The sequence below is a fragment of the Nannobrachium achirus genome, assembly GCF_963921795.1.
Source record: "Nannobrachium achirus genome assembly, chromosome: 5".
In the NCBI taxonomy this organism is placed as follows: Eukaryota; Metazoa; Chordata; class Actinopteri; order Myctophiformes; family Myctophidae; genus Nannobrachium; species Nannobrachium achirus.
In genome coordinates, this window is record NC_137814.1 from 20,099,701 (window position 1) to 20,217,200 (window position 117,500).

General features: G+C 40.9%; 6 protein-coding genes across 8 annotated transcripts; 2 read left to right on the forward strand and 4 right to left on the reverse strand.

Annotated features, from left to right (window-relative positions):
- Positions 1 to 32,366: 32,366 nt before the first annotated feature.
- LOC308284880 (caspase-3-like) lies at positions 32,367 to 34,879 on the forward strand (the record flags this gene model as incomplete). The annotated part of the gene is made up of 5 exons (XM_080725604.1): positions 32,367 to 32,706; positions 33,406 to 33,443; positions 33,656 to 33,770; positions 33,924 to 34,500; positions 34,669 to 34,879. 5 exons carry the CDS (start codon positions 32,367 to 32,369, stop codon positions 34,820 to 34,822), a joined length of 1,224 nt encoding a protein of 407 aa, XP_080581730.1. The 3' UTR covers positions 34,823 to 34,879.
- Positions 34,880 to 49,458: 14,579 nt separating this feature from the next.
- casp8 (caspase 8, apoptosis-related cysteine peptidase) lies at positions 49,459 to 59,965 on the reverse strand. Of its 2 annotated transcripts, none has more exons than XM_080726386.1 (12): positions 59,922 to 59,965; positions 59,374 to 59,541; positions 58,342 to 58,532; positions 54,793 to 54,898; positions 54,220 to 54,343; positions 54,056 to 54,138; positions 53,863 to 53,920; positions 53,247 to 53,332; positions 52,450 to 52,561; positions 52,185 to 52,312; positions 51,716 to 52,095; positions 49,459 to 51,024 (listed from the first exon to the last, which is right to left on the reverse strand). In XM_080726386.1, exons 2-12 carry the CDS (start codon positions 59,479 to 59,481, stop codon positions 50,895 to 50,897), a joined length of 1,506 nt encoding a protein of 501 aa, XP_080582512.1. In that variant the 5' UTR covers positions 59,482 to 59,541; positions 59,922 to 59,965; the 3' UTR covers positions 49,459 to 50,894. The 2 variants fall into 2 exon arrangements, with proteins under 2 accessions (XP_080582512.1, XP_080582511.1); XM_080726385.1 differs by having other exon boundaries at positions 59,843 to 59,959.
- A 1,857-nt stretch (positions 59,966 to 61,822) lies between these two features.
- catip (ciliogenesis associated TTC17 interacting protein) lies at positions 61,823 to 67,813 on the reverse strand (the record flags this gene model as incomplete). Its single annotated transcript, XM_080725605.1, has 9 exons — positions 61,823 to 62,011; positions 62,118 to 62,206; positions 62,526 to 62,602; positions 63,149 to 63,276; positions 64,635 to 64,802; positions 65,892 to 65,978; positions 66,145 to 66,200; positions 66,484 to 66,669; positions 67,705 to 67,813. 9 exons carry the CDS (start codon positions 67,811 to 67,813, stop codon positions 61,823 to 61,825), a joined length of 1,089 nt encoding a protein of 362 aa, XP_080581731.1.
- Positions 67,814 to 77,214: 9,401 nt separating this feature from the next.
- Positions 77,215 to 92,292, forward strand: tmbim1a (transmembrane BAX inhibitor motif containing 1a). The gene is made up of 12 exons (XM_080726390.1): positions 77,215 to 77,406; positions 80,118 to 80,454; positions 81,320 to 81,387; positions 81,529 to 81,593; positions 84,359 to 84,412; positions 85,039 to 85,089; positions 86,100 to 86,139; positions 86,982 to 87,019; positions 87,584 to 87,671; positions 87,763 to 87,858; positions 87,946 to 87,999; positions 90,255 to 92,292. Exons 2-12 carry the CDS (start codon positions 80,124 to 80,126, stop codon positions 90,402 to 90,404), a joined length of 1,035 nt encoding a protein of 344 aa, XP_080582516.1. The 5' UTR covers positions 77,215 to 77,406; positions 80,118 to 80,123; the 3' UTR covers positions 90,405 to 92,292.
- Positions 92,293 to 92,601: 309 nt separating this feature from the next.
- LOC308285604 (uncharacterized protein) lies at positions 92,602 to 95,744 on the reverse strand. 2 transcript variants are annotated; one of them, XM_080726400.1, is made up of 4 exons: positions 95,696 to 95,744; positions 94,331 to 94,616; positions 93,830 to 94,015; positions 92,602 to 92,909 (listed from the first exon to the last, which is right to left on the reverse strand). In XM_080726400.1, the coding sequence occupies exons 1-3, from the start codon at positions 95,733 to 95,735 to the stop codon at positions 93,835 to 93,837; spliced, it is 507 nt and encodes a 168-aa protein (XP_080582526.1). In that variant the 5' UTR covers positions 95,736 to 95,744; the 3' UTR covers positions 92,602 to 92,909; positions 93,830 to 93,834. The 2 variants fall into 2 exon arrangements, with proteins under 2 accessions (XP_080582526.1, XP_080582525.1); XM_080726399.1 differs by having other exon boundaries at positions 92,602 to 94,015.
- Positions 95,745 to 97,456: 1,712 nt separating this feature from the next.
- Positions 97,457 to 110,195, reverse strand: mcm6 (minichromosome maintenance complex component 6; the record flags this gene model as incomplete). The annotated part of the gene is made up of 18 exons (XM_080726380.1): positions 97,457 to 97,579; positions 97,842 to 97,981; positions 98,246 to 98,470; positions 98,787 to 98,901; positions 99,662 to 99,826; positions 100,240 to 100,368; positions 100,658 to 100,813; positions 102,056 to 102,163; positions 102,857 to 102,998; positions 103,945 to 104,086; positions 104,362 to 104,512; positions 105,181 to 105,329; positions 106,082 to 106,247; positions 107,599 to 107,760; positions 108,358 to 108,445; positions 108,783 to 108,893; positions 109,342 to 109,488; positions 110,098 to 110,195. The coding sequence occupies 18 exons, from the start codon at positions 110,193 to 110,195 to the stop codon at positions 97,478 to 97,480; spliced, it is 2,496 nt and encodes an 831-aa protein (XP_080582506.1). The 3' UTR covers positions 97,457 to 97,477.
- Positions 110,196 to 117,500: the final 7,305 nt, after the last annotated feature.

Here is a 117,500-nt window from a genome sequence, read left to right on the forward strand (position 1 = left end):
ATTGCCGTAATGATACTTTTACTTAAGTAAAACATTTGAGTACTTTCTGCCTGTGTGTCTGTCAGTGTCGGCACAACGACCCTGATCTATAGTCATTATTTCTTTCATAGTTAAATCATAATGATGCGGCTCGAATTGCTGGCGAGCATTATCCATTGATCATTGTGAAGAAGGCTGGAGTACTTTTACTTGTTGAATTGGCGACTTTTTCTTTGATCATTGTGAAGAAGGCTGGAGTACTTTTACTTGTTACTTTTGTTGGTCTGTGTTCGGGGACGTTTATAAGGGACGTACCTGAACGCATGTGTTCCTCATGTTTTGACACCAACAATGAAGATATTGTTGCGGGACTGCTCATAGAGAGGTCTGCTGTGTTAACGCTGTTCCCCTCATTTCTCTCTCTCTTCTCTCTGTCGCGTCCCTGCACTCCTCCCCCCTCCCCTCATCTCTCTCTCTCTCTCTCGGTCGCTGTAACCTGATACTTTGGTGACGAAAATTGCGTAGGAGAGAGAACTGGGGAAAGGTTTGCATAGTAAACCCACACATTACTTTTCTACAATGTACATCGTGCAAATACAATAGCTTCAGCAGAAGCAGCTATTAACATTGGGGTAAAAATGCACGATTTTTGTGCAAAAGGTGGAGTCTTTAGATGCAGTGTAAATGTGATTCTATCGCGGTTTTGCCTAAAAATAATCGCTGTGGGTTATGGTGCTGGGATTATTAACATGTCATGGCTCTCTATCTCCAGAAAGAAACAACAGCTTTTGGATACTTCAGGATAGGACTGTAATAGTATTCTGGTATGATGGTTAAACTAAACTCAGCTGTAGTGCACACAATAGTTCAAAAAATAAAATTCTGTCTCATATAAATAATGCCGATTCTGGTTCTGATTGTGGTGGAGCATATTGTCTTGAGCAGTGGTTCTGTCTTGAACATTTTCATGTTAATGACTGTGGAATATTTTGTACCAGAGACTCCCATAAGAGTTGTATTTTTAAAATCTAAATCTAAATTATTATAGTAAACTACTGGCCCAACACCATTTCCAATGTCAACCTGTGGGACATCACAAAACAGGAAACAACAGACAAAATCAGAAGGAGGAAATGGAACTGGATAGGCCACACACTTAGAAGACAAAATAGTTCAATTACAAAACATGCTCTAACATGGAACAAGCAAGACAAGAGGAAGAGAGGAAGGCCTAGAGCCACCTGGAGAAGGACCACAGAACAGTAGATGAAGACGCAGAGACTGTCATGGCAACAACTGGATCGGAGGGCACTAAGACCAGAGGATGGAGGAGTTTCACCAATGGCCTTTATGTTCCTATGGGAATTTAAAGGCCTAAGTAAATAAGTCCATTATGACCTGTATCTGAAGACAAACAAACAAAGGGAATGTGTTATGAAATATATTGTATATAAATTGTATGTGAATTATGTTCAGTTGCCTTGTGTCTTACTTGTTTTTTCAAGCTCAAGCATAACATAATTTGCTTTGTTTGGCCTTTCTGTCTTTTGTCCACTAGATGTCACCGTTGTGTGTATTTGCCCTGAGAAAATATGTAGGCCTACAGTATGTATCTTTGTCTTAACCACATCATGAACCCTGGCATCCCTATTCTGTGGTGAACATAGGCAAAAATAGATTCGCCTAATTCTTGCTATTTTTGGTGTAGGAGGATAAAAGGAAGGAACCGAGTATAGACCCTTGGGGGACCCCACTACAGTAAGTATATAGGGGTGGTTAAGCATAACTCATTATTCATAAGTGATTAGAAATTAGTTTTAAATGTTTTATTACAATTTTCGAAAACAAAGAAGGATGATGACTGCTACATGTAAATGTCAGTAATTTATGTGTGATAAAACAAGTAGGCCTACTGACCTACTAAGTAGTTGTGTCAACAATATCTCTCATACCTTTGTGGTGTATGAGGTATGCAGTGTTTTGTAAACAGAAGGTTCTTTAGTTAAAGAAAAGGGTGAAGTTTGTACCAGCCTCTAACCTTTCACCGAAGAGCAAGCAAAAACAATAAAGTTGATTCTGAATGCACAATAAACCTACAAACACAGTGCAGTGGTGGAAGATAGAAGTAGGCTATACTCCATTTGAAAAATAAATGTAAAAGCAATACAACATTGCAGAAATGTCTTGTATTTGAAAATGTACTTTTACTAGTAAAAGTAGCAAAGTATCACAATACTACGTACAGTATACGTAAAAAGCAGAATGTCCCATTTCACAACATTTGTCAAATTTGAGTTAGTGTAAAAGAACTGATAATCAAGAGCTGATCATTTAAATCTGCAAATTAACATATTCTAATAACTGTAGTGGTGTAAACAGTACAATATTTGAGTGGAGTGGGAAAATGAAATACTTAAGTAAATGAAATAGTAGACCGGTTATCAAAGTGGGGTCTGAAGACCCCAGTCATCCTTGAGGTGGTTCCAGGGAGATGGTACCCAGCAATAGCATCAAAATTAAAATAAAAATATAGCTGCAAGCAGCGATAAAGTGGCCAAGGCATAAATAGCAGGAAAGCAAAAAGGCATCAAGGGAAAGCAAAGAAGACATCAAAGTAAAACTAGAAGCAGTGTTCTTCCGAACAGGACTTCGGCAGGTCAGGTAGGTTTTTTTGGCCTAGTGGTGACTCTATAATAGGCCAAAGTGAAAAGGGTGCCATGCGTTCTTGGGCCTTTCACGGCAATCGTACGTTGCATGCAGGAGGCATTTTGTTCCAAAAATGTGTTTTGCTAAAGTTGACCCGCTGGTGGCGCTATAACAGGCCAATGTGAGAAGGGTGGCATCTGTTCCTTGGCCTAGTGGGAATGTGTGTGCAAAATCTCACACGCATAGCAGGCTACGTTCATGATTTGAGACATTTTGTTCAAAAAGGAGCAATCCTGCAAACCTTGGAATTCAATGTTAGCCAATTAGATGATATCGGACAAATCCGTCATGATTACATCACTGTAGAGATACTGTGTGTACTGATTTGTGGGATTTTCTGATAAAATCTGAAGGAGTAATATCGAAGAATGTGTTTTCGGCCTTCTGGTGGCAGATGTGAAAAATGCAGGGCACAGGTTTTTCCTTGGCCTCTGGGAAGTGTGCATACAAAGTTTTACACTAATCGGGGGAGTTATAGGTAAAAGCACAAATTGACCTTTACACAACATGTATGCAAAATACTATATGCAACAGACATAAAATACTGTGATACTATTCACCCAGTTTGCTAATGTACATAGTAAGCCTTGCCAAGCCATGAAGACCATAACTGTAAAGTCTACCAAATGTCATGATTTTAAGCTTATATCAACCCCAAGCGGGATTCTATCCAACGTCCTTCTGCATGAAAGGCACATGCCCTGACCACTACACTAGACAGCCACAGCATCTGTTAACCATGTTTGTTTTAAAAAAAAGAAAAAAAAAGTTCTATGTAGGCTGAGTGCCTTGATTTTATTGATTTTCTTTTTCTTCATATTTTGGAGGCTTGGGGTGAAATCAATCTGAGTAAATGTAATCTGAGTATTTCTGAAATTTTCGAGTGATCATATTTTCTTGTGCACGTGACCCCATATTGGAGGCCATATTGGAGGCTCGGTCTAGCCGCCTGTGCCCTATAGACATATGCACTCTGCTTAAAGATATTGCACGCACACGCATGCACGCACGCCACACAGCGAGAGAGCTGCAAGGCCCTATCCATGGGCTGTGTTTATTATTTTTCCTTTATCTTGAGTTTTGCCTTTTGTTCCTGAGTTCTATTTTTGTCAAAGTTTATTTTTGCTATTTTTGAATTTTGGGTTTCATTGTAGGCTACAAAATTGCATGGAGGCGGCTGGATAAATGAAAATCTTAAAACACCTCTCTTAAGCCGTTCTTTAGAGCCTAGGCCATCAGCCAACTTCACACACTGGTTTAAAAATATTAGAATGCCCAATAAGCAACTATAGTATTTTTATAGACACAAATTGCTTAGAAGCATACATGGCAACCCAGGTACATTCAGAGCCTAGAACGCCAACTACTGACACTTTAATGCAAGGACAACAGGAAACCAAATTGTTTTTCAGTACGTCTTTTTCAGCCTCCGCCTTTTTCAGGATATGAACAGGATAACAGGGGCGGTGCCAGGAATAACATGAATATATAGAGATAATACTGAATGAAAGTACAAAGGTATTGGCATCAACTTGACATTTTTTTAAAATAGCAGATCTACAAGCTCACAATGCAATGCAACGCATGAGCATTTACTGGAGTAGCCTAGAAGTAAGAGTATACAAGTGAAGTATAAAATACCTCAAAATTATACTAAGGATAGTATTTGAGTAAATGTACTCAGTTACTTTTACACCACTGGCATTGTAGACCCAGATGCTTGTGAAACATGATAAAGAAATAGTCATGCAATAGTATGAATTTCAGTTTATTTACACAAAGGATTTGCAATTGCAAAATATTGTAGCAGCATTATTTTCTGTAAGTGGCTAGCAGAGTCAGACTTAACTAAACTTAAATTGTTTTCATTGAAAAACGTTGAGGGGAAGGCGGCTGGGGGTCAAAACTTGGAACTTTAGGGGCTCACATGGGGCTGCTGTCCTGTGGGCAGAGCAGACTATGGATTCCAATTGGGGGGTGTTGGAACCCAGCCAGCCTAGGTGGGGGAGGGAGAGAGAAATGAGGTGAGCTTCAGAATAATTACAGTTGAGCCACAAGGTAGAGAAGAGGTGTTCAATCTGCCCGTTCCACACAGTTCAGAATAATGAACCCACTTACACTGCCTTTCTTTGGCTTCAATGAAGCAATCTGGGAGCTGGTACTGATTGTCAGCTGATTGTCAGATGGGCTTCAGGTGTGAGGCTGAGCTTCCCCTGCATGGTTTGAAACAATAAATGAATAAATGAATGCACTCAAACATCATTACTTTATAAAGAAACTCAAAGTCATTACTTCAAAATCAAATCAAACTAGGAATGAGTGTCACTGCGGCTGCTTTTTCCTACCCATAACCATAGGTCAGACAGGATTGTGTCAGTCTTTCTGCAGGCTCGCCATCTTTCAGATTCAGTTCTAGGCAATAAACCTGGCCTGGATCAAAGAAAAAGGCCAAATGAATAGAAAAACAACAAATTCAAATAATCTGCTGCACTACAGGCTTGAAACAAAATAATTCCATTAATCTGCCCAACTAGGCATTGGCATTAAACTCAAAATACATCAATTCAATAATCAACGTTGCAGCTAACATACAAGCATTACATTCCAAAAGAAATCGTTTAACATTTAGATCCCAAAACCAAAAACAACATAACATTTCAGAGCACATGGTTAGCTTACCAAGTCACATTGTTCCTCCATCACACACAGCCAGTGTATCGAGTGGATCAGGTAGGTATGGTCAGGTGAGGTAAATCTAAAAGCCAAATTATAGTATGGGTAAGTATAATGAATGAAACTGTTAGAAATTGGAATAGTTGTTGGAATAATGAACAGTGTACAGACCTGCAGCTGCTGCATAATGTAGCAGTGAGTAGCAGCAACCACCAGCACCATGCGGCTTCCAAACAATCTGAGAGGGGGGGAGTGGCCTCAACTCAACCACTATTTATACCCTTGCTTAAGAAGGTTGCCATGTTTGGTCGGGTTGCCATGTTCAGTTGCAGTACCAGGGTTTTCACGGCAAAATGTTGTAAAATGTATTTTAAATGCATGAGGTAAGGCTTGAACAGGGGACTTCTGGAATGATAGACAAAGGCCTTACCAGGTGAGCTATGCACAGCTCTGCACAGTGAGAAAATATTACTTTAAATGTTTGTTTTAGAGGCAGAAGAATAATTTGCATACAACTTGCAATATTGATTAAATTATTAAAAATGCATGTTTCAATTTTAAAAAAATCCGATCTGACAGATCTTTAGATGTTGGTCCAAAGTTCATGTAAAAAAGGTTCTGTGCACGTGACGCGAAAGTTCCGGAATAAAAGCGGGTTTAAGTGTTTTACAAACTGCTCAAAATGGTGGAAAATCTATGGACGAAGCTTACTTAACAAAGACACGGATGGCTTCCGCTTGAGTCAGGGCACGTGTGTAACCAAGTTGCATGTCTTTAAACGAAACGAGGCATGACTTATGCCCCTTTAAAGTTTGAGTTTTCAAACGCTTCGTATAGCGCCCCCCTTTGGCCAATTGGAGTAAGATTGCTTTCAGTGATATTTGGACTAACTCTCTACATATTTGCCAAATGCCATGAACGTGTCACTTTGCATGTATGATTTAGAGGCAGAAGAATAATTTGCATAAAACTGCAACATTGAGTGAATTATTAAAAAATAATGTTTCGCTTTAAAGAAAATCCGGCCGCTGTGCGATGACCGTGTTGGTCCAAAGTTCATGTAAAAAAGGTTTCGCGCACGTTACGCGAAAATCGCAGGAGGAGATAGATTTTGACTGTTTTTCATATGATTCAAAATTGTGGGAGAGGTAAAGGTCAGAGGTCAAAAGTCAGAGCATAAAAGTTGTTCGGCATGAGGAGACGCATACGTGTATACAGGTTTCATTGCTGTACCTGAAACAGGGCATGAGCTACACCAGTTCAAAGTTTGCACTTTCGAAGGCTTCCTACAGCGCCACCCTTTGGCCGATTGTTGCGAGCTTCGCGTTTTAGCCGTTTGGCATAGTCCTCTGCCATACTGCCATGAACGTGTCACTTTGCATGTATGATTTAGAGGCAGAAGAATAATTTGCATGAAACTGCATTATACGGTTAATTATTAAAAAATAATGTTTCGCTTTAAAGAAAATCCGGCCGCTGTGCGATGACCGTGTTGGTCCAAAGTTCATGTAAAAAAAGTTTTGCGCACGTTACGCGAAAATCCCAGGAGGAGATAGATTTTGACTGTTTTTCATATAATTCAAAATTGTGGGAGAGGTAAAGGTCAGAGGTCAAAAGTCAGAGCGTAAAAGTTGTTCGGCATGAGGAGACGCATAAGTGTATACAGGTTTCATTGCTGTACCTGAAACAGGGCATGAGCTACACCAGTTCAAAGTTTGCACTTTCGAAGGCTTCCTACAGCGCCACCCTTTGGCCGATTGTTGCGAGCTTCGCGTTTTAGCCGTTTGGCATAGTCCTCTGCCATACTGCCGAGTTTCGTAAAAAGCGACTGCACGGTCTAGTTCAAAGTTTGCACTTTCGAAGGCTTCCTACAGCGCCACCCTTTGGCCGATTGTTGCGAGCTTCGCGTTTTAGCCGTTTGGCATAGTCCTCTGCCATACTGCCGAGTTTCGTAAAAAGCGACTGCACGGTCTAGCCGCTAGAGCAAAAGTGGCGGAAGAATAATAATAATAAATATAGCTGCAAGCAGCGATAAAGTGGCCAAGGCAGAAAAAGCAGGAAAGCAAAAAGGCATCAAGGGAAAGCAAAGAAGACATCAAAGAAAAACTAGAAGCAGTGTTCTTCCGAACAGGACTCCGGCAGGTCAGGTAGGTTTTTTTTGGCCTAGTGGTGACTCTATAATAGGCCAAAGTGAATGTTAACATCAACTCAACCCGATGTGGGGTTTGAACCGACAACCATCCGTATACCAGGCACAGGCACTGACCACTACACTACGGCAGTCACACATAATGGACCTGTCATTTAAAAAAGAAAAAGAAAAGAAAAAAGAAAATTTTTCAAGTAATGTACTTGACGCCTTCTTTCAAAATGATATAGCGCCCCCCTTTGGCCAATTGGGGTAAGATTGGTTTCAGTGATATTTGGACTTACCCTCTACAGTAGTTCATCATGAAAATGTTACTTTGCATGTATGTTTTAGAGGCAGAAGAATAATTTGCATAAAACTTGCAATATTCATTGAATTATTAAAAAAGCATGTTTAAATTTAAAAAAAATCCGATCTGACAGATCTTTAGATATTGGTCCAAAGTTCATGTAAAAAAAGTTCCGTGCACGTGACGCAAAAGTTCCGGAATAAAAGCGAGTTTAAGTGTTTTACAAACTGCTCAAAATGGCAGAAAATCTAAGGACGGAGCGTACTTAACAAAGACACGGATGGCTTCCGCTTGAGTCAAGGCACGCGTGTAACCAAGTTGCATGTCTTTAAACAAAATGAGGCATGACTTATGCCCCTTTAAAGTTTGAGTTTTCAAACGCTTCGTATAGCGCCCCCCTTTGGCCAATTCGAGTAAGATTGCTTTCAGTGATATTTGGACTAACCCTCGACATATTTGCCAAATGCCATGAACGTGTCACTTTGCATGTATGATTTAGAGGCAGAAGAATAATTTGCATAAAACTGCAACATTGAGTGAATTATTAAAAAATAATGTTTCGCTTTAAAAGAAATCCGGCCGCTGTGCGATGACCGCATTGGTCCAAAGTTCATGTAAAAAAAGGTTTTGCGCACGTTACGCAAAAATCCCAGGAGGAGATAGATTTTGACTGTTTTTCATATAATTCAAAATTGTGGGAGAAGTAAAGGTCAGAGGTCAAAAGTCAGAGCGTAAAAGTTGTTTGGCATGAGGAGACGCATAAGTGTATACAGGTTTCATTGCTGTACCTGAAACAGGGCATGAGCTACACCAGTTCAAAGTTGGCATTGTTCAAAGGCTTCCTACAGCGCCACCCTTTGGCCGATTGTTGCGAGCTTCGCGTTTTAGCCATTTGGCATAGTCCTCTGCCATACTGCCGAGTTTCGTAAAAAGCGACTGCACGATCTAGCCGCTAGAGAAAAAGTGGCGGAAGAAGGAGATGAAGTCCAATAACAATGAGTGGCCAAGGCATTGCCACTTCGTGGCCTTGGCCACTAACAAGATTCGGATCGGTATTTTGACAAAATGTAATATTGGCACTGACGCGGACAGCCTCGCGTTGTGTCGCCATGTCCAACATCTGCCGTTTCTAGGACGACGACCGACGCTGTCTCATCTTAAAATGGTCTCTTCTAAAACTAGATCACCGGCACCTGAATTTATTTAACACACTGTTCTATAAACCAGGTCTATGAAAACAAGCTCAAAAGAAGTAACCAGTTTCACCATGTGAGCCTTATTACATTAGCCATTTTCAAAAATAATTCTTGAATGCAGGCCAAATAAGCAACTACACTCCAGAATCCAGCCCAAACAATAGCAACCTGCAACTATGAATATTTACAAACAACTTTACAAGAACACAAGTTCAAAGTTGCTTATAATAAGCAGACCTGGCAACACTGTCCAACTAATGCCAAGTATTTTTTATTTTTTTTTGGTGGAGAGCGACCTTTACAAAAAAAATGTATAAAAGAATGGTAGGCTACTGTTAAAAAAATAGAGGGGATTTCTCAAGGATAGAGAAAACAGCAGGGCCAATCAATCCACTAGCCAGCTTAAGCATCTGCCTGTCTAGTAAAGCTGTCCTTCCAGGCAGACCCCAATGTTTGGGGGTTTAAAGCAGGGGTTCCCAAACTTTTTTGTCTCAGGGCACCCCATAAATATATTTTTAATCCGAGGCATAATTTTCATTCCCAGCACCTTATATTTATAGCATATCTTTGTTGTTGGGTGGAAACTTTGTATGTCCAAAACCATTCGTTTTGTATTTATCATCTATAAAATTTACTAAACTAGTGAAAACAGCAGATCTACAAGCACACAATGCCTCGCATCGCTCATGATTACAACAACATACAGTAAATGCTTCATCCTTGAACAAACTCACCTTAAATTTTTAATGCTCTCCCAATGGTGTACATTTTGAAAATGGCTATATTTGTTTGGTCAAAGCATGTGTGAAGGGAGGGTGATTTTTGCAGGTCTTTCGGTCAGAGTGTATCAATAAAGCAACTGGGTTATGAACTGTTGGTCCGACCAGTTTAACATTCACCAGGTTAGCTTTCACCAGCATCGGCAGGTTAGCATTCACCAGCATTAGTTTTACTGAGGTTAGGGTTAAGGTTAGGTTTAGGTGTCTGTCCCCCCTGACTTTCATCACCTCCGTGCAGCCAATCACAAGCGTCTGCTGCCTTAACCCAGTTGCTTTTTTGATACACTCGGACTTAAAGACCTGCAAAAAACACTGTCCCCATGTGTGAAGGACCCAGATGACCCACAATGCAAAGCAATTTAGCTGCCATTAGCAAAGCCTGAACAAATAAACAACCCATGCTTTATGATATAACCTATATAACTTCTAATTGTATATAAAAGAAATACAGTAAATAGGTTATTTGGATTTATAATAAAACAATCATTTAATCCAGAAGTTGGGGCACAACCAGGGTTGCCATGTTCTTTTATTATAAGCGACTTGGTCTTGTTTTTCTGTAAATTAGCTTGTAAATATTGGTATAGTAGTAGCAGGTTGTGGTTAGGGTCTGTTGGGGGGGGGGGGGGGGGGTAAAAGTTCAGTACAGTAAGGTACAGTCAGGTACAGTAGAGTACACTAGCGTACAGTAAAATACAAAACAGTAAGGTATAGTAAGGTACAGTAAAGTACAGTAAAGTACAGTAAGGTACAGAAGAGTACAGTAAAGTACAATACAGTACGGTACAGCAGAGTACAGTACAGTAAGGTACAGCAGAGTACAGTAAAGTACAGTAGTGTACAGTCAAGTACGGTAAAGTACAGTACAGTAAGGTACAGAACAGTAAGGTACAGTAGTACAGTACAGTACAGTAAGGTACAGTACAGTAAGGTACAGTAAGGTATACAGTACAGCACAGTAAGGTACAGTACAGTACTTTATTGTGACCGTCCTTTCGTAACATTTTGGCTTCACCTGTTGTGACATCAGCTGTCCATATATGGGCATTCCCAGATGAAGTACTGTTAGGGGAAACACACTAACAGAATCCCTTTCAAGCCCATATATGGAGATCCCTGATGTCATCAATATTAAGCCCATATCTGGCCAATATACAGTATACATATTGTGTCAATCAAACCAGTGTCGCTCCCACAACACAAGTCACACTTGCAAATGAATTCTGTCCTTGTCACTTGCATATTAATATTTGGGGAAATATTTTGTCCACATTTTGTACAACTTTGTCCAGAGTCATGTTTATTAAAATGGAAAATGTTCGATGCAGAACACTCCTGTCAAATGTTTAGATGGACAAGTAGGAAATGGCTGTATACAATAGACTTGTTTTTTCCAGTCCAGACAAGGTTTGAACTCCAAACCTGTTGCGTGAAAGGCATATGCTCTAACCACTACACTGGGACAGTCACAGCTGTTTATCAGTCATGTTTAATGTATAAAACACACACACACACACACACACACACACACACACACACACACACACACACACACACACACACACACACACACACACACTGACTGGCTTTTTACTTGGGTGTGGTTGGTAGTGAATGATTGCCAATAGCTTGGCTGGTGTGACTGATTGGTCACTGATTGGTGTGACTTAGAACCGTACATTGCATGTGAAAATAAAAAATACATTCCATTTACTTTACATCCTCCCCACGTACAATCCATGCACGTCCAAGTAAGTAAGTAAGTCTCTTGGGAGATTGTTGAATGGCTGTATTCACAACAAATGATGTCATACATAGAAAATAACTTCTCTCAAAAAGTATTGCATGTTATCTTTAATAGTAATTGCATTCACAGCAATGTTTTCTAAAATGCATTTTAAAAGTATGCAAGGCTTGAACCGGAGACCTCTGGAATGACAGACAAAGGCCTTACCAAGTGAGCTATGAATTTCTCAGGCCTGCACAATGTGGAAAGATCAGACAAAGATGAGGTTTCTTCCTTTATGTAACGATGCCAGCTTTTTAGAATATTAATTTGCCTCGGACGCTTCATAGGCATATTAGATAAAGGTCCTTAGATTAAGTATAGAATGTTTCATGCAAATTGCTCAAAAATCCCAGATAAATACGGGTTTAAGCGTTCTACAAACTGCTTAAAATCATATAGCGCCCCCCTTTGGCTAATTGGGGTAAGATTGGTTTCAGTGATATTTGGACTAACCCTCTACAGTAGTTCATCATGAAAATGATACTTTGCATGTATGTTTTAGAGGCAGAAGAATAATTTGCATAAAACTTGCAATATTGATTGAATTATTAAAAAAAGCATGTTTCAATTTTGAAAATATCCGATCTGACAGATCTTTAGATATTGGTCCAAAGTTAATGTAAAAAAAGTTCCATGCTCGTTATGCGAAAATTCCGGAATAAAAGCGGGTTTAAACGTTTTACAAACTGCTCAAAATGGCGGAAAATCAAAGGGCGGAGCTTACTTAACAAAGACACAGATGTCTTCTGCTTGAGTCAAGGCACGCGTGTAAGCAAGTTGCATGTCTTCAAACGAAACGAGGCATGACTTATGCCCCTTTAAAGTTTGAGTTTTCAAACGCTTTGTATAGCGCCCCCCTTTGGCCAATTGGAGTAAGATTGCTTTCAGTGATATTTGGACTAACCATCTACATATTTTCCAAATGCCATGAATGTGTCACTTTGCATGTATGATTTAGAGGCAGAAGAATAATTTGCATGAAACTGCATTATACAGTGAATTATTAAAAAATAATGTTTCGCTTTAAAGAAAATCCGGCCGCTGTGCGATGACCGTGTTGGTCCAAAGTTCATGTAAAAAAAGTTTCACGCACGTTATGCGAAAATCCCAGGAGGACATAGATTTTGACTGTTTTTCATATAATTCAAAATTGTGGGAGAGGTAAAGGTCAGAGGTCAAAAGTCAGAGCGTAAAAGTTGTTCGGCATGAGGAGACGCATAAGTGTATACAGGTTTCATTGCTGTACCTGAAACAGGGCATGAGCTACACCAGTTCAAAGTTTGCACTTTTGAAGGCTTCCTACAGCGCCACCCTTTGGCCGATTGTTGCGAGCTTCGCGTTTTAGCCGTTTGGCATAGTCCTCTGCCATACTGCCATGAACGTGTCACTTTGCATGTATGATTTAGAGGCAGAAGAATAATTTGCATGAAACTGCATTATACGGTTAATTATTAAAAAATAATGTTTCGCTTTAAAGAAAATCCGGCCGCTGTGCGATGACCGTGTTGGTCCAAAGTTCATGTAAAAAAAGTTTCGCGCACATTACGCGAAAATCCCAGGAGGAGATAGATTTTGACTGTTTTGCATATAATTCAAAATTGTGAGAGAGGTAAAGGTCAGAGGTCAAAAGTCAGAGCGTAAAAGTTGTTCGGCATGAGGAGACGCATAAGTGTATACAGGTTTCATTGCTGTACCTGAAACAGGGCATGAGCTACACCAGTTCAAAGTTTGCACTTTCGAAGGCTTCCTACAGCGCCACCCTTTGGCCGATTGTTGCGAGCTTCGCGTTTTAGCCGTTTGGCATAGGCCTCTGCCATACTGCCGAGTTTCGTAAAAAGCGACTGCACGGTCTAGCCGCTAGAGCAAAAGTGGCGGAATAATAATAATAATAATAAATATAGCTGCAAGCAGCGATAAAGTGGCCAAGGCATAAAAAGCAGGAAAGCAAAAAGGCATCAAGGGAAAGCAAAGAAGACATCAAAGAAAAACTAGAAGCAGTGTTCTTCCAAACAGGACTCCGGCAGGTCAGGTAGGTTTTTTTTGGCCTAGTGGTGACTCTATAATAGGCCAAAGTGAAAAGGGTGCCACGCGTTCTTGGGCCTTTCACGGCAATCGTACGCTGCATGCGGGATTTGAGGCATTTTGTTCCAAAAATGGGTTTTGCTAAAGTTGACCCGCTGGTGGCGCTATAACAGGCCAATGTGAGAAGGGTGGCATCTGTTCCTTGGCCTAGTGGGAATGTGTGTGCAAAATCTCACACACATAGCAGGCTACGTTCATGATTTGAGACATTTTGTTCAAAAAGGAGCAATCCTGCAAACCTTGGAATTCAATGTTAGCCAATTAGATAGAATATGATATCTGACAAATCTGTCATGATTACATCACTGTAGAGATACTGTGTACTGATTTGTGTGATTTTCGGATCAAATCTGAAGGAGTAATATCGAAGAATGTGTTTTACATACTGTAAGTCAGCCTTCTGGTGGCGCTATAAATGGCAGATGTGAAAAATGCAGGGCACAGGTTTTTCCTTGGCCTCTGGGAAGTGTGCATACAAAGTTTTACACTAATCGGTGGTTATAGGTAAAAGCACAAATTGGCCTCTACACAACATGTATGCAAAAGACTGTAGGCATATATGCAACAGACATAAAAAACTGTGATACTATGCACCTGGACAGATTGATGATGTACATAGTAAGCCTTGCTGAGCTATGAAGACCATATGAATCAGCCAGGCTATGAATCTCATAGGACAGGAGCCTATCTCGTGTTTATGTAGCGTAAGGCAGCTTGATTTACAAGTACACCCCCTGGACATGACGCTAGTATGTCGCAGGGACTTACCCCCAATCCAACCCTTGATGCTGAGTTTCAAGCAGGGAGGCACTGGGTCCCATTTTTTAGAATCTTTGGTATGACGCGACCCGGGTTTGAACCCGGATCTCCTAGTCTCAGGGCAGACACTCAAACCACTAGGCCACTGGAGCTGTTACATGATATCATTGCAATCCTTGAAAATCACAACATAGGTGTAGACATGACAGTTTGTATTATAATGCTTGTTTCAGGATTTATGATGCAAAATACATTATTTAGTAATGGCGGATATTAAAATACGCATCAAGGGGGGTTGGGGGACATTTATAGGAAGGCTCCATATCAGACATTGTTCAAGGAACCAAACTGTAAAGTCTACCAAATGTCATGATATTATGCTTATATAAACCCCAAGCGGGATTCGATCCAACAACCTTCTGCATGAAAGGCATATGCCCTGACCACTACACTAGGCAACCACAGGATCTGTTAACCATGTTTGTTTAAAAAAAAAGGTTCTATGTAGGCTGAGTGCCTTGATTTTATTGATTTATTTTTTATATTTTGGAGGCTTGGGGTGAAATCAATCTGAGTAAATGTAATCTGAGTATTTCTGACATTTTCGAGTGATCATATTTTCTTTTACTCAAAACAGAAAAAAACAGCCGGTAGAGAAGGGCTCATTTTAAACATGAACGTGATCTGGAGTTAGATCAGACGTGTCAACATTAAAGAGTTTGACATATGCACATGCCATGGGCATCCAGGATGTTAACATCAACTCAACCCGACGTGGGGTTTGAACTGCCAACCATCCGTATACCAGGCACAGGCACTGACCACTACACTACAGCAGTCACACATAACGGACCTGTCATTTAAAAAAAAAAAGAAAAGAAAAAAGAAAAAGTTTCATGTAAATCTACAGTAGTTGTGGGGCTCATTTTAAACATGAACGTGATCTGGAGTTAGATCAGACGTGTCAACAATAAAGAGTTTGACATATGCACATGCCATGGGCATCCAGGATGTTAACATCAACTCAACCCGGGGTGGGATTTGAACTGACAACCATCCGTATACCAGGCACAGGCACTGACCACTACACTACAGCAGTCACACGTAATGGACCTGTCATTTTTTTTTTTTAAGAAAAGAAAAAAGAAAAAGTTTCATGTAAATCTACAGTAGTTGTGGGGCTCATTTTAAACATGAACGTGATCTGGAGTTAGATCAGACGTGTCAACATTAAAGAGTTTGACATATGCACATACCATGGCATCCAGGATATTAACATCAACTCAACCCGATGTGGGGTTTGAACTGACAACCATCCGTATACCAGGCACAGGCACTGACCACTACACTACAGCAGCCACACATGATGGACTTGTCATTTTTTTAAAAAAGAAAAGAAAAAAGAAAAAGTTTCATGTAATGTACTTGACGCCTTCTTTCAAAATGATATAGTGCCCCCTTTGGCCAATTGGGGTAAGATTGGTTTCAGCGATGTTTGGACTAACCCTCTACAGTAGTTCATCATGAAAATTTTACTTTGCATGTATGTTTTAGAGGCAGAAGAATAATTTGCATACAACTTGCAATATTTATTGAATTATTAAAAATGCATGTTTCAATTTTTTAAAAATCCGATCTGACAGATCTTTAGATATTGGTCCAAAGTTCATGTAAAAAAAGTTCCGTGCACGTGACGCGAAAGTTCCGGAATAAAAGCGGATTTAAGTGTTTTACAAACTGCTCAAAATTGCGGAAAATCTAAGGACGGAGCTTACTTAACAAAGACACGGATGGCTTCCGCTTGAGTCAAGGCACGCGTGTAACCAAGTTGCATGTCTTTAAACGAAACGAGGCATGACTTATGCCCCTTTAAAGTTTGAGTTTTCAAACGCTTCGTATAGCGCCCCCCTTTGGCCAATTGGAGTAAGATTGCTTTCAGTGATATTTGGACTAACCCTCTACATATTTGCCAAATGCCATGAACGTGTCACTTTGCATGTATGATTTAGAGGCAGAAGAATAATTTGCATATAACTGCAACATTGAGTGAATTATTAAAACATAATGTTTCGCTTTAAAAGAAATCCGGCCGCTGTGCGATGACCGTGTTGGTCCAAAGTTCATGTAAAAAAAGTTTTGTGCACGTTACGCGAAAATCCCAGGAGGAGATAGATTTTGACTGTTTTTCATATAATTCAAAATTGTGGGAGAGGTAAAGGTCAGAGGTCAAAAGTCAGAGCGTAAAAGTTGTTCGGCATGAGGAGACGCATACTTGTATACAGGTTGCATTGCTGTACCTGAAACAGGGCATGAGCTACACCAGTTCAAAGTTTGCACTTTCGAAGGCTTCCTACAGCGCCACCCTTTGGCCGATTGTTGCGAGCTTCGCGTTTTAGCCGTTTGGCATAGTCCTCTGCCATACTGCCATGAACGTGTCACTTTGCATGTATGATTTAGAGGCAGAAGAATAATTTGCATGAAACTGCATTATACGGTTAATTATTAAAAAATAATGTTTCGCTTTAAAGAAAATCCGGCCGCTGTGCGATGACCGTGTTGGTCCAAAGTTCATGTAAAAACAGTTTCGCGCACGTTACGCGAAAATCCCAGGAGGAGATAGATTTTGACTGTTTTTCATATAATTCAAAATTGTGGGAGAAGTAAAGGTCAGAGGTCAAAAGTCAGAGCGTAAAAGTTGTTCGGCATGAGGAGACGCATAAGTGTATACAGGTTTCATTGCTGTACCTGAAACAGGGCATGAGCTACACCAGTTCAAAGTTTGCACTTTCGAAGGCTTCCTACAGCGCCACCCTTTGGCCGATTGTTGCGAGCTTCGCGTTTTAGCCGTTTGGCATAGTCCTCTGCCATACTGCCGAGTTTCGTAAAAAGCGACTGCACGGTCTAGCCGCTAGAGCAAAAGTGGCGGAAGAATAATAATAATAAATATAGCTGCAAGCAGCGATAAAGTGTCCAAGGCATAAAAAGCAGGAAAGCAATAAGGCATCAAGGGAAAGCAAAGAAGAATATCAAATAAAAACAGGACCGAACAGGACTCTGGCAGGTTTTTTTTTTGGCCTAGTGGTGACTCTATAATAGGCCAAAGTGAAAAGGGTGCCACGTGTTCTTGGGCCTTTCACGGCAATCGGACGCTGCATGCAGGATTTGAAGCATTTTGTTCCAAAAATGTGTTTTGCAAAAATTGACCCGCTGGTGGCGCTATAACAGGCCAATGTGAGAAGGGTGGCCTCTGTTCAGTGTAAATACTGAATAAAAGTACAAAGGTATTGGCATCAACTTGACATTTTTTGAAAATAGCAGATCTACAAGCTCACAATGCAATGCATGAGCATTTACTGGAGTAGCCTAGAAGTAAGACTATACAAGTGAAGTATAAAATACCTCAAAATTATACTAAGGATAGTATTTGAGTAAATGTAATCAGTTACTTTTACACCACTGGCATTGTAGACCCAGATGCTTGTGAAACATGATAAAGAAATAGTCATGCAATAGTATGAATTTCAGTTTATTTACACAAAGGATTTGCAATTGCAAAATATTATAGCAGCATTATTTTCTGTAAGTGGCTAGCAGAGTCAGACTTAAAAGTTAAATTGTTTTTATTGAAAAACGTTGAGGGGAAGGCGGCTGGGGGTCAAAACTTGGAACTTTAGGGGCTCACATGGGGCTGCTGTCCTGTGGGCAGAGCAGACTATGGATTCCAATTGGGGGGTGTTGGAACCCAGCCAGCCTAGGTGGGGGAGGGAGAGAGAAATGAGGTGAACTTCAGAATAATTACAGTTGAGCCACAAGGTAGAGAAGAGGTGTTCAATCTGCCCGTTCCACACAGTTCAGAATAATGAACCCACTTACACTGCCTTTCTTTGGCTCCAATGAAGCAATCTGGGAGCTGGTACTGATTGTCAGCTGATTGTCAGATGGGCTTCAGGTGTGAGGCTGAGCTTCCCCTGCATGGTTTGAAACAATGAATAAATGAATGCACTCAAACATCATTACTTTATAAAGAAACTCAAAGTCATTACTTCAAAATCAAAATAGGAATGAGTGTCACTGCGGCTGCTTTTTCCTACCCATAGGTCAGATTCAGTTCTAGGGAATAAACCTGGCCTGGATCAAAGAAAAAGGCCAAATGAATAGAAAAACAACAAATTCAAATAATCTGCTGCACTACAGGCTTGAAACAAAATAATTCCATTAATCTGCCCAACTAGGCATTGGCATTAAACTCAAAATACATCAATTCAATAATCAACATTGCAGCTAACATACAAGCATTACATTCCAAAAGAAATTGTTTAACATTTAGATCCCAAAACCAAAAACAACATAACATTACAGAGCACATGGTCACTCACCAAGTCACAATGTTCCTCATTCACACAGCCAGTGTAGCGAGTGGATCAGGTAGGTATGGTATCTAAAAGTCAAATTATTGCATGGGTAAGTATAAATAATTAATGAATTAAACTGTCAGAAATTGGAATAGTTGTTGAAATAAATAAAGAGTACATACCTGCTGCCTGTAACACCTCCAGTGTTGTGGACCACACTGAGCAAGTTACTGCAGAAAGTCTGGCTTTATACTGGGTGTGGTTTGATTGCAAATTGCTGGGCAGCTGTGTTTGGGTCTATTCTGCATTAGAGGTGGGATTTATGGCTCTTTGAAGTGAGACAGTACCATCGATCTGGCTCACTAAAAAGAGCCGTTCAAAAGACTGGCTCATTTGGCTCCTTGTATATTTATATATTTTTAAGAAGAATTTGTTTAAACATGAATCCACAAGGTGGCACCACATTCCTCTGCTGACAGTTGAGATCACAATTTAGTATTTACCCTTTTCATAAAATGTGTGTGTAAATTAAGCTACCTTGACTTTTGTTATTCATAAAACACCTAAAAAAAACAAGCAGGCAACAATGAACTCGCTCCTCCACTTGTTCTCTCTCTCTCACTCACTCACTGTACTCAGTCAGTACTCAGTGGAGTAGCAAGGAGATGTTGAATTGGGGGGAGGGGGTCTCCCCCCAAATGAACGGCTCTCTACTGCGCAAACCGGATCCCATCGTTCACTTCAAAGAGCCGTTCAAAAGATTCGATTCGTTCGCGAACGTCCCAGCTCTATTCTGCATCTAGCCTAAGGCCCAGATCATGGGAAACCCCTACTCACGTCAGGGTGGGGGGTCCCCAGTTCAAATATGATTCTTTTTGGTTTCAGTGATATTTGGACTTACCCTCTACAGTATTTCATCATGAAAATGTGACTTTGCATCTATGTTTTAGAGGCAGAAGAATAATTTGCATAAAACTTGCAATGTTGATTGAATTATTAAAAAAGCATGTTTCAATTTAAAAAAAATCCGATCTGACAGATCTTTAGATATTGGTCCAAAGTTCATGTAAAAAAAGTTCCGTGCACGTGACGCGAAAGTTCCGGAATAAAAGCGGGTTTAAGTGTTTTACGAACTGCTCCAAAAGGCGGAAAATCTAAGGGCGGAGCTTACTTAACAAAGACACAGATGTCTTCAGCTTGAGTCAAGGCACGCGTGTAAGCAAGTTGCATGTCTTCAAACGAAACGAGGCATGACTTATGCCCCTTTAAAGTTTGAGTTTTCAAACGCTTCGTATAGCGCCCCCCTTTGGCCAATTCGAGTAAGATTGCTTTCAGTGATATTTGGACTAACCCTCGACATATTTGCCAAATGCCATGAACGTGTCACTTTGCATGTATGATTTAGAGGCAGAAGAATAATTTGCATAAAACTGCAACATTGAGTGAATTATTAAAAAATAATGTTTCGCTTTAAAGAAAATCCGGCTAACTTTTCAGACCGTATTGGTCCACAGTTCATGTAAAAAAAGTTTTGCGCACGTTACGCGAAAATCCCAGGAGGAGATACATTTTTACTGTTTTTCATATAATTCAAAATTGTGGGAGAGGTAAAGGTCAGAGGTCAAAAGTCAGAGCGTAAAAGTTGTTCGGCATGAGGAGACGCATAATTGTATACAGGTTTCATTGCTGTACCTGAAACAGGGCATGAGCTACACCAGTTCAAAGTTGGCATTTTTCAAAGGCTTCCTACAGCGCCACCCTTTGGCAGATTGTTGCGAGCTTCGCGTTTTAGCCGTTTGGCATAGTCCTCTGCCATACTGCCGAGTTTCGTAAAAAGCGACTGCACGGTCTAGCCGCTAGAGAAAAAGTGGCGGAATAATAATAATAATAATAATAATAGTGATGAAGTCCAATAACAATGAGTGGCCAAGGCTTTTGCCACTTCGTGGCCTTGGCCACTAATAATAATAATAGTGCTGAAGTCCAATAACAATGAGTGGCCAAGGCTTTTGCCACTTCGTGGCCTTGGCCACTAATAATAGTGATGAAGTCCAATAACAATGAGTGGCCAAGGCATTGCCACTTCGTGGCCTTGGCCACTAATAAAACATTTTATAGCTATTTGAAAATAGCAGATCTACAAGCTGCACAGCTTATAGATCTGCTATTTAAAATTAAAATAAATCTTGACACAATGTGAAACATTTGCAATTTATTTTGAAAAATACATTTTGAACAATACGCATTTTGTATGGAGGTCCCTCCTAACAAGTAACATTTTCTGATGGTGGACTGTGGACAAATAGGCCTACGTTGGGGGGTCCTTGACAAGAAAAGATTTGAAAACCACTGGCCTACAGATAGTAGTAGGCCCTACTTGTAGCCTACATAGAACACAGTTACTTTACACCACTGCTTTCATAACATAGCAGACACATTCAAACAAACCTCACTCAGACTATAACGTCTTTGTTTCTGTCAGAGAGCCATGTAATAATAAATAATAATAAACTTTTATTTATATAGCACCTTTTAAAACAAAGTTACAAAGTGCTTTACAGGAGACACAAAACAGCAAATGGACGCAGAACAAAGACAGACAAACGTTAAAAGGTTAAAAAACAATGCAAAAAACAATACAAAGAAGTAAATACCTGGTTACACAATGGTAAAAAGAACAAAATGGTATAGAACCTTGCAAATAACATTGAGATAGGAGTTAGGGATTAAAAGCTAGTCTATAGAAATAGGTTTTAAGAAGAGATTTAAAACGGGGGACAGGCGGATCTCTAGGGGCAGGGCATTCCACAGGGTAGGGGCTCTAAAGGCAAAGGCCATACGTCCTTTGGTGTTAACGTTACCAGACGGAAAGTCCAGGAGTGCTTTGTTTGCCGATCTCAGGGTACGAGGAGGCACATAATTGGTCACTAGGTCGGCTATATAAGCGGGGGCAAGGCCCATCCTGGCCTTGCATGTAATCTGCGGCATTCTGAACCATGTGGAGGCTATGGATGGATTTTTTTGGAGAGACAGGTATACTGGGAGTTGCAGTAGTCGAGGCGTGTACACCTGGAGGAAGGAGCTCACAGACCTCATAGTCTATTTCTCTGTGGTCGAAGGGGCTGTTGAGGTCTAACTGACTTTATAGTGGTTGTCATTGGTTAATGTTTGACCAGAATACTACTGTGGATGCATTGAAGGTCAGGTTCAGTTCAGGTCAAGTATTAATCCAGAAGACCAAGAAAAGAAAAAACGATACACTCTCCGGTTCAGTGGGTGGCGGTATGAATACACATTTCCCTTTGGTTTGTGATCACCCAGAAGAAGAAAAGTTACTCAGTTATTTATTTACTACTACCACCACAACTCAATGTAGAGCCACCACAGAGCACCTTCAAACCTAAATCAGGTAGGAATATGTATTTCTTGTCAGTATTTTACGATTGTAAGCATTGGAGTGAATGCTGGAGGGGAGGGAGGGAGAGGGACATCTTTTTAACTGACTAAGCACTGCATGGAGTGTGTGCCGATATGATGAAAGAACGACTAATATGTGGAGGAAGTGGAGCACACATTTTCCCCCACTAAGCTCACTGGGAAACTTGTGGATAGACCTTATCTGAACTGTACTGTCCTGTGGTCAGTTGTATGATACTTGTATCAGGTGTAAATATTTAATTATAACAATTTAAACGACTGTTTGTGTGGGGATACATCATGCAGGTATTGCAGGAAGTATGGGCACCTCAATGTTAAATTGGCTATTTTCCCCCCCAAAATGTATAAAATTAAGATTAAGAATTTGGAAAATGGTCTATAGTCTTGTTGTTTTGTTTATGCCCATAAAGGACTGGCTAGCCACAGGTTTAGTAGCAATTGTAGAAAGCCTTATATGTCAAATGTTCAAGCATGTTCAAATCATACATACATACTTTACATTACTTCAGGACATTTTCCAAATTCTTTGGTAGGCTACAACCCGTTTTAATATAGTGATGCTTAAATCTCAACTTGAACTCAAATTGAACTACCTCCCCAGGTTTGCACACAATATTACCATCCTGCATACCCTAACACGACTATTTATAATGTAGTATATTCAACATATTAGCTAGTTAGTAACATATTAGCTATGATCTAAATATTCTGTACTGTGTTCTATCCGCTATATGAGACACATGAAGTGGTTCCGGTGTAAATGCGCTGAAATAAGCTTGTACTGTCATGAAACTGTACTTTTTCCTATGCAACCTGCTAATAAATTCTTCAGTCAATCAATCAAGTAAGGTCAAGGCAGGTTATTGTCAAAAGAAGGGGTATTAATATATAGGCTACTGTATTTGCTCACTCTTAGTACATGGGGGAAATTGCTCAAAACAAATGAATGCCATCCCTTCTTCTCTTCCAGGGATCAACATGGCAGCTAAGGATATGATCACAAAGAACAAGACAAATCTTCAACACGTTCTAATGCCAAACATTGCCTTCGTCAGCCAGTGTGTTTTTGAGAAAAAGCTACTGGTTCCCTTTGAGTATTACAACCTGAAAAGCATCTCTCGACCATTCGAGGCAGCCACTGAACTTGTGGACAAAATGCTTTTCAAGGGGGAGACAACTTGCAGGGCATTCCTGCTGCTGCTGCAAGATGCAAATCTAACAGCTATGCTTCCTGATCTGAAGACAATGCCATGGTACAACCCTCGAACCATGTCTTCAACTGAGCCAACCACAAGTTATTTTGATGGAGTTGGTTCTCCTATACAAGCCACTAATGATTTTAACCTAGCTCCTAACCTGCACCTTGGTACAGGTATAACAACCTACTACATTTACAGCCATTCTAACCTTGTAAGCGCTTCAAGTAATTTTGTTGTAAATGTGTAATAAGCCCTCACAAATATATGTTGTTGGAAACTTTGGGTCTGTGTTAGTAGAAGTCTTGAGCCAACACACACACACTAACTCAGATGTTAAGGCAAGGAAGAAGGAGAAAGAGCTAAGAAGAAACCCACCAACCAGAAACAAGGCCTTCACCCGACAGGATGCCATAATCCTGCTTTATATTTAAGGTACACAGATCAAATTTATGCTCTCACAAAATACTTTGACTGTCAAGACAAACACTTACGTGGTAAAGATATGTTTATTCACTTTCTTTAGAAAGATTTAAACTAAAACATATCTTTGGCAACTAAAAAAAATGTATCCAAACATTTTGCAGAATAGTCTAGCAAGAAACTATTAATCCATTATTGAATCCATTATTGAAACACCCCCCCCCCCCCCCCCCCCTTCTATATGCAGTTGTCGTGTCCTTCTTTGTTTAAGCCCGTAGCCAAATCAGGAAACAGCTTTTCTGGCAACGTCATCATTAACAGCCAAAGAGGGACCAGCATTCCTGCTGATGCCAGTGGTGATGTCACTGGCATTGCCAGTGGCGATGCCAGTGGTGAGTGCACCTCATGGCGTGCTCTGCTGGCATGGCCTAGTTTTATATTGTATTGATTAGGTGCTCTGATCGTTCACAAAAATGTATAAAAAAGATCAAAGTGACCCCTCAGGCCTATATCCTCAAGAACACCATTCTGACCTATTTTGACCTCTGACCCAGCATTAGCCAACCATTTTAACCACATGAACCCTACAGTTCAGCAGAAATTGAGTAGTGCTATATGCATTCTGTGAAAATAGAATGAAGATTTATTTTTAGGGTTTAAGTAAGTGGTTATGGATCATTCCCTCTTTGCAGAACAGGTTGACTTATACAACATGCAACAAGGGGAATTATTCATGTGGCAATTTTGTCTGGTGCCACAACACATGGGAAAGCCACGATAGGGAAATGGTTTTCCTGTTAGAGGTTTGTAGCAGGTAAGCACGTAAAATGTTATTTACTCAAGTACCCAAGTACCCAAGTGATAAGATTTGTTCGTATAACTAAATACACACATTCTGAAACAAAGGATTTGTGAGCAGTGAGCACAGGAGCTCTTTCAGATGTAAGGATGTGAACTATATCCTGTGTTACCCGTCATTTCAATGAATGTTCTCATATCTCCTCTACGATTCCAGGGCATTGAACAAGAGGAGAAATAATTATAGGAACAACAATATCATATGCCAAAGGGAGATTTCTTTGATTTACACTTTATATACTTCAGTCCGGTTATGATTGTTACGATATGAGATTTATATGCTGTAATCCAAGATGATTATTTTCTCCATTTCTAGAGTAGAATCTGGATTGGTCTCCAATCTGTCCATTGTTATTTTATTGTATTATTATTTTCTTTTAGCTGCTTGTTTTCTTTGCGTGTCCCTGATTCATGATGACCACTTAAGGCTGATCCCTCTCAAAACCCTGTTTACTATGTGATGATCATATCATAAATCATATATTTATGATTGATTTAGTTTTTCTATATTCACTATTTTCCATCTCTTTAAATACTCCATTCGGTATTAAAAACTACAATTCCAAAGAGGTAGAGAATAGAGATTCTACCTCCAGGTTGTGCACAGGTATATTTCATATACCAGGTATCAATGGCAAGGACACTCATGGTCATTTTGTGGACGGCCATGGATGAATTTTAACACTAATGTGCAATTTAATATAGCATTATCAGGAATTACATGTATTGTTGAATAGAAGGTTGGATATACCTAGATATATTATACTTTTGGACATTTATCTCACTGGCCACAAGGGTGTAGGAGAGGATCTGTTTATGTGGTGATTATAGGCACAACAACAGGGCACAACAACAGGGTAATACAAATCAATAGAAGTTTAGAAAAAATACTGTTTTTGTAAATATTCAACTTGTTGCAATAAATGGGAATGTCAGCCAAAAGTCTTTGACTTTTTATTTATATATTTATAATTAAATATATTATTTATATATTAGGTGAATGTGCCTGAAGAACATTCCTCAACCTTTTTTATTGTCATTACAGGTATTCAGGTGAAAAAAAAAGAGTGTGAAATTACTTTTAGTGCCATTTCAGTTACCTTACGATATGAGTCATAGGGATATGACAGAATGGTAAAATAATGGAAGTGACAATAACATTGTACTGCATGATATGTAGAATGGAATGTCCATTCTAGCAGTTTCTTTTCTATGTTGATATATTGAAAGAAAGGCGATTGGCATTTTGGCTTTTACCCCCTCAAAAGCGGAAATAATCTAGTCTACTATACCTGCTGTACTCACAGCTTGCAGCGCGTCTTTACTCTTTTACGAGGTATAACTTGTGACCGTAACTAAGCAAATAATCAAACAAACAAAACCGGAGAGGGGTGTGGAGCTGCTCTGGAATTTCGCACACAAAAAGCTCATTCGCCTTTGGCGTACACAAATGCTAAAGACTGCAGAACAGGCAGCACAAATCAACTCACAACAAAGTGTGACTTGCGATCTTGTTTGTCACAGGAGGGAAACTGGTCCACTTCACTCCAGGACCAACAGATTACTTTTTATTGACCATGTCCAGTAAGTAAGTAAGCCTTGCAGAGCCATTGAGGCCCTCAGGAGCCAATGCTGTTTCTGTAACGTGAGGCAACTTGGTGTACAAGTACACCCCCTTGACATGAAGCCAGTATGTCACAAGGACTTACCACCAATCCAACGCAACCCTTGATGCTGACTTTTTGGTATGATCCGGCCGGGAACGGAACCCCAACCTCCCAGTCTCAGGGCAGACATTCTAACCACAAGGCCACTGAGCTGGTCTCCAACCACCGTACCGTATACCCGGTCATAATGACTCTCTCATTGTATATTCAGGTGACACATGGAACAGTTACAAGAGCTTGTGCAGATTCACTTAAACAACACTGACTGAAATAAAGTAGCCTACACATTATTATGAACTACACCCAGGGGCGGTTCTAGGATTCTGGTGGCCCTAAGCTAGATGTATTTTGGTGGACCCCCAAAACCAGGAATGAAAGTGGCTTGAAGTTCTTGCCGAAACTCCTGGAGATGAAAATCAGGGACACCTCTTGACCGCGAATGAATAAAAATCATGAAATATGAAAATGAATGATAGTGATCCACAGATAAGCCCTAATCATTTTGATAGTTTAATCTGTTAAAAAGACTGTTGAAAGAACCTACAGTAGCAAGTTCACACTTTTGAGTGTTACTCGCATAATATCCTATGTATAATGTAATTAAGCCACACTTCATACCCAAATATGTCTGAGAAACGTTAATATTTCCTTCTTCTGCTGCGTGTTTTTAAAAGTGTTGCGAGTAGCCTACTGAAAACTTAATTTGATATTTTCGAGCTCTCTGGTTTTAGTTATAGTATTTTATTTACCAAAGAAGTGTTTCAGTTTTGATTTTCTGAGCTGACGGCTGAGCCCCTGTGGTGTTGGTGTCCCCTGCCTTGGGGTGTATGGTGCCAGGTCAGGGTGCTCTTCAGGCAGACAGGGGTCCCAGACGCAACCCCATCTTTCCCATCGAATCGTAGTAACTTTGCGACGCCCCCTCCCGTGACAATATGAACAGAAGTTTGCATTAGTGTGTGGACTGGCCTTTAGATCCTCAGGCGATACCTGAGGATCTTTCCAACCCCCCCGCCATACAGTATTCTACTGCACAGGCTAAACAGGTTTCTACAGGTTTGCCATCACATATACCATTGTGGCAAGGGAAACTGCAAAGTCACAACAAAGAGCACAACAGTTTAGCCTGAAGTTCCCCAGAGTGGTTTCGTCCCATTCCCGTTAAAATTATTCAAACTGTGCAGGTAATTGAATGCAGAATGGCTGGATGGTGCCTGTTACAGTCAGTATAGCAGACTATTTATACATACATATTGAGTACACTGTAACTGTTTGTTATAGTCTGTATATACCCTGTTAAATACACAGTCTCTTTAGTCACATACACTGTTTTATACAGTCAAACACTGTTTATATACAGTCACATTACAGTGGTTTTGTGTATGTTCATACAGTCAGTATCACTGTTCATATACAATCCGTAGTAGTATGCTGTCATGATGGTTTTTGTCTCCACCAGCCGAAGGCTTGGGGGAGAGTATGTTTTCCCCTTCGTCCGTCCGTCCGTGTGTCCGTGTGTCCGTGTGTCCGTGCGTCCGTCCGTGTGTCCTCGCAGTTTGTGTGCAGCTAATCTCAGTCGCCGTTGGCCCGGTCGCTGCCAAAGTGAGCACACACATTCCCTGGATGCCAATCTAGAACCTCTGCCCTAAATCTTTCAAATGGGCCTTTTCTAGCGCCACCTAGTGGCCGATGTTCGCAAAACACATTTCTGTGCACTACTCTTACAGATTTTGTCCAAAAATCCTACAAATCGGTAGGCAGTATCTCGACAGTCATGTGATCGACACAGATCTGTCCGATTTTGCATATTCCATCCTGATTGGCTAAGATTGGCTTCCAAAGTTTGTAGGATTGAGCCGTTTTGAACAAAATGCCTCAAATCCCAAACGCAAAGTGCAATTATCATGAAATCGCGCACACACGTTCCCACTAGGCCGAGGAAGAAATGCCACTTTTTTTTTTTAAATCAGCCTCATGGTGGCGCTATAACAGGCCGATTTGTGGTTTTACCTATAACTCCACCGATCAGTTTCAAACTTTGTAAGCGCACTCCCTAGAGTCTAAGGATAAACCTTTGCCCTGCATTTTTCACATCAGCCTTTTATAGCGCCACCTTTGGGCCGACTTATGTAACACATTTTTGGATATTACTCCTTGAGATTTTATCCAAAAATCGGTACACAGTATCTCTATAGTCATGTGATCAAGTCCGATCCGTCTGATATTTCATATTCCATCCTGATTGGCTAATATTAGCTTCCAAAGTTTGCAGGATTGCTCAGTTTTTGAAAAAAATGCTTCAAATCATCAACGCAGCTTGCGATTACCGTGAAATTTGCCACACATATTCCCACTAGGTCAAGGAACAAATGCTACCTTTTTTCACATTGGCCTGTTATAGCGCCACCAGCAGGTAGACTTTAGCAAAACACATTTTTGGAACACAATGCTTCAAATCATGCATGCAGCGTCCGATTTCCATGAAAGATCTATGGTGAAGAACATATGCCACCCTTTTTACATTGGCCTATTATACAGTAACACCACCAGGACACACGGCCTGGTGGAGACCTGTGCTCGGAAGAGCACTGCTTCTAGTTTTTTCTGTTTTCTTTCTTTTATTTTTTTTCTTCAATAGCCTGAAAATTGAAATCATCCATAATTACTATGAAACCCGGCAGATCCTGTCCGTACGTCAGTGTACGTTGTGTTGAACACATGACAGCTAGAGATGCAATCATGCATAATAAAGATAAGAGATTTATTTATGCTGTATGATTTTTTTTTTTCTAGTGTAGAATCTGGTTTCTATTGTTCCTGGTCACTAATCTGTCCATAGCTATTTTATCTTATTTATTATTATTTATTATATGTTTTCTTTGGGTGTCTGATTTATGATGGCCCTTAAGGATGATCCCTCTTAAAGCCCCATTTACTCAATATACTGATCATAGCATAAATCATATATTTATTTTATAAATATGATTGATTTTGTTTATATTCACTGTGTTCCATGATCCCTTTTTTATACTCCATTCAGTACTAAAAACTACAATTCCATAGAGGTAGAGATTCCCCAGGTTGTGCACAGGTATATTGCATCTATACCAGGTATAAAGTACAATGGCAAGGACAGTCATGGTCATATTGTGGACGTCCATGGATGAACTTTAACCCCATGTGCTTATTTACTTTATGTGCAACAAGTGGAACATTGAATTTGATTGATTGATTGATTGATTGATTGATTGATTGATGACTTTATTAGAAATTTGCATAGGAAAAGGTACAGTTTCATGACGGTACAGTTCACTGGTACAAGGTCTACTAAAAGGAGATCCATGAAAAGACTAAGCTTATTTCCACAGGAAACATTAAAGTATCTCATATAACATTGAATGACAGACAAATAGAACACAGTACTATGCAGTAGATATGTAAATAAAATAAAATAAAAGAACAAAAAAAGAAAACAGTAAGTCTAAACAAACAGAAAGTATATACAAAGAAGGGGCAGGGGAGGGGAGGGCTGGGCTAGTTTTTTTTTTTTTTTTTACCAGTTGCGAACGGCTGCTGCTGTGGTTTTTCAGGGCAATTTTAAAGGATGTTAGTGATCCACACTCCTTTATGGCCTTCGGTAAGGCTTTCCACATTTTGGTGGTATAGCAGAAGAACGAGTTTGACCCTTTGTTGGTTTTGACTCTGGGTTGAAAGTGATCTGTGGCACTGCCTCTGTGTTGTAATGGACATCCTTAACGTTTATAAAGTATTTTGACAGGTACTTGGGTATCAAAGTGGTGTAGTGTATCTTGTACACCAGGCCCATTGCAAGTTGCTGTACTCTGTCATCTACTCTGTACTCTGTCATCTAGTAGTAATTGCATTACTACTGGTGAATTACGGGAATTGTTGAATAGAAGGTCTAAGAAAAAGCCTAAACTAGATAGACCTATTTATTACAATTTATTTAAGTATACTAGGTAACTTGCAAGTTGCTCTGTGTATAGGATAGGATCTGTTTACATGGTGATTATAGGTACAACCTGTGTTTTAAATGGTAATAATCAATGGGAGGTTGCGAGCAGCATGGTTATAACCATATTCACTCTGTCTCAAAAACATAATTAAAAAGAGTTCATAAATGCTAGCATTTTGTAAATATTCAACTTGTTGTAATAAATGGGAACATCATCCAAAGAAAAGTCTTTGACTTTTATTTGTATTTTAAGTGGATATGCCTGAAGAATAGACCTACCCCTCAACTATAAGTAACTACAATATGTTATTCTTTTGGGAAAATATGAATGCAGCATTTTCCATCTCCTCATAATGGTGCTGTCATAAGAGGTGAGCTTTTCCATGCTGGGGAGATGGAGAGGCAATAAACTTGTCCTCTGTGGAATTAGAATAGATAGAAAAAGAAAATATAATATAGTCTATAGCCTACTTTTTTTTCTCCAGGTTTTCGTAGCCTACAAGATCCTCCTGGACCTGGGCTGATCTGTGTAGAGTAGACAGATACCAGATAGATAGACACCATAATGTCCATGCTAGTTTCTTCACAAGTTGAAGGTGATTGGTGGAGGTGGATGACGAGTCTGACGCCTGAACTTGACGACACATTCAAAAGCGGAACCTTTCCCTTGTCCCTTCCAAAACGAAACTAACTACTGTAACTACTAGGCTACTGTAGTCTATTAGTACTCGCAGCAGCACGTCTTTTACGAGGGAAAACTTCTAACAGTGAGTATTTTAATTAATACAATACAATTTACCACCAGTTGCAGCATGTATATTCTAAATCTAAGGCAAAGCCAGCTTTGATTGATTGAAATAATACGTTATTAACCAGTTGCAGATTGTACAGGGGTAGGTTAAGTTTACAATGATACAGAATTTCACGGATGTAAATGCGAGCATATTTTTAGTATTTGTTTCCAATCCATCCAGGCTAAACAACAACAGCACACTTAACTGTTGAATGTAACCCTGAAAGTCGTATGCATGCTGCCTGCAGGTGCAGCTACTGCTTTTTAAAACAGCCTGTTTGTTGCCTATTCGAACGCAAAGAGGGAACCTTTTTTCTGCTTCGGCAGTTATGAAGAAACATGATATGACGTTGACTTTCTCCTTTGAGAAGTTTTTGAATTCCAAGTTGCGTTGTATATTAGAACTCCATATTCTTAATATTAGGTTAAGCTGCAGCCAGCACATCTTTACGTAGTGTATAGTAGACCTACTAGTGACTGAACAACAGCTGGGGTCACCCTCGCCCTATGTGTGGCTCTTTTCAAGGTTTGGGTCAAAGAATAAAGCTGTAAACTCTAGGACTCAGAGGGGCGTGGAGCAGAGGCGTCAATTGGGTATGGCAAGCTGGCAGCTGCCATACCTTGGCTACAGGGGAAAACAATGAAATGTACTTCTTAAAATAAATTCATCGTGCCTGTTGCGCGAGGGCGTGTTGCCATACCTTAGCCTTTTCTGAACTGACGCCACTGGCGTGCAGACCTGGAATTTCACCATTTTATACAAGCCTCTACAAGCCTCTTGGCCTTTATTGGTGTTATCAGCTTTTTGGGTGCTGCCTGTTATACAATCAGCACTACAGACTGTTTATAATAGATTGTGAGTATCTACACTGTTTAGTGTTAAACATGCAGTCAGTACACTCTTTCTTTAATCCGTATATACAACGTTTTATAGGCCTACTGTAATACACTATTTATACAGTCATACTAAAGTGGTTTTGTATAATGTTTAAATACTACAGGTCGTTATACTCTAGCTGTTCATATACAATCTGCCTAGTCATTTTAGTTGTTAGTTCTTCATTTGTTTACAGTAGTAGGCTACATGCTGTCATGGTAAGGTGGAATTTATTTCTGCAGTGGTAGAACTTTCAAGCCAGGATTCTGCTTTCTGCTATAGTAAAAGGAAGCGATAGACACAAACCTTCAATTTTATTCATTGCCTGCCTGAAAAATAATTGCTATAACTGATGAATAACACTGTTCCTCCTCTCTTTAGGTTCAACATGACAGCTAGAGATCAAATCATGCGTAATAAAACAACACTGCAGGACATTCTGTGCTCAGACCCCACACGCATCCGTGACAAGGTTTTGGAGAATAAGCTGATAAACCTTCGTGAGTTCAATAACCTGATCATCCTTCCGGACAAGGTGGAGGAAGGCATCATCAAACTCGTGGACAAGATTATGAATAAAGGAGAAGACACTTGCAAACGCTTCCTGGAGCTGCTCAGAACTGATGCTGACATCAAGGACACTTTCCCTGATCTGGAGAAGATACAGTGGGACAACAATTCTTGTTCTTTGGACAATGCGTTAAATTATCCCACGCAAGCAAGTCATGGTAGGGTTTCATTAGTATCATTACTGTAACATAGCACATTATAAACAAATACTTCCTTCAAGTCCCAAGACCCCAAAGTTCTGTGGTTAAAATAAGCTTAAAGAGCTGTCCATACTTCAACCGAAACCGAAGATTTCGGTCAAAAGGTCCTTTTCGACCATAAAATTGTGTCCCTGAAAAGCATTAGACCGAATATGAGTTCGGAAATGTGCACGTCGGAAAACACAACTCACCAAACATTTCGGTCGAAGTATGGAGAGGCCTTAAGCTTTTGAGTTTCATGTTTTGTTTTATAACATAACTGGCACCCTAACCGTGAATATCTTTTCACATAAAAAAAAAATATATATATATATAAAAAGTTTTTTATATTATAGTGTGTGGTTTGAAAATAGAAAAAAAGTGTCTTGATTTGTGAAGATTATCTTATTGAAGGAAACTTGATAATAATATCATAAGCCTTTGTTTGCCACAGAGCTTAGTTTCCATATTATGTATCCAAAACTCAATGCAAAAATTACATTGGAAATCTTAGGTAGAAATAGGAACCCATGGCATAAATGGAACATGTCATCCATGTTAACACTGTATTATTCTAGTTTTATTCTAAAATAGTTTACTAATAAACCTTTCATAAAATTGGTATGAAGCTGTTAAACGTTTTAACATGTAATTTTATTTATCTCCCTTTTCACCCAGATGGTCCAGATGGTCTTGTCGACAACAAAAGACAGAAGGTAAATGTAAGTAAAAGTATTGAATTGAAATGTTCACACATTGCACTATAAATGTAATAAAACAAAAAAAGTTTAAATTCAGATCGTAGTTATAACTTCAAATTTAACGGCTCATAATAATACATGCACTGTGGTCTTATTATTCATGGAACAGACATTTTAGTGTACCATTGTGTATTTGTGGAAAAACTCAAAATCTGTTTCTGTTTTAGGATGACCACCAGTACAAGTTGACCAGCAAACCTACTGGTCTCTGTGTGATCATGAACAATGAGAACTTTGAGGAACCTGGATCTAAACCTAGAGCTGGAACAAACAAGGATGCTGGTATGAATGTTGTCTCAATACTAGAGCACTTACTCATACTCCCTTACATCTAAAATGTAAACATGAGAAATAAACTCTATGCTGCAATGGTAGTGTTTCTTGGGTAGTTGAAGTTTAATGAGCCAAGGGTTTGTGTGTTTTTCTCCCCTGCAGTTGATTTGGCACGTACATTCAGCTGGCTGGGCTTCAGGGTGTTGATGTTTAAAGACAAAACCAAGAGCCAAATGGAGGAGATACTGAACCGCTTCTCTTCTTTGAAGGACCTCACTGAGCTACTACAGGATTCCAAAGTAAAGGAGTGGTCTGCAAAGGGCATAGAGTTCATTAAGCCCAATGTTGAGATTCCACAGCACGGAGATGCCTTTGTTTGCTGCATTATGAGTCATGGAGACAAGGGTGGTGTTTTCGGGACCAATGGAGAGCTCCTCCGCATTGATGCCATAACTAAGACTTTCAATGGAATGAACTGCCCCGTCCTGGTGGGCAAGCCCAAGGTGTTCTTCATCCAGGCCTGCCAGGACAAGAAGAGGCGCATGTCCGGGGTGGAGGTGGAAGCAGACAGCTATACAGAAGTTCAAGATGATGCTTCTGAGGTGACTCGCATTCCTGTGGCAGCAGATTTCCTGGTCGCCGTGTCCACCGTGGAGGATTATGTATCCTTTAGAGACCCAATAAATGGGAGCTGGTTCATTCAGTCGCTATGGAAACAGCTAGACACCGGCTGTCGCAGGTAACTATCAACATAATTAAGATGAAACTTTATTATTATTTTGTGTCATGAACATGAAACAGAAAACATATACAAACTGACATGGACATATTATTAAGGAATTCTTTGTAACGTATTACTAGCCACCTCGATTGCAACATCATCATGTGTTCTGTGTGTTTGTTACAGTGGTGATGACCTCATGACCATCCTGTATCGGGTCAACAGCGATGTGAGCCAGAGGGACGGATCATCTTGTAATCCTGGGAGCATAATGCAGATGTGTGAAGTCAAAAACGTCACCCTGAGGAAAAAGCTGGTGTTCACACCAATCTCCAATTGATTCCAAAATACTGAGTACATTCACACAACACACAAAGCATTTTGGTTAATGCTGAATGTCCTGGGTAAAGTTAAATGATGTTGTTGACAGGCATTTTTTATCTCAGGTCTAAAGATAGAGGGTACTTTAAGAGTACTTTAAATATTACTATTGAACAAGTGAATGAGAGGCTATACATGCTTCAATACTCACACTTAAACATGTACTATTGCAATTGACACTTCTAAGCCTAAAATATTAAAGACAATTTTTCCTTTAATTCATGCAAAGTTCATGTGTGAATTATTATAGTATATATTTTTTTAAACTAAAGGTATGCCATATTCTTATTTGAGATCAAATGTGAGGAAATGTCTTGAAACTCTCAGTCCCTCTCACCCATAAATTGTCATTTATGGGTGGATATTGTTTTCCAACTTGCTTGTTCTATGTAACATATCTGCTGTAAAAGCATGTGTCAGTTAACAAATGGGGTTGGCAAGATGACAAATGTTAAAATATATTTTTTTAAATGTTATTTTAAAGGCATGTAATGTATCAGGTTTGCTAACATGTACTTTTTGAAGTCATGTTGGTTTCATGTAAATTGAAAAGACATTTGCACTATTTTTACAATGAACATTTCAGAATGAACCTGCAATTTCCATGTGTAACCACCACATAAATACTTCATATTACAATTCAAGTGAATCAAAGTGTACATTTAAATATCAAATTAAAATAGATTTTATTAGCATTATCTCTAGATATATTGTCTGTCAGTTTGTGTTACATTGAGCTGGACATCATCATGCCAAGAAAACCTCAGGTTGTTTTTATAATCCAAACAAAATGTTGATAAAACAAAATAAAAAGAAATGTATTACTCTTCAATAGAGGATTGTTTTATTCCACATTTTTCCTATGTTATTAAAAATACTGGTTACATCAATTGATACAGCCTATAGGTTGTGTCACCATAATTGTTCACTCGACAATGTTGCTTCTACAGTCTAATGCTACTCCAACTAAATCAAGCATAAGGTCAAAAATATGTATCCTTTTTTTTAATGTTTTGACAAATATTACACAACAATGCAAGACACCACATAACAGTAAAATAAGCTTGACAATACATAAAGAAAGAAAAGCAACTTGACAAATAGGAGCAAAAGACCCAAAAAAGGGACACATGGGTGGGATCGAATCGATGACCATCAGAAAGCAGGGATAGTTAGTGAAAGTCTACTGTATAAATGAAAGTTGCACCATAGCAGCCAGACATCCGATACTCAACTACTGTCAAGCAATGCCAGGTCCATCATGAAGGATTTGTTCCAACTTAGCAATGGAGAGCATCTCCTTGAGCCATCTCTTGAAACTTTTAGTCTGATTTAGAAGTCAGATTTCCAGTTTACCAGAAAACATTTTTTGGCAGCAAACATACCTGCCTTGAGCATCTGTTTTTGGTGGGAGGGAAGGGCCCTTGTCTCATCATAGCAACCAAATATGGCTAAACAGCAATCTTGTTGAATATCACTTTCGAACTGTCTGGAAAACCAATTGAATATGTCTTCCCAGAAAGTGGTTATTATCGAACACTGACAGAATAAATGTGACAATGAATCCTCTGCCATACCACATCTATCACACATAGGGGAGACTGATGGGTACATTTTACTTAGTTTAGTTTTGGAGTAATGCAATCTGTGCAATACTTTAAATTTGATCAATCTATACCTAGAAATGATAGAACAGCTCTGAATACTAGACCTCAATGGAATGAACTGCCCCCTCCTGGTGGGCAAGCCTAAGGTGTTCTTCATCCAGGCCTGCCAGGACAAGAAGAGGCGCATGTTTGGGGTCGAGGTGGAAGCAGACAGCTATACAGAAGTTCAAGATGATGCTTCTGAGGTGACTCGCATAGCCCTCAATCCTCCAACAATCTGATATTGAAAAGCCCAGCTCCTCGGCCCACTCTCTCTGAGCTGATCAGAGTCTGACGCCACAAAGGCAGCAACAAAGCTGGAAACTAAGTGTTTAGAGTTTGGATGTGTGCTCTGTGAGACTGAGAATAATGTCTCCGGGATAAAAATTCCTAATTTGGAGGTACCAGAAAATATTTGCTTGGGGAAGATGGTATTTATAGTCTGCATGCAAATGAGCAAAAGATGCCAGTCTATTGTCTAGGTAAAGATCTCTAATGCACCCCCCCCCCCTCCATCATACCTGTTTGGAATACTTGATTATGTGCTATTGGGGTGTAAACAGAAACATTTGGCAGAACAAGACAATTTCTAATCTAATGCAGAATCACCAGGGAGTTCCTAAGAATAAAATTACAATCTAACAATTTGTGTGCAGGCTGTGCTATCTGGAGGGTAGCCAGATAAGACTGCCATGGATTCAATCTTCAACCAGAGGGGGGCGTTAGAGGACCAGTCATCTCCAGGAAAGCCTCATTGCTAAAAAAAAAAAAAGCCCTTGCATTTAAATACTAGAAGTTCGCGCGCTCAATTCAAGTGTTCGCACGCTGCGCTTGCTCACAACTGATCCAAGCGTGCAGTGCAGCGTGTTCCGTCCAGACGTCTTCCTTCCTTATGTAGGCCTACTGCCATCATATCGAGTATGATAGTGTGTGTGTGTGTGTGTGTGTGTGTGTGTGTGTGTGTGTGTGTGTGTGTGTGTGTGTGTGTGTGTGTGTGTATGTGTGTTGACTGAAGCTGACCTGAATGACCCCTGCAGTGCTGCTGACCTGAATTTAACCTCCACTCTCTGGTCTGTGTGTGTGTGTGTGTGTGTGTGTGTGTGTGTGTGTGTGTGTGTGTGTGTGTGTGTGTGTGTGTGTGTGTGTGTGTGTGTGTGTGTGTGGGATGGCCAGGCCTCCAAGCATAATGGTCAAATTAACTTGGTGTTTTATTTAATTTCACCTGACATTAATTAATTAGGGTTAAAAGAATAATTGTGTACAACAAATGTATCCCATTGATTCTGGATAATTGTATCATCAGGGCGGGTAAACCTTTTAATGTTTATACAACATAATATGGTTTAAGAAAATGAACAATTTTGGTTCTAGCAGAGAATCATTATTGCATGCCTGACAGACCTTTGGGTTTTACCATGTTTTTATGGATTGTAGGCAGGATATACAATACAGAATAATATGTAGGAGTTACTGAATGAAGTGATTGATCGATTGATTGAATACTTTATTAGCAGTTCTCAGAAGAAGAAAAAAAGACACTTATACAGTTCAATTCAAGGTCTGCTATTAAAACCCAAGAAGGCACTATGGCTTGTTTTGTTTCCATGGGGTCCTTTGTACTCAATTCATTGACACATTAAATTACAGACACATATAACAATATACTATGCAAAATATCATATAACAGTCAAAAATCGGACAGTAAACAAATCAGAAATAAATAAAAAAATTCAACAATATGCAACCATTGCTGGCAGGCTCAATAATAATCTCTGACTTCAGAAATGTCTCCTATATGCAAATGTTCATCTTGACTGAGATTAGAGACAGAATGGGGAGATGTCTTTCAATTTAATTTCAATAATCGAAAAATGGTTTCTTGCCTACTAGACTATTTTGCAAAATGTTTGGATAGAGTGATTTACGGTATAAGGTATAAAGATGCTATTAGGCACTTTTGTGTAATATCTTTTTGTCTTGCATGTGGGTATTTTGTGAAAGCATACATTAGATGGCATGCTGGCGTGTGAAGGCCTTGTTCCTGGTAGTGGATTTCTTCTTGCCCCCTTTGCCCCCTTCTTCAATACCACTCGAGGGGGGTGGATGGACGTCGTAAGTATCATTAGTGGCTTCTGGCTTGTGGTTGGGTCAGTTGAAGACATGGTTCGACCATGGCATTGTCTTCAGATCAGGAAGCATAGCTGTTAGATTTGCATCTTGTAGCAGCATCAGGAATGCCGTGCAAGTTGTCTCCCCCTTGGAAAGCATTTTGTCCACAAGTTCAGTGGCTGCATCGAATGGTCGAGAGATGCTTTTCAGGTTGTAATACTCAAAGGGAACCAGTAGCTTTTTCTCAAAAACACACTGGCTGACGAAGGCAATGTTTGGCATTAGAATTTGTTGAAGATTTATCTTGTTCCTTGTGATCATGTCCTTAGCTGCCATGTTGATCCCTGGAAGAGAAGAAGGAATGACATTAATTTCCCCCATGTACTAAGAGTATTATTATTCTCATACCCCTTCTTTTGACAAACCTGCCATATATTTACTTGAATATGTCATAGCTAAAATGTATAATGTTAGCTACTAATATGTTGATTATAAACAGTCCTATTTCCTATATCTACCTAAGATTTCAAATGTATTTTTGAGTTTTGGAAAAAATGGAAAGTAAGCTATGTGGCAAACAAAGGCTTTTGAAATTATACTGTATACCAAGTTTGTTCAAAGATAATCTTTAGACATCTAAAATCTATTTTCAAACTACACAATATGAGTTTGGATAATGCACTTAATAACTTAGATATTGCATATTCACTATTGAGCTATTAAAGGGTGTCAGTTATTGCGACCGTAGGTCGCAGTTACTTGCACACTATCCAAACCTCCACCGGCTGTCCCTCCGTCACTCCCTCCGTCACTCCCTCCGTCACTCCCTCTGTCACACGTCACACGTCACACTTTTGCCCTGCTCATATCTCTGCAACCGTTGCCCCGATCCATGCCAGATTTTGCACACACACTCCTTGCCTGCCAAACTACAACCTCCAAGGACCCCCGGAGTTTCGGGGACCCCCAGGTCCCTGGGGGACCCCCAGGTGTAAAAAATTACCAAATGTGCAAAAATGACCAAATGACCACCCCAACGGGGCTGCTCACGGGGCATTCCCGGGGACCACCCACTCCTGGTGCTCCAGAACGGATGCAAAAGTGGTGGCGCCCCCAGTGGAGGACCCCCTGCCACTGCAGCTCACATAAAATGCCGTAACTCGGGCTAGGAGCGACCGGGAGAGCCGGGGCCGGTACCTATTCGTCCGCCTTGGCGGCGAGGAGACCCCACCCCTCATTTCTCACATGGCCCTCTAGCGCCACCATGAGGCCGATTCAGATTTTGCCCTAAAATCACAAAAATCACTACACAGTATGTCTACACTCATGTCAACAACATGGATCAGGAAGATTTTGGAAAAACACATTTTTGCTCTATTTATGGAGATAAGCGACCAACGGTCGCTTATCTCCCGATTAGGGAGTCTTACTGGTGCTATAAAACAAAACATGAAACTGGGGGGGGGGGGAGGAAACCCCACTGCAAACTCACTTTGGGGTTTTAGGACTTGAATGTTTGTTATAGTGTAGTAGTTATAGTGTATAGTTACAGTATAATGTATATAGTTACAGACAGTAATGAAACCCTACCATGACTTGCTTGCGTCGCATTATCCAAAGAACAAGAATTGTTGTCCCACTGTATCTTCTCCAGCTCAGGGAAAGTGTCCTTGATGTCAGCATCAGTTCTGAGTAGCTCCAGGAAGCGTTTGCAAGTGTCTTCTCCTTTATTCATGATCTTGTCCACGAGTTTGATGATGCCTTCCTCCACCTTGTCCGGAAGGATGATCAGATTATTGAACTCACGAAGGTTTATCAGCTTATTCTCCCCAACCTTGTCACGGATGCGTGTGGGGTCTGAGCACAGAATGTCCTGCAGTTTTGTTTTATTACGCATGATTTGATCTCTAGCTGTCATGTTGAACCTAAAGAGAGGAGGAACAGTGTTATTCATCATGACAGCAGCCAGACATCATATAGAAGTTATAACAGACCAAATGCACATGCTACTGGCTGTGTATTTACTATTTATATATTTTGTTAATTGGTTGTTCATTCCTGTAACTTCAACTCAAACTTTCATCATTTTCAATGGAAATTGACTGAGGAAACATCCCTCATCATGAAAATAATATAAAAAGGGGGTGCAGGACAATATAAACTGTGCTAATGCACTAAACAGAGTTATATGAAACGCAATTCAAATTTGACCTATTATAATGGTGCTTTTCTGCTATAGAATTAGAATCGATAGGCACAGAGCTCCAATTTTGTTAATTGCCTGCCTGGAATATAATTATAGGCAATTATGAATCCTGTCTTGAAAGTTCTACCACTGCAGTGTATAACAACTGCATTATATATAGACCTATATAGGTCTATATATATATATATATATATATATATATATATATATATATATATATATATATATATATATATATATATATAGACCTATATATATACACACATAGACCTATACGTATATATTGAACTCAAGTCTCTACTGCGTGAGTAATCAATAGAAAAAAATCATTTTGGGGGTGAAATACTCCTGGCTTTAACTGTTTCATGCTGGCATTTACATCCGTGACGACCGTGAGATTCTGAGAAGAAACGCATGAGCTGGACGCCTGGACCAAACTGGAAACAAGGCTTTAACAATCATCGACGATCCTAACCTATATCCTATTCATTCATTCAATCAATCAACCAACCATAGAGCTGGCATTGCCTTAGATTTAGAGTAGACAGACATGCAACTGGTATATATGATATTAATTAAAATACTCACCGTTAAAGTTATTCCTCGTAAAAGACGTGCTGCTGCTGCTGCTGTGTGCTGCCTGCGAGTTCAGTAGTTTCGCTTTGAAGGAACATGGGGAAAGTTCCGCTTTTGAATGTGTTGTCGAGTTTAAGGCGCAGACTCGTCATCCACCCTCCACCAATCACCTTCAAGAAATGATGACAGTCCATTATGGTATCTATCACGTATCTATGCCCAGGAGGATCTTGAAGGCTACGAAAAACTGACTGCTAGGCTATATCGGGTTATATTCTATGGCAGAGGACGAGTTTATTACCTTTCCATCTCCCCTGCATGTAAAATCTCCCCTCTTATGACAGCAGCACCGTGAGGAATGGAAAATGCTGCATTCAGAATTTCCCCAACATAATATAACATTGTTTATTTTCAATAATTAACCGTACATTCTAGTTTATGTGTTTACACACTTATGTATATTTGATATGTGTAGGCCTATATATGGTTCTAATCTTATTCACTCCCATCATTAAAAAAGAGTTCGCAAATGCTAGTATTTTGTAAATATTCAACTTGTTGCAATAAATGGGAACATATCATCCAAAGAAAAGTCTTTGACTTTTATTTGTATTTTATAAGTGGATATGCCTGAAGAAAATCCCTCAATTTAAACCTTTTGTTGTCATCACAGACTGCCTGAGCCTTGCAGGCCTCTCACAACTAGTTTATGGACATTACAGAGGCTTCAATCTGCAGGCCTCTCACAACTAGTTTATGGACATTACAGAGGCTTCAATCTGCAGGCCTCTCACAACTAGTTTATGGACATTACAGAGGCTTCAATCTGCAGGCATCTCACAATTAGTTTATAGACATAGTTTATAGACATATAGACAATTTAAACAAAAGGTTTATATTGAGGAATGTTCTTCAGCCATATCCACTTATAAAATACAAATAAAAGTCAAAGACTATTCTTTGGATGATGTTCCCATTTATTGTTGAAGTAAGTAAGTTGAATATTTACAAAATACCTGCATCTGTGAACGCTTTTTAATGATGGGTTTGAGACAGTGAATAAGGTTGCAGCTCCCAGCCTCCCATTGATTATTGATTATTACCATTTAAAACACATGTTGTACCTATTTGTAAACAGATCCTACACCCTGACCCTTGTGGCCAGAGTGGGCTGAAGTCACCTATAAATAAATCGTAATAAATCTAGGTTTATCTAGTTTAGGCATTTTCTTAGACCTTTTGTTCAACAATTCCCGTAATTCACCAGTGGTAATGCAATTCAAATGCTCCACTTGTTGCACATAAAGTAAATAAGCACATGGGGTTAAAGTTCATCCATGGACGTCCACAATATGACCATGAGTGTCCATGCCATTCTATACCTGGTATGCATGCAATATAACTGTGCACAAGCTGGAGGTAGAATCTATAACTCTTTGGAATTGTAGTTTTTAGTGCTGAATGGAGTATAAAAAAGGGATGGAACACAGTGAATACAAACAAAATCAATCATATTCATAAATATATGATTTATGCTTATGCTTAAGTGGCCAAATCAGACACCCAAAGAAAACATATAATAAATAAAAATACAAAAATGTTGCTATGGACGATTAGTGACCATGCATGAATTATAGAACCCAGATTCTACCCTAGAAAATAATAATAATAATCATACAGCAAAAATAAATCTCTTATTATGCATGATTGCATCTCTATCTGTCATGTTGAACCTAAATAGAGGAGGAACAGGATTATTCATCAGTTACAGTTATGGCAAAAAAAAAAAAAAGAAACAGCAACAGCAACAGCAACTTGTTACCAGCCAGATACATACTTAAAGGTTACTATTTCTAACAGTCCAAATGCACATAGTACTGCCTAAAGTGTATTTATACCTGTCTATCATGACGTGATTGTTCATTCCTGTCACGTCAACTCAAACGTTCTTAATTTTCAACAGAAATTGGCTGAGTAAGGAAACACCCTCAGCATGCAAATAATATAAAAAGGTGTGAAAACAGTTATAATATAAAAAACTGTAATAAGGCATCAAACAGTGTTATATGAAAGGTAATTCAAAATGGAACTATGATAATATTATGGAAGATTTCATTTTCAGGCAATGAACAAAATTGAATGTCTGTGTCTATATTCTAATTGACAGACTGAACCATGGCTTGAACGTTCTCCCACTAAAGGGAAACCTTAAATCTCACCATGACAGCATGTACTGTTTATTATTAATAAATAGTATTACTACTGATTGTATGAACAGTGATACTGACTGTATAAACATATACAAAACCACTGTAATGTGACTGTATTTAAACAATCCATGACTGTATAAAACAGACTTTGACTAAAGAGTGTATACTGACTGTGTATTTAACGGTGCATACTGACTATAACAAACAGTGTACTCACTATGTATGTATAGGTAACAGGAAAAGCCGACATAAAACAAAGTCGACCCAAACTCGTTTCCCAACGGGTCTGTGGCCTTAAGCTAGATGCAGAATAGACTAAAATCTAATCTTTGCTTCTGGGGGTCCCTGGAACAAAATATTTTGCGATGGGGGTCCGTGGCCAAATACATATCATTATGGGGGTCCTTGACATGACAAAGTTTGAGAAACAATGATAGCAACATAAGTTTTATCAGGAAAACTGTTAGGATTTAGAAGACATTTTTAGAATGTGCCTATCAGTGGTTAAGGACCCCCAAAATGTGTTTTTGGCCACGGACCCCCATCTCAAAATATTTTGTTCCACAGACCCCCAGAAGCAAAGATTAGATTTTGGTCTATTCTGCATCTAGCTTAAAGGACAACTTTAGTTTTTTACAACAAGGGTTCATATTTTAGATTGTAATTAAAGGATATAAAAGATGAGTGTTAAAATTATTTCATTTACTTCTTTCTATTGTTTTAGAGATTCTTATTTCAGTGGGTGGGGGCATGCGTACAAGTGGCTAAATATGTCATTTTACACAGAATAAGCCCATTCCCAAGATACAACGCAACCTTTCATGGTTAGATGTGACTTATGGGGGCTAGAAGTGTTACTGTAAATAGCAATAAAGAAACTGCTGGCTTATTGTGTCTAAAAATACATATTTAGCCACTTGTACGCATGGCCCCATGCGTACGCATGCCCCACATTTTAGCACGGTAAACGTGATCAAACAATAGAACGAAGCGAATGAAAACATTTTAACACTCACCTTTTCTTTTCTCTAATTATAATCTAAAATATGAACCCTTGTTGTAAAAAAACAAAGTTGTCCTTTAAGGCCACAGACCCGTTGGGAAACGAGTTTGGGTCGACTTTGTTTTAGGTCGACCTTTCATGTATTCGTATGTATAAATAGTGTGTATAAGCTATACTGACTAACAGGCACCACCCAGCCATTCTGCATTCAATTACCTGTACAGTTTGAATAATTTTAATGGGAATGGGACGAAACCCCTCTGGGGAACATCAGGCCAGACTGTTGTGCTCTTTGTTGTGACTTTGCGGTTTCCCTTGCCAAAAATATGTGATGGCAAACCTGTAGAAACCTGTTTAGCCTGTGCAGTAGAATACTGTATGAGGGGGGGAGTTTTGGGAACAACCAAGAGAGAGTACCGCCTGAGGATCTAAAGGCCAGTCCACACCAATGCAAACTTCTGTTCTCACAGGCGGCGTCGCCAAGTTTCTACGATTCGATGGGAAAGACGAGGTTGTGCGTCTGGGACCCCTGTCTGCCTGTAGAGCATCCCGACCTGGCACCATACATACACCCCAAGGCAGGGGACACCACCACAGGGGCTCAGCAGTCAGCTCAGAAAAGCTGCTGAAGGGGGCGCCCGCTGGCCTACTGGTCCAGGCGCATATCACATACATTGCCACATACTAGGCATTGATGCCTGCATGGCGGCGGCGCTGGTTCGAGTCCCGATCCAGATGACCTTTGCCGCATGTCACTCCCCATCTCTCCACCCATTTCCTGTCAGTCTACTGTCCTATCCAATAAAGGCATAAAAGCCCCAAAAACGTATCTTAAAAAGAAAAAAAAGGAGAGTGAAGAAGCAGTAAAACGGTGCAACAGGGGTTGCATGTGAGTGTTTCGGGGCAGTGGTTCTGTGCACAGTTTCGCTGCCATCGTGGCAACGGTGTCGGAGATTAGCTGTCCACAGACGGAAGGACGGACGGATCCGCGGACGGACAGACAGGGTGCATAACATAGTCACCCCGCCATGCCTTTCGGCCTGGCGGAGACAATTAGCGTGGTATAAAGGTTATCTGTGCCAAAATATCATGCTTATATGCACCAATTGAATTATGTTAAAAATCTGAAATGTCCCGCCTGACAAATCTTGAAAGAAGGTGATTGACGGTAATGGGTGAGGACCCCAAAAAACGAAAAAAGGAAGGCCTACAACTGTACTCATGGCTCGCAGAATGTCTTTTACGGGGGATGACGTGAGTATTTTAATGAATATTAGATATATCACCAGCTGCATGTGATGTTGAGAGCATTTTTGATACATTGACCTATACATTTGGGAAATAAACAGTAGGTTAATTTACACAAGGGAGGGATAGGGGTTTGCTCCTTAGAGAAGTTTTTAACTTAGAGAAGTAGAAACTGAAACAAAACAGTCCAGAAGGACTGCCTTATAATCCCCCAAAACAGGTTCCTGTGGCACAGGTTTCTACAGGGTTACCATCACATGCATGCTTGATACCATTGTGGGTAGAAACCAATGGCAATAGCAAGGAAAACATGCTGCACAAATCACAGCAAAGAGCACAACAGGCTGGCAGATTGGTTTCTTCCCATTCAAATTATTTAAACGGTACAGGTAGGCTAATTGAATACAGATGTTTATAGGCAGTACGTTTATGCACTGTTTATAAACACTCTTTAGTCTGTTTATACACGGCTGTATATTGTCATATACTTTTTATATAGTCTGTCGTTTTGTATATGTTTATACGGTTGGTAGGCTATTACACTGTTCATATACAATCAGCATTGATACTGTTTACTACTATTATAGTTAAAGCTGCTGCTGGTAAACTGTTTATTTTAACAGAGGTTTATCTTCATATTGTATTGATGATGCAGGCTTATTTGCGACCGAAGGTCGCATATACTCTGAAGAATCGTGTCGCTTGAGTGTCCTTCCTTCCTTCCTTCCGTATCCTCGTGACCGTCCTTCCGTATCCTCTGTGATGTCAGTGTGATGTCAGCGAGTTGTGACATCACTTCCTGTACAGGGCGGCTACACGAAATGTGGATAACACTATATATGGAGATAGTCCAGTCCATCATGTCATATGGGACTACCGTCATAGAAAGTAGCCATTGTTAGGCCGGAGTCTTTGGCTGTCTAAACATGGAGATGTGGATAACACTATATATGGAGATAGTCTAGTCCAATATGTCATATGGGACTACCGTCATAGACAGTAGCCATTGTTAATCCGGAGTCAATGGCTGACTGTCTGTACAGGAAGTGATGTCACATGACATACTTTTTATGCCCATATATGAGTCCTAACATGGAGATGTGGATAACACTATATATGGAGATAGTCTAGTCCAATATGTCATATGGAACTACCGTCATAGACACACCAATTGACTCCGGCCTTACAATGGCTACTGTCTATGACGGTAGTCCCATTATGACATGATGGACTGGACTATCTCCATATATAGTGTTCTCCACATTTCCATGTTTAGGCCCCATCGCTCACACCCTCGATGGGGTTGGCGATAGGGCCTTTCTGTGTGGAGTTTGCATGTTTCCCCGTGTCTCCTAGGGTTGATACCCTCACAAAAACATGAACAAACTCCCCCCAGAATGATAACAACTAGAATCATCAGAGAAACACTGTGGTTGGCCAGATAGTCAAGAATTGGCGCGACCTCGCCCTTTAGGGCGAGGTCGCATGTCACCCTGAGGTGTCTTACTAGTACTGTATCCTCTAAAACACAATTCTGACCTATTTTGACCTCTCACCTAGCATTAGCCAACCATTTTAACCCCATGAACCTATAAGGTCCCAATTTTTGAATGTTGTGATTAGGCATGCCAACAAATTGTTATTATTGTGTATGTTTATGTATCAACATTTTGGTTAATACTACTGTACAGTAGTACAGTTTGGAATGGGGCATTTTAATTGTCGAAATGTTTCCATAAAAATACCCATGTGATGATATTCGTTCACGTAAAACTAAATACAAACATTCTGAAACAAAGGATTAGTGAGCACATGAGCTCTTTCAGATGTAAGGATGTGAACTATATCCTGTGATGCCCATCATTTCAATGAATGTTCTCATATCTCCTCTACGATTCAGCTAGGGCATTGAACAAGAGGAGAAATAATTATAGGAAGAACGATATTATGCCAAAGGGAGATCTATTGGATTTACACTTTACAGTATATACTCTTCAATCTAAAGGCCTCAGTGAGGTGGTAGGCTGATATGATTGTTATATGAGAGTTATGCTGTAAACCAAGATGATTACCGGTATTTTCTTCATTTCTAGTGTAGAATCTGGGTTCTATCGTTCATGGTCACTAATCTGTCCATTGCTATTTCTATTTGATTTCTTTATTTTAGCTGCTTGTTTTCTTTGCGTGTCTGATATAAGATGGACACTTTAGTCGGGGGCCTTAGGGAGATAGAATGGTAATTTTGTGCTAATAAGTCTAAAAGCGCAAAATTTTGCACAGATGTAGCCCAGGGCATGCTCTAATGATTTAGCTAGGGCGCCCGAGTCGGCGACCTTTGGGGTCGCCACAGCGGCCAAATAAAGTTGGGCTCCCATCGACTTTCTATACAGGAGGAAAATACCCAGAAAAACATATTTTTTCTGGGTATTTAAGTAGGATGTGAGGGGTCTAACTAGGGGTTTGTCATGATGCGGAATCCATTGCAAGCATTTGTTTTGCACAAAAAAACATTCCTTGGGCTATAAATGGCCCCAGAAAACAATGGTTTAGTGATAAAAAAGTGATGAGTCATCACCTTTCACAGTTTTGTGGGCGTTTTCTGGATGAAACTTTATTATTAAGATGAAACTTTATTATTTTGTGTCATGAACATGAAACAGAAAACAAGAGAGTAACATATGACTACCCACCTCGATCATCATGTGTTCTGTGTGTTTGTTACAGTGGTGATGACCTCATGACCATCCTATATCGGGTCAACAGCGATGTGAGCCAGAGGGAGGGATCATCTTGTAATCCTGGGAGCATAATGCAGATGTGTGAAAACGTCACCCTGAGGAAAAAGCTGGGGTTCACAGCAATCTCCAATTGATTCAATCAATCCATTTGAAAATACTAAAGCATTTTGGTTAATGTTGAATGTCCTGGGTAAAGTTAAATGATTTTGTTGACAGGCATTCTTATATCTCAGGTCTGATTGCTTTAAATATTACTTTTGAACAAATGAATGAGATGTACACGCTTAAATGTGATGTAGCCTAACCCCAGCAAAGAATCCTTTATCCTCCAATGTATCTTCTTTTTTTCCCTAAAGGTTCTAGAAACATACAGGGTTTCCAATGCCATATTCTTATTTGATATCAAATGTGAGGAAACATAGTATACTGTGAAAATTGTCATTTATTGCTTGTTCCCATTACTTTGTAACATACCATATCTGCTGTAAGACAAATGTTATTTTACTGTAAAGGCATGTACTATATCAGGTTTGCTATAACATGTACATTTTGTAGTTATGTTGATTTCATGTCAATTGAAAATACATTTACACCATTTTCACATTTTACAGAATGTACCTGAAAATATCAAATGGTGTAGGCCTAACCACCAAACTAGATACACTTGAAGTGAACAAAAGTGTATTTTAAAATATCAAATGAAATTAGATTGTATTAGCATCATCTCTGGCAGTTTTTTATAACATGGAGCTGGACATAATGCAAAGATAACCTGTTTCTTAAATAATCCTTGACAAATGATGTACAGTAAACATTGTAATAAAAAAAAATCATTACACTGCAATAGAGGATTGTTTTATTCCACATTTTAGACATTCACTTGACAATGTTGCTTCTACTGACAAAATTGTTTTATTTAATTTAACTGTAAATATCTTAAGGCATGTATTAGGTTTGTCAAAATGTACAATTGTAATCATGTTTAGTTGGTTTCATGTAATTAAGATTTTTTTTTTCTTTTTTCAATTCAAAGGTATATTAATGACATAGTTCAATGTTGAAAATTAACCTTCCATGTCGGCGCTCATCTTACCCTGACCATTTTTAAAGTTTGGGATGGCTCATTAGCCTGATTTCAGACTCAGAAACAGTCCACTCAGAGAGTGGGCGGGTCATGGTAGCTGAGTACCGCATCTTGCAATGGGCCTAGTGTACAAGATACACTACTACACCACTAAATAAAGATACACGATAAAATACTTTGTCTTTCTATTGTCACCAGTGGCAGCTCCACAAATCACATACAACCCAGATTTGGCTCAAACAAAGGGTTAAATTGGTTCTCCTGCTATGCTGCAAATGCCTACAGATGGCCTTAAAGGAGAGCAAATCCCTACCCTCCTTTAAACCCGCTCTGAACAGTCACTTACTTTTACTGTAAATATCATTTGTTTATTTTAGTTTTTCCGATTGTCTTGATATGTTTTGCACAGTACTGTTTTATTTGTCTTTCATTTAATGTTGTATAACTTGAATTTAAACAAGCCTAAAAGCTTTATTGTGGTCTTTATCCTTATAGTTGACCTTGTAGACCTGTACCTTTTCCAAGTATTCAATCAATCACTTCCAGTCTCTGTGAAAAAGGCCTAAATTAATAGCGAAATAAATTAATAAAGATATTGGGAAATGAATACATTTGGAAATAAATTAATAGAAATAAGTAATTTGTCACAAATACATGATGTTATATATTTGTCATACTGTGCATACTGTACTTCTTTTACAATTTACAACACTTTTTAACTCTGCAACAATCACTGTTGGTCTATAACTGTGACGGTTTCCTGCTCAGTCGCACACTGCTTATGTCATCACTCGTTGACTCAGTATTCTATCCAACAACTAAGACACAATCACACCACAGAGTATCAAAACATTGCACAGAACAGGAATACCATTTAACAAAATACTGTCTCACTTAGGCTATAATAATAATAATGACAATCAGATCCAACATTTTTATCTATTCTAAAGTAAACAACTCAACCAGAAGTGTGTGACAGAGATTATGAACAGCACAATCTCCAACAGCAATAGATAGCTCATATTTCCTGAAACTTTGGACATGACAGTCACAGCAGTGTGGAGCCCAGTTGAAACTGCCAATAGGCCTTTACAAGTTTACATACACGCTTTGTGTACAAATATGAAGACTTTTCTAGAAAAGTTATTATGTCATGTCCACTGACACATTTATTCAATGGAAACTGTATATCCAAAGACTTGCTTGTTGTCTCAGATGAAGTTGAGGATGAGTTTCTTGGTGAGGGTGTATTTGGGTTCTGGCATTTGTTTGTAGTTCAGAAACTGTCCTTTACTGACCTCCCGGTTCACGTGTGTCAGGACACTAAGAATGTCCTCGCCACTGTCAGGAAAAAGGAGAATAGAAAATTAATGGGAAAATACTAATGAATTCCAGCTAGACAAATTGATGTTATTCTTATGCCCATGAACTGGAATTTCTGACATTTATATACAGTTATATTGCTAGGAGGACATGACAATCTGTCACACTTCCCTGTGCATTCTGTATAAGAGCTTGCTGTCAATGTGGGAAAGGTCTCTTCCAATGCAAGCTCTTAGTACACAACTATTTTTTGAAAACTTTATTCTGAAGACTGAATAATCAAACATTTGCCCCTTTTATAGTAGAATTCTGTAACGTTTGCCATCTTAGCCAGAATGAGACACAACAATAGAGGTCTTTAATGTTTTCTTACCACCAGCATCAAGACAGCTTCAGTACAAATTTAACTGCCTGTAGATACAAGGTGAACGTCTAAATAAGACCTGTTGATTATGTGAAACTTGTAATAGACGTTTAGTAAACAATCCAACTACTGGTAGTCAAAACATCTCTTCCAGCGGTTAGTTGCTGCTAACAATAGCTTATTTTGTAGGGGGAAAAAAAGAAAGAAAAAGAAACAGAAAAAGAGAAGCATTCTATGTAGAGATAAGCATGAGCATCCATTATTTATGGTCAGGTGACCTAAAGACCTGCAAAGATGAGCCATAATATATCAACACTAACAATATTGATGAAACCACCCTCTCACCTGGCTGCTGCCTTTTCAAGTTGTTTGCACAGCTCCTGGATGTAGATGGAACCCGTTTTAACATTCCGGAAGGATTTACATTCCTCGACGGTGGCCATGCCCATCAGGAAGTCTGCGTCCCATGGAACCGACTCGCCCAAGACTGGACCAGCGTCTTCCTCCAGGCTGCGCCGTCTGTCACCCTCACTATCCCTTTGTAATGGGGCTCCCCGTTGATATTCGTTCCCCTGGCACGCCTGAATGAAGAACAATTTGGGCTTCCCCGCCAAGGTGGGGGAATGGCCGCTTGTGAAGGGCCGCGTCAAGTCACGGAGACCCACTTTCTCACAATCGGAACCGAACACGCATCCCATCTCCCCATGAGACAGCACACACACCACCTAAGGCCAGAGGCAGAATGGCTCATTACTGTTCAGAACATGCACAGTGAAAGACTGACGTCTCTTTGGAGATGTTGAACACCACGTACCAAAGCATCCGCCATCATGAAGTTTTGTCTTCCTAGCTCTTCCAGAACGTCATGTATGCCCTTTCTTGACACGTTGCTGTGCACATTTACTTCAAAGCCCAGCCTGGAGAACACCCTATTCAGCGCCCCTGTGTGATACAATATGATAGAAAATTCATAGAGACATAGTGTTAGACATCATCAAAGCACAATGTGTTAACATTCAGTAAGCCTTAACCCACACACAAATTAGATCAGATCACCAAAACAGGTACAGTATACATACTCTCATCTTCCATCGTTCCTGGTCGGTTTCTCAGGTCGCCCCCATAGAATTTCTCGTTGTTGATGATCACACATTGCCCACGTGGGTTATGAGTCATTATGTAGTAATCTGTCTGCAGGATCCATGCATACCCACACATGTAAATAATTTTGAAGACATTTTTAATATTACAAATGCGATATTACAGTAGATAACTTAAAAGGGCGCTCAGAGCAAAGCATTGTGGGCATAGGCAAAGCTTTGGGTGTAAGCAACTCAAATCATACACAGTATCTAACGATACACTATCTACCGTGATATAGTCTCAAGGTTAAAATAAATAACTTGCGCAGAGGGATATACAGTAAGTGTAAAAATGTAATCCTTATTTGCCATTATGCAGTAGGACGATTAGTGCTGATACATGTCATGTAAGAACAGAAATAAGTAAACAAAAATATTTGATATCTGATTTACTTTTTGGGAGCTTGGAAGCGAGGAATTAAATCAAATCAACCTTTATTTGTATAGCACATTTACAACAGCAGAGGAGAATAATCTAGGACGCTTGGAGAATTGGCCAGGGTATCATGTCCTGAAGGTAAGGAGCCATAGCATAGGCCTAGCATCATTATACTGTACGTACACCTGCATTTAAAACTGCTCTAAACTAGACCAAAATGAAACATTTATTAAACATATTCATAATTGTATTCATTATTGTATTATTTGATAACCAAACTGTATTCTCTGGAATGTCTAGATTGTTGGTAATTTGTGCCTGGCACCCACTGAAGCTCTGACGGTGGGATATTTACCTGAGAACGAAGTGAGGCAGGCTCTGTGTTTGGCTGAGAGTCAAGAGAAAGACATGGTCCTCCTTGAGGGGATATTGCACACTGACCTACAGACAAGAATACATATCAGTTAAATTTGGCATGTTCTTCAATGCACATGTGATCATACTGATGGTGAGTATTTCTGTCAGAGTACCTGTAGCCATCAAGTGTCCTGAAAATATACTGTGTTTCTTTACGTGAAGTTTGACAAAATAGTCTTTCAAATTTCAATGCACTAGCCCTTACCCGTTCAAAGATATGAGCTCCAAAATGATGTGCAGTGTGTGGGTTATGGGATGTGCACTGTGCACACAGTATATGAGGGACGGAAAGTAACTTTAACTGGTGCTTGCATGATGTACTGTAGGAGCATCAATGTAAGAAACCCGTTTCGTTTAATGGCTACTGGTGCTTGCATGATGTACTGTAGGAGCATCAATGTAAGAAACCCGTTTCGTTTAATGGCTACAGAGATACTGAAGTCTACACACCGTGTCTCAGCTCCCATTAGGAAACTTTATTTTAACGTTTCAACTGACATGCAATTTTATTTAAATCAGCGAGTCATTGAGTAAGATAAGAGGGAGAAACTTACTGCTGGGCTGAGATTCTGATATAGATAGACTGTTTAATGAACTGAAGTTGGCATCTCTCTGAGGAAAAACATAAGCACAGTCCCATTGGTCATTAGTTTATTACAGGGAAAACCTCACAACCAGTTTTTGCATAAGATCAGTTGAATATACACACTAAGTTGTGCACAAGACACTGACATTCACATTCATTACCTGATTGTCCATGCTATAATGGGGATACTGGCTGCTGAATCTGACTGGCTGAACTGAGGGTCGCTGCTGTGGTACAGTGGTGCCTGCAAATAAAGATAATGCATTGTTTATGCGATTCAACATTGATGCATGTGTTTGTGTGAGAGTAAGTATGTTTGTTTTACCTTCTCTGGGTATTATTTTAACCAGTTGGCTATCACACTGCTCTAGTATTGTTTTGAGCATGTCCGTGTTCTCCTTAGATAGCAAGCCTTTCTCCTCCATTTCAGCCATCACGTCCAGTGTGGTCTGAAAGACACACACACACACACACACACACGCACGCACACACACACGCACGCATGCACACAAAAAATCTGTTAGCTGGAATTTACCATCAGTCTGCATTATGTAGCCAGATCGCTATAATTGATCATATAACATTATTTAACTATTTTGACGACATCTGCAATTATGGAGGTAATGGGTCCAGATTGTTCAACCTGCCATCCTTATTAATTTGGTGGCGTTCCATTATAGGTATAAAGTTTTCAAAAATACTAAACGTTTTGTGAGCTTTTAGATCCGTCTTCTTTTCTTTAAGTGGTTAAATGAAAGGTTTTGAGTTTAATTGTATTTAAAATGTTTAAAGTTATTAGAAAAATGCCCAAATCAGGTTTGGCATCAGACCCAAACATGTGGCATCGGTTGGGCTCTAATGCATTCAGTGCATCTACTTTGAGACTTTTAAGACTCACAGTACAAGACTCCAGCTGTCCCCGACCTAGCTCCTTGCTCAGTAGATACTTCATCTTATCCAAATTCTCTTGGGTCATGTCCTCATGTATCCGATACAACATCACCCTGAAAAGAAGAAGAACAGACGTTGGAAAAGAAGAAAAAGAAAACAATGAAATGAAATGAAAACTCACTTAGAAGACATTTGTGTTTTATTCTTATAATAACTGTAAGAAACGCAGTCATGTCGTGTTGGAATTTAACTTCAAGCCTCAGGTCGCTGTCAGGTGAAAACCTTGTATTGTATGTCCAAAAAACGTTACTTTTAAGGAAATGGAGTAGTTGCGACCGAAGGTCGCATATACTCTGAAGAACCGTGTCACTTGAGTGACCTTCCTTCCGTATCCTCGTGACCTTCCTTCCGTATCCTCTGTGATGTCAGTGTGATGTCAGCGAGTTGTGACATCACTTCCTGTACAGGGCGGCTACACGAAATGTGGATAACACTATATATGGAGATAGTCCAGTCCATCATGTCATATGGGACTACCGTCATAGAAAGTAGCCATTGTTAGGCCGGAGTCAATGGCTGTCTAAACATGGAGATGTGGATAACACTATATATGGAGATAGTCTAGTCCAATATGTCATATGGGACTACCGTCATAGACAGTAGCCATTGTTAATCCGGAGTCAATGGCTGACTGTCTGTACAGGAAGTGATGTCACATGACATACTTTTTATGCCCATATATGAGTCCTAACATGGAGATGTGGATAACACTATATATGGAGATAGTCTAGTCCAATATGTCATATGGAACTACCGTCATAGACAGTAGCCATTGTTAGGTCGGAGTCAATTAGACCCTCCAGAAAAACGCGGGCAAAAATCCTTGATTATGCGGGCTAAAATCCTTGATTTTGCGGGCAAAAATCCTTGATTATGCGGTGAATTATGCTGGGTTTTTGTGTGAATTTATGCGATGACAATGCGAAACTATGCGAAATATGCGGGAACTTGTGAAAGTTGCGATTAAATGCGAAATTATGCGAAATATGCGGGAACTTAAAAAACATATTTATAGCCTATGTACAGTATATATACATATTATAATAAAAATTGATAACTATTAATTAAACCACTTTAATATACAGTACACTGGCTATTTGGAAATAAACAATCTACAAGCTCACAACATCACTAAGTAGTCATCAAAGTAGTCAAAACACGAATTTAAGGGTCCTTGAGTGAATTGAGAAATGCAAAACAGACCTTTTTGACTGCCTTTCATTATTTTCAAGGCAAAAAAGCAAACCTCTGTCAAATATCTGCAATTTAATTACCTTAATGGGCTACATCAAGGCAAACATAATTACCCTATGGCCTATGCGATTGCTAAGGATACAGCTCACTGCTAAAGCAAAACTCTGGTTTATTTATGTGGTTTTGCTCTCTCTAAAGGGATTTAAGGGATTAAAATGTTATGCATTCAATTGCTGTTCCTATCCATCCATGGAATACTGCGTGCTACTTTTTTTCGGAGAGGTGCTCGTTTGCTTTGAACGGCAACAACACAACGTTTCAAACGGAGTACAATGGAGACCTCAAAACAAGTAGGATAAACTTTAATTTGTCGTTTCTTGAAGTTTGAGGACCGAGGAAGAGTGTGTTATTGTAGCGTCACGTTGGCGAGGGCCAATCGCACGGCACACACACACACACACACACACACACACACACACACACACACACACACACACACACACACACACACACACACACACACACACACACACACACACACACACACACACACACACACACACACACACACACACACACACACACACACACACACACACAGAGAGGAGCCACGTGTTTCTCAGCGCATCATTGTTTTGCTTCTGTTTTGTGTCTGAACGTGATTGAACGGTGAAGCATGACTATACTTTTATGCGAAAAAGTGCGGGGATTGTGAAATCAAGCGATGCCCGCATATTTCGCATATTTTCCGCGGAAATATGCGAAATATGCGGTGAATATGCGGGGATTGTGAAATCATGCGAGCCCCCGCATAATCAGCGGCATTTATTGATTATTGCGGGAAATTCTGCGATCGCATAATCGCGTTTTTCTGGAGGGTGTAGTCAATGGCTGTCTGTCTGACTGTCTGTACAGGAAGTGATGTCACATGACATACTTTTTATGCCCATATATGAGTCCTTCTGTACCACATCTCCATGTTTAGGCAAACTCCACTCAGAAAGGCCCTATCGCCAACCCAACCTAGGGTGTGAGCGATAGGGCCTTTCTGTGTGGAGTTTGCATGTTCTCCCCGTGTCTCCTAGGGTTGATACCCTCACAAAAACATGAACAAACTCCCCCCAGAATGACAACAACTAGAATCGTCAGAGAAACGCTGTGGTTGGCCAGATGGTCAAGAATTGGCGCGACCTCGCCCTTTAGGGCGAGATTGCATGTCACCCTGAGGTCGCATTCCACCCTCAGGTGTCTTACTAGTAGTATTAGTAATAGAGCAGTTGAAGCCCCACCCCGTCCTCACTCTGGTGTCGGAAGTGTTTTCCGCATTCATTTCTTCCATAGACATTTCATAAAGTATTTATTTAAACGTTTTTAAGCCTTGGACAAAGCCACCTCGGCTGGAGAGGAATCATGTCAATATTCACATTTTTTTAAATGCAAAGATTAATTAGAAAGCTGAAAAAAAGGGCAGGGTACAAGACTGTGTACATCATTATTTTTAAAATTGCGGAAACTACACTCCCAGAATGCATTGCGAATGACACTTGTTTCCTGAAATATAGCCCTTAAATCACGCTCAGTTTAGTTATCCAGGCCAGCATATGGACTGAAATGTAATGATTGTCATCTCTGTGGACGCTCTTATCGTCATCCTTAACATAGTGCATCATATTTGTAAAAGAAAGACGATCGCTCACGGAGTTCTGCTGAAGTGCAATAATCCGCCAGGAAGACGGGGCAGTAGCTACTTCCGCGGTAACCGCAAGATACATGAAAGAAGAAGAAGCTAGACCAATCACAGACGTCGATTTCACCGGATGTACATGTTTAGCTGTATGGGAAATGCAGTTCTTCTCCGTGCGATCTTGATTAAAACGTGTTTTTACTAAAACTAGAGTTATTGCATACATACTCGGGGGTTCTACAGGAGCATATAGAACCATTTTACAACCACCAGCCTAGTGGTAAGTGTACATTGAATTGCTATGACTTTGTGGCTGATAATGAAAAACCCTATGGTGAAAATGAATGGAAAATGGACTTCCGACACCTCACTGCGATGGTCTATAGTAATAGTATTTAGTCATAACTTAAGCTCTTGTTAATGCTTTTTATTGGTTAAATATTTATAATATAACTTCCAACCTGGCATGCATATTTTAGGCATGTCATCACAAAAGAAACATTTCACAAGGTGTCGCGATGCGGCACTTTTTTTAGCTGTTGCTACTTTCAAGCAACAGTGTCATATGGAGATACAAGGTTTCTGCCCAACAGCAACAACAACAGGTTTCTGTAGTACCTGTAATGTGACAGAAAGGGACTTGCATCCGTCTGTGGATCAGAACTGGCATCTGTTCGGCTGCTGTCTGTCTCCAAGAGGTTCAGCAGGTCAACTCGACCAATAGTATTGAGTAGTTCATACAGAAAGTGGTGGTTCTCTAGGAGGTCTCTCTCTTCTAGTCTCTGGAACAACTCCTTTGCATCTTTCACCTAGAAGAAAACAGGGGGAAAAGCTAGCTTGGTCAGCGCTCGGGTGGCACAATGGTAAAGTAACTGTCAGCTGTTGGGTGGGAGGAGTAAGGTGGGGGCTCCTGAGCTCCACGTTGGCACGTGAGTCAGTAGGATACCAATCAGGCTATCCACAAGTTTCCAGCGTCCCATCATGCATTGCACAGAAGGTGGGCGGCAGTTCCGGCGTCACGGCCGAGCCGAGCCGAGCCAAGTGTGATCTACAAGCTCACAACAGTCGCATCTGCGACGTGATGTGAGCTTGTATGTCAGCTGTTCTCTGCACACTTAGCCGATGTGTCCCACACGCAATTCTACAGTAAATTCCCGTGGAAACAGGTGGATAGCCATTGTCAAAGAAAAGGGAAAACAGACATCTCTGTTTTGTTATTAGAGTCTGTTCTTGAGATTAGTAGGATACAACAGCAGTGACTGACAACACAGTAATGTGTGTGGGGAGCAATTAATTGGCATATTGACAAAATATAATAGAAAACGTTGCTAGCTGCCTAGCTTGGTTCATAACCTTGTCCAAAACAACAACAATGCAGTAACAATTTCATTTGAATGTGATCATGCAGTAGCACTGGCCTGGACCTTTAGAATGTTTTCATTTGAGTAAAACATTTACAAAGATCCTTGTCAGCAGGGAAGCTGCTTGAAATGATGGAATATCAAGTAGCCTACTTATTAAAATATATGAACCATGTTGGAGGCATCTTTAGATTGCCCTTAGCAGCCATGGAATATTCCTAATATTTCAGCAGTGTTTGATACTTATGTGATAAAGTAGGTATAGTGAAAACAGATACAACACACACACCTTCTCCCTGCGTTTCTTCTTCAGCACGTCACGACATAGGAAGCACAAGGCAGCGACCTCAGAGGAGTCCAACTCCTCATCGATGTGACAAAGCGTCAGTAAATTCATCACTCGATCAGGCCGATAGCTACACAAGTTCGTTCCTCAACAGCCAGCCACAGTCTTGTCCTATCAAAGAAACTAGATTATTTTTGGAATTAGTAAAGGGAGGCACAATCACAATGGAACACATCTCTGGGGAGAGGGGACACAACACAAGTTATGGTCTACAATTACCAAATGACATTAAAGTAACCTAAATAAGTAATAATGCTGAGCAGAGATACGAATTCTCCGTTTATCCCCATAGGAATTCCCCCGGTTGTCGCACCAGTTCGTTGTTGAGGCATAGCAATAGCGTTCATTTAAAAAACAAACTTTAATATTTAACAAACTTTACCCAGAGTTCAGTCAACATTTTAGAGCTCACCTTTTTAGTTGAAACGCACCTATTTTTGGTCCCCTTACAGTGCTTGAGCAAGCTTTTATGATTTCAATGTGTTACTTACAGTAAACGTAGTTCAACACGTTCCTTCACTGTCTGTTAGCTAGCTGACCGTCTGTTTTAGTTTCAGTTTGGTTTGTTTGAACAGTTATCATTGGTCTGACAGAGATGCCCCGCCCAAATAGCCTACACATGACACACGCACTCAGGCAGCCAGTCTGCCTCACATTCACTCACAGCACACAGCTGTATTTACACTGGTCTGTACTGGAGTGACAGTGTTTGCAGTTCTATGGTAAGGTTTATTTTGCACCCAAGGCTGTAAAGAATCCTTATCCTACACATGTGGAAGTCTGTTACTTGACTTATACATTATATTACTCAAGTCTGTATACGAAAGACTGCTTGTGTTTATAACTAGCTGTTTGTGTTTTGAAGACCAGCAGAACTGTCCAAGAATCAAGAAATGAACTAACCAACCAATTCCATATTTCCCTCTCCAATTAAGCAATTCTCTGAGGATATATTTTTTAAACAAATTCAAAACACATTTTTGGACACTGCTCCTACAATTTTCGCCCTAAAATCACGCAAATCGGTACACAGTATGTCTACACTCATCCCATCAACATGAATCTGTCCCATATAGCGCCACCTCCAGGCCGATTTTTAAAAACACATTTTTGGACACTGCTCCTACAGATTTTGCCCTAAAATCACGAAAATCACTACACAGTATGTCTACACTCATGTCATCAACATGGATCAGGAAGATTTTGGCAAAACACATTTTTGCCCTATTTGTGGAGATAAGTGACCTACGGTCGCTTATCTCCCGATTAGGGAGCCTTACTAGTGATATTCGTGATTTTAGGGCAAAAACTGTAGGAGCAGTGTCCAAAAATGTGTTTTAAAAATCGGCCTGAAGGTGGCGCTAGAATAGGGCCATGTGAGAAATGAGGGGTGGGGTCTCCGCGTTGCCTTGGCGGACGAATAGGTACCGGCCCCGGCTCTCCCGGACGCTCCTAGCCCGAGTTACGGCATTTTATGTGCGCTGCAGTGGCAGGGGGTCCTCCACTGGGGGCGCCACCACTTTTGCATCCGTTCTGGAGCAGCAGGAGTCGGTGGTCCCCGGGAATTCCCCGTGAGCAGCCCCGTTGGGGTGGTCATTTGGTCATTTTTGCACATTTGGTCATTTTTTACATCTGGGGGTCCCCCAGGGACCTGGGGGTCCCTGGGGCTCCGGGGGTCCTTGGAGGTTGTAGTTTGGCAGGCAAGGAGTGTGTGTGTAAAATCTGGCATGGATCGGGTCAACGGGTGCGGAGATATAAGCAGGGAAAAAGTGTGACGTGTGAGCACATTTGGTCATTTTTTACATCTGGGGGTCCCCCAGGGACCTGGGGGTCCCTGGGGCTCCGGGGGTCCTTGGAGGTTGTAGTTTGGCAGTCAAGGAGTGTGTGTGCAAAATTTGGCATGGATGGGGGCAACGGTTGTGGAGATATGAGCAGGGCAAAAGTGTGACGGACTCACTGACTGACTGACTGACTCACAGACAGCCCGTGGAGGTTTTGGTAGTAAATGCGACCTACGGTCGCAACTAAACATAGGCTACAAGTACCTGTAAGCATATGTGGAAAAAGCTACACGATTACAATAAACCTTGCTGCTAATTATTTTCCCACCCTACTTACAATATTAGCCTACTGCAGGCCATACAGACAATATCATAAAGCACCCATAAAAAGTTGGAATCAACTTTATTCATACCAAAACATTTATGAATGCTACTCAAAGGAAGTTGTATTCTAGCTGCCATTTCCATCTAAAGTGTCACTCATGAGTAAATACAAGAGGGAAAACATACAAGCGTATGTCCAGTGCTTTTAGGTAGACCTAATAAAAATCCTAAAACAGATAACAGAAAAGCCTTTAACTTCCAAAATGCACAGTCGAACATAATTATTCTCAGATCAAAGGAGTTTTGAGGTTTTGTCTCAGGGAACGACGTGAAGCAAAGGGGAGGAAGTACTCTCTTGCAAACAGGAAGATGTTATCAGGCTTCTTCAGCAACAGGAGCTGCATGAAGTCAGCCATGAGGGCACGGAGCTCAGGATGCTCTCTCAGGTATGAAGCGTGGTCTGCCTTCAGTTCTTCCTGTAACACAGAAGTACAGGGATGTAGAAAGTGAACCTCGGAATATTTTAAATTCATGCTGACTTCTGCTCTCTCGTCAAACGTTACTGCCTAACCTTTTACGCACCTTTCTGTCCAGAAACTTGGACCGCATCTGCATGTCCTCCTCCCACACCAGAGGTCTCTTTTCAAAGACCGGTTTCTCTTCCATCAAGTCTAACACATACAAATGCAGGCAGTCACAAAACACACATACACAAAACATTGATTGCATGTACTGGTATGTGAATGACAGATTTAATTTACACATAGAAGTCATTGTCAGTGTTAAGTCATTGTCAGTGTTTTTAGCTGATGATATAAAACAGATGCACATGGCAAGTATCTATCATGGCAAATAAAATGTTGCACATTTTAAAATCCGTTTGAGATGCGAAGCTTTTGCTTAAAACTTGACCACTTAAAACCTGCTACTGTAAATGCTGAGGACAGGAACATCAGCAAAAGTCCTCTCCATTGAAAAACAATAGGCTACCTGTTCTAAGCTCTGAGGGTGGTAACGCAAGCTTCATGGTGACTGGAGATCCTATCTGGACTCTACTGGCCATATGCCTGAGCAGAAAAACATTGGGAGGAATATCATTAGTGAATGAAATGAATTACAATGGAATGAACAACAAAATATCACACTATCCATTTTTACGTAAAATATATTCATTCATATTATTAGCATTATAATTATTATTTACATTTTCCACAATGAGAACATGTACAAATAACAAAAATAGCAAATAACAAAAATAGTCGACTCACAATGCATTACTAGCATTGTGAGCTTGTAGATCAGCTCCTTAAGCTATTTTAAATAATATATAAAATACAAAGGCCAGAGTCCCCAAAATAGAATACCTGGGAAGTTAAAACGCCTGTTATTGATTTAAAAAAAGAAGAAGAAACAAAAAAAAGTGCACGGATGCCGTTTTGTCTAGGCAGTGGGTGCTCAGCTATAAATATAAAGTTACCACTGAAGTGGAAAAAGTGGAACTCCAAAATAAAGGATGCAAGACTCAGATAAACATTATTTATTGAGAAAAGGTGTTGTTTTTTCCACTCCGACGGTATTCGAACTTTTTTCTAACACAAATCCACTGATCGTACCCATCAGGCAGGAAGTAGCAGTGCCATGATGTGGCGGCCATGTCCTCCACAGCGTCAATCTTCCTCTCCAACCCGAACACCTCCACTGTCTGACACCCAGTTTCCAGCTGCTTTAGTCCCAACTCACTCTGAGCCACAGACAGACACACATGCAGACAGACAGACAGACAGACAGACAGACAGACAGACAGACACACAGTCACAGACACACGTAGAATAACAATCCTTCAGCAGTAGTAGCCCAGCAAGCACGCTCAGGATCTGGACCAATCAGTGACGTCTCAATTGTGGCCAGATAAATATCATAACTAGTCAGATATGTCCCAGAATATGACCTTACATGCTCATATTTCAACTAACATTACAAACATTAACAATAATCCTATAGTCCATATATGACGTCAAGATCATCCCCATATGGGCTGTGATCTGGCCTAGTACTGAACGTCACCCGAGTCACCAGGGGACGTTATCATAACTAGGGATGTTAATCGACGCATTATTTGCGAATCGGCGCGTCGCGGCCGAAAATCGACGCGTCGATCGACCTTTTTTCACTTTTTTTTCTGCTAAGCAGCAGCTGAGAGGAGAGCACAACGGCGCATTACTTTAAGCAACACAACTTATGCAGCTGCACCCATCAGAACTTGCATCAAAGCCCTAATGATAATTGCTCTTCCTTGCGTTAGCAGCACATAGTCTGTTCTCCAGAGACTAGAAGCGGAGTGACAAAGTCCATGGAACGTAGTATAGTGGGAACGCTCTGGCTGCTGTGGCTGGCACCCCAGGCTGGTGTATCAATGTGGAGCTATTGTCTGCCCCGCTCTCCTTCCCCGACCGCGTCCACGGGTGTTTCGCATTAACGACGAGTAATGTATTTTGTGTTGTTTTATTGTCAATCTTGACAAAATAACTGCACACGAGGCGACGCTGCCAAGCGAGCTTTCGTGTCAAGCATGCATGCACACAGGCACGTAAACAAAACAAGTCAGCGCTGCGCGCGTGCGCATCAGACCAGTCCAGCAGTGTTTCTCAACCAGTAGTCCGCGGACCTGACTAGCGCCGCATGCATACGAATCTGCGATGCATGCATGCACAACACAGACATGCACTCGTCCCCGACACAGAGACCCACACACCGGTCCTCTCACATTTGGAAAACATTAACGCTTATAATGTTTTTGAAGCGATTAAAACATTTTTGGGGGAAAAACTTTAGAAAAATGTAATAAAAAAAATAATAATAAAAAAATATTCGATTTTTCGACTCGTACTTTTTGAGTCGCCGTGAGCATGAGTCGATTTTCGAGTCGATTTTCGATTTTTTTTTTCACATCCCTAATCATAACGTCATCATGACGTCATTTGGCTTGCAGGGAGGGATAGCTATGGGTGGTGGTGACCACTGTATTCAAATATCCAGAAGGAAATCATAGGGAATTCAGGTCTTAGCATGCATTCATACATAAGGCCAGTACATACTCACATAAATTGTGTGGGTGAGTCGTGATTCCTGATCGAGGGAGAGGAAGGTCATGCTGTCTGGTACCTTCCTCCTCAAAGCAAGAAGCCGCATCAGCAGCAGATTGGCGCCCTCTGTTACCAGTCCTCTTAGAACGGACAATGGATAAAACACGCTCTCCTTTGTCACCTCCTATATACACCAGACAGCACCCACATGTATTACAATGGTTATCAGTTGGTTTAACTATTTAACAGGTACCTCATTTGAGGGTGACCCTCAAGTAATATTCCATTCTCAATTTCACTGTTATTGTTATTACTACTGACATCTTTCACTTTTCAGGCAGCTTTTGCATTATATACTGTAGTGCAGAGAGACGGAAAACAAAGCAACCAGGGACAGAGTGGTGATTATTTGATCCATGCACTGCATGTGCCCTGAATTTGTTGTTTTAACAGCCCTATTTTAACCTTTTTTAGTCCTATTTTATACTCACTATTAAACAAGTTTGCATATAATGGCATGCATAGAATAGGAATGCCAGGTTGAAAAATCAAACCTCGGTTCGAAGTGAAGCTGTGAATTTTTATTCTGTGTTCTAGAGCTATGAAATCTGTGTTCTAGATCTATACTTTCTATGTGCTTTAGTTCTATATTTTTATGAATTCTGAATGAATGAATGATTTTGTCTGGAGGGCCAAATTGTCATGTGAAGCTTGACCAATCCTCAATTATGCATGCAAGGGACATGTACGGGACAGACAAAGCCACTCCTTGGGAATCTATGGGAATCCTCAAAAAACTAGACCAGGTCAACCTGGTTGTGCCAGACCCCCTGTCTGTCATCATCATTTATGACATCATGCCTTTTGTAGGCATGTCATCATCATGTCATCATCATATATACCCTTTATATAGAAAACCCGGACAGACCGACATTTGCTTATGTAGGCCTACCCATTTCATGGGTCTGGCAAACATGTACGGGACAGACAAAGCCACTCCTTGGAAGCAGCTTTCACCGCTTCAAAAATAGATTAAAACACAATTTCTGAATATCAAGTGTTCAGGGCAGTTTGATCTTTTCATGACATTTTTCACATCACAAGGACACCCCCCACCCCACACTAACATATGTGGATGTACTCAAGAAAGGCACAGGAGCGCAAAGCACCAACGAGCTGGCAGGATGTATGGAGAACCGGGATGACTGGAAGCGATGATGGGAGGGCTCATCTGAGGACGACCTAGAGAGAGAGATGCCATTTTTCCACTCACCTCTCCTACAGAGGTGACTTTGTCGATCCTCATTTGGCCATTGTGTTGTGACATGTGACATCTCCTGTCCAACCTGTGGTCCTTTAGCTGCAACATGGGATTGGTTGTGACGTGTTGAGGACAGGAGCAGAGACATTTTAGATGAGAACAATACACGATAAAATAACAGAACAGATAAAAAATCTACACTCTCAGTGTTAAATGATCACTCCAGACTTTTGCTGTGTAGCTGGCATATAATACATTGCTGTACCTCGATGTACTCGTGGTGATCTTGTTCCAATGTCTCCAGGTCAGTTGATAGGTAGGCTTGCACATTTGGGAAAATGAATAAATATTTAGTGGTTCTAAACAGTGTACATGAAAAGTACTATTCCCCCCCAAAATCCAGTTTTTCATAGTTAGAAACATGCAAAATGGCAAGCACCCCCCCCCCCCTCCCCCGCCAGGGCTGCCGACACAGAAGGGACATTGGGTCAGCTGACATGGGTCAAGGGAAGGCCTAAAACGGACCACGGCCTGCCCCTGCCTGCATGCCCACCCAATGCACCCATGATGACCCAATAGACCCATATCCTCCAACTCCCATCACCTGTGATTGATGTTCCACAGGGGGTGCTGTCAATGGCTCCGTGGCTCTGGGCACGCAACAGTAAACATGGTTTCTGGAACCTGTTCGCGAACTCCACTGTCACAATGAACTCCCCCAGCTCCCTGCCACCCTCAGACACTGTCACCAGAGAATCTGAAAACATGCACTTTTGCAGCTCAGCGACCTCTACAATGAAGAGAAAGGGACATGGGAGGAAAGAGAGATGGGTCAACTAAAAGGAGATCCTTTTCGGTTTATAGGATTTTAACCACTTTAAGTATATATAACATTGAAAGACAGAGTGATAAAACACAGTAATTACTAGCCTACTTTGCATAGAATATAATCAATAACAAAAAATAAATAAAAATAAATAAATGAAAGAAAGGGAAAAAATAATAAATAAAAAGATAAGGAAGATATTTACAGTGGAAAAGGGGAAGTAACAGGTAAGTATGGGCTTAGTCTATTACAAGTTTGTAGTAGCAGCAGTGTTGTAAAAAGTACTCAAATGCTTTAACTTAAGTAAAAGTATCAATACTGCAATGTAGATATACTTTGTTACAAGTCTTGTATTCAAAATGTACTCGAGTAAAAGTGCAAAAGTATACGTATCAAATTGTATTAAAGTACAAAAGTAGAAAGTAGTCATTATGCAGAATGTCCCATTTCACAAGTTTTCAAATGTATAAAAATAATTGAAAACAGCAGATCTACAAGCTCACAGCGTGTCGCAATGCGGTGCATTGTGAGCTTGTAGATCGGCTATTTTCAAATGGCCGAAATGTAATGTAGGTCTATATTTTTAAGAATAAGAATCAAAATCTACAAAGTAACTAGTAAGTTTTTAAATACAGTGGAGTAAAAGTACAATAGGCCTATTTGCCTCTGAGATGTAGTGGAGTAGAAGTAAAAGTAGGCCTATTGGAAATCGGAAATACTCAAGTAGGCCTAAAGTACAAATACCTCAAAATTATACTTAAGTACAGTACTTAAGTAAATGTACTTAATTACTTTACACCACTGAGTAGCAGCCGCCTGTAGCCTAGCCTAGGTGACTTTACAGACCGATTTTGAAGTAAGGTTAGGATTTACACTCCTTTAGGGCTTGCGTTCCAGACAGTGGTGTAGCAGGAGAACGAATTTGCTACACCACACATAGTGGCCGAGCAGATCGATCAATCTTTAGTTTAAACAGTATAAAAGTGTGGAGCAATTTACCAATACTAGACAGAAAGTTGATGGCTTCATCAGAAGCGTTCAACACCTCGACTTCGGGTCGCTCTTCCACGGTACCACTTGCAATCTCTTCTTCAAGTGGAACTTCCATCTGTCCATCCATAGGCCTACCGTAGGTTAAAGCTCCTAAAAGCTGCTATTCAGTCGGCTGCTGACTCGTTGATGCAACTGATTAGGTGTAGGCTACCTATACTTTTGCTTTATCGTTAAGAAAATCATTGAGGCGTCTAGGATCGTCTCCTTAGCTTTTGGACCCGAAAACAAGATGACATTGTTGCCTTGGAAACGACGCCGTAAACATGTATCTGCGCAGCCCTATGGCGCAGCCATGTGAGGCTAGTCTACACACCGATAATGTCATTGAGTTGCTAAGGCAACAGCAATTATTGGCAACCATTAGCCTAATAATGCAGAATAGACTACATCAAACGGCAGCTACACGCTGCTATTTGTTTGTTTATTTATTTTCAGAAATAAACTATAAAAAAATAAAAATAAAAATAACATTAACTAAAAGTAAACATTCACATGCACGGACCACGGACTCCTGACTGTTGTGTTCACCATTGGTATAGACTGATCGTATATGATTGTATGAACAGATTGTATAGGTTTTTTTAATAGTTGGTGTGTTGTATATAGTTAATAGTGCTCAGTGTGAATGGCTAAATCCTCCTCACTGCTCATACCATTGATAGTCCAGTCATTTTAGGCCAAAATTTGTCCAAACCTAGAACAAATTGCAATAGTAGCAAACTCAACTGATTTTGTATCCTCAATATGTCCTTAGTGAGGGAAAAAAAGTCCCAAGGAATCCCACCGGGGCAAAGTTTTGAAAACGACCTATCTACCTTCACTTACTATACACTACAATATAAAGGAAAAAATGACTGAAAAAAGATCTGCTTTAAGTGGGATATGAGGGGTCAAACTAGGGGTTTTTAATTATTCTGAATCCATTGCAAGCATTTGTTTTGCACGAAAAACATTCCTTGGGCTAAAAACCCAAGGGGCCAATCCTTGGCCCCAAAAGACTGAAAATTGATGAAAATTGACGTTTTGAGTGGCCATTTCTGGCCCAAGGAATGTTTTTCGTGCAAAACAAATGCTTGCAATGGATTCAGAATAATTAAAAACCCCTAGTTTGACCCCTCACATCCCACTTAAAGCAGATTTTTTTCAGTCATTTTTTCCTTTATATTGTAGTGTATAGTAAGTGAAGGTAGATAGGTCGTTTTCAAAACTTTGCCCCGGTGGGATTCCTTGGGACTTTTTTTCCCTCACTATCCTCATCACTAATGAGGATACAAAATCAGTTGAGTTTGCTACTATTGCAATTTGTTCTAGGTCTAACCCTAAAATGACTGGACTATGAGTGAGGAGGATTAAAAAGGGTATTACATGTGGTTGCCTCAAGAGGGCACTTGGGGCTTGCAAAGCAACGCAAATTAGAGTTTAAGTGGTTGAAAAGTATTCTGACCTTCACTGGTAGACTAGGGAGGCAAGAATATAGTGAAATATGCATGATCTGCATGACTGCATCTACATCTATTCTACATCTACACCCCATAATGTGCTATGTTGACTCGTGACTTGTAAATAGACTAAGCCCCCATGCTCCCACCCTCCTTTTTTCTGCCATTGTATTTGATGTTATGCTTTTTCTGCTTTTGAAATTGACGTTATCCTAGATAAAGTACTATGTTCTACCTGTCTGTCTTTCAAAGTAAGTGTGGTTCCTGTGGAAATAAGCCTGGGCTTTCTAGGATCTCCTTTTAGTAGACCTTGTACCAGTGATTTGTTCTGTCATGAAACTGTACTTTTTTCCTAATGCAAACTTCTAATAAATTCTTCAATCAATCCTTGTAGAAACCTGGTTTGGGTTCCCTGACCTCTGGGCTTTTTGGAAGCTCATAGTTCTGGACTGGTCTTTTTCACATTTACTGGTCAACATTGTGTAGGACAGGTGATCTTGCTGTTGTAGTGCTTCCTTCCTAGCTATGGCTAGAGATATTAGATTGCCTGCAAACCCAGTATAATGTAATTTGTGTGTCACCCAGCACCATTATGTGTTCTAGGCTCTAGGGAGCAGAAAATGCTAGGCAGGGCTCACTCCTCTGCCTTGAGAAAAGGAAAATGGTTTCTTTGTTGCCAACACACACGCACGCACGCACGCGCGCGCACACACACACACACACACACACACACACACACACACACACACACACACACACACACACACACACACACACACACACACACACACACACACACACACTCCTCCCTCCCAACCCCGGATGTCATTCCCTCTCTCCCCTCTGACACTCTAACATCTTCCTTTCTCTCCTCTGTCTCCATGGCTATCTGAAACCCTCAGATCTGAGCGAACACCTCTCAGGGCGGCAGAGAGGAAGTGGCGCAAGACGAAGCAACCAGAGGACCTATCTCACTATCATGCACTCCTGTCAGGTTTCTCCCTCTCACTCTCAAGTGCAAAATCATCATTTTACCACACAAAGATTCAATCATGTACCTCAAACCCTAGGAAACTGTTTAGCACTTTCTCGACCCTCCTCAAACCTCCTCCACCCCCCCCACCCTCATCTCTCTCAGCAGATGATTTTGTCTCCTACTTTGAAAAGAAGGTTGATGATATCAGTAGTTCTTTCTCCCATCTCCCCCATAATACAGTGTCTAACACATCCAATTGCATTCCCAACATAACATGTATGTCCTCCTTCTCCCCTCTCTCTGCAGATGATGTCCTAAAACTAGTGACCTCCTCGAGACCTACCACCTGCGCTCTCGACCCAATCCCTTCTCCAATCTTCCAGACGATTGCACCTGACCTCCCCTTCATAACCGCCATCATCAACAGTTCTGTAACTTCAGGCTGTGTCCCAGCTGCCTTCAAGGCAGCCAGAGTATCACCAGTCACCACTCCTCAAGAAATCAACTCTTGACCCCTCGGACGCCAAGAACTACAGACCGGTATCCCTCCTATCCTTTCTTTCAAAAACCCTTGAACGTGTGGTCTCTAACCAGCTTTCTCTCCATCTCTCACAGAACAACCTGCTGGATCCCAACCAATCAGGTTTTAAACCGGCCCATTCCACAGAAACGGCACTCCTAGCTGTCACAGAAGCACTCCATGCTGCCCAGGCTGCCTCCCACTCTGCAGTCCTGATACTTCTGGATCTATCAGCAGCATTCGACACAGTGAACCATCAGCTGCTCCTGGACACCCTTGCTGACCTAGGCATCACCGGGACGGCACTAAAGTGGTTCGCCTCCTACCTGTCGGACCGGACCTACCAGGTCTCATGGAAAGGTTTGCTTTCATCTCCCCGAACCCTCCAAACGGGAGTCCCCCAGGGATCCGTACTTGGCCCTCTGCTTTTCTCCCTGTACACTAAATCCCTTGGTGCTGTCATCTCTGCTCATAACCTATCCTATCACTGCTATGCTGATGACACTCAACTGTTTTTGTCCTTCCCTCCTTCTGCCACCCAGGTGGAAGAACGCATTGCTGCATGTCTGGCCGACATCTCACAGTGGATGTCAGCCCACCACCTCAAGCTGAACCCGGACAAGACGGAGCTACTCTTCTTCCCAGCTAAGTCTTGCCCCAGGCAAGATCTCACTATTTCCATAGATAACGCATTGGTGACTTCGGTTCCTACCGCTAGAAACCTTGGGGTGGTCCTGGACAGCCAGCTATCATACAAGGCACACATTGCATCAGTCACACGGTTGAAAGTGTAAGTCTTGCAGTCAATCCTACTAATAAAGGAGCAAACTCACGCTCTAACGCTCTAACGCTCACGCTCTAACGCTCTAACGCTCACGCTTATCTACGTTTATCTATTCACTCGCTTCAGCAACTGATCCCAAAGTTCACATGGTATTGGCCATTAGCATTATACCAACACTGACGGAGCCCGAATTTCATTTCTCCCAAATTAAAGCAGTTTAAATTAGCGTTTTCTTAACCACTTCTGTTGAACTCTGCTGTCTGTTGCCAGGGTTACGGTCCGTTCCTCCAGGCCATGGGATCTGTAGCCCCACACACACACACACCCCTTTCTCTCACAGTTAGGAATGTTTCTCTCTCTCTCTCTCTCTCTCTCTCTCTCTCACACACTTTCACCGGGTGCGTTTGACATATTTTGGAGCACATATCTTCGAACGGGTAAGGTCTAGTTGGTGTTAATTCTTTGGATCCAATACTCACAAATCTTTAGCATAAAGTTAAATATTATTTTTAACCTTGTGGTTTGTATTTTCATGTACAGTAATCTAAAATGCTATTAGGACCATTGACTGGATACACGTTTTAGCAGGGCTTGGGTTTTAATAACTGTTCTTAATTGGTAAATCAGAATTCCTTTGATTTCCCAATTTTTATTTAAAAAATCAATCTTTATCATTGCCATGGTGCTATATTTTGTCTTAACTACGGTAATGTTTTATTTTTAATAACTTATTACTTGCACCAGCAGAGCGCACAAGTACAGAACGCACAAGTTCTGCGTTCAGTGCCGTCTGTTTCCAAAGGGTGTTGCCTGTATGTATGTGGCAGACAGTACACTGGCAGGGCCTTTAGCCAATGAGGGAGCAGCGTTCTCTGTGACGTCAACACCAACCAACAAGTGTCGTCACAAGCCCAGCACCGATCGCAGTACTTGAGTGCTCTGCTGGCGCTCAAGTAGGCCATATATTGCCATATTGTAAGTTGGCACCTCAACTGAGTGCAGTCTAGTTTAAAATTGTAAAATGTCTTCTCAACAATCTTTCTTCTTTATTGTATGACTCTAACTTAAGTGTAAAGCACTTTGAGCTAGCTGCAACTCATTTGTATGAGACGTGCTATGTAAATATGTATTCTGACGAGTATTGTAATTTTACTATGCTCAGATAAAGGTGTATGAATGCTCTCAGGCATGCATGCTCTCATGTCATACCACAATCTACTCAGTAGATTTATTATGGTACTGAGTGGCTTCTGTCTGGGAGCATTGTGTCCAAATGTATTCCCATTACATACATTTTAAACCATACTAAGGGACACTGTGATAATGGTAAGGTCAACAAAAAAGGCACCTCAAATAAGCTTTTGGGCTTGTTTCAATTGGGTTTCTTATTTTAACTTATATCTATCTATAAATGCGACAAATCTCTGTCTGTCTGTCTGTTTGTTTGTTTGTAATCCGCGTATCTCGAGAACCGTTCGTCCCACCGGCTTCAGATTCGGCACGCGCGTTCCCCGCCGCGGCGCGGAGTGCAGTGCCGGGCCTCGGCCCGACTCGGCATGCGGTTTTCCCGAAGCGGCGCGAAACGTTCGGAATCTCCTTACGCGGAGCTGTCAGGCTGTTCCTGAGGAAATCGGCACAATCGCTGACTCATTGTGACATCACTTCATAAAAGGCTCTGACATCACGTACGCCGCATGAGTCAACAAAAAATCTCTGTGAATGTGTATGTATGTATGTGAATCTCGAGAACCGTTCTTCCCACCGGCACGCGCGTTCTCCAGATATGGGCATAAAATGAATCCCCGAATGGGGAGCTGATGTCTGACATCAGAGTTTTCCGCAACCGGTACTGTGTGTGCAGAGATCTCCATATATGGGCATAAGGGGACAAAGGCAAACAGATGGTCAAAACGGGTCCTATGACAACAGGTATATTGGGGTTTGCATTAAAGGGTGGGGACAAAGGCTAACAGATGGTCAACCGGTACTGTGTGTGCAGAGATCTCCATATATGGGCATAAGGGGACAAAGGCAAACAGATGGTCAAAACGGGTCCTATGACAACAGGTATATTGGGGTTTGCATTAAAGGGTGGGGACAAAGGCTAACAGATGGTCAAAACGGGTCCTATGACAACAGGTATATTGGGGTTTGCATTAAAGGGTGGGGCATTCATGGGGTCCGCTCCAAAAAAGAAAATAAAAGAGACAAAGACAAACATAAGACAAGCGACAAAGCGTGGGACTGGGAGGATGACTTGAATGATGCAGATTTAAGCAGGCTGTGTATTCTGCTTAAAGAAGAAACAAACAAAAAGCGACAGAGATCTCATATATGGGCATAAAATGGACGCAGATAAACAGATATCTCCATATACGGGCATAAAGGGACACAGACAGACAGATACAGAGATCTCCATATATGGGCATAAATAAGCAGGCTGTGTATTCTGCTTAAAGAAGAAACAAACAAAAAGCGACAGAGATCTCATATATGGGCATAAAATGGACGCAGATAAACAGATATCTCCATATACGGGCATAAAGGGACACAGACAGACAGATACAGAGATCTCCATATATGGGCATAAAATGGACGCAAATAGACAGATATCTCCATATATGGGCATATGGGCATAAAATGGACTCAGAACTATATCTGCAGTGATCTCCATATATGGACATAAAATGGACGCCGACAGACAGACAGATACAGATATCTCCATATATGGGCATAAATGGACACAGGCAAACAGATGGTCAAAACGGGTCCTATGACAACAGGTATAATGGGGTTTGCATTAAAGGGCATTCATTCCCTATTTACATCGTTCCAGAGTTGGCCAGGTCACCGACTAGACGCTGGGCCGCCCGAAGGGCGGCCCAGCTTCTAGTAACATAGAATGACAGACAAATAGAACACAGTATGCAGAAAATATTTATAAAAAAAAAAAAAAAACAGTTGTAAAACACAATGCATAACAAAAGAAAGGTCAGGGGGGTAAGGATAGGCTTTTTATTTTTTATTTTTACCAGTTTCGAGTAGCAGCCGATTTGGCTTTTCAGTGCCTTTTTAAAGGAACTTCATTTTGCGGCATAGCAGGAGAACAAATTTGACCCTTTTTTTTTGCCAAATGTGTGTTGGACGTGATCTGTGGCACTGCCTCTGTTGTTGTAATTGTGAACATCCTTGACATTTTGGAAGTGTTTTGTATTGTGGTGTAGTGTATATCACCAGGCCCATTGCAAGATGCTGAAGGCTACTCTATCAGCTACCGTGAACCACCCAACACTTCGAAAGTGATTAGCGGTAAGGTGAGCCTGAAATGGAAGGTTATTAACAGAAGTCTATCCACGAGTTTCCAACGCCCCATAGTGCATTGCGCAGACGCTGTACCGAGCTTCCGGCGCCGCAGCCAGGGGCGCTGGAAGTGGGGTGCTGAGGGAGCTGCAGCTCCCCTGGTGGTGGGGAGAAAAAAAAAACATTTTTTTTTTATTCATTAAAATAAGCCTATATATACACACACAGAGAGCTATATTAAAACAATAATGTATTTGACTTTGGGGAATAAAATATGTTGAAAAAAGGTATTTGATTATCACATGGTGACCTAATCACATGGTCACCTTGCCACTTCCAGTCAGAAGGGAAGTCAAATTTAAATCCCGCTTTGATGGCACACCAAAGTCTATTTATTTGAGAACTAGAAACTGTCTATAGGCTCATTGTTGCAAACTAACACTGTTGTATATGGGGAATAAAAAACAGTAGAAAACTGTTACAAAAATAATACCCGATTTTGTAGTGTGTGCGTGAGTGACTGTGTGTGCGTGCGTGCGTGCGTGCTGTGTGTTGCATGTGTTAAAATAACTAGTAACTGTACAGCTCCTTGTTACACCGTTGTGCAGGGAATAAGCACCCGAAACCGTAATAAGAAGAACCCAAAACCGGATAAAAAACGTGAATTTTTCGGCGTGCGGCCTTTGGCCGCAAGCATGAACTCCTCCAGGCTCAGCTCCCCTTGGGATTTGGGAGTTCCAGCGCCCCTGGCCGCAGTCGAGTGTGATTTACAAGCTCACAACAGGCTGCATCTGCGACGCGACGTGAGCTTGTATGTCTGCTGTTAAACCGGAAGTGTGGTGCAAACAGGTCCAAATAATCTCCAGTAAACTCCCGCGGAAACAGGTGGATAGGATGCACAGATAAATACTTGTCAGACAACTTAAAGGGATATTCAAAAAATGTTGGGTCACACACTGGGGGAACCTGACTTTAATAGTACTAGTCATGTCACAGCTCACTACATGGGTGGGGTCGGAACAGGGAAAGGGTGGACCAGGGAATGGGCCTTGCTGCTCTCAGTGGACTGAGCATAAGTCCACATTCAATTCAGTCCAATTAAATTCAATTTGATTCAAAGGAGCTTTATTGGCATGAGAAAACAAAGCAAGTGTCAAAATAAAAACTGTTGAAAATGGGGAACATATATACAGTTGGAGGGGGTAGAGCATTGTGGAAACAGAGCTATGTCGCAGGGTATAAACTCACTGGGGCTTTATTACCACACAGTATGTGTATGTGTATGTGTATGTGTATGTGTATGTGTATGTGTACCTATTTGTATATGTGCATGTTTTCTCATGCCAATAAAGCCCTTTGATATTGAATTGTATGTGCAGGGACGTGCTGGCCATTGGGAAAAGTGGGACCAAGTTGAGTGCTGGCCCTCACACCTCATGCTGAGCCTGATTAGCAGGGCTGTTGTCGCTGGTGGCTGGTACTAACTGTGGGGGCTACACTTGGATAGACTGGAATGCTCATCAATACTAAATCTCAAATATAACCTTTGTGTGTACTGTGTACCTTGCTGTTGTAATCGCCAATTGACAAAAATACAATCCATGTGAGTTCAAATAGATTAGGGTAGCGTCGTAGAGATGTCTCAGTAGATGTTTTTGACCCAAATGTGCATGTTACAGTAGGTAGCCTTAAGTCTATGCTTGCGTCACGCAGACACATAATCACTTGTCTTGCTTGGATAGCCTGGAATGCTCATCAATAGGCCTACTAAATCTCATATACTAACCTTTGTGTGGTGTGTAACATTGCAATCAAATGCATACACCATGTATTTAATTATAAAGGTATCCTGCTCTTGACCAGAGCTATAAGTGTACCTACCAGACCAGTGGTTCTCAACCTGTGGGTCAGGACCCCCAGGGGGTCCCCAAATTATTTTTTTGGGCCCCCAGATGATTAACTGTAATGTACAGCATTGTTTTCTCACTCAACAGTAAACAAACCAACATACATTTTAAGTGTATAGAGGGTATCTGCACATTTCTAAAGTGACAATTTAAGGACTTTTCAATGGTTCTAAAATGACAATTTAAAATTGTCAAATATTAGAGGCAGAAATTTAGAAAATAGCCGATCTTGCTATTTTCACTACAGAACTGTGTTATATAAAATGTAATGCCTCAACTCTTAAAAGTGCTCTTCAGGGTGGGGGCGTCCCTAGTTCAAATTATGATTATTTTGGGGGTCGCGGCCTGAAAAGGTTGAGAACCACTGGTATCTAGATTCTATCTACACAGCAGGTCTACAGATGGCTTTCTTTCTTGAGAAACGCACACGCACACGCACACGCACACGCACAGCTCCTCCGGGGCTCCACCCTTCTGTTCATGATCGTTCCAGGAAATGAGGCTTCCATATTGTACATCTGGATAGGATACCTGCTGCGCTAACTTTCTTTTTTCTGGATTCATGTTTTAGACGTATCTGTCTCTAAACTGTCCCTGAGTCTATTATTGGAACGCTAGATTGGGTTTGTGAGCCACATCCGAGGTGTTCCGTAAAACCTTACATCGCAAACCGCTGAGCGGTTGTTAACATTTTCTTCTCTTTCTTTCGGAAACTTTTCTTGGTGAGTCGAACATTTATTTTTCTAGACTTCGTCACAAATTCTGTATGAGTTTACAAATGTAATTGAAGCAGGTTTAGAAGTTTACACCCAAGTGTTAGATATTAGTTACATCAGTGATACTAATATCGTCCAGTGTTTTTAGCCATGTTGTTAACGATACCAGGCTGGGACCCTGACATGAATAGGCTTTTTGTGTTTCTGTAACGCTTCATTTATACTTCACCATACGACGGTGTCGCGCGCCGAAAATGGCCGATCTACAAGCTCACAAAGCTTCGCTTCGCCAAGCGCTGTGAGCTCGTACGTCGGCTCTATTTTATGCCAAGTATAGGGTTGGTGCTAGGTGGAGTCGGGCTGTCACACTGGGCTGAGTTGGAGATTGTATTACACCTAGAACAAGAGACCAAGCCAAGAAGTAGAGTGACTAAAGTCCATTATTCTCTCAAGTAAGCACTATCCAGTGTGTCCAAGACACAAATCTTTATTTGTAACCCACTGTCCAGTGTGTCCAGTGTCAGTGTCCACTGTCCACTCCAGATTAAACATAACCTATTTTTGAGCGGTGGTAGACCGCTCCATAGCATGGCCGTGTGTGTATCCGTGTATCCGTGTATCCGTGTGTGTATGTATGTGTGTATGTAGCCTGAACTACCACTCAGTGACCAGAGAGGGTGCTCTTGAGTCTAGTCTGAGCATCAACTGCAATATTCTCTCTCTCTCTCTCACACACACACACGCACACACACACGCACGCACGCACACACACACACACACACACACACACACAACCACCGCTCAGTTCACACGGGTGTGATTTTACTCTACCCTCACCCACCCAGTCAGTGTTTCAGGCATTTCATGTAAATGCCTTCTTTGGTTACTTATAATACAAATTAATCCATCCTCAGTGGGATAGCTCTAAGGCAAAACAGTTATTAGAGTCCTGTTGGTTTAATCACCCAATCTGTCTACTCACTGTGGTATGGGGTGTGGTGCTTACTGCTTACTGTCTTCAGTAGGCTACTGTTGTTCTGTTATCTATGTCTACATGTTGAAATGTTCACAGTCAGCACCAGTATATAATCAATCAACCAATCAAAGTTACTATATGTTTTCTATTAGAAGGCCATTGATTAATGACTACTGTTATGTAGCACATTTTTATTTGCTTTTTTTAGGAAGTAAACAAACCCACAGAACACCACGCTGGAAACAATCCCTATAACCTACCACCATGATTCAGAATCATGATGATGATGATGACTTTTGTTTACAGTTCTTATGAGCCAACTAGGGTGTGTGTGAACTAGCTGGAGTTATGTACACGCCTCTAGCTGGCTGCCTCAGTTTGCAGTTGATTGCATGTGTCTGTTAACTAAAAGTCATTGAGCGACTGCTCCATGGAGGAAGCTCTGTGGCTGAACTGAAGTGTGTTTTTCCTCTCTATTTTGTGTTTTCTACGGTTGCTTAGCGCTTGTGACGTGATGTCATTATGTAATGGAAGGTGGAGGCATTTTGAATTCCTTTTCTGTTCATTTCCCCAAATAAAAGTCACTGCAAATTATATGGAACTCAGTTTAGGACTTTGTAAATTAGTAACATTGTTTGTGGAGCTTTGTCCCAAAAGTAAGGATGAATTTAACATGCCAACACATTCTTTACTCTGGCTATTATTATGTGACCTTGTACTCATGTGTGTGCTTTTAAGAGCATACATAGTCTTAATGGTTATTAGACATTTCCCCAGGGGACATGTTCGGTCTGAGAGGCATGTTACGCAGTGGGTCTACGGTGGTTTAATGTGAACCACAGCTCTGAGAAAAACCACATGTTCACGTCAACCTGATATGACTCAAGAGGCACAGCTCACTTAATGCTAAACGTCTCCCTGGTCCAGGACAAGTATTATTATACCCTGTCCAAATCCTTACAGTAACCACCATGAGGGGTAGTCACACCACACACGTACCGTACAGTCCCTTTGTTTAGGTTCTATTTCTGGAGCCAAGTTTGCATGTTTGTGGGAAGCAGAGGCACAGCTATTATAACCACATTACTCCTGGTGTTCCTATCCCATTCTAAATAGCAGATGTAAAATCTTAAATCTGCTATTTTTTAAAGGGGAATACCACTCAACATTGAACAATGTCATAATATAGCTTAGAGCTGTTGTGGGGAAATATTATTGCCACACAACAGCTCTAAGGTACTGTATGTGGTTCAATGTTGAAAATCAGTGTTTTTCCCCTTTAAGTTAAGTATGTTGTCATTTTAGCAGTTATTTACATCACAGCATGTGTAGGTAATATAGACTGCAGAACCTGGGGCAGTGGTTTGCATCATTTGAGTGGTTAAAGAGTAAGGTATTGGGCGTGGGCCATATTAGTCTCAAGATAGATGTGTTGTTGTTACTTGCTTCCCACAATTTTTGCTTCCTTCCGCCTAACAGTTTGTACTTTCTGAAAATGTGTCAAAAATAAAGCAAATGTACCGCCTCCCTCCCACATATGTTTTCCAAGCATAGGCAAGTAACTTCTACAACTTCTTTGTCAAAGCCTAGCTAGCAAGCTTCTTATCAGTAATGGAAATTCCAGTTTCAAACAGTGTCTGTTCTGAACTTTTACTGGGTGAATGACAGTTTTTTTTTTTCTCATTCCTTCTGTTTTGTCTCATTCCTTCTCTCTCTCTCTTATCCTCCCTTGCTGTCCCAGAGCGACATGTCCAAGTCCGACTTTCCCCCAGGGTATGACGACTCTCACGCCCCGCTGTATGGCCCTCCGGGGATGAACTACCCCCCTCCCCCGCAGTATGGCTTCCCCGCCTATGGCGGTGCGCCCCCGGGACAGCCTTCTGCCCCCTACCCATCCGGCCAGAATGCACCTCCATACCCAGGGCAACCAGGGGGCTACCCAGGGCAACCAGGGGGCTACTCTGCTGCTCCATACCAGGGCTTTCCTCCGTCTGCTGGGGCTCCAGGAGGAGCCTACCCCAGCCATGCTCCCATGCCCCCTCCAGTCATCCCACCCACCATACCATCAGACGCCATTGGTAAGCCAATGGTTGTTTAGCCTTGATGCAGATTTATATTTATACTCTGTGTGTGTCCTTTTTAAATACACTGTTTCAGTGGTGCTGTGCTGCCTTGCTTTGAAACTTCCTGCTCCAACAACATGATTACAGTCATTTCTTGCTTATATCACATGCTGTATTAGTTGTTAGCTGTTAGTAACTATCTTCACATATGTAGTATATTCACATTTGTAATGTTTAGAGGGTTTTCAAAGTCTTGAGACAATGGGCCTCCCTTCAGAAAAGGTTCAGACCACCCTATGCTATGACAATCTCGTTTTACTTGTGTGTTATGATATGAGTAATGATCTGTTAAATATGTATTTAAATGGACCACTTGCCACATAAAATGCTGAATGACCAAGTGGGCAGTAGAAGAGAGTGATAATGAATACAAACAGAAAGTGCTACTTGTTTCATTGTTAGATCTAGCCAAACATGTTTAATTGTTTGTATGTACAGTTAGATTTAGCCAATTAACCAAACTTCACAACCATTGTTGCATGAATCTGCGGTCATACTGTAACTACAGTAACTTCCTCATCATCATCATTTTGACCGTCAGTCAGTCTTTCACCATCATGTCTCCCTGGGCCTCCACTACACTTTGTTTGAAAACCTTGCTTTTAGATGATTTCATTATTTTAACTTGAAATGAAACGTTTTCTTCATAATGTGTAGGATTGGTCTGTGTGTCTAGGAGGTACGCAAATAAAGTGATATCCCATTATGTCATCGAACAATTAAGAACAAAACTCTTAATCGTTTATCCATATACAATTATAAATGGTTTAAATCCCTCTAATTAAAGTATTAATGCAGAAGATTTATATTTATCACACAGGTGATGGGTTTGCTGCAAGTGGCGCTGATTGGGACGATCTGAGTGTACGCCATTCCTTCATCAGGAAGGTAAATCTATACAATATACAGTATACACTAAACAGACATTAGTACAGATAGTTCTTGCAAGATAAACATTTAAGAGATACATTTCTGCTATGATTCAAACTAGCTCCATATCTTCCTCACATGTCTATTTGTCTTTCTCAGGTATATCTGATTTTGGCATCCCAGCTCCTCGTCACTACAGCAATCGTGGCTGTATTCACATTTGTGTGAGTAGTTTGTGTGTGTGTGTGTGTGTGTGTGTGTGTGTGTGTGTGTGTGTGTGTGTGTGTGTGTGTGTGTGTGTGTGTGTGTGTGTGTGTGTGTGTGTGTGTGTGTGTGTGTGTGTGTGTGTGTGTGTGTGTGTGCATACTTATGCGTGTGCGTGCGTGTGTGGCGGCCAAATTAATCTGCAATAGATATGATCAATTAATCAGAATAATCAAATCATGTCTTGGCCCTTTGAGTTATTACAACTCGGTGGTGGGCATCAGAGCTCTAATAGTGTATCAGTTACAGGCATAGATGTCAAGCATGGGTACTTGGCCTGTTTCTCTGTAATGCCGTGGATATCCAAGCCTTTTCCTTCCTCACCCTCTAGTCTGTGGCAGTGTTTCCTGGCTATTGCTGTCTTTTCCTCCAATACTGCTCCTTGGAAAATGTTCAGAGGTTTTGGACATGGAGATAATTTATAAGACACACAACAGGGAAAAGGAGTGACAGTATGTACTGCCTACTTTACAGTTGTGTGGTCAGGTTTTCCCACTGTCGACCGGCTGTGTCCTTGTCTGCTTATCATCTCGAGAGGGTGTTTCCCATCTCCTCACATCAGACTCCGGTACAATGAAACCAAAGAAAGTCAATAGATAGCAAGACTCCCAACTTCGCTTGACTTTCTCTATCTATGTCTGTAGTTTTCAAAGTCCTCTGGTGTTGACGTCAGAGTGCACTAAGTTCAATTGATTTACTAACGGACTGTAAAAAGTACACCTTAGCACTGGTGGAAGGTGTAGTATATTACTACTTCCGTTTTTGTGTTGAGCCTCCTTGCCTGCTGCACCGTATTTCTGAATGCACCCTCTGTGTAATGTTGGTGCCCGCCTCTTTAGGGGACCAGAAGTAGGTTGTGAGTCTATCAATTCCATTTGGAGGAGTGAACATAAACACAGATTATGACAGATTATTTTGCCCCATAGTCAGTCACTGAAGTAAATATTGGACCCATTCTTCACAGTCCACAATCTTATTTAAAAATGTGGACATTAAAATAGTATTTTTCAGACAGATTAATAGGACAACATTTTTTTTGTTTGTGTCAAGGTGTCCTCGTGAGTGTGTAGCTGACACAGAGTGTGGCTTGAAGTACTTTCTGGAAATATACCCCTATCTCCCCATATTGTTTACCTAATTCATGAACACTTGCATTCAATTTATGATACCGGTAAGCACGTGAAGGACTGGACTAAATAAACATCATAAATGGCACGGATTACATTGACAGAAACACATTGGAACGATTTAGAAGAACTTTATAAGAACACTTGTTGGTCATGTGCTCGTGGCAGGTTCTAATATGGGCTCTTGGGGAAGTATTGCTGTTTTAGGGGAAGTGTTGTTGTTACTTCCCCCCCCCATCTTACCGGCACGGAATATTTAAGTGGAAAGCCGTACCGGTCCTTTCCGTCCCACTTTCACCCCTGCTCACGAGATCTGGCAACACTGCTCATAGGACGTTGACCATCATGGCCATAAAACCTTTGATTCTGTGAAAGAAAATAATAATATTTGAATATTTAATTACATTTAATAAATATCCTTTTGTTTATCGCTTTTTCTTTTCACAGAATCAAAGGTTTTATGGTCATGATTCACCAGGATTCTGGCTGGCTTGATTCTAGGCTTAAAACAATAGAAATACTTTAGTAAATCTCTATGGGAAAAATGTATGACAGATTAGTGGCACCAGTAAACCACCTAGCCTACTGCTATTGCCTTATCGGAACACAAGTTCCAATCCAGAAACACAGTGTGTTTGTGTTCTGTAATAGCAGAGAACAAAGCCATGTATATTCCAGTCCAGTCCTTAGTAGGCCTTTTTTGGAGCTGTGTGAAGCACAGGCTCCCTATACGTGGCTGTGTGGGTCTGTCTGTGTGTGTGTGTGTGTGTGTGTGTGTGTGTGTCTGTCTGTGTGTATGTAGCCTGAACTTCCTAAACTTCGGCACGCCACTAGTCCCACAGTTTTGCCACCACACACTCGCGCCATATGTCAAATCGACCGGCTTACTCGGGAATCGTGGGCTATTACTTTTCTAAGAGAAAGGTTCTATAGTTTAATTGATATTAATTTATTAGTGAATTAATTTTCCCCATTGACTTATAATGGGAATCGCAAAAACTCACATTCAATTATTTGTCTCTCGCAAACCATAGGGGCTAGAGTTTCAAGACTTGGAGAGGAGGTTCATAATGATTTCAAGGATTAAATAAAAAATAATTGTGTCATTTGGCCGCATGGTGGCGCCATAACACCCCACCTTACGTTTTGGCCTGTAACTCTTGAACCGTAGGTCGGAAAATTAAAAATATTTTTTCCCTGGATTCCTTGGGTCATGACGCATCTCCCCATATAGGCCACGCCCATTTGCGCCATGATAGATTTTCCGCCATCTTGAATTTTCTCCAAAACACACTTTTTGCTCCTTTTCCTACATATTTTCTTCAAATGTCACAAAAATCGGTACACATGATCCACACACACACACACACACACACACACACACACACACACACACACACACACACACACACACACACACACACACACACACACACACACACACAGCTCCACTTCACACGGGTGTGATTTTTAAAATTATCATACGTTATGCTTGTCACATGCTGGCGAATAGAGCATCTGTAACTATCTCTTTTCTGTCTGTCTGTCTGTCTGTCTGTCTGTCTGTCTGTCTGTCTCTCTCTTATCTCATCTCATAGTGATCCTGTCAGAGTGTTTGTGATACAAAACCCAGCTCTCTACTGGGCATCATTGTAAGTACTTCTCTATACCAGGGGTTCCCAAAACTTTTTTGTCTCAGGGCACCCCATAAATATTGTTTTAATCCGAGGCACCCCTACATTATAATTTGCACCTTATATTTATAGCATATCGTCGTTGTCGGGTAGAAACCTAGTATGCCCAAAACTTTTTGTTTTGTATTTATCATTTTAAAAATGATCTACAAGCACACAGATCTGCTGTTTTCACTAGTTTTGTGAGACAGTTTTGTATGATGAAGCAGGGCTTTGCTTTACCAAAAGACGTACACATTTGAAACTTGGAGATACGAGGTTTCTCCCGACATTGATGATATTTTAGTGATTATGTTGCGAGGAAAACTTTGAGATAATAGCCATTTTGGTTAGAACTGACTGAAAATAACTTAGTACTTCAAGTTTAAAATGATACTAAAAGTGTCCAAATGGATTCCAAATATTATCAAATGATCTCGCGGCACCCCAGGACTGCCGTCACGGCCACCCACTTTGAAAACCCCTGCTCTATACTATTAGCTCAATTAGTATATAATTAGATTAGATTTCGCACCAATTTGTACAATAATCAATTTAAAAGATGAATGTGTTACTAATATATATATATATATTTCTATTTGTAGTGGTGTGTACTTTGTGACCCACATTGTGCTGGTCTGCTGTAAGGGACCCAGGTGAGTGGAGATTTAAGTGCACGTTTGGCATTTTTGCTAAATTTGTTACAGATGCCTCATTGTGTTACATCATGGGTCTTCAACAGGGGGTCCGGCAGTGTTAATTCTTTCAGCAAATTTAGATTTAGTCTTAGTCTTTTGAATAACACACTATTTAGTCTTAGTCCTGTCTTAGTCTTCTGAAATTGTTTTAGTCTAGTCTTAGTTGACTAAATATCAAAATATTTTAGTCTTTTTTGGGATTAGTCTTAGTCTTTTAGTCATTGTTCTTTAGGCTAAATATGACCACTTAACTCTGTACAAGTCATTGTCTTATATATAATAGAGTAACAGTATCAATCACATCTGAGGCATCTGACACTATCTGCTGATTTGAAAAAACAGATAAGTGCCATTCTCAAATGTAAAGATAAAATATGTATTTGGCTGTAATTCCATTGCCCAGTTGCATACCAGTGTTAATTTTTACAGCCATTAATCTTAGACTTAGATTTAGTCTTAGTCTTTTGAAAAACACTTAGTCTTAGTCTTCTGAAATTGTTTTAGTCTGGTCTAGTCTTTTCGACAAAATATCATAATCTTGTAGTCTTTTAGTTTTAGTCTTAGCCGACAAATTTAACACTGGGGGTCCGGGACCCCTAGGGGGTCCTCATAGTTACTACAGCGGTTCCAAGTCTTTGTGTGATAGAAAGAAAAAATAAAATCTCCTTTTTAGCCAGACTTTTAACCAGATTCTGAGAACTTGAGACAAAAATAGCAGATTTACAAGCTCTCAACGCCTCGTTCTGCGAGGCGTTGTGAGCTTGTAGATTGGCTATTTTCGGCAAAGAGGTTTGGTGTAGAGGGGAGAAGTATTGACAGTTCAAGTGGTTAAATATCTGAGAACACAAATTGACATGAATCCAAAATACACTGATGACTGTGCTGTCAAACAATGAAACGATTTCCTTGGCCTGAAAACGTTGAAGACCCCTGTGTTACATTATTACTCTTTTCTATGTGCACAACAGGAGGAAGTACCCATGGAATCTCATTCTGTTGACGATCTTCGTAAGTGAAAACACCTTTCCTTTTCCACCATGTTGCTCTGAATGGGCCCTTCTCACAGCACAGCTGTTTTATTGACAGTAGGTGGTACTTTTCTCCCACGCGGATAGTCATGCTGGCACATAGTGACACCTAAATGAAATGTGCCAACAATTAACATTGTACGCTCCAGCTGTGTTTACTTGTCAATAAATTTGCTGTGAAAAGGGTGTGATGCTTAAAGTCACCTTTTTAATTGAAAAAAGAAAGAAAAGAAAAATCATCTAATCTCACACTGGTATATTTTCCACAATAACCATTCCACACAACATGACAACTTTCTTAAACACTTAGACACGATTGTCTGCTCCTGACACTTGTGCCAAAATGACGCAGATATTGGAAATATATACAGGGAATTTTATAATTTCTTATGTTGGTTTAAGTGATATTATTTTGTTAAGGTGCATGTTAAATGGCTCTCTATTCTGATAGTAATCATTGTTATCGAATGTTTGCTCAATAACAGTTCTCTCCAGGTTTTTAGTGATGAGAAAATACATTTTCAGGTTAAGATACCTATTTCTTCCAACCAGGAGGAAGAACTGATACAGGATAAATGATTAAAAAAAGGGAAATTGTAAGAGTTAAAATAAATACATTAGCTTACATTGATTGGAACTGGATCGCTATAGAAATTGAAGCTAAATTAGTTAAGTAAATTAAATTAGCCCTCTCAAATCCACCTGAAAATGTATTTTCTCTTTTACTAAAGAGCTGGAGAGACAGGAAGACTTCTGTTACTGAACTCTCTCTATATACAGTATTTACAATAATATAGAGCATCATTTTTTTTTTTTACACAGACCCTTGCCATGTCCTACATGACCGGGGCCATATCCAGGTGAGAGATATTTACAGTCATACATGCAGGGGCGTCACACCAAATTCTGGGCCCTGGATTCACTGTGGGCCCCCCATGAATGTTAACTATTTAAAATGTAGATGTGCTATTTTTGAGAAATCGTGAATATATGTGCAAGAAACGTATGTTTCTATGTCAGTGGTGCTCAAACCTTTTCATGTGAAGGACCCCCAAAATGATATGAATCTGGCCACGGACCCCCATCTCAAAATATCTAGTTCCAGGGACCCCCCCGGAAAGCAAAGTTTGAGTTTTTGAGCTTAAAAAATACATATTCAAAGATTTGCACACATTTTCACGACTTTTCAAAAATAGCAGATCTACAAGCTTGCAGCGCGGCACTCGGTGCTGCGCTGTGAGCTTGTAGATCTGCTATTTTTCAATAGCTAAAGTTACTAGGGCCCCTCCACCTTGGGCCCTAGTAACTCAGTCCCACTTTCCTACCCATTGTGACGCCCCTGCATACATGCATTAACGCCAAAATATCAAAACCACTTACTGTACGCTATTGCTAATTGTGGGTGAATTTGTGTCTGTTTTCAGCCACTATGAAACAAAAGCGGTGTTCCTTGCCCTGGGTATTACTGCAGTTGTGTGCATCGCTGTCACCGTCTTCTGTTTCCAAACAAAGGTAGGGTGACTGTTTGTTTGTGTGTGCGTGTGCAAGCATATGCATTTGTGTTTGTGTGCATGTTTGTGACCTTTCTGTCTTTTCTTATCAGGTTGACTTCACCAAGTGCCAAGGCCTGTTCTGTGTTCTGGGGATCGTAATGCTTGTAGTGAGCATTATTTCAGTCATCGTTCTTTCCTTCAAATACGTGAGTTACTCTCTTGTATGTTTATTCTCCCGCTCACACACACAGGTTTATTTGTTCTATATTTAAGTCATGTTTTATCATTGGCAGATTCCATGGCTTCATATGCTGTATGCCGCCATAGGAGCCATAATCTACACACTGGTAAGTGCTTGTGAATCTGTGAATTTCTCTGCTCATAGTGATAGAATTATGGCAGCATCTGACAATTTGCATTTGGTAAATAGAGAAATTTAGCAGCAGACCGCCAAAGGTAGGCTACACTGATGGCCGCGATTGTCATTGTTCTGTTCTGAGTGAAAGAAAATACTATCGCAAAAAAAAAAAAAAGGAATTACTCAGATTACTTTTACTCTGAGCCTCTGAAATAAGGTAAATCAATGTGTTAATATTATACTTGTACAAAATCTCAATTGTCGTGTTGTGAGCTTGTAGATCTTTTTAGATATGTTTTTGGGCTTTTACGCCTTTATTGATAGGACAGTAGACTGAAAGGAAATTGGGAGAGAGATGAGAGTGACATGCAGCAATGGTTAGTCTGTATCGATGTGGTATGCGCCTGGACCAGTAGGCCAGCGGGCTATTTTTTTAAACTATACATTTTTCAACAGATACATTTATACTAATGAATGGAAACGATTATTATAAAGAATTGCAATTAGCTTAAATAATAGTGATCATACGATTACAGTGCCACTTTTTCACATTTTGTTATGTTACAGCCTTATTCAAAATGTTATTTTTTACTCACTATACTTACTATACCCCATAATGACAAAAACATGTTTATATATTTTTGCAAATGTATTAAAAAAGGAAAAAATACAAAATCACATGTATAAGTATTCACCCCCTTTGCTATGACACTCAAAATTTAGCTGAGGTGCATCCTGTTCTTACTGATCATCCTTGAGATGTTTCTATAACTTGATTAGAGGTAAATGTAGCTCTGGTCCATAGCGTTAGTGGAGTTCTCCCTAACGCTATGTTCCTCTACATCCGTATTCCTTGGCAAAACCGGAAAACCCCGCCGTCTGGTCCGAAAATAACAAAAACTGTTTCGCCCCTCATCAAACCAAAGGTATCAGTGGACAGTTGAAAGCTTACTCTACTTAGTGGACGCGGGTTGAGCCCCCCACCACACGATTAAAATACATTTCTAGGGCAAAATGAAAAATATTCTACCGGATGGAGACTCCATTTCTTCTCGTTTTTCACTATTTGTCGTCGCCATCAAGGTGCCAACTCACTACTGCCGCGCAGGTCAGAGGACCGAATTACACTGAGCATTAGTCTCACTGGGTGTTATTCAACTCTGCGACGTTGGAAGCGCTGTTTCGTAAAAACCTGGAAGAGCGTCTCCATCCGGTGGAATATTTTTCATTTTGCCCTAGAAATGTATTTTAATCGTGTGGTGGGGGGCTCAGACCTCGTCCACTAAGTAGAGTAAGCTTTCAACTGTCCACTGATACCTTTGGTTTGATGAGGGGCGAAACAGTTTTTGTTATTTTTGGACCAGACGGCGGGGTTTTCCGGTTTTGCCAAGGAATACGGATGTAGAGGAACATAGCGTTAGGGAGAACTCCACTAACGCTATGGACCAGAGCTAAGGTAAATGGTACATTTAATTGATTTTAGTTCATTTAGAAAAGCACACACATGTCTCTATAAGGTCCCACAGTTAACAACTCATTCTGTGCCAAATGCCAAAATGGCTCCAAGGTAGCTGTGCCACGGTTTTGTATGTTTTTCTTTATTGCGCAATCAAAAAAATGTTTTTTTTTTTTTTTTTTTTTTTTCCCCCACAGAAACCGACACAGTTGTTGTGATTCAGTGGCAAAAAGAATTTTGTCAATCAGACAAATGGTTCCAGAGATAGAGCTGTTTGAATGAAAAAAAGTGTCCATCCACTAGAATGAACACACATTTTCTCAATCAGCTAAACGAGGGAGCCAACACACAAACAGAGAAAAGCATCTCTCTGATCCCAGGTCATTTTGACATCTTTAAAAAAAAAACTCAAAAGCACTGAACGCCTTTGCAAAAAAAACGTCAAGAGACGTCATTGGAGCACATGTCAGAGCACAAACCAAGCCATGGCATGAAGTCAAAGGAATTGTCTGTAGACTTGAGACAGGATTGTATCGGGCACAGATCTAGGGAAAGTTACCAAACTACTTTCTGCAGCATTGAAGGTCCCAACAAACACAGTGGTCTCCATCAAAATGTGAAGGGGCAGAATACTTGTGCAAGGCACCGTATGTAGTGATTGTGAAAGGCCTACTTGTACTTCCTGTGCGTTTGGTTTGACATTTCCAGGCTTTTTCCTCTGGTGAGATGGAGATAAAACTGGGTACGAGGATAAGTTAACAGCCATCTTCTCTCCATTTCACCCATAGTTCCTGGCTTACCACACACAGCTGCTGATCGGCAACCGCAAATACGCCATCGGTCCAGAGGAGTACGTGTTCGCGGCACTCACCATCTACGTCGATATCATCCAGATCTTCCTCTTCCTGTTGCAGATCATCGGTGCCTCCAGCAGATAGGTCCCCGGGGAAACGAGCCCCAACACTAGCCTGAAAGGATGCAGACAGGGAGCCCTATTATTGCTAAAACCATTCCACGTTATGTCTGCCCACATTGCTTTGTTTTCAGCTTTATTTCTGAAGTTACTGTAGTTATAAGACGTGGGTAATTTTTTGTTTTTTTGTTGAGAAAGCAGAGATGTTATGAGGATGGGGAAGTGTACTCGTTGCAGATTATCTGGATTTAAAACATGCCAGTCAAATCAGAATACTTAATATTCATCAAGCTTGCCAAGATAAAGGGCTTGGGTTCAGTTTGGCATAGCTAATTTTTATGTGTATGCACAAAATGCACTTTTTTTTCATCAGACCTACACTTCTTCAATATCTAGTTTCCTATATATAAATTAATATTATTTCACTATACAGTATCTATAAACACTGAAATAACCAGCTGCAACATCTATCTTGGAATAATATTTAGCCAAAGAAACGTTTTTTTTTTTTTTGTATGTTCTCTGCACAAACTTGAATGTATATATCAAAAGCTGAGGCTTATCTGTATCAAATAGTAAGAGGATGTGTGTGTAAACTTGGCAAACCTCTGCATATTTGTAAGTGGGAGACACGGTTATCTTGGAAGGCGTGGCTACAGTACTCTTATTGTTGCCTTCGGGGGGAAACCTTGTATGTCCAAATCCATTACTTTTCAGAAATGTTCCTTAGAGTACAGATTACCTGTGTTCGAATGTCTTTATTAGATCTTCACAATCATCTACCTGCACATGGGCCTCTTCTAGCGCCACCATGTGGCCGATTTTTGCAAAACACATATTTTGCCACTGTTATACTTGCGACCTGATGTTCGCTTATCTCCCGATTAGTCACAATCTCATTGGGTAAATAAATATTCATGAAAATCAGACGGACTATATATACAAGGTTTCTACCCGACAACAGTGCTATATGATCAAGAAAAAGTGAGTGTTTTACACTTAATTTGCACTCTTATGTCATCGTAGGTTAATGCTAACTAAGTCTTAAAGATGCTGATAAAGAAAAGCCACATTATTGTTAACTGTATTAGCTGAGCTTGTCTTTGATAAAATGGCCTTTTCTATGATTCACAGGGTAATACCCATTTGGCTTTGTATAGTAGTAGTCTCATGGTCTCTGCAAATAGGTTTGTATGTATGGTTTATTTTAAGCGTACAGTAGTTATGTGGCAGATATGTGTAGTTCAATGTTCTTTGTTCCATCTTGTGTACAGGTACATAAGTTAGTTTTATTTTTGCATTGCCACAATGGGTGGGGGGCAGGGGTTAAGTGTTTTGACACCACAAAGAAGTATTTGAACATTGCCATAGTACAGTGGTTCTCAACCTGTGGGTCGGGACCCCCCAAATTATTTTGGGGGGTCCCCAGATGATTAACTTAATGTGAAACATTGTTTTCTCACTCCAACAGTAAACAAACCAATACAAAGTTTAAGTGTGTAGAGGGTATCTGCCAAATTCTAAAGTGACAATTTAAGGACTTTTTTTCTAAAATGACAAATCAAACATGGGCCAATTTATCAAATATTAGAAACTGTGAAAATAGCAGATCTACATGCTCACGCCTCGCGTTTTGCGTTGCGAGCATGTAGATATACTATTTTCACAATAGAACCCTGTTATACAAAATGTAAGGCCTCAACTCTTAGTGCTCGTCAGGGTGGGTGGGGGTCCACAGTTAAATATGATTCTTTTGGGGGTCGTGGCCAGAAAAGGTTGAGAACCACTGCCATAGTATATACTTGTTGCCAAAGCCATGGTCCTGAAGGCAACATTCCAAATTTATACAACCATAGGAGACAATTTTGTGAGTTTCACAGATAGTTCATGAAGGAGATTGATTGCCTTGTAGATATACATAGTACTGCTGTTTCAATATGTCTAAAGTATCAAATAAAAATCTTTATTTGCTAGCTGTGGTTTTGTCCATTTGGAGTTGCAACAAATGACAGTATTATAGTTTGTGTGTAATGGTTTAAATCGGGGATTCACTAATCATCCTAGAAATATAAAATAATGAATAGCTGGAAAACCTGGAGAAAAGAATTAAGCAGCTGGCAGAATAGAAAACTAGACTTTCTAGTATCAGGGTTGAGATGAGAACCACAGGTGTAAACAGCATACATCACAGAACATTTTTTATTAAATCAACTTCAGCCCTTCAAATTATATACAAAACAAACATTTCAATATATACACTTCTTTCAAATATACCGGTAACAACTGGCATGGAACAGAGGGCACTTTCAACCATCTCGTCATTCTTGACTTGGGCAATATCCACAATTTAATATAACATTGTACGTCCTGCCATTATTTACAATATGTCAATTTTTTAATTCAAAGATTGTTCACTTTCTTGGTTTTTGGCTTGTCTTTGTCCTCATCCTCTTCAACATAGTCTTCAGTGGTGTGTTGTCTTTCTTTTAAGGCTTCCTCAATGGGCTCCTCTACCATCTCAGTCTTGCTACTACCACAGAAGCCACATTAAGGATCAATTAGTTTACATCATAATTACAAGCCTTTTGATTTGCTTTCAGGCCAATTCCCTCAAATATTTAAATTTCAAGGGATCCCCATTTGGGAAAAAAATAAAGAAAATAGTGTGCCAGGCACCCCCACAAGATAAGGTTTGTAAAAATGTGTGTCAACATTGTTCAAGCACATTAGCTGTTCAAAATGTTTGTTTAAAGGAGTAATTCACCCCCAAAATGTTTCTATTGATTAGTCACACCATGGAGACTTGAGTTCAATGATATATTTTTGTATTCGTCGCATTCCTAAGACAAAAAAAACGATTATAGTAAATGTACCCCCATTGATTCTGGATGGGGACCCAAATGCATGGGAAATAAAGGGAGGAAGAAAGCGCTGCCTGGGATCAGTGGCTTTCTCAACAGGTGCATATATAAAAGGCAAAGAACCCAAGATGTCCTGCTTGTCTCCAGTGGTGGGGATATTTCTTCTATTGCTCTCTTCCCTGTACACATTTCTAAGTACTGTTGTAGTTACACATTTTGTCCTAACTGTGCTGCAACAGAATATTTACGCTTTCCTAAATAAAGTCAGTTTGAAAATACTATGCTGCAGACAAACGCAAGATGTAGCCTTACGCTTCGGTGACACCATTCAAGCTGTGGTTCATTATAATAAATAATAATCAGAGAAGATACTGGAGCAGCCAGAACAAAGCCTTTATCAGGTGCTAGTACAAAGATAAGAATGACTGACTTTCGATGCTACTGGCTTTATTTGTTCGAGCTGCTCCAGTTTCTCTTCCCTGCATACCTTTGTCCCCGCTTCTGTGATGCACTGGACTAGCCGTGTAGGCTGAGGCGCGCTGTAGAACCCTGTTGTTGTTAATAAATAATAACGTCACTGAGCTCATACATTTATTATTGGTCCAGTTTGGCCTCTGCAGCTCGAGCTTGATGCTTGTGGTAGCGGCTGCCTTCATACTCTCCAGCATTTGACATCTTCATCCTCTGGCGGACTTTCAGCTGTTTCAGACGGTTCTTGTCCACCTCTCTCTTGGCCAGGAGGAAGCCGATTATCCCTGAAGGAAGACCTATCATCCTATTAAAAAAAGACATGGAGGGAGGACAGACATTAGTTTGTTTGGACAGAGTAAAATGGCTGTTTGTGTAGAAAGACAAGCGGTTATAATTAGCTTAAGTTATTTATAATGCTCATGTCAGCTTCTAATACTGATATGAAGTTGATCCTCCTTAGTACTTATACTTTTGGTGCTTTGTCTCAAAGCCTTTGAGTATATGCTGATGCCAATACTTTTGTACTTTTACTTTTGAATGCTGAACTTGTACTTGTAACAGACTATTTCCACAATAGGGTACTGATACAAATGTGAGTACTTCTTCCATCACTGCTCACCAGGCATAGCCAATCTTCGTCATGGGGTTCTTTGCCTTTCGCTTGGGGATGTACTCAGGACCCTCATCGTACTCATCTTCTTCTTCCTCCTTTGGCTTTTTGTTGTCATTGTGTGTGTCTGTTGTTGTCCTCTGTGATTCTGTCTTCTGTTGGTCCGTTTTGGTACCAGCGCTGGACAGTGTAGGTCCAGATGACAGGTGCAGTGGCCGACAATGAGCTGCCAGGAGCCGCAAGCACAGAGGCGAGGCTGTGCGCTGCTGACACACTGGCTTCCAAAATAATCCACCTGAAAACAAGGTGCACACCTTCAGTTGAAAGACACAACGGTGTTTGAGCGAGTAAGATTACTGTTTGCACCCAAATTAAGCATAAAATACTCTCTGGTTTAAAATTAGCTCTTACACGAGTCCGATTTAAGGGGATTGCACACGGTACGCGGTCACCGCCTGCTAGTAATTCATTTTCAATGAGAGGCGGGCGGCTATTTCGTCCGCGCAGCGAAGTTTAGAGGCGGCGAGGCGAGCGGGCGCAGTCCCGTGAAAATCCCCGCGAGCGTGCTCGTTTGTGCATGCGTACGCGGGCGGTGAGAGATGGATTGTGTTCATCTTTGTGAAATACCGCGCAGCGTTTACTCAAAGAGCGAGTGTGTTAGTGTATCACCGCGGCGCGGTCCTCGCAGATCCAAGCGGGAGCCCCGGCGGCAACCGCTGTCCGTCTGTAGAGCGCCATAGGCGCTCTACAGACGGACAGCGGTTGCCGCCGGGGCTCCCGCTTGGATCTGCGGGGACCGCACCGCGGTGATACACAAACACACTCGCTCTGCGAGTAAACGCTGCGCGGTATTTCACAAAGATGAACACAATCCATCTCTCGCCGCCCGCGTAGTGCGCGTACGCATGCACAAACGAGCACGCTCGCGGGGATTTTCACGGGACTGCGCCCGCTCTCCTCGCCGCCCCAAAACTTCGCTGCGCGGCTGAAAAAGCCGCCCGCCTCCCATTGAAAATGAATTACTAGCAGGCGGTGACCGCGTACCGTGTGCAATCCCCTTTATACTGAACTGATGCGAGGACATAGTGTTAAGTTAATCCTCGAGAAACAACGGAACGATAGACCTACGAATAATTTAAGCAAATGTCCATGACTAGATTAAATGTCACGTCAACGCTTATTATGCATGCCCAAACCGAGCTGTAGTTACATTACTATGACAAATTGAATTGATTTGTAGCCTTGAGAAGAGAGAAAACCCCATCTACATCTCGCCACACTGATATATCTGAAATTCTGAATCCCCCAGATATTTCCATTTGCCAAGTACTATTATAAATGCTTGAGAAAGTAACTGACAAGTCAAAAGTTTACCTTTCAGCAACCCCGCAAGCCTCGCACAGGGCGCTGCCATCTTGTTTTGTTTTGCAACATCGGGGCGAACAATGAGCATGCGCAGGACCTTTCCTGACAGATTAAGACATCTACCGCCACCTACTGGATAGAATAGACTGGGGCAACACAGGCAAACAGTACTGCGGTTTGTTGGCCCCAGAAGCATTGTGATTGATTGAATAATTTATTAGAAGTTCAAGGTTGCATAGGAAAAAGTACAGTTTCATGACAGTACAAATCACTGGTACAGGGTCAACTAAAGGGTCAACTAAGCTTTTCGGCTTATTTACAACCACTTTATGTATCTGATATAACATTGAAAGACAGACGGATAGAACACAGTACCTTGGCAAAGGATATCAATAACAAAAGGGAAAAATCAAAAATAAAATAAAAATAAATATATTTACGGTGGAAAGGGGGGGGGGGCGAGTATGGGCTTAAGGCTCTATCAGAGTAGCCTACAGTCAGTTTTCTAGCTATCACCTAGGCTTTGTAATACATTTTTAGGTGATAGCTAGAAAATAAAACTACACAGTGCTGGTGATGACTTATCTCCGCAGACCGTACTCTGATAGGGCCTCAAGTCTATTACAAGTTTCGAATAGCAGCCGTCTGTAGGTGACTTTTCAGACCAATTTTGAAGGTTAGGGATTTACACTCCTTTAGGGCTTACGGTAGGGCGTTCCACATGTTGGTGAGCAGGAGAACGAATGTGCCTTTTTTTTTAGATTTTGATACTTTAACAGGGAAGTACAGAACAATTCAAGGCCTGCTAAAATTATTATTTCAAGAAAACCTACGGCTTGTTTGAGGTCTTTGACTCCTTTGAAATCAATTCGAGGTGTATTATATTGAAGTATTTATTAGGGTGCCATGGCATTGGTACGAAAGTTCATTAGTCCAAAGGTTCATTAGTCCGAATCTGTTAAGAATACTATGCCTAACCCTAACCTCAGTAACCCCAACTAATTTCAGACTAATGAACCTTCAGACTAATGAACCTTCGGACTTATGGGCAGTCCCCATTTATTAGTACCATTATATATATATATATCAGTGTACATTGTATAAAGTAGACGTTCCAGAGACCAGCAGGCAAAGATAGACAGGCACAAAATAGTTTGAATAATTATATATTTATTAAACTAATAAAACAGACATCAAAGTACACAGGGCGGCAGGCCACAAAACCTGTACAATCTTGGTAATGAAACCCTCTCACATAACGGAGCATGTTTACAAAACTGTACATGCCTCTTCATATAAAATAACTGAATCACTGAAAAAGAGAGGGGGGAATCCAATCTCTAATGCAGTTTAAGAACCCACAAAAAAAACAATTGTTATTCCAAAGTGGTGGCATCACAAAAGTGTCAGACAAAAGCTAACCCACATGTAAATGAAATAAAAGCAACATATTTACAAGTCAGTGTGACTAAAACAAATATCTTTGTTAAAAAAAAAAAAAAGTAAAATGGGCCGAGTCTGATCTCTATATGAGAGAAAGGATGAACTCTAAAACAAGAACCAAATATGAAAAAGGAGATCTTAAATGCCATCGTTATGTATCCCAATTTCTACATATCGGCATTCAATAAAAACAACATGGAAATGTAATTACAAGACTTGTCTCGTATTCATTCAATGATGTACTTTAAGGGCCCAACGTTTTTGAACCACTTCTGCAGGACACTCTACGACACTTAGCTGTGACATCAGTGCGTGACGAATCCTTGGTATGTTTGTGAGTTTATTCTACTACTCCAGGGAGAAGTTAGGGTTGACAACCAGAACCACCTCTTCTTCTGGACTCTCAGTTCCCTTCAGCGCAGACGGAGACAATTCTATCAGAATGTGATCCTGCAAGAAGTAGAAGAACAGAACACAGATGCAGCAGTCGTTACTATGGATGTTGGAGTGTCTATTTGAAGCAACATAAAGGAGAAACATGCTATGGTTTACAATTTGTGATGAAAACATTAATATGAAATTGCTTATGGTTACCCTTTGTAGTACAATATTCAGAATGGTTGAGTAAGCTGTAACCCTAACAACATACTGTAAGTAACGATAATAAAAAGCAGTTACCACGATACACACTGTCAGTAGACAGTGTACTTACATAGTGCACCAGTCTGTGGATGACCTTCTCTATCAACGCCTTCTTGTTGACAAGCTCCTCCTCAGAGTCGATCTCTGACTCGATCTCCTTCAAGTACCAGTTCACCACAGCACTCTTCTTCAGATCCTCCTCTTCTTCAGCTATGCACACACAAGACACACACACACGTTTGTAAAATGCATTTGTGACAACTACAGCAACTAGTCTGAGTGACATCAAGCCCAAGTTGTTCTTAGTTGCTCGCCGGTGTCGCACACTGAAAGCAGCTAATCGACAAGCTCAGAACGCACCTGCTGCAATGCATTTTGAGCTTGTAGATCGTCTATTTTAGGTGCAAGACACGATGTGTGCAACCAAGTATAACTCAGGCTTTACAAGGAGAAAGGGGTCAACGTGCATCTCACCATCCTCTGCCCTGCGGAGATGCAGCACCAGCAGGTTGGAGAGGCGGCGGTATTCTGCGAAGGACAGGCGGAGAGACGGCTTGGGCTGGGTGTCCGGCTCGGCGTGGCCATTGAGATGGCCGTCAGTGTGGCCGTTGACTCCGTTGACAAGTCCGTTTTCGTGGCCGTTGACTCCGTTGACAAGTCCGTTTTCGTGGCCGTTCACTCCGTTGGGTACAACAGGTCCTAAAAGTTGAACAGAAGATGGTTGTTGGACTGATTTTGCAAGTAGAGGGAGGATTATGGTGTTTTCTGTCCTGGTGCATATTGTGTTTGTGTTTTTATCGCATCTCGTTTGTAGTCATTTGTGTCTTCTCAAGGAGTATTGCTGTATCTGTATTGTCTCCATCCAATGCATCACATGTTTTTGTCCAGTGTTTAGGATCTTTACACGTGGCCTTGGTGGATCATTTGTGATTTTTGTGTCTGTGTGCAAGGTCTCTAAACATGTACTGTGTATTGGAGCTTGTTCCGTATGTCATCTGTATGTGTGTGAGCCTACCATCATCCTCCACCTCCATGTCGTCCTCTCCCTCCAGGTTGACATCAGGTGTCTCCACTCTGATGATGGACTTGTTCAACAGACGGAAGGCTTCTTTCACGTGCTTGGGTTGAACCTGGAACCAGAACATACAGATCAGACAAGGAAGCCATACAAAAATTACGTTAACGTCTGTAAGCATTAACAAATAGAGCATAAAAAACATTGAACAACAACAATGAATATCGTTGTACTTCAGTGAAAGAAAAACTATGAATACAAGCCATAGCAGATGGCAGTAATTTTGCTCCTTGCTAAAGTTACTCCTTGTGTAAATCACAATTTTGAACATAAAACATAGTTTTAAATGTAATTTATTTTTGTAAATGAATATGGTGATATTATGTTATGTTATGTTTTATTTATTTGTCATGGACATCACAATTACATTGGACGAACCAGATGCATTGATATAAGTGATTATAGCACACGTGCCAATTCTCATCACCTGTCCACAGGAGGCTTTTCTATTTTACAAAAATCAAATCTAACACCCAATCAAGTACAATAAACAAATACTAATCTAAAACCCAATCAAGTATAAAAACAATAATACTAATCTAAAAACCAGTCAGGTACAAACAATTATAATATGTGCTTACTAATTAGAACTAACAACAACGAACCACAATCAAACCCATCAGCTTGTGGGACATGCAACATCATAAATAGCCATAATCAATCAATTCACACAGCAGGTAGATAACAGAAACTATTCATGTGAACACAGTTGATTTGATTTCAACCATTAAAATGGGACACTGTGATATGTATCGTTCAAACATAGTGTGCACTTAATATCTGAACAAATAATCACAATCAAGTCTTTCACGTACCTCATCACAGCAGTGCATGCGGGCCATCCCCTCCGACAGGCGGATCATGCTCTCTAGCTGCCGCACCGTGATTCGCCAGGACGACTTGGACACGCCCCCTGCGGTGTCACGCTGGCGGAGACGCTTGTACTGCTCCACGATGAACTCCTCTGAGTCGCTGGAGATCTGCAGGCACAGGGTGTTCACAAGCAACATTATAATACAGACACTTTGTGTCCAGATATTGCAACATCATAAACTTGTACACATTAATACCTATTCATTTTATATATACATTTTTCATCCGTCCCATTTGCCTGTTTGTTGTTTAAACTTGAATCAGGGCATATGATCATTAAATGTCACTCCACTGAATGGTACTTCAAATGCCATCATAGCTTGTTACTTATATTATTGCCTTTTTGTTTTTCTCGTTTTGTTTAGTTTTTGCCCTATTGCTACACTGTTATCTTTGGCATTTATGACTGTTTTTAGTTTTTTTTTCTTTGTGATTGGTTCTCATATTATACGAATAAGTCCTGGTTTACGGTTTTCAAATAGACAAAACTGTGAAAAAAAATAAACTTGTACACACTTACCTTGGGTTTGAACTGACGGGCAAAGAGCAGATATCTGCGAATCTCATCAAGAGTATACATTCTGTCCACAGATTCATCCAAACGCGAGTGCAGGTCCACAATACGCCTGGCGATGGCGTAGTCTGTAACCTATAATAAGATTTGAACACAAAATATAACTACAGTGTATTCTAACAGACACTTCCATTTCTACAACAAATCTATATGATAAAGTTGAAGTCGTCAGTCAGTCTGTCTATACTGTACATTACACTTTATTTGTATAGGTTTCTGTGTTATGCATGCCCACGTCCCATGTTAGATTGGGATGAAACTTTCCATAGTGTTGTGTTATATCTAAGGTGATTGACAGGTCAAATGTTTTATAACGTAATTTTATTCTGGGATTCAATGGAAAGGAACACACACACAACCGTACCTCGTTGCCGTCATCCACCAGTATGAAGAAGAGGTCAAAACGGCTCATAATGGGCGCAGAAAGGTTGATGTTTTGCTTCAGACTCTTGCTGCGGTCGTAGCGCCCGCTGACGGGGTTGGCCGCAGCCAGGATGGAGGTGCGGGCATTCAGTGTGGCCTGAAGACAGCAAATGAGTTGGAAAACAAATAAATACTCCCAAAATGAGTAGGAAAACAAATAAATACTCCCAACTGTGTTCCCTGTGTAGCTCAGCATGAAGACCAAAAGCACAATAAATCCATCTTTCCCTAGCGGTAGATGTTTGGTTTCCCGTGTGGGAGACCCAGTTCGAACTTCACGTGTTACACTTAGGGCTGTCACGATTATGACATTTTACATGACGACTATTTGTCACTCAAATAATTGCGATTAACGATTTAATTGTGTTTTTGTCATTGACAATTACATTTCTGTTTGGCTTTTAGGCTTTTAAGTTGCACATGGTAGATATGACACATAGCCTAAATATACAAAGAAATTACTGACATATTTGACAACTTTATACTTAAAAAAGAACATCGATTGTGGAAATAGCCGATCTAGAAGCTCACAACGCGTCGCATCGCGAGCTTGTAGATCTGCTATTTCCACTGAAAATGTTTGTAAATGTATGAACATTTTTCAACATTCACGATTATGACGATTATGACAAGATATTATGACAATGAAATATTTCTTTTTTCTAAAAGTTCTTATGTTTAGAAGACCCACAGGGAAACAAAAAAATAAAGGCCAAAGTAAGTACAACAGAAACTTTAGGATGATAAATCACAACGCTACTCAATGAACACTAGTGAAAGGTTAGTGAACATGATATACGCAACAAATAGTATGTTAACCATCTGGAGTTGCCATCACTGAATAATAAACACTTTTAACCCATTTAGTGCTCCAGACATGAACGGGTTAAATGTCCAGCGTGCCTCTCGCAGGCTCCATCCGCGGCCAGTCTCTTATTTTGAAGGCCAGAAGTCCATTCCATAAACATTTCCGGTTTGACGTCATGACGTCATTCAACGGAAGCGATCGTCACCCCATGCCGTTGCTGTAATGGCCGATCGTTGCCTTTGTTATTACGTTATTGTAGCGAGAATCTAATGCCATCCTTGGCTTTAAAAGTGTTCTTTGGAGAAAATGGACATTAAAGATGAGATCCACCGTCGGCCTCCATGTTAAGGGATTACTATTTTGTGCACGTGGATCCATGATGATGATGATGAGGCAAGTCCAATCGTGCCAGGACTTTCCAACGGACCGTAGGGTAAGGGTGCCAGCGTTACTCTATATACAGTATTTTACGCGAGTATACTCGGGATCGGCACTCCAGCGTTAAATGAGTTAAAAAGCCATCAAGCTTACCTTGACTCCAGCCTTGGTGATGCTGATCGTCTGCTGCTCCATGGCCTCATGGATGGCCACCTGGTCCCTCACCTCCATCTTGTCAAACTCATCAATACAACACACACCCTGGACACACACAAACAGACAGGGATGCAACATTTAATCAAACTAACTCAAAGGAGGAAGTCTGGCAAATGTGCGCTGATCAGTGTCAATGCTAAGATCAGAGTTGTTGTAGTTCTCTCCATTGATTTTCAGTCAGAGAAGAGACATGTGAAACTCATCATTTCTACTGCACATTCACTACTTCCAGAACGCAAAACGTTTTTTTTGCTGTATATGTTGCACTGTGATTGAGATAGGTCATTGCAAACCATTTTTTTGCAAAACATTTTTTTCTTTGCAATCTAGTTCATTGAAAAAATAATTTCAAGATTAATCGCCAAGAACATACTGTAATCGATAGTTGCAGCCAGGACACACACAGAGTTATTGCTACTATTTTAATAGGAAATCCATCTTCAGGACTACTGCTGGACAAGCACAGAATTCTATATCATCACATTCAACTCTCCAACAATAGGAGCACAGTATTGCTTGTTGCTTCCATGACACAATGTGTAAGTGTGCCATCCCTCCTTAAACCAGTCACATGACAGTCATGACGGGTAATAAAATGTAAGAGACAACCAGAAGTGTGAAGTCTGAAGACAACTTTACTTGAGATAATGTACAAAAGATTTACATCACATTCATACATGTAAAAAGGCATTTATTTCTTTTGTAGAAAACGGGCTAATTCTATGGTGGAAAACTCACATTGTCAGCCAGCATGAGCGCTCCCGCCTCGATGACAAACTCGTGGGACTCTTCGTCTCGGACGACTGCTGCCGTCAGACCAGCGGCGGTGCTGGCCTTACCGCTGGTGTACACCGCTCTGGGGCTGAACTCCTCCACATGCCTGGACACAACACAGCAACAGCATTACTATCATCATACATCTCTAGAGTGTTTTATTTCATCGGGAACGGGACTCACGCTGTCACCTGGACCGCTAGGTTAGCGATACGGGCCATACATCCCTAGAAATGCTGTATTATTGTAACTAACTAACAAATGTCAAATATAGATGAATGTCATCTTGTAGCTGGAAGTGTGTTACGCACATTTCTTTTCAAATCTTGCTAGGATAAACCAGAAGCTACCGCATCTTATTAATTGGTCAATTTTAATTTAAATGAGATCAAAGGGGATGTTAAAGTATAACGAATACCAAGGTTAGACAGTCTTAACGGGTCCAGAGATGATAGGTAAGATGATAAGGTGACAGTAGATAGCCGTTAACTGAAGCATTTTCATTCAGCCAGGCGCGCGTATACATGTTACCCGAGTTCTATGTTCCCAGCATCAATATATTTGCAAAATAGAGAAGACTGAGACTGATGGGAAAAGAGACTTGTAGACATGAGGTAGTGATTAAAAGTGTAATATCTGACATTTTCAAATTTGGAAAAGATCAAATGTCTGAAAGTTACAGGGTTTAACTGGAAAACAGATTCCAGCAAACACGGGAATGACTTTCAGTTCAATGTTCCTGTAGTATCAATGACCTGGCGACAACACAAACCATGATCACTTTCGATACAGGGTGTCCAAAAGCAAATCCTCAGACAGTCTGCAGTTTGTCGTTTAAAATGTTATGGGACAGTTTCAAAGTCACGCCCATTAAGCAGAAAGCTACATGTAAATTATGGCTGTACCCGTGCTTGAGCAATGAAAAAAGTGTATGAAGTGACGTTGTGTGCGACTATGGGATAAAAGATGACACAATGCCTGAATGCAGGAGCTGGGATGAACAGACTGGCCTAAAGTTCCACAACACTTGAGTGAGAGTGTGTGTGTCTTACTTGAGGAACTGGCTCTTGGCCGTGCTGGGGTCACCAACAATGCAGACGTTGATGTCCCCTCTGAGTGACGTTCCCTCCACGGTTTTCTTTGGAACGCCTCCAAACAGCATCAGCAGGACGCCGCGCTTCACCTCGTCATTACCTGAACACAGATGTCAGCAATATTAACAACCACACATACGCTATGACAAACAGTGGAGCACACCCGACCGCAAATACAAGACGTCTTATTGCTACGAACGTGTTAGACAAGTTAGACAACCTACTGTTTTTAGAGACAAATGAGTGTATATTAGCTTTGTAAATCTCAGACCAAGTGAATATGATTCTTTAGTAAACGATTAAATACAAATATATTATATATATTCGAATCTAACATGTAAAATGTTGCAGGTAAATTGCCATCTTTGGCCGTACCATGTATGGTAGGGAAGAGGCTGGTACACAGGTTGTGGTAGAGGTTCTTATCCTGGCTCATCTCAAACACCTTCTCCCACTCCTTCACCGACATCTGACTCTTAATGCTCTCCGCCGTCTGTTCCTCCTCACGCAGCTCCTTACCGCCAAACTGAAATTTAATCAATAACAACACAAACACTATGAGAAACCTGCAGGTTGTTAAGACATATTTGGAATGCTGGTTTGTCCGGTGTGTGCATGTCAACGGTACAGTACATCTTTCACACTCATAAAATGTGTTTAAAAAGTGCCCTGACGTGATCTTCATAGTTCAATGGCCTTGCATGTAGCTACCTCACCGAGTTTCTACCCCCTCATGTGGCAGATCCTCAGACACAGCCACTCAGTTTTATTGGTTGTGTCTAGGTTAGTGACTGTTGTGACTGGGCCAAAGGCCCAAGGCTCTGGAAAAGCCTTGTTTTTTTCTTTCCTTCATCTTTTTCAATTGCATTTCTTTGTAAAGCACCAAAGTACCATATAAATAAAGGATTATCATCATCATTATGAGGGGTAACAATCCACAGCAACAAAAATGACAAACGAGTCAAAGGAGCTCAAACCCCCTGTGCTGTGTGTGTGCAGTGGTGCTTTGGGACTTTCTTTTCCGGGCGGACGGTCATTTATTGACGCACGCGTTTACACGGTCGTGCACCGTTCGGTGCCGTCCGTGCGTCCGTGTGGGATTTTTTCCGACCACACGGCGTCCGGTCGCGTCCGGCCTCCAAAGCGCTACTCTGTGTGTGTGTGTGTGTGTGTGTGTGTGTGTGTGTGTCATACCCGTGGGTTGGTAGGGGCCACACTACAGGCCAGGAAGGCCAGTCTGTAGGACAGTTCTCTGACTCCCAGGGCCTTCAGGCCTCTCAGGCCCTCGGTCTCGAAACCCTGTCCACCTCCTGCAAGACGGGAACTGGTCTCTGCGCGCACACCTGACAACACAAACACACTCTATTGGCATACATTTCATGTGGCTTTGTTTGCATGCATTGCACGTTTATTGTGAATAAAAACTGAATTCTACCAAACGTTCCAAATCAGTACCATCGTCATCCAGTCACTTCCAACCAAACACGCACACTAAAAATCATACTCCTAATTTTATTGTAAAGAGAATTGTCATTTTCAGCACTGACTGCTTCCTCTTTCAACGACTGATTTTCACATCACTAGTGCAAGGGTCTTCAACAAGGTGTCCGGGACACCTAGGGGGTCCTCAGAGCTACTACAGGGGGTCCTCCAAATCTTTGAGTGAAACTTTCTTCTTTTTTATATTAACTACTTAAACCCTAGTGTCCATTGTCTGAGAACTTTAGCCAAAAATAGTTGATCTACAAACTCACTACGCCGTAAGCTTGTAGATCGGCTATTTTCTGCAAAGAGGTTTGGGTAGAGGGGAAAAAGAGCAGACTAAGTACAGAGTAAAAGGTCAAGTTCATTAAGTATTGACGGTTCAAGTGGTTAAATATCTGAAAACACAAATTGACATGAATCCAAAATACACTGACGATTGTGCTGTCAAACAATGAAACTATGGAATCTCTGAAAAGGTTGAGGGGGTCCCTGCTTCATCTCTCTCTAAACTAAGGGGTCCTTGGCCTGAAAACGTTGAAGACCCCTGCACTAGTGGCTTTGTGTGCAATGTGGATGTGAACGCGTCAACTCCAGACGGCGGGGCCCGTACCAGGGGTGCTGAGCTGCGACACGTCGGGAACCACAATGAGGGTTCCGGTGAAGTCGCATCGGTCTCCGGCCTGCGCCGTCTCCACCGCCTCCGCCCTCAGGATGATCTCCAGGGAGCGAGGGATGGAACCACGGGGAAGCTCCGCCTGCGTCTCCTGGACGCGCACCTGCACAAAACAACGCACCAACACACACATTAATACGCGGCATTATTACCCGGCCTGTTTGGATTCTTGATTCTGATTGGTCGATCGCTGAAATCAGAGGTCTGATATCCCACGATAACAGACCGCTCCGCTCTATAACAGACCGCTGCCTAATCAAAGGCTCAGAGCACCTGCTGCAGTCCAGCTGCACTGCGAGAATCTTAGCTGTATCCAAAATGTCAGCCATGTAAACACACACACACAGCGACATTTAGAACTAAATGTTGCTCTCAAGAATGTTTTTCAGAATATTTTAAGCGAGAAATAGATGACGTAGTATCAGAAAATGGATTTTTCTATCTAATCAGCACTTCCTTGTTTTCCAAGGCGACCGTGTCGCCCAGCGCGACACTTGTGGAACACTTCCAGCCGTCTGTAAACAAGGAAATACTTTGTTTTGTTTTTAGTTTTGAGTCGAATTATTAATTTTATTTAGTAGCCGGGTAATAAGCGGGATAATGAATGGCATCCCTTCGGTTTGATAACTCCCTTGGCTAGCGCCTCGGGAGTTATCAAGCCGTCGGTCTGTTATCTAGCGTCATTCACCGCGGAGCCATTCATTATCCCTTACTTATTGTTCAAGTCTTTTAGATGGAGCGGTTCTCCATATACATGTGCCGACTCATGTTCGTGTACCGTGCGCTATAACACACACATCCTACCCTGGACACGTCACACAGTAATCATCTGATACTGGCTAGCTTATTTGTAGCAAGACAATGGAAATGATAGAATTTTGTATCAATATTATTAATGGACATAGAGCTAGCTAGCTGATTCCCTCCATTTCCATTGCTGTAATATGCCAAAGGCTTCCAGTGGACAGTTTTAAACTGTTTCACAAGAAAAATAAATTAAAGCAAATGTGTGCTGTACTGTGCTGAGATCAGAGATGGTGTAGTTCTCTCCATTGATTTACAGTCAGAGAAGAGACATGTGAAACTCATCATTTCTACAGCACATTCAAAATTTGCTGTAGATATTGCACTGTGATTGGGATCTGTCATTGCAAAACAGTTTTTTTTGCAATCTAGTTCACTGAAAAGTAATCGCTAAGAACATAGTACTGTAGATCGATAGTTGCAGCCCCACACACAAAAACACATTTATCCTAACAATCTATTCTGGAGAAAGTTTTGATGTTGAGCAGTTGAGGACTCGGTCAACTAAGGGCCAGTCAACTATCCTAAGTACTGTATAGTATTAAGTAGTTATGGGAGTATATCATCTCCAAGTCTCAAGATGCATAAACAAGACAAAACACAGAGGTCCACTCTGTGCAAACACACACAGTACTCTACCATCGCCTCACCTTCTGGAAGTCGATGAACTTGGACTTGTGAGTGTCGAGGTGGAAACGAGCACGGTTGTTGCAGACGGGGTTGTTGCAGATGGTGGGTGTGCAGTATTTGAACTGCTGCGGTACATCTTTGATCATCCCCTGGCAGTCCATGCACATGAAATACCCGCTCACCTGCGAGGGCAACAATGAGTCAGTGTACTGGCATGCTAAGAAACCACCTGTAATCACAATGCCAGCTGAATGCATCATTTCCAGCAATGCATGGGTGCACAGTACACACATGAATGAGAAATAAACAGATACACGTGGCTGTCATATTAAATCAAATCTTTTAATGAGCCAGAGACGTAATACTATAATGGATTGCTCTTTCTTTTATGATTTTTCCCCAATTAATCAAGGTGGGGTTTTTTCCTCCCCTTTTTCCTTCCGTTATGATGTGGCGTTTCGTATTGTATTGGTAGTCGTCATGACTGCATCACAGGTGATTAAAAAATAAAGTATATAAAAAGATATATATAAAAAGAATGACATCCCAAAGACAATATTGTGTGTCTGTGTACCCAACACCAGCTTAGCCAGTCAACATGCTTCATTTATACTCCATTACAGGCACGTCACTTGCAAAATAGAACCGATCTAAAAGCGAACGATGCATCGCTAGCAGGTAGAGCGGTTATTTTTGGCCAGAGGACACCGTCATACTACAGGGTAATGATTAGGCTTTGGGATTATCATGGATCTATTCAGGGTGCAGATGTGTCTCACCAGTTCAGGGTGCACTGGGTGTGTCCTCACCACCTGGCCACTGATCCTCACCAGGGCACCGATGCGCAGAGATGACAGCTCGCGGATCCTATCGGTCACACACACGAAAGATCACATGATCAACCCATTGTTGACACTAACCTGACACTTTTTGCGTTGTTCCAGAAATTATGTATTGATGATCAACATCAGGGCACATTTTTTCCTTCAGAATATTAAACTTATGATTAACCAATTCTTAATTAACATGCTTTAACTAGGCTACTTGGGAAGGCTATAATTGTTATGCCGTTATAATCTCACAAATCTCTTATGCCGCAAAAGCAGTCTATATCATACTTACATCAGGTCATACTACTGTAGCTATATTATAAAGTCACACATGCCCATTAAAATAAACAAGACTTTAAGTTTGTCTGTCTTACTTGTGTCTGGTAGGCAGGTCCTCAATGGCAACGTAGAATTCTTTGTTGAGAGGAACATTTCCATGATCTCGAGCAAAGTTGCGCACCGAACAGCAAAGAAAAGGGTAAATTCTGAAAACAAGAGACATCAAGGTCTGTTATTGAGCTAGTCAATCTGGAGTTTATGATGCATCCACTGATTGTTTATTAGCCATCTCTCTCATTTAATATAATAGCAGGCTGCCACACATCTAATATATTAGTTATTGTTAATTTAGGGAAATATGAGAAGCTGTCCCTTAAAATATCACCATTATTAATGTTTTACCAATCAAATCAATGAGAGACATATGAGAATATACAGTATAGGGCGGCTTATCATAGCTGAGATTGTTTTAGTCCAATAGTTCTCAAAGTGGATTTTCAGGGACTCTAGGTTTAAATTGACCCTTACAAGTCTGTAACTTTGACAGTGTACAAATGAAACTGCTAGGGTCCATTTGGTTCCATTGTACACTGTCAAAGTTAAGGGGAGACATTCAAAGTTCAAGAACCACTGTTTAAGTCCAGCCAAAGTTACCTGTAAAACTCCTCCTGGATTGTGGTGGCCAGCTCCTGGTTGAAACACTCCATGTCGGTAAAGCTGACCTGCAGAGTGTTCCTCTCTGGCCTGATCAGCTCCTCTGCCTCCCGGACATACTTCACCTCCCCATCCGCTGTCTGGAACCTGGCCGGACATTATGGAACATTGTTGTATGCATACAGTGGAATCCTCAGTGACATTATGGAACATTGTTGTATGCCTACAGTGACATCCTCAGTGTGTTCATCAATGCATGTGCACATTGCAACTCAAAACGTGTACAAATGTAACCAAAGAATGCTATATATACAATTGTACACACTCAGAGTTCCACTAAGTCAATGCTGTAAAGTGCACCTGCTAGTTACTTTGTAGATTTTGATTATACACACTAACCACTCCAGCCCCATTTTGAAAACAGCAACAAGCTCACAGCAACGCATCGTGAGCAGCCATTTTCAAAATATTTATATACATTTTGAACTTGAGAAATGGAACATTCTACACAATGAGTACCTTTAGGTATATTTTTATGCCAATACTTTTATACTTTTACTCAAGTACATTTTTTAATACATGACTTCTACTTTTAACAAGTATGTCATCAACATTGCAGTATTGATACTTTTACTTTTCGTGTACTTTTTCCACCACTGACTGCATTATGTTAATAATTGTAATGGTGAGGCCGGGAGCATGCTACCATGCAGCCTGAGCCAACAGCACACACAGAACAATAACAATTCCACTTACTCCTCCAAGAAAGCCTGGAATAACTTCTGGCATTTCTCGCCCAGCTCGTCTTTCACCGTCTGCCCCGCGTTGTCTACAGTCTGTGTGTTCAGATCCATGCTGAAATAGTTCGCTATTACAACTTAAAACTTATAAAAAGTATAAAATACGTATCCGGTCCTCCTCTTGCACACACTGCACGCTGAGGAAGAAGAGCACAGACTGGCAGTGTTTCGCGCGAAAACCGACACCACGTGACGTTTGGCGCGCCGCTGTTAACCAATCGGGTCCGGTAGCTTCGTGTTCATGCAAACACAGGCCAACCCCTCCACCACTTTCCCGCGACACACTTCCGTCTTTGTGCACGCGCACAGTTTTGGGAGAAACCATTTAACATTGTGCCTGTGTGTGCATCATTTGCGTTCAAGTTTCTGTCACATATCTATTACTGTTATTAAAATAACAAAAACACGTTTTGCTGAAAGCTGTATGGAGTATGGACCACCTGTATTGGGTAGCCTCACATCAGTAGTACTAGTAGTAGAATTTCCACTTGAAGTCTGTAGTAGGTAGACCTGACTTGCATAGTGTAGTTACCTTGGCAGACCACTGGAGGCTGCTGTTTATCACTGAAATGGAGTAGACTGGTGTATCATGGTAACACATCTGGATAAGTTCACAACAGTCTTATTAGTTACATCTGGTTGGACACCTCTCAGATGGCCGCTACAATGTCTGTGGATTGAGGAACCATAGAAAATGATTTTATTTATCATTATTATTTATTTTTTATTTTTTGTATCCGTAAACAAGTTTTAACAATAAATTAACTTTGAGAACCTTGGATTTTTATTACATTATTTTGGGGGTCCAACATTGTTTTCTCACTCAACAGTAAAACAAACCAACATACAGCGTAATGAGTGTATACAGGTATACCTGCACATTTCTAAAGTTACAATTTAATGACTTTTAAGACCTTTTAAATAACAAAATGCCAAATATTAGGTAAGAAAGAGGCTTACAATATTTTCACAATATTTATCTGTGGCACACTGGCACCAAGTCATACTAAATGTAATGCCTACAATCCCAAGTGATTGTCAGGGCGGAGGGTCAACAGTTTAAAAAAAAAAGGAAAAAAAAGATTTTTTAAATCTCTAACAATGTGATTGCAAAGAGTATTATTGTTCCAAGACAAGGAGGCGGATTAAACAAACAATCAATATAGCCTACGTAATTATATGTTGGTGCAATTTTAAATCTTTTCATTAAAATATTCTCTCCCCTTATTCTTCACACTCCCCATTGCTGAAAGGGGTTTACCCTTACCTGTCTTTCTTAAAATACTATTCTCATCTTTTATATTTGTATATCCAGTATGATCATTAATATTATCTTGTTATAGTAACTTTTAATGCCTGATTGTTGTCTCCACCAGGCTGAAGGCCCCTGTTCGTCCGCCTGTCCGTGCTTCCGTCTGTCTGTTAATCTCCGGCGCCGTTGCCCCGGTCTCGGCCAAACTGTGCACATACACTCCCTGGAGGCCAATTCAAAACCCCTTTTATAGCGCCACGATGAGGCCGATTTTTTGTCAAACTCATTTATTGACTGGACTTGGGCCTATAGGCACCGAGTATGAGAAATCATAAAATGATCGGGGCCAATCAGTGACTGCGTTTCAACTGCTGTCCGCACAACGAGTGAAAAGCTTCCCCTGATTGGTCCATGTGTAGATGGTGATGTAGATGCATGCTGCAGCATTTTCAAAACAACAATGGCTGCCCTATGCAACAAGTGTAACAGTTAACGCTGAAATGATAAAATAAGCAATAAGTGAAGTTATTTTAGAGTTGGAATCAATTACAACAATTAAAAAGGAACAGGAGAATGCACAAGCTCACTAGTTCATCGCCCGAAAAGACATGTTTGTTTGCCGTTATTCTGACTGGCTGCACTGTGATGACAGATGTTTTGCCACGCTGATTGGTTAGAGGAGTCTGTCTGTCAAGGCAAGTACTCCCGTCCACTTTTCAAGCTGCCTATAGACAGGTTTCTGGTCCACGTTACACTGATAAAACTAGATGCGTGCGCAGGGTCCGTACCAAAATTAGCCAATGCAGCGCTCCCCAAAACAACAGGTTTGGGGATTGGACGGAATTGATTACATGATACAGTCAGCTGTGCATTTAGTCTCAATGTTTGTAAACAAGAAACCTGTCTATAGAACAAAGTCCAGACTCATATTGTGGGAAGGAAAGAGTCAGTGAATGCACAGTATGAGGTTGGCTTGCCAGGCTAACAGTCATGTGATCGACATGGAACTGTCCGATTTTCCATATTCCATCCTCATTGGCCAAGATTGGCTTCCAAAGTTTGTAGGATTGGTCGGTTTTGAACAAAATGCCTCAAATCATACTCCACGATCCCCACCACCTTTTCTGTTTGTTTTTACAGATTCTGCGGTGTGGAATTCCTTGACTACCTTAAAAAACTTAACTCGCTGGCATCCTTCAAAACTGCCCTGAAAACTCACCGTTCAGGAGGCCAGAGAAGGAGGTAGTTATCACATCTCCCATAGACAGGCGAGAAGTGAGCACCCCCACCCCCATGTTTCCCCTATCCTGTACATAGTGTTTTTTATAACTGCGATATTATTGTATGTTTTCTTTGCTTGGTATTTATTGTGTTCATGAATTAAATACAGAGTCTTATTTGGGATGTTCCTTTTGGGCAGGGTGTTTAACTGTACTTGTACTGTACTACATTTCAATTGTATTGACTATACTTGTACTGTTCTCCATTTTTGTCTAATAAAATAATCAATCAATCAATCAATCAAAAGAACCATGATTATAACTCAATAACTCAATGTGAATAAGAATTCACACCACAGGACCTTCTGAGGTCATTTGTCAGCTAATATCACAGCGTTTGACCTCTATGTGTCTGTGACTGTGTCTGTGTGATGACAGTGCCTTGGTAATTTTCAGCATAACAATGATTGTTTATTCTCTCTCTCTCAGAGCCAGTCTTTAATGGTGTTGGGGTCAGAGCAATACTGGCTAGAGGTGAGACCACCTGCTTTCTCATCCTACTACCTCTCCATCTGCTGAGAGCAATACAAATAAACCCCCCGACAAGCTATTGGTTTCACCTGTCACATTGTATTCACCCACCAGGAAGAGAGCAGGAAGTTGTTGCCGGCCATTTGGATACAGACCATCTCTCTCTCTCTCTCTCTCTCTCTCTCTCTCTCTCTCTCTCTCTCTCTCTCTCTCTCTCTCTCTTGATCTGTCTTGATCTCTGGTGTTCCCACAATTGTTAAGCAGCAGGAAGTTCAGCCGTTCTCCATCTGATTCTGACATAGAACCTGGCCATCTGCGATGTTTCACACACACACACACACACACACACACACACACACACACACGCACACGCGCGCGCACACACACACACACACACACACACACACACACACACACACACACACACACACACACACACACACGCACATACACAAACACACACAGACTCAGTATAGGCCAGGGGTTGCACTGCAGTAGCCAGTCCAAAAGGCACTGGCTTCTGAGTGGAAGTTCACTGGTTCAACATGTTCGTCAGCGCTTGGGAAAATCTGGGCAGGAGGAAGTAGATGACAAACACTCTCCCCTGCCTCAACAAGTCGAGAGCCCCTGAGCAATGCACTGAACCCCTAACTGTTCCAGTGGAGCAACTCGATTGTAATCTTACAGCACGTAAACAAACTGTAACACGTACTGTAACACGCAGACACACAGGCTGTAATGATCCGGGTTCAAGCCAGGGTCAGGATTTGCATGTCATGTCATGTCATGACTCCTTGTTGTTCCCTTAATTGTTTCCCCAGTCTCTTATCCACCGTAGCATCTAATAAAGCAGAGCTGCCTCAAAACAAAGAGACAGTGTGGACTTTGTGGTGTGGTTAGCACTGAGACGCAACCACGCTATGTCGCCTGTCGCATGACAGTGTTGCCCTCTGAAAGTGACTATTAAACTAATGAAATGAGCGACACCATCATGCAACTAATATAAACTAGGATTTTGTGTGTGTGTGTGTGTGTGTGTGTGTGTGTGTGTGTGTGTGTGTGTGTGTGTGTGTGTGTGTGTGTGTGTGTGCGTGCGTGCGTGCGTGCGTGCGTGCGTGCGGCGTGTGTGTGTGATTGAGATAAGATGGAGAATTTGTGCGCACACAAGTGCGAAGGAAGAAAAAGTAAGCGACTCTCCCATGTGGAACCACCAACATATTTCATGAACTGTCATTAGCATCGACACACACAGGACACAGCACAGCACCACCAGACCTACAGACCCACATGCAGGCAGTAGGCACCTAACAGCCACTTTATTGGTGCCAGAAGGGGAGAGCAAAGGGAGGAAAGAAGAGATGGTGTCAGATCAAATTTAATAGGGGTGAAAGGAGATAAGGAATAGAAGAGGATTTCAAGCAGAATTGAGTGGACAGGGAGACAGTAGTCAGACAGCAAAGAGACGATTTACAGTATTATCAAGTGTCTTATCCCTTGTTGTAGGCCTACTAATAGTTCTCACACTTGTCTCATTTGGGATTTATTGAATTAACACTCTGTCGACTAGTATTTTCCCCCATTGTTGCAACACACTGATGAATGCTGGAAACACACTGGTGTGTAGTGTTTGGATGTCACAGTTTGAAGTGGTGTTCATAATTTACTGTCTATTGTATGTATTGCACTTCCTGCAATGTCCTGTCTAGAGTAGACTATTAGGCTATACTTTAGGTTCAAGGTTCAATGTTTTTTTAAACGCCTGGTCAAAAATAATAATTAATAATAATAATAGTAAAGCAAAACAGCAAAAAAAATAATAAGAAGAAAACATAATTGTCATACATCATATTCTCCACCATCTTGCTGGGTCCTATAATTCCCTGAACCAATGTCACTATAGCCTTGGGTTCTGAGTTCTTAGCCATGTTAAAAATGTACAAATGATGCCTATTAACTTTAATTCAGCTACTACAGTATATCTATATCATTTTACCAAGCTGTTCACCAGGTTGTGTTTGTTAGGCCTAATAGCTGTTTGTTTTTCCTAAAATGAGCGGGAGGAAGTGCTTCCTGTTTTGAATGTACTATAAATAGCAGGGAAATGTGTGAAGGTGTGCCTGTGTATGTGTAGTATGTGCTAGTATGTAGGCATGCATGCTGTACATGAGACCAAACATCTACATGTGGCACTGATGGGTTTTTGTGTGATGATAGTGTGATGAGTGTGATGAGTTTATGTGTGTTGAGTCAGCCATCAGACTGTTTATATACTGATTCAAGTGCTGTCAACATTATGTGTATCAGGCACATGCACACATAGATATCGAAGGGGGCTTGAGCCCCTGCCCTTTTATCCATCTGTAACTAAAAAGTGCCCTCTCCATACCATGAATGCAGTTTTTACTATGGTGAAAGAAATGCAAATGCCCTCTTTCCATGCTATACTGAAGGCAGCATTCAAGAGATTTGCGTTGTCCAAACTCCAGTATTGACTTCATTAAGCTTAGTTCAGTGTGGTATCAAGCAACAAAAATAGACGACCTCCAATGCATATATCTATGCATATATCTAGAAATATATAGAGAAGGGCAAAAATACATGAAAAGTAATTTGGAAAAAATAAATCTAATACTTGGTCAGTACTTGGTCAAATACTGACCAGGATACTGTCACCAGGATACTATCCTGGTGACAGTATCCTGGTAAGTATTTCACATAGTATTTTTAATTTGTATTTCAAATACCTTTTTATATATTTTTGCCCATCTCTGATAACAATCCCATTATATTTTTTAATCAGAGTGCAGCCACTATTGAGGGTATGCGCATGCATAAAGTGAATGGCACATCGAGTGGCAAATCGTGTATCAAACTGAGTGGCAAAGTGAGTTTAACGTTGTTTAATGCAATCAGATAGGATTTTTCTGTTTGGATGTATGGGCTGTCAAGGCCAGAAAGTAGTTTTTTTCTGCATAACTTCCGGGTATGATGATGATGTCACACGCATACCATCTATAAAATAAATCGTACAGTAAGAGCATAAAACCATAGTGCAACATCAACTGAAGCATTCAAATAATTGTTTATCGGAATGCCATATAGGACCTATTGGCATACTCACAGATACCAATACAAGCATTTTAGGCAGAATCTGAAGTGTTTTCTGATAAATGCTATCGGTATCGGAACAACTCTAGTTTCCATCCCCTTTCTGTTTTGGTTTGACACCTGGATAAATATCATTATGGCCTTCTGAAATTACATATGCTCACAACGCGTCGCGCTGCGATGCATTGTGAGCTTGGAGGTCTGCTATTTTCGATATTTTCACCAAAAGGCCCTTTTAGAAATGTCAGCCCCCTGCCTCTCTAACATTCTCTGCATGTCCCTGATGTGTATGACATGTAAACAGGACGCGACTGCGTTAAGGTAATACAAACGTCCTCTTGCAGGGCTACAGATTGAAGCCTTCATTGAAGCCTTCTTTAGTCGTATTGTTTTCTCTCTTTGTCTTTCTCTCTTTCCTCTTTATCCTCCCCCTCTGCCCCAGGAAACGGGGACACAGTAAACTTCCAGCTTATGTTTGTCTCACTTCCAGGTGGAAGTAGGCTCGGTGTTTGTAGCCCATGCGTATAAGATGCTGGGAAAATGGACTTAGTGACCCCCCCATCCCCCCTTCTCCAGTGGCGTCAGTTCAGCAAAAGCTAGGGTATGGCAAAGATGGGAGTCTTCATGGAAAAGAGGCCTTACATTTTGTATAACACGGTTCTCTTGTGAAAATAGCAGATCTACATGCTCACAACGCCTCGCGCTGCGAGGCATTGTGAGCATGTAGATCGGCTATTTTCACAATGTCGGAAAAAAAAACAAGTTTTGAGAGTTTTTTACACAGGTTTCTACGGTTTCTTGGACTGGATATGGCAGCCTGGAACGGTTGTTCAAGTGCAGCTAAACTTGGCATGTTAGTAAACGTGGCACAATTAATAATAATGCATTGCACCTGTGTGTGCAGCTGACCTGCGGAACCTGGGAATATACCATCTTGTCAAGCTGGGGAGAATATAATTATAATACCTTGTTAAAGTGACCATTTTGTAAAATTTTGCATTTGTAGTTATTTTACTCTAATTTAACAACATAATAACCAGCGCAGATAGACAAAGAGATATTCATGGATTTATATTTAAAAGTAACATATGTTCCCCCCTGGACCCAGGGTATGGCAGCTGCATACCCCTGCCATACCCAATTGACGCCCCTGCCCTTCTCCCTTAGAGCTCACACCTCCTTACTCTGCTGCATAACAAGCAGCCGAGTCCTATATACCACCAACATGCCATAAATCTATTAGACACA

Bases quoted from the DNA above. Each gene is read 5' to 3' on its own strand.
- casp8 (XM_080726386.1), bottom strand. From the start codon at position 59,481: ATGAATTTACTGACGCTTTGTCACATCGATGAGGAGTTGGACTCCTCT. The intron at 58,533-59,373 runs GTGTGTGTGTTG...GTTTTCTTCTAG, and splicing joins AGAAGAAACGCAGGGAGAAG to GTGAAAGATGCAAAGGAGTT. The intron at 54,899-58,341 runs GTACTACAGAAA...TCTTCTTTTCAG, and splicing joins CCCTTTCTGTCACATTACAG to GGTGATGTTGTATCGGATAC.
- tmbim1a (XM_080726390.1), top strand. From the start codon at position 80,124: ATGTCCAAGTCCGACTTTCCCCCAGGGTATGACGACTCTCACGCCCCG. The intron at 81,594-84,358 runs GTGAGTAGTTTG...CTCATCTCATAG, and splicing joins GTGGCTGTATTCACATTTGT to TGATCCTGTCAGAGTGTTTG. The intron at 85,090-86,099 runs GTGAGTGGAGAT...TGTGCACAACAG, and splicing joins GTCTGCTGTAAGGGACCCAG to GAGGAAGTACCCATGGAATC.
- LOC308285604 (XM_080726400.1), bottom strand. From the start codon at position 95,735: ATGGCAGCGCCCTGTGCGAGGCTTGCGGGGTTGCTGAAAG. The intron at 94,617-95,695 runs GTAAACTTTTGA...CCTTGTTTTCAG, and splicing joins GCTTGCGGGGTTGCTGAAAG to GTGGATTATTTTGGAAGCCA. The intron at 94,016-94,330 runs GTGAGCAGTGAT...TTTTTTTAATAG, and splicing joins ACGAAGATTGGCTATGCCTG to GATGATAGGTCTTCCTTCAG.